General features: G+C 34.1%; 10 protein-coding genes across 12 annotated transcripts; 6 read left to right on the forward strand and 4 right to left on the reverse strand.

The window, feature by feature from the left end:
* Nucleotides 1–34,729: 34,729 nt before the first annotated feature.
* Nucleotides 34,730–35,386, forward strand: LOC133795124 (uncharacterized). The gene has a single exon (XM_062232573.1). The coding sequence runs from the start codon at nucleotides 34,812–34,814 to the stop codon at nucleotides 35,205–35,207; it is 396 nt and encodes a 131-aa protein (XP_062088557.1). The 5' UTR covers nucleotides 34,730–34,811; the 3' UTR covers nucleotides 35,208–35,386.
* Nucleotides 35,387–35,505: 119 nt separating this feature from the next.
* Nucleotides 35,506–40,059, forward strand: LOC133795123 (uncharacterized). The gene is made up of 4 exons (XM_062232572.1): nucleotides 35,506–35,867; nucleotides 36,797–38,390; nucleotides 38,491–39,641; nucleotides 39,716–40,059. Exons 2-3 carry the CDS (start codon nucleotides 38,373–38,375, stop codon nucleotides 39,025–39,027), a joined length of 555 nt encoding a protein of 184 aa, XP_062088556.1. The 5' UTR covers nucleotides 35,506–35,867; nucleotides 36,797–38,372; the 3' UTR covers nucleotides 39,028–39,641; nucleotides 39,716–40,059.
* A 22,708-nt stretch (nucleotides 40,060–62,767) lies between these two features.
* LOC133795152 (uncharacterized GPI-anchored protein At1g61900) lies at nucleotides 62,768–73,031 on the forward strand. 2 transcript variants are annotated; one of them, XM_062232600.1, is made up of 8 exons: nucleotides 62,768–63,283; nucleotides 64,383–64,562; nucleotides 64,653–65,258; nucleotides 65,386–65,631; nucleotides 65,753–65,764; nucleotides 71,706–71,849; nucleotides 71,955–71,999; nucleotides 72,582–73,031. In XM_062232600.1, exons 1-8 carry the CDS (start codon nucleotides 62,902–62,904, stop codon nucleotides 72,653–72,655), a joined length of 1,689 nt encoding a protein of 562 aa, XP_062088584.1. In that variant the 5' UTR covers nucleotides 62,768–62,901; the 3' UTR covers nucleotides 72,656–73,031. The 2 variants fall into 2 exon arrangements, with proteins under 2 accessions (XP_062088584.1, XP_062088585.1); XM_062232601.1 differs by lacking the exon at nucleotides 65,753–65,764 and having other exon boundaries at nucleotides 62,769–63,283.
* A 17,733-nt stretch (nucleotides 73,032–90,764) lies between these two features.
* Nucleotides 90,765–98,306, forward strand: LOC133795164 (protein DETOXIFICATION 40-like). The gene is made up of 7 exons (XM_062232616.1): nucleotides 90,765–91,283; nucleotides 91,379–92,010; nucleotides 92,297–92,353; nucleotides 92,455–92,693; nucleotides 95,372–95,490; nucleotides 95,656–95,742; nucleotides 98,085–98,306. The coding sequence occupies exons 1-7, from the start codon at nucleotides 90,960–90,962 to the stop codon at nucleotides 98,124–98,126; spliced, it is 1,500 nt and encodes a 499-aa protein (XP_062088600.1). The 5' UTR covers nucleotides 90,765–90,959; the 3' UTR covers nucleotides 98,127–98,306.
* Nucleotides 98,307–116,001: 17,695 nt separating this feature from the next.
* LOC133795106 (uncharacterized) lies at nucleotides 116,002–117,245 on the reverse strand. Its single transcript, XM_062232555.1, has 2 exons — nucleotides 116,596–117,245; nucleotides 116,002–116,302 (listed from the first exon to the last, which is right to left on the reverse strand). The coding sequence occupies exons 1-2, from the start codon at nucleotides 117,243–117,245 to the stop codon at nucleotides 116,002–116,004; spliced, it is 951 nt and encodes a 316-aa protein (XP_062088539.1).
* Nucleotides 117,246–117,578: 333 nt separating this feature from the next.
* Nucleotides 117,579–118,110, reverse strand: LOC133795107 (uncharacterized). Its single transcript, XM_062232556.1, has 2 exons — nucleotides 117,907–118,110; nucleotides 117,579–117,863 (listed from the first exon to the last, which is right to left on the reverse strand). Exons 1-2 carry the CDS (start codon nucleotides 118,108–118,110, stop codon nucleotides 117,579–117,581), a joined length of 489 nt encoding a protein of 162 aa, XP_062088540.1.
* Nucleotides 118,111–120,132: 2,022 nt separating this feature from the next.
* Nucleotides 120,133–126,521, forward strand: LOC133795183 (protein DETOXIFICATION 40-like). Its single transcript, XM_062232639.1, has 7 exons — nucleotides 120,133–120,690; nucleotides 120,789–121,420; nucleotides 124,303–124,359; nucleotides 124,917–125,155; nucleotides 125,492–125,610; nucleotides 125,755–125,841; nucleotides 126,182–126,521. Exons 1-7 carry the CDS (start codon nucleotides 120,328–120,330, stop codon nucleotides 126,245–126,247), a joined length of 1,563 nt encoding a protein of 520 aa, XP_062088623.1. The 5' UTR covers nucleotides 120,133–120,327; the 3' UTR covers nucleotides 126,248–126,521.
* Nucleotides 126,522–129,546: 3,025 nt separating this feature from the next.
* Nucleotides 129,547–130,370, reverse strand: LOC133795187 (uncharacterized). Its single transcript, XM_062232644.1, has one exon. The coding sequence runs from the start codon at nucleotides 130,035–130,037 to the stop codon at nucleotides 129,720–129,722; it is 318 nt and encodes a 105-aa protein (XP_062088628.1). The 5' UTR covers nucleotides 130,038–130,370; the 3' UTR covers nucleotides 129,547–129,719.
* Nucleotides 130,371–132,695: 2,325 nt separating this feature from the next.
* Nucleotides 132,696–135,283, reverse strand: LOC133795190 (UPF0051 protein ABCI8, chloroplastic). Its single transcript, XM_062232647.1, has 2 exons — nucleotides 133,710–135,283; nucleotides 132,696–133,219 (listed from the first exon to the last, which is right to left on the reverse strand). The coding sequence occupies exons 1-2, from the start codon at nucleotides 135,171–135,173 to the stop codon at nucleotides 133,001–133,003; spliced, it is 1,683 nt and encodes a 560-aa protein (XP_062088631.1). The 5' UTR covers nucleotides 135,174–135,283; the 3' UTR covers nucleotides 132,696–133,000.
* Nucleotides 135,284–138,845: 3,562 nt separating this feature from the next.
* On the forward strand, nucleotides 138,846–142,025 carry LOC133795195 (uncharacterized). Of its 2 annotated transcripts, XM_062232652.1 has the most exons (3): nucleotides 138,846–139,018; nucleotides 139,477–139,545; nucleotides 140,109–142,025. In XM_062232652.1, the coding sequence occupies exons 2-3, from the start codon at nucleotides 139,493–139,495 to the stop codon at nucleotides 141,580–141,582; spliced, it is 1,527 nt and encodes a 508-aa protein (XP_062088636.1). In that variant the 5' UTR covers nucleotides 138,846–139,018; nucleotides 139,477–139,492; the 3' UTR covers nucleotides 141,583–142,025. The 2 variants fall into 2 exon arrangements, with proteins under 2 accessions (XP_062088636.1, XP_062088637.1); XM_062232653.1 differs by lacking the exon at nucleotides 139,477–139,545 and having other exon boundaries at nucleotides 138,848–139,018.
* The last annotated feature ends 2,154 nt before the right edge of the window (nucleotides 142,026–144,179 follow it).

Consider the following 144,179-nt stretch of genomic DNA (forward strand, 5'->3'; position numbering starts at 1 on the left):
CCTTTGCCTGAGTCAGCCTCATTGTATCCGTGGCCATCTCTGAACCTTGACTGGCTATGGTGAGATCGGCTGTTCCCCCGATGCTCGTTCCTGGCTGAACCATCCCGAACGTTAGAGGGTGGTTTGCGCTGGTCGTGGTGTCCCCGTGCACCATCGTGTCGTGGGGGCCTCCGGACCGCAGAACCTAACTCTGAGTCTCTCCTGTTGCCAGGAGGGTACCGGCCTCTGTTCCGTAGGTTCGGCCCATCATCCCCATGGCATCTAGGGCTGCGAGGCCGATGCTCGGCCCTATTCTGCCTCTGTTGCGGGGGATTACCCCGAGCAGCTTGGGATGGTGGCTGCGCCTCAAGATCCTGTGGGACATCGTCATGGGGCATCTGAGGCTGCTCGGGCATTTGCGGACTTGAAGGCTGAATCGGTGGGCTCGGATTAGGACCTCTCTGGGTTGGCCCATTCACCGGTTGGTCAGGCTGCGAGGCAGGTGCAGCCTGATTTCTTGCCAACAGCAAGGCTGCCTCCAGTGCTGCCATGGCTTCGCTCTGGCGGCGATCCACCTCCGCCTGTTGATAACTCTAAGATTTAGAGTTATTTTTATATCTTTAAACCTAATTTTCAAACTAAAACAAAAGAGTAATGAGTTGTAATTAGTGAAATTGTGTCCATTTAGTGTATCTGTGTAGCAAGGGACTGTGTGTTTGTATTGTCATTTTTTTTAGTGATCTATGTAGTTTAGTGTTTGTGTTAAACAAGAAAGGAGGCTGGAATAGGTGATCGGGAACTTTGGATCAAGAAGGGGAACAAATCTGGAAATAGCATGTTGCTGTTCTATCAATGCTGTAGCAACCACAACGTAGCAATCGGCAGGGACCAGTGAAGAAACGTGACAAATTCCAGCTGGACTTAATGAAGAATAAGTGACGCCTAGGTGGCGAGAATGTTGTACAATGAGTCAGCTGGATGGTGTGGCAAAGGACAAGAGGGCACAATTGACTTTGACTTACTAATCAGGGTAAACCAAGTACCCTAAAAAGGAGGCAGCCGGAAATAGAAGGACACTCTGATTATTGAAGAATTCTGCATTTTTACTAAGAAAAGTACAGAGAGAAAAGAAAAAGAAGAGAGAAGAAGGAAGTACTAAACAGAGGAGAAGAGGAAGGCAGACGCCTAAGGGAAACCTGAGCTCACCACTCATCTATCTAATCTCTCTCTCTCTCATTTTGTATTAAATTCTTATCTAGTTTTCTGATTATACTCAATGGAACTTTTCTGTACTGGATTTGTGTTTATAATTTCAGCTATGAACTAATATCCTAAGGGTTTGGGTGGTTATGAACCCTATATTATGAAGTAATGTTTTGATGCATGGTTGTGGTAATTATGACGTTGTTCAATTAAGTGTTGTTAATGTTAACTGATTGCTGTTTACTGGCCATAAGTAACAATTATTTAGCTAGATCTGATTTTGGAAGAAATTAGGCTAGTCGATCCCACTTAATTGATGCAAGAGAAGTACCTTTTTAGGTAAATCTTAGTGGTAAAATAGGGATGTTTTGCTGCCTTGTATAACATGAGATTTGGTGTTTAAATGACAGTATGCAACCTGATTTAATACAGGAATGTGTTGAGTTGAGTTGTAAACGTTATCAGTAAGTTTTGGAAAGAACTACTGGATCTTTGTGAAATCTGTTAACTCTGATGCAATTGCTAAACCATTGCTGAGCCATTGCTGTAACAACTGGAACGAACAGAGGGGAATTAACCACCCAGACCTATTTTTCTCGTATCTGAAATCTACACAGAACTCCTTCATTTTGATATCTGATTTTTAGTTTAATTAAATTGCTCATTTACATTTATTTTCATAATTAATCACTCAAATTTTCTCTTGATTTGGTCACTGAATTGTAAACTGTTTTTGGTTGATATTTCATTTATTTAGTTTAAAAGTCCCTGTGGAGACGAACTTTGATACTCTATCACTGTATTACTTGTTGTCGATTGTGTATACTTGCGCATATTTTATTTGTTAGAAAATTCACAACACGTGTCTTTCGCTCAATTCCGCGCGCTGCCTTTCTATCTCTTGCTGCTGCCGTGCCATAACTTCAGCGGCAGTCTCCTGACTGGCTCTCAGATTAGCCAGCTCTTCTTGCAACGCGCCCAGAGTACTCTTCAGCGTCGCATCGTCCATCTCCTCATCTTCAAAGTCCAGTTGAGGCTCATCCTCCGCCATGCTCGCAGGGGGAGGAGGAGGTGGCGGGTTAGACGGTGCAGCGGCGGCCGCCTGCCCAGTTTTCCTTCCTGCTTTCGCCATTGGTTTTCTTTACAGCAATAAGTCAATCTCTCAATGAAAGCACCAGAATGTTGACCCAAGATTTGGCCAACTGACACGGAGTCGAAACGTGATTGATATGAACGAATGTATAGAGAAGAACCTAATGACAAAAGTAAAGAAAACACAGCAATTTATAGTGGTTCGGCCCCAAGATCAGGTAATGACCTACGTCCACTTAGACTGATATTGATATAAGAATCAGAAGGGTGATCAAAGAACCAGGGTTCAATGAGTTTCACAACCTCTGAAGAACAATACAAGTTTACTTGGAGAATTACTATAGTTTCGAATGATTCAAAAGTCAAAAGTCAAAAGTCCCTTCCTTTGAGCTATCTCTTGCTATTTATAGGCTCAAGGAGGGTTACAAAAGATTATTACAGATGTTCTTTCCTGAATAATCGGATACCCAGAAGATTGTATGAGATAAATTTGAGATTCACAAAGATCTTCCCATAAATGTTGCCTTGCATACGGAACCATCGACCAGACTGATCGCGGGTAAGACGGGGTCACCCTGCTTCTACGGTGTCTTCTGGTCGATGGTCTAACAGACGCTTCCTGATGTCAGCCACGTGTTCAGAGATTACTGGCCACGTCACCAATGCTAATTTATTGGATAACAGGTTCTATTAATCAAGTATATAAATTGTTTACAAAACATTTTAAATATATTAATGAAAAAATAATGACAAATATAATATATTTTTAATTTATTTTAAATTTTAGGTTTTATTAACCAATTTATTAAATTATATTTATAAAAATTATTATATATATATCAATGCATCTTAAGTTAAAAATCAAAAATGGTTATTTTAACTTTTTTGAAAATCTAGAATTAAATTTAGCAGCAAACTTAAATTGAGATTGTCAAAATAGTAATTTTCTTATTCATAACTTATATTTATAAATGGACATTATATTTGTACCCCAAAATTTGAGGCACCCTATTTTTATTAAAAATTAATATATGATATATTTTTTTTTTCAACTTATACTCATATTATTCTAAAAAAAATTCTTTTTCATATTTAAAAAAGTACATATAGATAATATATATTTTAAATATTTAAATAATAAATGTAAGAATAAAAAATATAAAAAATTGTTAAAGTAATAATTTTTATTAAAAAATTATCGATAATTTTTGAAAAAAAATCTGAAAACAAGATTAATAAAATTATTGATACTAACATAAAAAGAAATGAAAGAATGTCAAAAAAATATTTAAAATGATTAATTTTTTTTAATTATTGGGGTGCCTATATATATGTGTGCAATTATAATGTCTCATTTATAAATATAAACTAGAAATGTTGTTGGTCAGAAAAAGATAGATGTAGAATTCATGATGAAAATTACCAGTTAGATGAAGACCATGCCCTCGATGTTCAATCAACATTTATTTACGTTACTACTTGAAAATTAATTTCTTAATAATTATCTATATATAATGTGCTGTATAATTTGATCATAATTTATTCTTAAAAGATTTTCTGTAGGTAGCTAGCTAGCTATAGTATTTGTGGTGTGTATAGGTGCATGTGGACAAGATAACTTTAAATAAATTATGTACTTAAGAGTAAATAAATAGACTTTTAATCTACACACTATAATTGTATAAATAATCTCAACTATATAATTAAAATATTAATGGTTGAGGTTAATTACACTAGTATGTAATTTAAGTGTGCAAATTAAAAGTGTATGTATTATTATTCATATGCTTAAATATCAAAACTAAATAACTGTGTAATCGGTTTCAACAAGTTAATTATGTTACTAACTAATTTAACACTATCTCTTCTACATAAAAAGTTTGTAGATAACATAAATTATTAATTTTAACAGTTTATTTTTGTTAATTTTAATGTATTATTATAAATATTTAACAAAATATACATTTAAAACAAAATAAATTTAAATATTATAAAATATCATTATTATAATAATATTTAATATAAGACTACTTATATAATAATTATATTAATATAAATTTAATTGTTATAAAATATTATTATGATAATAATATATAATCTTGATTTTTTTACAAATTATATTAATATGATTTCAATATTATTATTATAATAATATTTAATACAAGACTAGATATTTAATATTTATATTAATATAATTTTAAATATCATAAAATATCATTATAACAATAATATATAATACATAATCTTAATTTTTATTAAAAAAATTATCAAGGTTATCATATTATATATATTTAAAAATTATAAACAATATTTTGGTTTAATTTTTCATTTAATATGTTTATGTTCATTTATATATAATATTGTTTATTTATTTGAAATTTATATGGCAATGATGAAATTCAATAAAAATAATTAATAAATTTTATAAATAAAACTAAGCAATCGTGTATTGTAGGTTGCTTGTATCTAGTATACAATAACACATCTATATTTTCATCACAAAAACTAATATTATTATGATCAAGAAATGAAAAACATTATTAATTTATTAAAAATATGATTTATAATTTAAATGCTTGTATTATTTGTTATTTTTCCAAGATTTATAGAGTTACAAATAAATAAAAATATTAGGTGGTCAAAAATTAAAAAAAAAATTACAAAAGTTAATTATTATGTGTCCACAATATTTTAAAATTATCAAGCTATAGTACGTAAAACAAAACAATACTACATATAATTGGCGAATTGAAAAAGATACTAGAGCTATTGATAACATATATTTAGGATTTGATTGGCGAGACTTTTGTTTTTACTTTTAGTTTTTCAAAAAATACTTTCTCAAAAAACTATTTGGAATAGCTTCTTCTAAAAGATATTTTTAGCATTAAAAAGACAAAGTGCAATAGAAACTCAATCAGTATTGAAAGTGTTTTGAGCACTAAAAAAAGACTTTTAGAAGCCCAATCATCCTTTTGACATCGAAACACCATCGATTTTTCATCGAAAATTCATCGTTTTGCCCAAAAAATAAGTTTTTATGATTGCATCACAAGAGCATCAAAACACCATAAAAAAAAGCATCTAAATTACATCAAAACGATGTCTTTTCGATGTAATTTCAATGCTCTTGCAATGCAATCATAAAACATATTTTTGACAAAAATAATGCTTTTTTGATGCAAAATCGATGGTGTTTCGATGTTCTTGTGATGCAAACATGAAAACTTGTTTTTCGCCAAAATGATGCTTTTTCAATGCAAAATCGATAGTGTTTCGATGCAAAATCGATGGTGTATCGATGCTGTTTCAATGCAATCGTGAAAACTTGATTTTTTCGCCAAAACGATATTTTTTCGATGCAAAATCGATGGTATTTCAATGCTGTTGCGATGCAATCATTGTTACACCCAGATTTCGAGCCTTAAGAATTGTGATCTCGAAAGCTGGATTCGTTAGGAATTGGCTCGTAATGTCTGGAACACGTGTCCGCAACCTAGGCACCGGACCTACAAGCAGCGGGCAGCCTCGAAGATGGTAGCCTCGAAACCATTACAAGCTCGAGAGACAGACATCGAAACACGTCTGTTGTCGGATGGCCTCGGATCAGGGGCTCCGAGCCTGACATAAGTATGAGCTCGAAGTCGCATGGTCTCCGAGAAATGTCATAGCTCGTAAGTCAGTAAGAGACCTGGGTGACAACAGCACTGACAATGTAGATTAATAACTTTGAATATCCTAGTGAGTCATTTTAGAGAGACGCGGTCTACATTGATTATTGTAAATCCCCTATAATAAAGGGATATTTATTATGCAGTTATACGCCCCCTGATCTTCAGGGGACGTTTCCTTGTATATAGGATTACAGGCTTTTAATGCCATTAAATTTATTTGCATATACAGAATAACTTCCCGAAATGTGTGGGATAGTATTCTAAAAACCTCCTCTATAAATAGAGAGGTCGTGCACCATTGTAAATGACCGAATTTTTGTGATCTTGAGAGAAACTCTGGAGAATTCATTCTTAAAGAATTTCCAGAAATCATCTTAAGTTTTAATAACAAAGACTCGTGGACTAGGCAGAGTTAACTGCTGAACCACGTAAAAAATCTCATTTGTGTGATCATATTTTTCTTGGCCATAACCAATTATTGTTTTCGTGCTATTATTTCACTGTTGACGAAAAACGGCGTCAGCAATCATGAAAACTTGATTTTTGGCCAAAGCGATGCTTTTTCGATGCAAAATCGATATTCTGTACAGAAATTTGACGAAAACTTTGGAAGTTCATATTTTTTTCACTCAAATGTCTGTTTTAGATTTTTTTTTTAATTTTGGTATTTTTTCGAGATCTACAAGATTATGATAAGAGAGAGTGTGAGAAAGTGAGAGAATGAGATATGTTAGAGAGAGAGTTTGGATTGAGAAAGAAAATGAGTGTTTGAATGTTAGGAGTATTTTTGTCTAAAAAATTGAAATTGTCATATATTTGGGATAATAACTTATATATTGATATATTAAAAAATTTCACTAAGTTACCAGGCCTACAACATAAAATTTCCCTTTTAAATTACATTATTTGCAACCAACTATATTTAAACATCTCATTTATTAAGAAAAAATAAGAATTAAATTGTCTCCCCCCTTCTTTCTTAACACATTTCTCTTTTTAATTTTATAATATTAATTTCTTTTCAATTTATTTGTCACGCGTCTTCGTTATTTCCACAAATTAAATGATTATAAAATATAAATAAGTTATGTTTTTTTTCTATATTTTATATTTTTTTTTTGTCTTACTTTCATTTTGTGTAATAATTATAATAAATATTTAAATCACATAAATATTTATTACTTATATTTTTTCAAAATAGGGAGAAAAAAAAGGATCCACATAGATTTATAAAAATATTATTCCTTTATTTATTAATACAAATTTAGTGTTTTTAAAAAAAAAGACAAATTTAGTATTTTTATAATTTAAAGTAAACGTAATAGTTTTTTAATAGTAACCGTGTCAATAGAATGCCCATTTATATTTGCCACAACTAAAAAAAGTCATATTACTAAAATTGTCAATTTATTATCTAATTAGCTCAAGTGATAATTAGTTGTGTAGGAGGGAGAATGTGATAATTAGTTAAAATCCCCATTATATCATAAAAATAAACATCTAAAAAGCAAATAGTTACAATATATATTAGCAACGCATGTATTATCAGTACTTTTTATGATAAAAAAAACTAATTTTAGTAGTATATTTAAACTAATTTGTATGCATTATCACATTCAAATTTTGTAAAGTATCGATCTGCCACAAAAAATAAAATGTATCATTTTATTTTTGCTAGTAATTTTGTTTTTCTTTCAATTCCTGATTAAAAGACATTAATTATTGCTCTATTTTTCCCCTTATATAATTATACTCCAAGCTTTATTCGACCCCATTTTAAAATTATTAATGGTACCCAACTGATTATTATTAGTTCATAGAATTTGTATGTATGTACAAATATTACCTTAATTGTACTACTGTTGAATGTTGATCGTGCAACGTATGACGATGACAGGCAAATTAATTGCATTAAAAATAAAATATAATTTGGGTTGATTAAGCAAGACCACGTAAAAAATTTACATTTTAACCGATTTTTTTAAAAACTTGATTGATTATATATGTTAAGAAGGCGTTATATTTTCTTATTAATACGTACTCACATCTTAAATATTATATTTTTAATATATAAATCCTCAGGTCAAAAATATATAATCCTCATGCATTTATACAAAAGGATCAAGGAAGTGAGGAGTGGCTTCTATTTTGTTACAGCATACTGAATTGTGGCCTACTGTGGGTCATTATGGGAGATCTAAATGAGACTGTTTATGGCAATGAGAGAATTTTAGTCAGAGCTTCACAAAGGAAGAACGGTATTTTCCTCAAAACCTTTCTCGACATGACCGGTGGTATTGAGGTTAAAAATTCTGGATGAACTTTCACTTGGAGCAACAATAGGGAGTGGGAAGCACATGCTAAGAGTCGTTTGGATAGAGCGGTTTGCTCAACAGATTGGTGCCTATCCTTTCTAAAAGCGGGTGTTCAAACTCTCCCAATCACTTCCACTACTATAAAATTGGGTTTTCTCGATATCCAATCACGACAGTCAACTCTGTTGAGTGTCATAATTGCTTAGCGCGATTCTACGCAGACAGTTAAAAACTGTAAGCATAAAACACTACAAAAAATTGAGGATTTTGCGGCGATCAAATGCGCCGCAAATACCCCTAAAATTCGTCGCAAATGACAGTTGCGGCGAAGATTCGCCGCAAAAAGGTCGTCACAAAAACCATTATTTGTGGCGAATAAAATTCCCACCGCAAATAGCCTCATTATGTGTGGCGGTATATTTGCCGCAAATAATTAAAATCCACTGCAAATAATTCTGGATTTGGTTGTAATTGACATTTATTTTCGATGAAAATGTAAAATAATTCGCTATAAATAGTCCTATAATTCGCCGCAACAAATTGGTGATTTTTGTTTTCTGGCTCTTATTTGCGGCAAATAATTCGTCTCAAATACAATATATTTTCACCGCAAATAGTGTAACAGAAGTAAAAAAAATATTAAAAAAATTAAAATTTTAATATATAATAAAATTTATAATAAGAATTGTAGTCTCCATTAATTGAAAATAATCCATACAATCAAATATTAATAATTGTCTTAATATTATTAAAACAAATAAACACTACTATTTATATAACTATATAATCTATCCTAAGTTGGTCGCATCATCATGGTCTAAGTCATCTGGAAACTGAATGACTGGGGGCAGTGGAGATCGCGGCAGAGGTGCTGACGAAGACGCGCCATTTTTAAATGTAGATTGAGGTGGGATTGGCGGGGTAACATGTCTAGGTGTGTCATATCCGAACATATGTGGAGGCGGTGGTGGAGCTTGTGAAGGTGCAGCCGCATACATCTCCCACCATTGAGTTATTTCATCCGATCTCATTGTTTGAGGTGGTGGACGGGATTCAGGAGGAAGGCGTTGAGACAGGAACTCAATGACTGCTTTGTATTGTCTCAGCAAGTTAGTCATCGTTTGTCCCATCATGCTATTATTATCATTGGATTGAGCGGGCTGGGTGTATGACGACGACTGTGCCCGAGTCTGAGATTGACTACTGGAGGACATGTTGAGAGCATGTGTACTGGATTTGGAGGGGTCTTGGAGTAAGTATTTACCCATGATAGAGTTTTCCTACAACAACAGCTATCAAGCAAGCATAGGAGTGGCTCCTTATGAGATGCTGTATGGTAGGAATTGCAGATCACCTATTCACTGGGATGAGTTGGGTGAGCGCAGATACTTGGGTCCTGAGGCAGTTCGGAGGACCAATGAAGGTATAGAAAAGATCAGAGTTCGGATGCTCGCATCGCAGAGTAAACAGAGAAGTTATGCGAATCCAAAGCGTAGGAACGTGGAGTTCCAGGTGGGAGACTATGTCTTCCTAAGAGTCTCACCATTCAAGGTGGTGAAAAGATTTGGCAATAAGGGCAAGCTGAGCCCTAGATTCGTAGGACCATTTGAGATTCTAGAAAGGATCGGGCAGGTAACCTATAGGTTAGCATTACCTCCGGCGTTGTCGGCCGTGCACATCATGTTTCATATTTCGATGCTGCGGAAGTATGTTTCTGACGAGACTCATGTGCTGAGTTATGAAGATCTGGAGCTGTAGACGGATTTGTCCTTTAAAGAGCAGTCAGTCCAGATATTAGACAAGAAGGACAATGTCTTGAGGAATAAAGTCATACCTTTAGTGAAGAAATTATGGAGGAACAGCAAGGCCAAGGAGGCAACCTGGAAGTTGGAGTCAACTATGCGGGATCAGTATCCTGAGTTGTTCAGGTAAAATTTTGAGGACGAAATTCCTATAAGGAGGGGAGAGTTGTAACATCCCAAATTCCCTAATGTGGCTTAGTGCCTGGATTAGGGGGTCGAGAGGCAATAATTGAGTTATTATGTGAATTATATTATAATATAATTATGTTTGCATATTAGAGATATTAATATGTGTATGTAGGCCCGTTTCTTATAAGAAGGATATTTTAGAAATTTGACCCGTTCGGGGTATAAATGCAATATATGTGATATTTGTGATATATTGGTGATATATTTGTGATGCGTGATCTGAGACGGTCCTAGGGAGCCAATTAGCTAGAAAGTCACAACGGGGTCAAATACCCGGGTTGGGAGGATGTGATGCCCCAAATTTCCTAATAAGGTTTATGACCTTGATTAGGAGGCTGGGAGGGCCATAATTGATTTATTATGCTATTTAATGATAATATGCATGTTTAGGTGTATTAAATATGCATGTGAACCCATTTGTGATTAATTGGGTGATTTTCATATTTTGGCCATTTCGGGCATTTTTGGTATATATGTGAAATGGGCGTGGTGCTTTGTTATTATTTGGTTATGCCAGGGCTACCCAGCACAAGACGATCCTAGGTGGTAAGCTAGTGGGAAAGTCACAACGGGATTTAAGCTTGACTCGGAGTAAGTCAAGGGGTATTTAGAGCATTACTGGGTTATTGGGTAATGGGAATTAATATTTGGTGATAAATTGGGAGTTAGTAAGATCAAGGGGAAATTCTGGAAGTTTTGACTATAATGTCCCCGGGGGTGTTTTCGGAACCCCGAGCATTAGGTTTTTATTAGAAGCTACTTAAGCTTGAAGTAACCTTTTAAGAAAATAAAAAGAACGTTCTGTACGTTCTCTCTCCCTAAAGTTCCCTTTTCGTTCCCGATCGCATTTTCGAAGGTATCTTGAGTTCTAGGACTCGGAATCAAGCGAGGATCGAGGCATAGCAATCCTAAGGAGAATTAGAAGCTTATTAGCCGGAGGATTTAGTTGGAAACAACTCAATCGGAGGTAATTCAAGTTTAAGTTTTAAGTTTTTGAAAGTTTTTAAGCTTGAATTGGACTTTGTGAATCGTTGAGATTTTAGTTTGTTTGAACCTCGGGTTTTGGTGGTTTTGGACCATTGGGGGTTTGGGAACTTTGATTTGATGATTTGGGAATGTTTAGACATGTTTTTGGGAGGTTTTAAAAGGTTAAAACGAAGGGAAAATGGCTGCCCCGAAGTTGGGCCGCGGCCCTGTTCTTGGGCGCCGCGGCCCTTGCTCGATGAAGCAGGTGCCTTTTCTGTCTTGCTGGGCGCCGCGGCCCTTGGGTTGGGCGCCGCGGCGCTTGCTTCTGGTGGTGCTGGGGGCCGCGGCTCAGGCAGGCTTTTGAGGCCGTTTGGGTGTTTTGACCCCGGGAACATGGTTTTAGGCCTCGGGATCATTCCTACTACCCGGATTAGTGGGGATTGACGTCTTGGAGGCTAAGTTTTAGTTCAAGGGTTGGTTTTAGAACTTGAACTCATTGGATCACCATTTGTGGTTGTGACTAGGTTAACACTAGAGGCTTGGATCAGGATCGTGCTTGTGGCTCATTTGTTGGTAACCTGTGCTTGGACCAAAGGTAAGAAAACTGCACCCCATATGTGACATGCATGGCTATGATTGCAGAGGCGTGTTGGATGATTAAGTGTGATGCATGTGATGCATGAGAAACATGTGATTAGGGCATGCCATTAATGATGAATATGAGATTGGTCAGAGCTTGAGTCTCTGTGTTTGTGCATGATTATAATTATGCTAGCAACTGTTTAGTAAGCATGCTGAATGCCCTATTCTTGGATAATTGGTATATGATACACATTGGTAACATTGCTTACTTGTAACGCCCCAACTCCAGGGACCGTTACGGTGTGCCTTGTAAACAGTGCTAAACTCGCTAATCGAGTCATTTGGCCAAAAACGTGTAACTAAGTACGATTAGCGGTTTAGGGTTTAAACATTTTGGTTAAGATATAACATTTCACTAGAACGTTTAATATATACATTGGGATCCCAAAAATAAAGTTTCAGAGTTTATTACAGAAAATATTTACAACAGGCCGATCTAAGCGACAAAACAGGGTTCAACCCTAGTTCCACTTTAAACCTCGGCCGTGGCGGACGAGCAGCTGCATATGTACACGTCATCACCTAAGCTCTCCAACTCAAGGATGGTCCAACCTCCTCTTGCCTTTACCTGCACCACGTAGCACCCGTGAGCCAAAGCCCAGCAAGAAAACCCAATAAAACATGATATAATATCAACAACGATCATAATAACCATTCAGGACTATCAGTCCAGGAAAATAGGTGACAATAGCCAAAAGTCACAATAATGAGCATCGCTCCTTCTAGCCATGTGACGATAGGGTCACCAGGGCCTAACCGATAAGTGATTCTTTCTTAAGTTTGATTAGGACAGATGCAAGGTGATTAGTCACCAACATAACCTTCCTCACGACTCTAGAGTCGAAACTATGGACAACGTCCCTTAGCCATGTGACAAACGGTCACCGGGGTCATATACCTTGGCTATAGTCATCTGGTCGTAGACCAGGCAAGCGCTTATAAGTTCTTCGACCTTAGGGTCGGTCCCACATCAATGCCATGGAGCTATTCAATACGTGATCATCGACTTTAGGGTCGGTCTGGCATTAGTGCCTTAGAGCCACTCAATGCACAACTCTCGACTTTAGAGTCGGTCCAGCATTAATGCCATAGAGTCATTCAATGCATGATTCATCGACCTTAGAGTCGGTCCCTGACTAGTCAGTGTCATACACAAGCAAGTCATGCCGCCAATCATATATCACATGTTCAAGATCCATAGACAAGGTATTCAGCATGCTTACTTAACAGATCTTAGTACAATTAGGACTATGCATAAACACAGAGACTCAAGCTCTAAATGATATCATACCCAGTATACAAAGCATGTCCTAATCACATGTTTCTCATGCATCATACGCAATATATCCAGCAAACCAACATGCACCAATAACAGCCATGCATGTCACGTTTAATAGTCAACCAACATGCATCAAGAATAGCCATGCATGTCATACTCAGTAATCAACCAACATGCATCATAATATCCATGCACGTCACATATACACAGGGTGCAGTTTTCTTACCTCAAAGTCGAGCTAGAACGATTAGAGGAACGACCCTTGAGAACGATCAACTTTTAGTCCTTTAGCGGTCACCTAGTCACAACCAAATAACCTCCAATTAATGAAAATTACCAAAGATAGGGTCTTAACCTAAATCCCACCCTCGGGACCTCGAAACATGCCCACATAGTGAGTAGATTCGATCCCGACCCTTAAGGATTGAAACCCCAAGCTAAAAGCCCTTAAAAACACCCAAAACAGGGTTCTGAAGGAGCAGGGTAGCGCTACAGCGCTGCCCTTCTAGCGCCCCAGCGCTCAAGACAGAATCACAAACCGCCCAACTGAACCCTGAGTAGCGCTATAGCGCCCTCTGATGGGCGCTGTAGCGCTACCCCCAGACAGCACCACCCCTGAAATTTCCTTCTTCGACTTCTTCAATTCTAACTCGATTCCAATGCTTCCAAATCCCATTTTTGGTGCCAAATGAACCCAAAAACCATCCCCACACGTCCTAGGGACCACAACCCCAAGAACCCTAGCCAAAACTCCAACCAATTCCCAAGTTTCCAACTCAAAAACCAGCAGAAACTTAACTAAGAAAACAGAGCAAAACCAAGAGTTCTAGTGGCTAGAAACTCACCTTAATCTTGGCAACACACCCTCTTCAATGGTGGAGCATAACCCTAGCTTGGCTAAGCTTGGTTCCTTGGCTCGATTCCTCAAACTGAGCTCGAAAATCCAAAGAGAAAAGAGGAAGAAAATCTATCGGGAGAGAAGGAGGAGAGACTCTGTTTTTATTACTCTTTTACAGCCTTAATGGCTGATATATATCCCTTAGGGTAAAAAGACCTAAATACCCTTAGGTCTAAAATGAAACCTTAGTAGCCACCAAGGGCAAAACCGTCCTTTCACACCTATTTCATTAATCACAATTAACACCCTCCAATTCCCGCTATTCCCAATATCCTCAAACACCAATAAGCCATATCCCATTACCCTTTAATTCCTGGTAATGCTCTAACCATGAAATTCACCCCGAGACTCACCCCGAGTCCCGGACTTAAACCCGTTATGACTAGACCAAACACTTACATCTCATGATCGTCTCATGTCGATAGCTCGAACCAATCCACCTTATAATATGGCTATATTAATTAATCACAATCATGCACCCAAGATATACAATTACACCCACAGTGGCCAAATTACCAAAATACCCTCACAATAATAAATTCTCCCATATGCATGCACTCACCGTCATATAATAATCTAATTCACGTAAATATGCATATAATCATGAAATACTATAATAAATCATTTATGGCCCTCCCGGCCTCCTAATGAAGGTCCTAAACCTTATTAGGAAATTTGGGGCATTACATTACTCATGCATGGCACTGAATAATTAGTCAGATTTGGCAAAGGTGCTAGTACCAACTGTGAAGCCGTGACTCACTAGTCAGGTTCGGCAGTGGTGCTGGGCACTGGTCACGCACTGACTAATTAGTCAGGTTTGGCAAAGGTGTTAGCATCAACTGTGAAGCCGTGACTCACTAGTCAGGTTCGGCAGTGGTGCTGGGCACTGGTCACATTGCGCTAACTCACTAGTCATGACAACCCTAGTGTGTAGTGCAAGCTTTGTCGATTGGACCTAATCGACCCTCTGCATCGAATGACTCAAAGAGCATTAATGCAGGACCGACCTCAAGTTCGATGAATATAAACAAGCATTTATCTAGCCAAGGGCTAGCCATGTAGAGCCATTGCGGGAAATGGGCACTGGGCCCCTAGTGACTTGGTTGTCAGTCACTCAGTATGGTTTACTAGAACCTCAAGTGATATGCACTCATCTGATCAGAACTATGAGCTCTGCATGATCATTTTGATCATTATATGCATGGCTTGGGCACTGAGGCCCCAGTGACTTGCTTGTTGGTCACTCAGCATGGTTTATCGGAACCTATAGTGTTATGACACTCATCTGATTAGGATTGACTTGATAGTCCTCCAATCAGAAGGCCAGGACTTCTGGTCCTGGATACCCCAGCATCTGTTTGAATACATTTGCATGCTGAGTAGAGATATGAATGCTAGGCATGCCAGATATGACTTGAAATCGTGATATGACTGTTTATGAGCATATGAGTTTTCTTGCTGGGCTTCGGCTCACGGGTGCTGTGTGGTGCAGGTAAAGGCAAAAGAAAGCTGGACCATCCTTGAGTTGGAGAGCTTAGGTGATGACGTGTACATATGCAGCTGCTCGACCAATACCTGGGCGAGGTTTGAAAGTGGAACTAAGGCTGAACCCTGTTTTGCCGCTTAGAACGGCCTGTGGTAAACACTTTCTTGTAATAAACGCTGAAATTATATTTTTGGGATCCCAATGTATACAGTAAACGTTCTAGTGAAACGTTATATCTTAACCAAGGTTTTTAACCCCTAAACCGCTAATCACACTTAGTTACACGTTTATGGCCAAGCAACTCGATTAGCGAGTTTAGCACTGTTTGCAATGTGCACTGTAGCGGTCCCTGGAGTTGGGGCGTTACAGAGGAGCCTAGGGGTATTTTGGGAATGAAAAATGAGTTCGGATTTATGGAGTAACGAGTAGTAGTTTGGTAAGGAATTGGACATGTCGGGATTAATGGGGATTTATAAGACTACTCGGCGACTTAACGGGGTATGGCAAATGACTAAATTGCCCTTGGGTTACCCAAGAGGTTAGGATAAGCTTAAGGGGCAATTGGGTCTTTTGGTGAGGATATACTTGGTTTAGGTAGGCTGAGGGGTCTAAGGAAATCACTGGAAATTAAGGGATTGGAAAGAAAAAGAAGCAAAAACTCTCTCTCCCTCTCACTCTCTTGAGGATTGGAAGGTTTTGGGGATTTTTGAGGAGAAAGCTTTGAAGTTAAGGCTGAGAGTTGGGGAATCAAAGCTAGGAGGAAGATTATAGACAGCTGAGGGTCGAAACCATTCTTGAGGTAAGGTTCTTTGCTCTGGTTTTAATGAGTTCCTGCCATGTTTTAAGAGTTTTCTTCTAGGTTCAAATTTAAGTTTTGATTTTGAGTTTAATGAAGTTGTGGAATAGTTCCTGGGGTTCTAGAGCTGCTTAAAGTATATTAGACTGGTTATGGGACTCAGTTCTGGTGTTGGGGTGTGTTTGAAATGATTTTCAAGGAAGTTAGCTTGTAAAAGTTGCATGGAATTTCTGGGTTTTGGGGTTGAGCCGCGGCCCGATTGAGTTTATAGGCTAGTGGGGTGTCAGGAAATTTCCTAAGCGCCGCGGCGCAAGGTTTGGGCGCTGCGGCCCTAGGCTGTCAGATGCGAGGCAAGTTTGCCTCTGTTTTGGGGCGCGCCGTGGTGCTTAAGGGGGCTGGGTCGCGGCCCAAATGTGGATTTTTGGCAAAATGAGGGATTTTAGCTCAGGAACTTGAACGTTAAGGCTCGGGAAGGTTTCTACTACCCGGTTTGGTAGAAACCAAGGTCCCGGAGGTTAGAATTTTATCTCGAAGTTATTTAATGGATTAGAATGTGGTGGTTGATTATTATTCATGCGTTGTGACTAGGATTTCTTCTAAGCTCGGGTTAGAGGATTGTGCTCGTGATCGTGGTGCGCAGATAACTTGGGTCATAGGTAAGAAAAATGCACCCAGAACGTGAATGTGTGGTTAGAGCTTAGTCAATGCTGAATATAGATATGATTAAGGCTTTGGCCCTGTTAATGAACATGATTATCATTATGTTGAGAATATCTAATTAGGTACACTAGGGTGCGCTCAATTATGATTACACCTATGACTGATGTTTGAATGTGTTATAATGCATTGTAATTGTTGATGTGTGTGCTATATGAGATTGGTGATTGTCTGTTGTGACTGGGAAGCTCGGGTTATAAACCAGAGGGTTAATAGGATGTTAAATGGGGATTGACTTATTAGTCGAGGGCCCTTAGGCTTCGACTTACAAGTCGGAGGTATGTGAGGCTTGACTTATAAGTCAAGGACTTAAAGGACTCAGTTTATAAGCTGAGATTGGAATTATGCACGTGGAGTGCAGGCCACCATGGCCGGGCCACCCTGGGAGTGTAACATGCACTTGACTGGCTCGGATGCCAACACATTGAAAGGAAGTGCGACATGCGCTTGCGTAACCCTATGGTTGCCAACTTGTATAATGAATACACCAGTTTCAGTTATTACTGTTTGATAGTTATATTACATTGTGAATTGTTCATTATGTTTTCTTGCTGAGTCTTTTGGCTCACAGGTGCTTTGTGGTGCAGGTAAAGGTAAAGAGAAGCTCAACCAGCCATGAGTCAGAAGGCAATAGTAGTGATATGTACATATGCAGTCCGCTCGACCACCACGGCCGAGATGCTCAAGGGAACTAGGGTTAAACCCAGCTTTTTCCGCCTAAGTCAGCTTATTGTGTAACCTGAGTGTTGTAATTAACTTTTAAACTGATGTTTTTGGGATCCCATGTAAAGAACGTGCTTTTAGCTTAAGGAAAATACTTATGAGTTGACCAAAAGTTTTAATACCTAAACCTTTAGTGGCTTAATCACATGTTTAGTCCAAATGACTTGTCTAGCAAGTCCAGCACTGGTTTTAAACACACTTAGGAACGAACCCTAATTAGCAGGGCGTTACAGTGGGTGCCGAGCCCCGTAGTGACTTGTTTGTCAATCACTCATCTGATTAGAGCCATTGCCAGAAAGACCAGGTGACTGTTTTGTCACATGGCAATGGGTGCTGAGCCCCGTAGTGACTTGCTTGTCAGTCGCTCATTATGGTTAAACAGAACCTCGAAGTGATATTCACTCGTCTATTCAGGCCTATAAGCTCTGTATGATCATAGTGATCATCATATGCATGGCTGTGGATGCTGAGCCCCGTGGTGACTTGCTTGTCAGTCACTCATTATGGTTAATTGAACCACCAGTGTTAAATCACTCATCTGATTAGGATTGACTTGACAGTCACTCAATCAGGAGGGTAGGATTTCTTATCCTAGATTCCCCAACATTATCTGAGGTTATTTGCATGCATGAATAGATCTATATTTGCTAGGCATGCCAGATATGATTTGATGTCATGATATGACTATTCATGAGCATATTGAGTTTTCTTGCTGGGCTTCGGCTCACGGGTGCTATGTGGTGCAGGTAAAGGCAAAAGAAAACTGGACCATCCTTGAGTTGGAGAGCTTAGGTGACGATGTGTACATATGCAGCTGCTCGACTGCCATGACCGAGGGTTGAAAGAGGAACAAGGGTCTGTTTTTCCGCTTAGATCGGCTGGTTGTAAATATTTTCTTGTAATAAATCGTTAAATTATATTTTTGGGATCCTAATGAATACAGTAAACGTTATAATGAAACGTTATATCTTAACCAAAATTTTTAATCCCTAAACCACTAATCATACTTAGTTACACGATTATGACCAAATGACTCGATTAGCGAGTTTAGCACTGTTTAAAAGGCACACCGTAACAGTCCCTGAAGTTTAGGGCGTTATAAGTTCCCTATTGGCCTTATTCTTTTCTGCTTGTTTAATTGATTTCTCATCCAGCCATAAGTCAATGAATTGTCTCCAATCTTGAGCATTAACACCACTGTGGGGGTTGTTGAGGGCTCGCTCTAAGTTCTTATCAATACCATAAACTTTCTTGAAGTGTGCCTTCCTATGTGTTTTCCTATCACGATATTTGACGCCAGCATCATCATCTATAGCCTCAATAATATGATCATAGTCTGGCCACCCTGCTATATCAAAATAATGCTACATTTTGAAAATAAAAAAATATTAGTAAAACGGCGTACCTCCAAAACATATATTATTTAGAAATATATTTGAATTATTTGTTGGGGTTTTATGCCCTAATTAAAACTCAAATTCTTTGTAATCTCATTTTATTATCAATAAAAGAATAGAAATCATTTTTTGACTTGGTCAATCACTTTGCTCACATGTTTTATTTTCATGATTATTTGTTTACTATAAACTTCTATTAAATCCTGAGCATATAGGTAATCGTATTTATAGTGGCGTAATCACAATGGAATATAAATATGATTATATGTTCAAAATAAGTTAGTCCTAAGATTAGTCAAGGCACACATTTACACTGACTTGCCAATCTACGATATGATCTACTTACACATTGTAGTGTTATGTTCTTTCCAGATCATTAGCAAAATAAATAAGATCAGATGTATTTGTTACATTGGACTGGACTGATATTGACAGTTGATAGGATAAGTAAACATATTGTTATTATCTATTCTAGTCATATCATATAGTTGACCATAGGTCAATTCAATCTCAATTATGTGTGGTTAGTATTCTAACTGATTGTATTATTTGAGTTCTTTGACTTGTTCGTTACCAGCTTACCCTATGGACTAGCCCATACTTACATCTTGGGAACTCGATAGTATAATTGAGTGAGAGTGTTAATCATAGATATGAACATCTATAGCTTCTGATGAAGAAGTGAAACGATGGTTTCCTTTTAGTTTGGTTCAAGGTGTTAAATGATAGAGATCTCATTTCAGTAATTAAATTAGTTTACTAGAATATCATTTACAAGGAACTAAGTGTTTTACGGATAAAATACAATGAGGGGTAAAACGACATTTTAGTCCCATCTCATTGTAGACCGTCTATGGAGGATTGAGTGACAATTATGGTTATAACAATGGATAATTAATAGCGTATCTATATTTGTTATAGAGTGTTCTATGAATTTAAGAGTACAATTCCGAGTCTTTAGTGGAGTCACGAGGAATTAATAAGTTAGTAAATTTATTTGTTAGATTTATGATAATTTATTGAAGCTTGATTTCATAGGCTCATGGTCCCCACTGTACCTTGGATAAAATCATCAAGATAGTCTCAATTAATTGATTTAATTATCAATTAGAATTAACAAAGTTGACTAGGCCAATTTTGGATAGTTTCACATAGTTATGTAATTTTGAGAAGAAAAGAGAAATTATGGCAGATTTATTAATTAAGATAAATTGATATCTAAATTAATAAATAAATTTAAATTAAGGTTCAAATTATAAATAATTAATTTGATAAATGATTTAAATAATTATTTAATTGATTAAATCAATAGAAAATAATACAGACATTGATTTTAAGTCTAATGGGCTTATAATCAAATGAGAAATTTCACGGGCCTAAAACCCATGATAATTTCGACCTAGGGCTGATTATTGGCTATTATTTTATTGATTTTTTTAATTAAATAAATGACATAATTGAGTCTATAAAAGGAATGTTAAGAAAGAAGTCAGACAGATGACAGACACTAGTTTTCTTATAGGTTTTAGATTCTCTCTAAACATAAGTCATTTTCTAAGCCTTATTGTTCTTCTCTATATATCTATCTCATGTGTTGAGAATTTCCCACCCTAGTCTAGGTGATTCTAAGGATACTTTGGAAGACTACGAAGATAATAGAAGATCGGTTCAGTTTCTTGGTAATACTCTGCGACAGATAGGATACAAGAGTTAGAGAAACTTAAGGAAGGACTCTTTCATTCCGCTACGTTTAATGTAAGTATTTTTATCATTATTTCTCTTTGAATTCAATTTTAGAAACATGTTCTAGGTTATCTCATATTAATTTGTTTAATATTAGATCTACATGAAAATAAATAAAGATCCTGTATAAGTTTCACCAACAGGTAAAGGGAAAGAAAAGCTCACCTAGCCTTGAGTGGAGAGCTTAGGTGGCGTTGTGTACATATGCGGCCGCTTGACCACCACGGCCAAGGTGATTCTAAGAGGAACTAGGGTTTAACTCTATATTTTGCCGCTTAGGTCGACAGGTTGTAATTTTTATACTGTAATGACCATTTTGGATTGTAAATAACTTTGTAAATATGGGCGTGTATAGTTTAATGTTTTAAATAAAATATATACATTCCTTTTTATCGAGATTTTTCACCTTGGCCTATTATTGACACTTAGATGCACGTTTATAACCTAATGACTCATTTAACGAGGTAAACACTATTTAAGTCCACAGTAACGGTCTTGAAGTAACTAGGGCGTTACAACACGTATCTCCACTCACAATAATCGTGTACCAAACCACGATCCCCAGTCTTGTTGATCATGTAACAACCCCTGGGTACTATAAATAAAGGACCCAGGGCTTCATTTAAGAGATCTTTGGATGATTTTTAGATGGATATTTTCTGGGGAGAGACTTTAGGCAAATTGGTGACGAGTGAACTCTTTAGTTCATCTGTGTAATTGTCTATCGAGTGATTCAATACTAAAGACTAAGTGGATTAGGTTATTACTGTTCATTAGAACAGGGCTGAACCTGTGACGCCCCACATCACTATGGCTGCTTTCTGGAATGACGACTGGCCCTACAAACCAAGACAAGTCTTTCCAGCGTGCTTTGTCCTCACTCGCACACTTCCTGGGAAAACTTCCCAGGGGGTCACCCATCCCTAGATTACTCCAGGCCAAGGACGCTTAACCATGGAGTTCTCAAGTGATGGGCTATCGAAAAGAAGATGCACCTTCCTAATATAGGTAGTACCCATCAATCCATTTAAGCCCTCTTCAACTGTGTAGTCCCATACCTACACAGTCTTAGAATCATTACACTTGACCTTCCCCAGGCGGTGTGGGATTGTACAGCTTACCCGGTCTTTCCCCTTACGGATCACGGGATTCTGACTATCACAGAACCACTATAAATTTCGGTGTGTTTGTTTAAGATATTTGTACTCTATCATATATTATATTTATTTCATTCAAAAGGTGTTGTATATTGTATATACGATCATTGACCAATTTCACATGTCAAGATTACGAAATTCCCAAAAAGACATGTCGACAAATGGATGTGATGATAAGGAAGTTTTGAGATTCAAGAGGTTGGAGGATTCAAATAAAGATTTTATTTCTAAATTGACTTGGTTTGTTGCATCCAAGATCAATAGACCGTGGATGCAGATGTTGTTGCTTAAATATTGCATAAATAAATCCTTATGGGAAGCTCATGGAACTAGCTCTAGCTCTATTCTATGTATATCGTTAATCCATATTAGAGGCTTAATGCTCAAAGGATGCCTCTTTTAGGTTGGATCAGGAACGTCAATCTCCATATGGAATCATCATTGGATAACAAATTTGGAGGATTACTGTAACGCCCCAACTCCAGGGACCGTTACGGTGTGCCTTGTAAATAGTGCTAAACTCGCTAATCGAGTCATTTGGCCAAAATTGTGAACTAAGTATGATTAGCGGTTTAGGGATTAAAAATTTTGGTTAAGATGTAACGTTTCACTAGAACGTCTAATGTATACATTGGGATCCCGAAAATATAATTTCAGAGTCTATTACAAAAAGATATTGACAACAGGCCGTTCTATGCGGCAAAATAGGGCTTAACCCTAGTTCCACTTTAAACCTCGTCCGTGGCGGGCGAGCAGCTGCATATGTACACGTCATCACCTAAGCTCTCCAACTCAAGGATGGCCCAACTTTCTTTTACCTTTACCTGCACCACATAGCACCCGTGAGCCGAAGCCCAGCAAGAAAACACAACATAACATGATGTAATATCAACAATGATCATAATATTCATCCAGGACTCTCGGTCCCAAAACAGATAGGTGACTGTAGCAAAAGTCACAAAAGTGGTAGAACTCCTTCTTGCTATGTGACGATAGGGTCACCAGGGCTTAATAAATAAGTGAACATCTCACTAGCTTCAACAGGATAGGTGCATGGTGATTAGTCACCAACATAACCTTCCTCCCGATTCTAGAGTTGTAACTATGGAACAGCGTTCCCCAGCCATGTGACAGACAGTCACCGGGGCCATATGCCCTGGCTCTGAATAACTAGTCTCAGACTAGACAAGCGCTTATAAGTTTCGTCGACCTTCTGGTCGGTCCAGCGTTAATACCCCATATGAGTCATTCTTGCTGATATCGATTAGATCTAATCTTCCGACTCTAGAGTCGTAACTATGGACAACGTCCCCTAGCCATGTGACAAACAGTCACCGGGGCCATATGCCTTGGCTATAAACATCTGGTCTTAGACCAGGCAAGCACTTATAGATTCTTTGACTTTAGAGTCACTCCCTGACTAGTCAGTGCAATATACAGGTAAGCCATGCCACCAAACATATATCACATGTTCAATATCCATAAACAAGGTATTCAACATGCTTACTAAATAGGTTCTAGTACAATTAGGATCATGCATAAACACAGAGGCTCAAGCTCCGAACGATATCATACTCAGTATACAAAGCATGTCCTAACCACATGTTTCTCATGCATCACATGCATCATACTTAACAATCCAACATGCATCAATAACAGCCATGCATGTCACGTTTGATAATCAACCAACATGCATCAAGAATAACCATGCATGTCACATATACACAGGGTGCAGTTTTCTTACCTCAGATTCGAGCTAGAATGATTTAAAGAACGACCCTTGAGAACGATCAACTATTGGTCCTTTAGCGGTCACCTAGGCATAAACCAAACATAGGACACCATCAATAAAAATGATCAATATAAATTCCCAAACCAAAACCTAGCCTCCGGGACATCAATCCTCACTTAACAGGGTACTAGATTCAACCCCGAGGCCTAAGGCTTGAATCCCCAAGCTAAAAATACCATTTTGGACAAAAAGGTCACTAAGGGCCGCGGCCCGCCCTAGCTGTGCCGCGGCACGCCCCCCAGACAGAGACAATCCTCTCTGCCAGACGCCATGAGCCGTGGCTCAATACCCAGATTTTCCAAAAAGACAGCACGCACCAGCAAACTCTCCCCTGCATTTTCCCTTGGAACCAAGCCTTCAAACCAGCTCCAAACCTCCTCTAAACACTCAATTCAACCTCTATACATCACCTATAACTCACCCTCATCAAAACCCAAGCTAAACTTCAATCAAAACCTCTATTAATTCCAACTATCCTCAACACAAACATAAGCTGAAAAATAAGAGAAAAACAGAGTATGGCTCAAACTCAGGTTCAATTCCTTACCTTAAGTTGATTTGAATCCTTCCCAATGGCTGAACTCAATCTATAATTGTAATGCCCCAAATTTCCTAATAAGGTTTGGGACCTTGATTAGGAGGCCGGGAGGGCCATAATTGATTTATTATAGTATTTAATGATTATATGCATGTTTACGTGAATTATATTATTATATGATGGTGAATGCATGCATATGGGAGTATTTATTATTATAAGGGTATTTTGGTAATTTGGCCACTGTGGGCGTAATTGTATATTTTGGGTGCATGGTTGTGATTAATTAATATAGCCACATTATAAGGTGGATTGGTTCGAGCTTATCGACATGAGACGATCATGAGATGTAAGTGTTCGGTCTAGTCATAACGAGTTTAAGTTCGGGGCTCGGGGTGAGTCTCGGGATGAATTTAATGATTAGAGCATTACTGGGAATTAAAGGGTAATGGGATATGATTTATTGGTATTTGGGAATATTGAGTATAGCTGGAATTGGGGAGCATTAAATATAATTAACGAGATAGGCGGGAAAGGACGGTTTTACCCTCGGAAGCTTTTAGAGGGGTTTATTTGGCTTAAGGGCATTATGGTCTTTTGACCTTAAGGATTTACATCAGCCTAAGGGAATTTTAGAAGGCTGTGGAATGAAAATAAACAGAGTTTATCTTCATCTTTCTCCCTTCTTCCCGTACAAGTTCTCCTTCACCCTTTTCTTTGAGTTTTGAGAGCCCATGTTGAGGAAGCAAGCTAGGGAGTCTAAGCTTGGGAATTCTAGACCTAGCTCAGCCATTGGAAATGCCTTAAATCGTGTTCGAGGTAAGTTCTAGCCATGGAATTTAGGTTGTGCTCTGTTTTCCTTTTGGTTTTTAGCTTGTGGTTTTTTATGTAGAAAGTGGGAATCAAGGGGAGTTGTTGTGTGTGTTTGGTTGGGTTATGATGGGGGTAAGTTGTCGGTGATGTTTGGTGGTTGAATTGGGTGTTAAGTTGTGTTTGAGACAAGTTTGAGGGGCTGGTTCTAAGGGAAAACGCAGGGAAATTCTGGTGTGCGTGCTCAGATTTCTGGGCAAAGTTGGGTATTGAGCTGCGGCATGGCTGTGGTGCGCCGCGGCTCAAGGCATCTGGCAGAGAGGGTTACCTCTGTCTGGGGGGTGCGCCGCGGCGCAGCAGGGGAGGGCCGCGGCCCTTAAGGCCATTTTGACCAAAAACATGTTTTTAGCTTGGGGATTCAAGCCATAGGCCTCGGGGTTGAACCTAGTACCCGGTTGAGTGGGGATTGATGTCCCGGAGGCTAGATATTGATTTGGGAACTTATGTTGACCATTTTTATTGATGGTATCTTATATTTGGTTATGACTAGGTGACCGCTAAAGGACTAAAAGTTTATCGTTCTCAAGGGTCGTTCTTTTAATCATTCTAGCTCGACTTTGAGGTAAGAAAACTGCACCCTGTGTATATGTGACATGCGTGGCTATTCTTGATGCATGTTGGCTGGTTATTAAGTATGACATGCATGGTTATCCTTGATGCATGTTGGTTGATTATTGAATGTGACATGCATGGCGGTTATTGATGCATGTTGGATTGCTGAGTATTATGCATGTGATGCATGAGAAATATGTGATTAGGACATGCTTTGTATACTGGGTATGATATCATTCGGAGCTTGAGTCTCTGTGTTGTGCATGGCCCTAATTGTACTAGTACCTGTTAAGTAAGCATGTTGAATGCCTTGTTTGTAGATATTGGACATGTGATATATGTTTGGTGGCATGGCTTACCTGTGTATGGCGCTGACTTATTAGTCAGAATCGACAATGGTGTCAGATCCGTTTGTGAAGCTGTGACTTATTAGTTAAGTTCACCACGAGCTGAGCACTGGTCGTGTTTTACTGACCCAAGGGTCAGAAGTGGCAGTGCGTTGTGAACGCCGGGCCAAATAAAGATTAGATCTATTCGAGGTCGGCATTGAATGACTCATATGGGGTATTAATGCTGGACCGACCGGAAGGTCAATGAGAACTATAAGCGCTTGCCTGGTCTAAGACCAGATGAACATTAGCCAAGGTATATGACCCCGGTGACTGCTTGTCACATGGCTGGGGGACGCTGTCCTTAGTTACGACTCTAGAGTCGGGAGGATGGTTATGTTGGTGACTATCACCATGCACCTACCCTGATCAAACTTATGAAGGAACCACTTATCAATTGAGCCCTGGTGACCCTATCGTCACATGATTGGAGGGAACTGTACCCATTTCTGTGACTTTTGGCTTTTGGACCGTTGGTCCTGAATGGCCGTTACAATTACTATTGATATTATATCATGTTATCTGTTGATATTATATCATGCTACCTGATGATATTACATCATGTTATCTGTTGATATTATATCATGTTATATTGTGTTTTCTTGCTGGGCTTCGGCTCACGGGTGCTACGTGGTGCAGGTAAAGGCAAGAGGAAGCTGAACCATCCTTGAGTTGGAGAGCTTAGGTGATGATGTGTACATATGCAGCTGCTCGTCCGCCACGGCCGAGGTTTAAAGTGGAACTAGGGTTGAACCCTGTTTTGCCGCTTAGAACGGCCTGTTGTAAACATTTTCTGTAATAGACTCTGAAATTATATTTTCGGGATCCCAATGTATATAATAAACGTTCTATCTTATCCAAAGTTTTTAATCCCTAAATCGCTAATCATACTTAGTTACACGCTTTTGGCCAAATGACTCGATTAGCGAGTTTAGCACTGTTTACAAGGCACACCGTAACGGTCCCTGGGGTTGGAGCATTACAATAATCCTCAAGCTTTGACTCCCTAGCTTGCTTCTTCAACTTGGGCTCTCAAAATTCAAAGGAAAGAATGAAAGAAAAACTTGTACGAGAGATAAAGGAGAAGATGAGGATGAGGCTCTGCCTTGTTCTGTTTTCCACAGCCTTCTAAACACTCCCAAAGGCTGATATAAATCCCTAAGGTCAAAAGACCATAATGCCCCTAAGCCAAATAAATCCCCCTAAAGACTTCCGAGGGTAAAACCGTCCTTTCCCGCCTATCACGTTAATTATAATTAACGCTCTCCAATTCCCGCTATTCTCAATATTCTCCAATACCAATAAATCATATCCCATTACCCTTTAATTCCCGGTAATGTTCTAATCACAAAGTGACCCCAAGACTCACCCCGAGCCCCGAACTTAAGCCCGTTATGACTAGACCGAACACTTACATCTCATGATCGTCTCATGCCGAATAGCTCGAACCAATCCACCTTATAATGTGGCTATATTAATTAATCACAACTATGCACCCAAAATACACATTTACGCCCACAGCGGCCAAATTACCAAAATACCCTTGTTATCCCCAAAAAATGGAGATCGATGACGTGGCAATAGAGGTGACAAGTGGCAGTACATGCTCCGTAAAAGACACATTAAATAGTCAATAAATACATTGACTCCTCAGGGTTGTGATAAAGTGACCTGGTAGATTGATGAAGAGTTTTGACTGCTTGAGAAGTGTCATGACCGACCAGGCATGACCTTGTCCGACCAGTCACGTGTTTCTCTGCCCAGGAGTGACATTGCTGCCCAAGAGTGACATTGTCCTACCAGCATGCACATGTCCTACCAGCACTGGCATGCTAGAGGAGAGTGCCATGTTAGACGAGAGACATGGCACGCTAGAGGAGAGTGCCATGTTAGACGAGAGACATGGCATGCTAGAGGAGATTGCCATGTTAGACGAGAAACATGGCATACCAGAGAACGTGCCATGTTAGAGGAGAGGAGTGCATGTCCTACCACCATGCACATGTCCTACCAGCAAATGCATGTCCTACGAGCAAGTGCATGTCCTACCAGCACTTGCATATGTCCAGCATGCATGTGTCTGACCAACACTTGCATGAATGGTCAGTAGGAGATATGGGTCGACCAGATAGAGGAGGACTAAGTCAAGATTCCCAGAAACGGCTTCAACAAGAATCGGTCTTGGCACACGCGGGAATATCTCATTTTTCCCCACAAATTGGGTGTTCTGTTAAATTTTGAATATTTTTGTAATTTAAATATAATAAGAATAATAAAATATCCCGATTCTAGGGGATATCAGATGTATGATCCTAAGCCTATAAATACATGGCTTATGAGATCAGAAAGGGGCTTCTTCTTCTTTTGGGGGGACTTTTGGGAAATTTTGGGTCTGAGTTTTCTAGAGAGAGAAAGTGCTTGTATCTAGAAAAATTCTTGTATTTTTGTAATCTGTACTGAAGAAACTCAGTTGGCTCAGTTCATCTGATCTTGAGTACAGATCTATAATCACAACTCTAAGTGGATTAGGCTATTACCAACATATTGGGGCTGAACCACTATAAAAATTGCGCGTGTTATTTACTTTCTGTTCAAAAACTGTCTGTGTCGTTTTATTTCTCTTGAACGTTTTGTCGTTTCTGACGTTCTCACGTCGTTGGCCAAAAACGCGGTCAACAACCCTTATAATCATAAATACACCCGTATGCATGCATTTACCATCATATAATAATATAATTCACATAAACATGCATATAATCATTAAATAGCATCGTAACTCAATTATGGCCCTCCCGGCCTCCTAATCAAGGTCCTAACCCTTACTAGGAAATTCGGGGCATTACAATTACTCTCTGCAACATCACATAAATCCAATTGTGCTCTCTCTCGGGAGGCTTACTTGTATAAATAGGCAAGTAAATAGGGTCTTCCAAGAGCTAGGCAATGGAATCAAGCTTTAATTTGTCAATTGTTTCAGCCTCTAATTATAGCAAACATTAAGATACTACCTTATGTTAGGGTTGGTGCCCTAAAGCATGTGAAAATACATTTTATATTTAAATAAAAGTACATAGTCAACAACGTATTAAAGTACATAATCTTTAATGAATGGTTGTTAGTACTGTTTACTAAGCATATGTGATACGTTCAGATTACTGATGCGGATAGACATCTTGGTAAATGTGTTGTATATAATTGTGATTATATATGACATGACCGATGTGAATTAATTATATTTACAAACTTACCTTTTGCCATAAAGATTTAACTCATACCATAATAGATGATCATTTGTAGATCAGTCTAAATCCTTAGTTATCATGAACACTTGTTCATGTTTATTGAGTCTTTTGATTCATTCGTTAAGGTACATTGATATAATGAGGCTAGAGACTTTTGTTTTTGAGGTTCAATATCATGAATGACTGGGAACATGATTTTACAATAATGGAATTCATGTTGTCCTAATGGATCGAATATTGGTTCCCTTAAGGGTTAATTCTGAGACTGAATAGTTATTAAGCTCAAATCTATAATATGATTATAGATTAATTATTCACTAATGAATTAATTGTACTTAAGGAACACGAGGTAATTAGAAAGGTTAAACGGCAATACTTGACCAGCTCTAATTAACGAACCAATAAATGGAAGACAAAACCACATTTATTGATTACATCAATGGACTACAAGAGAAAACTTTGTAAATATAATACTATAATTAATTAGAGTACAATTCCATTTTTATAGTGAAGTAATAATGGAATCAATAAATAAGATTATTGAAACTCAGATAGGATTGCGAGGTGCAAAGATCACGTCTTTGACTACCGTCAATTAAAGAGTTTAATTAATAATCTAGTTTATTGGAGCTCCGTATTATAGGTCCATGGTTCTCGAGTCGCCTATGTTCTACATTGTCAAGGGTAAGGATGTCACAAGAAAGATTAATAGAGAAAATGACTAAATTGCAAATGAATTAATTTTCCAGTGCAAAGAGATAATTATGTGCAATTGATTAATAGTGAATTAATTAACTAATTAGTTTTTATTTGAAAAACTTTATATTAGTTAAAATAAATATTACTCTACGTTTGAACTAATATTTAAGAGAGATAATTATTATCTTATTATAAGATAATATATTCCAACTAATAGTTTCAAGATAATGTTAATTTTAAATTAACTAATATTTATTTTTGAGAATAAATATATTGTCTTAAAATTAATTAAACAAACAAATGAAAAAATTAGGGAGGCCAAAACAGTGGCGCCACTTTATGTGTCACATCATCCCTAAGATTTGAATTTTGAATATCAAATTTATTTATTTATTTAATTATTGATTTTAATTATTTAAATAAATAATTAAATTAAAAGTAAATGATCACTTTTTGAATTAATAAATTTAAAGAAAAATAAAATAGTTTTATTGATCTTTAAAAACTTGAAAAGAAGCAATTTTTTTTTTTATCAAGTTGTTAATTGTCGTTATCAGACTCTCTCATAAAAATTATGATAGAATTTTCTAGGCCTGACATTTTAGAACTTTCCACAAGTCTTCTCTCTTCTCCAAACTCTCTAGATCTCACGTGCTGAGAACATTTAGAGAGCTTATACATAATCAACATGAGAATCCTACGTGCCTACACACGTCTTTGTGTGTTAGAGGAACGACTTGGAACGCTAAGGTGTAAGTCTTCACTTGGATATGAAGATCGTTGATTATACTAAAAGACTTGAGGAATTTTGATAGGCTGCAAGAGATAATCTCTATTTCTTTGTATGTGTTGATTTACTGTGTATATATGTGTATTGATCTAGCTGGTATTAGTAATTTTTTAAAATCTCCCTCCCCAACCTTCCGTCGCGTACTTGATTTTATTCAATTTAATACCAACACCTCAACCACTTGGAAAGCTAACGTGCGAGTCTTCACTTGGATAGAAAGATCGTTGATTATACTAAAAGATTCAAGAAATCTTTATAGGCTCCAAGAGATAATCTTTATTTCCTTGTATGTGTTGATTTAATGTATATATATATGTATTGATCCTAGCTGGTATTAATAATTTTTTAAAATCTCCCTCCCCAACCTTCTGTTGTGTACCTGATTTTATTCTATTTATTACCAACACCTCAACCACTAGAGGATAAGTTTAAATGGACTGGAACAAAAAATGGGAAATTTTCTATCAAAAGTGCTTACTATTTGGATCAAGAGGTGAAATTCGGTGATAAAGTTGAGATTTGGAACAAGGTATGGTCATGCAAAACAATTGCAGAGTTGAAAACTATTGATGTAGCGCATGGCTAATGACGCATTGTCTGTTTGACATTATTTTCTGTTTTTTTCTTTTCAAAATTGTGTTTTCAGAAATGAGAACAGAAAATAGTTTTTGTAGTTTTAAAAAACAATAGGTGTTTGGTTAATGTTTTCTAAAAATAATCTTTTTAGTTTTAATTTTTTTTTAAATCTTAAATAAAAAATTAATAAATATATTTACAAAGAGAAAAATCTTTTAAAAGTTTGTATAAAATAATGAGATAAAGTAATGTGAAAGAAAAAGTGATGAAAAATAATGAGAGAAAAAGTAAGGAGAAAAACTTTGAGGAATAAAAATTAAGAAGGGAGAAATTGATGCAAGAAAAAAAAAAGTGATGAGAGAGAAAATGATGAAATATAAAAAATGAGTAGAGAGAAAATAAGGATATAGGAAGTGATGAGATAGAAAATAATGAGATAATAAGTTATGAGAAAAAATAAGGAGATCAAAAGTGATGAGAGAGAATGTGATGTTAGAGAAAGTGAAGAGAAATAAATTAATGAGAGAAAGAGTGATGAGAGATAATAATAATTAAAATGTTATATGAGAAAAAAAATTGAAAAAAAAAATTTGAGAACAACTAAAAACAATATTTTGTTGTTATCAAAATATTATGTTTTTATAATTATATTTTTAAAAATTATTTTCTGAAAGCTTGTTTTGAGAAAACAATCTTTAGGTTTTAAAAACAAAAAAATAGCTTTTTAGTCGAGGAGTCAAACACCATCTTGGCATTCTACCTCAACAAAACCAAGCTCCAATAATCTATGTAATAGTGAAGAGGAATCAGTTACATCTTTTCAAGAATTGCCGAGCGACTAGAGCAATCTTGATGGCCTCACCGTGGGGCATAAGAAGTGATGCAATAGATGTGGATTATGGATTTTAATTAATTGAATGGTTTTGTGAGCATGATTCAAAGACTACATCCGCGGCTTGCTGTCTTTTGCCACTTGTGTCTTTGAAAATTTATGGAAAAAGAGAAACGACTACATTTGTTTTAATGTAGGCTCATTTGACATTATCAAAGTGATTGCAAAAATACATTCAGATTACCAGGAGATGAGCTCTTCCTTGGTAAAAGAAGGCAGTGACAGTGGCTTAAGTGAGGGACTTTGCAAAGTGAATAACCTTAGTCTAAGGAGGTTGGATACGACATTTGTGGATGCCTCTTTCACTAACAACAAAGTTGGGAAACGAATCATTCTGTTTGAAACCTCGATCGTCATGGGGATACTTTGATATATGGGTACTCTTTTCAGGCATCAATCAAGTGCACTAGAAGCGGAAACAAAGGCAGTAATTCAAGCTTGCCAATAGGGAAAGCTAGGAAGTGGCCTTGAATGCAGTAACACTAGTTCTCAATGACAGAGCTAAGAATAGAACATAGGATAAAGATTATACTGATATATACAAACTGTATAGATATATTATTTTTTTCTTTAAATTTATGAAGGCCAATATAATTTTTTACATATATTTATAATATAATATATTTTATAAAATATATTGTACAAAACAGAAAAAAAAGTTAGAAGGGACCGTAGCCACCTTCATGGCTAGATCCCTATAGAGAGACAATTACAGCTGAACTACTTGAGAATTAATTTGTGATAATAACTCATTTTAAACATATCACGCAATTGCTATTTCCCTTGTCCACAAATAATATGGGCTTGTGGCACACAAAATTAGATCCATATATACATGTATACACAATATTGTATAAATATCGTTTTCAATGGGCTACTATAAAATCTTATAGTTTGATTTCAGCTCTGTGGGCTTTTTTGAAAACTACAATAATTCTTACGATGAGAATGATTGGTGATTTGAAAATAAATATTATCAGCCACATGTCTTTTGCTAACGTAAACAAGTTTTGAAACTTTTTTTTTTGAACAGTGACTTTCACGATCAACGTTTAAATTAATTTCTAAAAGAAAGAGAGGGTCTAATTTGAATTAAAAGACTTTTATTTAGAAGAGAAAAAAAGAAAAAGAAGGAAAAATATGATGGGCTTCATCTGAGAAGGTTTGATATATATGATTTATGTTTTGGTTGGTTGCTGTTGATGTACATGATGACACGGCACTAGCTTTGATTTTGCCTTTCAGCGTTTTGTGTATGTTTGATCGAATAATTAAGCCACCACGTGTGTTTGACAGTTTGAGTTTGACCCCATACATGCAACAACCTACGTACGCAATGGAATTTTGGTTTGCTAATAGTGACATTCCTTCAAAAATAAAAATAAAATGATGGTGCTATATGGTCCGATATCATTTGTTGTAGTGTAAAATATTAGATTAATAAATTTGAATATGTAAAATTCAATATTAAATTATTTCAAGTACAATATATTGTATTATGATATATTGCCCCGCAACAATATCTTTTAAAATATTCAATATACTAAAAGATAGATTTGGTTTGAAGTATTTCTTACTTTAGCGAGAAACATATCCAAATTTAAGAAAAAACACAAGTAAAATTTAATAGTAAACCAATTAATCTTTAGCAATACGACAACATTAATCTAGGATATTAATTCTAGATAAGTTACAATAGTTGGAATTTTGTCCAAAATAAACAAAACATGCACGTGAAGGTTACTTGCTAAGATTATTGCTACTACTATATATTATTTAGAGAACAAACCAAAGTCAAAGATTCCATTTACAAATCCCTATTCACACCAAATCCAATAATTGCCTGACCTGATAACCTGTATTTAATTATTCCCGACACTAACTTCAAGACTCAGTTTGGATTAGTATTTGTTTAATTAGAGATGACGTTAGCAATTTTCGATTTGGTTTGACTAAGCATCTTTTGACATTACCCGCCGCATAAACATGCCCCATCACATGTGAGCCGCGATCGAACAAGTGAGCTCCCACGAACCACTTTCACCGACCTAAAACCGCGCGCCAAAGCAAAGATAACTTAGCCTCGTATGCGCACCGCCCTAGCCTTCACCTCCTTTACTGGGTCCTACACGGAACGGCGCGCGCGCGGTGTTCTTATCTCAAACCCTCCACGTGTAAGTAATTGGCTAATCCTAATCTGACTCCACGTCGCAGCCCTCACTTTCGTGGAAACTAATTCAGACTTTTTCTCACCACCCAAATATCATCCCCTCGCTTTTACTTTCTCTCTCTGTCCTATATATATCGCTCCACGTTTGGGCTTCAACTTCTCCACCTTTCTCTCTTTTATAATTTTAGACATATATACTTGAGTTGGGACTATTTATATATATATTTATACAGCGCTATAATAATGGGCAACTGTTTGAGACATGAGTCTGCGATGGTATGGGCCGGCGACGACTGGGGTTCGCTGGAGCAAAAGAGCAGCCATAATAACAGCATGCACACCGATCATGGAAGCATGGAGAGGTTTAAGCTTTTGGGTGATCAAACAGAGTCAGGTTCGTCGAGTAGTAGTAGTAGTAGCAGTAGTCATCATGAAGTGAAGATCAAGATTTCGAAGAAGGAGCTGGAGCAACTGATGGGTAGATTGCGTGGCGCGCAGGGTTTGTCCGTCGAGCAAGTCCTCCTGTCACAGTTGATAAACGGTGGTGATCAGTATGATCATGATCTTCAAAGCCAGTGGGAATGGGATCATCAACGGTCCTGGAAGCCCGTTCTTCAGACTATTCCGGAGGTCAACTAGCTGTTTGTGTTTGTAAATATACATGATATCAACTTATCAAGTACCCTTTTCAAATTATTGGGTTTTATTTTTAAAAAAAGAAAAAGAAAAACTTATGTATTGATGAACATATTTTGTATTTCTTGTAATTGTAGGATGATAAGTGACAAGTACATTATAAAATTACCTCTTTTTTTTTTAATATATCTTTGTTATTATTATTTAATTCAGGAATATACTTATTTAGTACCTTGTGTTTCATTAAAAATGTAATTTTGGTACCCTCTAATACAACAAATTCCTAACAAGTACACTGTATTTGTAAAATCAGTAAAAAAAAAAGTATCTTCCACCCAATTTTAGTCAATAATTTTTCATTAATACCCAAATTAACCTTTTTCATCAATATTTTTTTTTATTTTCAAAAGTTTTAATATTCTTTTCTAAAATAAAAAACAGAAACACATATTAAAAATAATAATTGATAAAATATACATTTAAACTAAGCCTTTTCTAGAGTCAAGCATTTTCGTCTCCTACAAGGCAAGTTAGTGAGAGAAACTCAATGGTGACCTCTAACAGAGAAGACAAACGGAGAAACCCACCTGGGCTTGCGAAGAAGGCCACCGGACACCAGACCCATCGCCACCACTCTGTCATAGCAGTGGTCGTCTTCAAGAGGTTAGTTGGTGTTTTCATTTTTTCCTCTTCTCTGTATCATATTGGTTGTTTTCTAATATTTTCTTATGGTTTTTGGGTATTTATTTTGTCAATGGAATCATGACTTTGAATGGTGGATCCTAATAGTAATTATTTCTGATATGGGTAAAAAAACTGTCGTATATGTGTATGTGTATATGGGATATATGTATGCATATATATTGTTTCAGGGGTTTAGGGAATATATATATATATATTGTTTCAGGGGTTTAGGGAATATATATATATGTTGTATATATCATATATGTATATGTATGTATATTACTTGAAGGGTTTAGGGAATAAGCAAAGAGGAATGTACTGATATGATTTCATCATTGTTCAACTGTCAAGGCATGATAATGCTTACATAATTTTCATTTATTAATAGGCCAAGAGTTTTTGTTTAATATAGTTTAATGATTTGGTTAGTTTAATCCAACAAATGATACATTTATAGTTTACTGTATTATATAATAATACTATAGAGATGGAGAAGACTAATAAACTCTTCCATCTTAGTGGTGCTAATCTAAACATATATAGTAGATATATAACATATAAAGTATTACAAAAATTATTGTCATACACGTAATACTGCATGCTAATAAGTTCAATATGTTATGTATTTTAAAATAGAATATATATCATAATTTAACACTTTATATCTTCACTGTATTCCATATCTTTTGTTTAATATAATTTAATGATTCGGTTTGTTTGGGTTTTTGATATATAGCTTTCATTGTCTCAGTATATGAAAAAAGTTCTTTTTTGTTTTTTTAAATTTGATCTTTTCTCTGCATTTGGGTTTCTGAAGTGTAGCTTCAAATGTCTTTATTTATAAATAAAGTTCATGTTTTTTATTTGATTTTTTCTTTGTGATTGTGTTTATTTGTGCTTTGAACTAGGGACATGATAGTGCATTCAGTTGCTTCTGCTTCTACAACAGCAGATCCAACACCACCACCAGAAGCACTTGAAAATGAACCAACACCACTTGAAATTCAACATCAGACCCCTGTTGTACCAGAAGTTAATGAAAATGAACCAATGCCCCTTGTTGCCCTAGAATTTGATACATATGAATATCAATTGGCAGAAATTGACACAATAGATGATGATTTCATTCAATATGACCTTGGGGGCATTGACACATCAGGGGTTCCACCATATGGAAATTTCACCTTAGGTGCATCATCTGCTCTATTTGCTTGCAATGCTATACCTATAAAAGTTGGCGAACGCTTCTGTAACCTTAGACTCGTTACGCTGTTCGACTGAACTCGTTGGCTAAGTGCTGCCCCTAGGAGGCTCAAATATGCAACTCGAAGGGCATCTAGCATGCCAAATGAGATGAGCATAGGTGAAGTGAATGAGGAATCTCTGTCAAGTCCAACAGATGACAGTGACTTGGAGTGGAGAAAAGAAAGGAATAAGACTTCATCTGATGATGAGGATAGTTTTGACTTAGAGAAATATTGTGACAAATCTGACACTGAGACATGGTTTGGAGAGTACTATGACAATGATGAGGATGAGCACATGAATTACAAGGGATTATCAAGGAATGAAAATTTGGTGGATCCTAATAGTAAATTGCCAAGACTAGAGAATGAGGACATATATGAGAATGGAAAAATACTACTTCGACAGTGGCAAAGATTCAAAGATCACAAGGCCTTTGGGGCAGTATTGAAAGATTTTGCCATTCAAGAAGGATTCGAGCTTCGTAAAGTGAAACATGCTTCACATAGAATCACTTCAGTTTGTAGAGCTGAAGGTTGCACATGGCGAATCCATGCTTCCTTATCACCAGATGGGTGACAATTTATAATCAAGACCTACAATCCAGAGCACAAATGTCAATGTGTTGTGAAGAATAGGATAGCCACATCAGGGTGGATTGCCAAAAAGCTTTCTAGTACCTTAACTAAAACTCCTGACATGAGTTTGCAAAGGATGAGGCTAGAGTTGAAAGACCATTTTGGAATTGAAGCTACAAACAGGCAACTTTGGAAAGCTAGACAGAAATCTAGAGAAGATGGGGGCTATGATTATGCTCACTCATATGGCAATTTGAGGCATTATGCTGCTATGATTCACAAAACTAACCCTGGGAGTACTGCTATTATACAGAGTAATCTAGTTCCAGTTGAGCAAAATCTAGATGATGAGAATTTGGAGGGTGATAATTTGGCAGCCCCAATAATGAAGTCTTAGTTCAACAGAATTTTCATTTGCTACTCAGGTGTAAAAACTGGTTTCTTAGCAGCCTGTAGACCATTTTTTGGCTTAGATGGTTGTCATCTAAAAGGGCCATACAAGGGAATCTTATTGTCTGCAGTGGGGCTTGATGCCAATCTTCACTTCTATCCAATTGCTTATGCAATTGTACAAGTCGAGAATAACTATAGTTGGAAATGGTTTTTGGACTTGTTGAGAAACGAAATTGGAGATACTAATAAAGGCCAACCATGGTGTATCATGAGTGACAAACAAAAGGTTAGTGTTCTCTTTCAAATTATTTTGTGTACATATTTTTTTCTATTGTAAATGCTTTTAGTAGATGCTTAATCTTGCAACTGATTGGAAATATTTGTAGGGTTTAATTGAGGCTATCACAGACATCCCAGATGCAGGGCATCGTTTTTGTTGTTTTCATTTGGAAAACAACATGGTAAAAAAGTTTGGCACATCACACCTTCAAGGTCTCTTTTGGGCAGCAGCTGAGACAGCCAATTTTGAGAATTTCAAGCGAATAATGGAGCGGATTAAGGAATTCAACCATGAGGCACATGTCTGGCTGAGCAATATTGACTTCAAGCATTTGACAATGAGCAAGTTTGATCCAAATGTGAAGGTAGAACATCTCACCAATAACTTTGTTGAGTCATTCAATGATTGGATAGAAGACCATCGATACAAGGCCCCAATTGAGTTGCTAAAGGGTATAAGAATGCAACAAACGGCCATGATGGATGCAAGGAAAGCAATAGCAAACAGATGGGAGCACAAGCTCACTCCAAAAGTCCATGTGAAGGTGCAAGAACTCCAGAAAAGAGCACGTTTTGCATTAGTAACAAGGGTTGGAAAAGAAGAATTTCAGGTGGATTATGACAAAAAAAGGTGTACTGTTTGACTGAATGAATTATTTTGCATTTGTGGCCAATGGCAGGTAAGAGGAATACCATGTATTCATACAGCTGCTTGTATAACCACTACCAGGGCTGACATAGTCAATTATTGCTCTCCATACTTCACTACTGAAATGTGGAGGAAGACATTTGAGCATGTTATTTATCCTATCCCTGATGAATCGATGTGGCCTCAATTTGATGATGAGGAGTTATTACCACCTTTTGTAAGAAAACCACCAGGGAGACCTAAAAAGCATCGTAGAAGAAGGGTTGCAGGAGAGGAGAGGCCTTTCCCACCTATGTCAGAGAGGCAGCCAACTAGAATGGGTGTTTCTAGCACTAAAAAGTGTAAGAATTGCCATGAATTTGGCCACAATAGTAGGTCATGCAAGAAACCATCACCATGCCCATCTCAACCACAAGCACAACCAACAAGAGGCAGGGGCAAAGGCAAAGGAAAAAGCAAAGGCAAGAGCACTGGTCAAGGCAGAGGAAATGCAGAACAAACACAATCATCTAATGGCCCATCTCAACCACAAGCATCGCCAACAAGAGGCAGGGGTCGAGGCAGAGGTAGGGGAGAGGCCAAGGCAGAGGAAGGTCAACATCATTTGAGGTAAAATATTCAGATCTTGATGTTAATTTTTTATTTTTCATATGGGGTATTCAACTACATTACATTATTGTCAGGTTCCAATGACCAACTTTGAGCAACATACTGCTGAAGAAATGCACACCATTGCAGCACCAATAGGCCTATTCTCAACACATGATACTCAATAGATCTACAACCAACCACAACACCTTTTGAACACAAGTTGACTACAGTTTACACTATTTTTTGTTGTTCTAGTTGACTAAATTCATTTTGTAAATCAAAAAATATTGGATGCAGTATTTATTTTGTATTTTGACTAGCTACACTACTGGATTTTTGACAGACTAATATGACAATCGGTTGTGGTCCATGGAAATTACAATGAAGCAATGAATGTGGTTTTGCAATTTTACAATTTCACAATTTTTTTTGTTCATTTTCCATATCTCTTCTTTTGTAATTGTTTATTCATTGATCATGGGGGAGTTTTGGAAACAATCAATTACATATGTTGAAACACAAACAGATCCAAACCAAAATTGCAACTTCTTCTCAATTTGAAATTACATATGTTAAAATTACTTCTAAGCTTTTCTGTAAAATACAAAACCATAATGGAGTTTATTTTGTTTACTTTGATTTGCTTTGTTGTCCTGCTTTCAATTCTTTTGTTTGGTTTATGGATGTAGAACTCTTTATTTTCCTTTGCTAATGAATTTGGGTCCTGTGTTTGATGGGATTCTTCCAGTAAAAAAAAAGAAAAAAACAAAACAAACCAAACCAAACCAAATTAATAATTTCAACATTACAAACATAATTCTGAACTGAACTTTACATCTTCAAGGCTATAAACTATAGCAAAAACATCAAAAACAGACAAAATACATATACTCTTAAGCATAAAAATTCCAAAGGAATTTTTCCTCCAAGTTTTCTACTCTGTTCTACCATCTTTGAATCTCCTAGATTCTTGTTGCTCCCAATCTTCTTCTCATTTCCTTCATTCCAATAATCTTTGTTCCACCAAGCAAAATAGTTGCATTCTTTCACCCTATTTGATGCGATCAATGGTCATTTACTGTATTAACACAACCTAGGGCATAGACTTGAAGGGCATAGACATAAATAATGGAGAGAGATTCAGCCCTAGAGCATGGAGAAGATTGCGAAAGAGAGATTCATCCCTAAGGCATGGAGAAGAAGAAGAAAGAAGATGAAGAAATTCACTTGTCTTCAAGCTTAGCACCATGGAGAAGTGTGAGCGTTTCAGAGTTTTTTTTTTTTTTTTTGATAGAAAAAAAGAATGAGACAACTTCTCATGGAGAACACAAATTAAAATATTATTTTTAATTAGTGTTTCTGTTTTTTTTATTTTAGAAAATAATATTAAAACATTTGAAAATATGAAAAATAAATAAAAATTATTTGATTAATTAAAATAGAGGGTAATATGGGTATTATTGAAAAATTATTTGCCAAAATTGTGTGGAAGGTACCTTTTTTTTTTCTTTCTGATTTTACAAATACAAGGTACCTGTTAGGAATTTTTTGTATTAGAGGGTACTAAAGTTACAATTTAATAAAACACATGATACCAAATGAGTATATTCCCATTTAATTCTCCAATTATATATGTACATAAATGACTAATATACGATGATCTACCACAAACATATCCAAATTAAGATGTCAATTATGACATCCAAAGTAATACAATTCAATAAGATAATCGTAATAAAGTTAATTAATTATAATCACCATAAGTCATTAATGACATATTATGCCATACACCCGCTTTTCTTGATTGAAGTAAGATGTAAACTAGGTGAGAAATTGGCAGTTTGTTGTGCTCCCCGTCACCGTCCCCGTCCCCAACCTTGCTTTCTCCCCACTTTTTTTTTTTATTGTGAGGTGGGGTGGGGCGAGGAATTCATCCTCAGATCTATTTTTTTTTTTATATAATTAAAAAAGAGTTAAATTTAAATAAATAAAAAATGAATTACATAAAAATTAAAATATTATATAAACTGTGAACAATATTCTCTACCATCTCATTTAACATTTGTGGACATACTGAAAATTATTAGGTAAGCAGCATTTGAGGTCCTCAATTTATGTCAATAGTATCACTTAGTTATTTAATTTTAAATTGTGTAACACATAGCTCCTTTTTTTTTTTCTGAATGCTATAATTTAGTTCCTAAACCCTAAATACTATTTTTAAATAATTAAATTTAACGAGAAATCTATATTTTAAGGTACTTTTTATTTTCTTAATAAAGTGAATAGAAAAAAATTGTGAATGATAAAGTTATAATTTTTTTATAAAGTAACCTCAATTCTATATACTTACGTGTAACATTTTATTTCACGTACGCACAACCATTGTTTGAATGATGTTTTCATTGCAGTAAAATTTTCATAATTTCCTAAAAATTCCATCATATAAAAAAATTAAAGTTATAACTTCTCTGTATACAGCTGAAAACAAAAAGTATAAGAGCAATAATACTTGAGATTTTCTCTAAGATATTAAGATTTGAGAAAAAAATATTACAGTAATAAAAAGAGTAATAAAAAGATGAAGAACGAAACAAACAACCAATATATTACACAAATAATAAAAAAATACTATAATTATTATTTTTCCTTTAAATTTAATAATTTTTAAATGGTAAATAGGGTGTAGGGATTAAATTGTAATATTTACTAAAAAAATAGAGACCTATGTGTTACAAAATTTAAAATGAGGACCTACTATTGGTAATAAAGAGAAACCTCAAGTGTTTCTTACCTGAAATTATTTGTCCCCGCCGCCAAGTTGAGTTTAGACATGGAGTCCCTATCACACTCAGTAGAGGCATCCTATAATGCCAACTCTAAGAGCATTCTTAATGGATACTCTACTTTATTTATCAAAATACATCATCAAAATCCTACTTTTTTTATTTTACCTCACAATTTTATATTATACCATACATCAGCTACTCTATATTTTCTTTTACATCATTTAAATATTATATTTACAAATAGTATTTAATAGTTAAAGTAAAAAAAACATATTAAAAAAGAAAAAAGAATAATAAAAAATTTGCTAATGAGAAAGAGAAAGGAAAAAAAAGACAAAAAAAAATATTAAAAAATGTTTACATAGCTAATTTAAGCTTAACTACATTTAGAATATAATTTATTGAGTTTAGTGCTAAGCTATTATACATATATATTTAAAAGAGCTCATGGAATAGATATTAAGTCATTTAGCTAAAAAATTTTACATTTGGACTACTTTAAAGCAGCCATTGGGATCTAACCATGAAATGCATTTTGGTGTTGAGCCAACATCAAAATGGTGTAATTTAAGTGCCATATTTTTTTCTCATTTTAACTACCACACTAAAATTTACACTAAAAAATATATTATATATTATTTTATTATTTTATCTTATATATAAAATAATATACATATATATTTATTATTAAATACTTATATAATAATAAAAAAAGTAAATAATTTTTTTTTGCTGTTGCTACAGTACTCCGTCATATTTGATAGGATAATGTAGCTTGAAAGCATAATAGTGGGATCAATGTTTAGATTGTAATATGGTGTGATATTAGCATCATTTTGACATTTTGTAGTCTTATTATTGGACTTGCCCTCAGGGCAACTCCACCCACAAAAATCATTTTGGTGTTGGTTCAATACCAAAATAGTGAAATTTTAGCATCATATATTTTTTTCATTCCAACCATAACACTAAAATGTACACAAAAAGTATATTTATTATTATATTATTTTATCTTATAAATAAAATCATATGACTATATATTTATTTATAAAATATAAATATAAAAAGTAAAAAGCAAAAAAAAAAAAAATTTGTTGTTGCTACAATATCTCACCATCCATCATATATCGTAGGACACTGTAGTATTCCACAAAAATAATAATATGTTTGTTGTTACATTGAAATTGATTTGGTGTGAATTTCACACCAAAATGCATAGATGTCGTCACATTGGAGAAGCTAGTGAGTTTTATAGAGATTGTAACGCCCTACTCCCTTAGAGCCGTTACCAAGTGTGTTTAAATCGTGCCTCAACTCGCTAATCGAGGTATTAAATTAAAAATGTGTAACTAAGCCATAATTAGAAGAAAACATTAGAGAAAATAGATTTTCATAGCTAATCATTAAAGTTTACACTTGGGATCCCAAAACATAGTTTAGAAAAATATTTACAACGCGAAACTGATCAGAGTCGACCAGACGACAAAATCAAGGTTCCCTTACAAACATCTCCCAAAATCAAATCCCCTAGCCGTGGCGGCCAGGCTGGCCGGACATGTACACACCGCCTCACGCCAGCTGTGCTCATGGTTGGTTGATCTTTTCCTTACCCTTACCTGCACCACAGAGCATCTGTGAGCCAAGGCCCAGCAAGAAAACCCATAACAGATAATATATGCAATACATATCACACATACAAGCAGGCCACCAAAGGCTAAGCATATACGGCCTAGCCGTCCCAGGCGTTTACTAAGCCCTGGGTTCACGGACCACGCCGTAAGGATATCCTAGGTATCCTATCAGGGACTCGCCCTGGCAACTCGCACCCCTCGTGCTCAATGTTGCTCCCGGCCCTTTGCCGTTCTCGGCCTTGCACTCAATGTGCCCGATGCCGTTCCCGGTCTCACGCCATTCTCGGTCTACACCGTTCTCGGCCCTTGCCGTTCACCCATATACTAGCAAACATGATATATCAACAAGTAAAGTATTCAAGCATAAACAGACAAAGAGCTACACTCTACAATTCCAGCATATAGGGCTCGGCCCTGCATATCATTCCAATTCAACACATTGGGCTTAGCCCTGCACACAAGCTCCATGGAAACAGGGGTTTTCTTACCTGAGTTCCGAGCTTCCTGAGCACCGATGCCCCGAGCACAGTCCACTATTGTGAGCCTCGCCGAAGACCTAGTCACAACACATAGCAATATTTGACCATCAAACTCCAACCTAACAATCAACCTCAAATCGTAACCCTAGCCTCCGGGATCTTGAGTTCTATCACTCCGGGTGATAAAATCCATCCCGAGCCTTCCCCTTTAAGTTCTTAGATCGAAAATATCATGAAAATCCCCACTGTCACTAAGGGCCGCGGCCCCACCCCCTAGAGTCGCGGCTAGCCTCAAAACAGAGGCTAGCTTCCCACTGACCAGCATGCGGGCCGCGGCACGCCCTTCAAGCGCCGTGGCGCGCCTAAGTTCCTTCAACCTCTCGAGGCTGTGCGCGCATGCGGGCCGCGGCACACCCCTCCTAGGGCCGCGACACTAACAGCAAACCCATAATATCCATCAACTTTTCATCCCTTCTTCAAGCCAATTACCACTAAAACCAACCCAAGACTCCTAGATACTCAACACAATTACTCCAGCACAGAAACAACATCAAACCTCATTAAAATATGCTCTCAAGAACTTGGCTAAAAACACCCAAGGATCAAGCTAGCTTAACTACATGCAAACCTCTAAACCAGCAGAAAAATGAAAGACTTTAAAGCTTACCTTGCTGAGTTTAATCTCAGAATTATGATCCTCAATCCCCAAAGCTTCAAGCCCCTAAAGTTTCCCAGCTGAACCTCTTCAATTCCTTGGTAATTCCTCTAGGTTTCCTCTTGAATTCCTCCCTTGAAAGTGAAAGAGAAAGGGAAGCAAACTAACTTCAGTTCTTAGGAGTGTGTGGGTCGGTTTCTCAAGGCTTCTAAACTATTCCTTTCTTTTATTTTGTTTTATATAACTTAAGTCTATAGGTTACCTCAAAGCTCGGGGTACCAAAACGTCCCCGAGGGCAAAAATGGTAAATTCCCCAAATATTCCCACCTAGACATTCTATCCTCGAATATATCTCCAAATATTTATTTCTATATCCCGATAATCCCATAACTCAACTAAAACCAGAATTACTCCTCGACTCACCCCAAGTCCGAATCTCAACTCCGTTGTGACTCTCTGGCTAACTGCTCCCCAGGACTGTCTCGGGTCGTGCTGCACAGACATATCACACATATACCACATATATTCCATGCATCACATTTAACTCAATTAAACATGCACCGTAATAATATAAACACTTAGATTCACATATAAGCATATTTAAACCACTTATTGCCCTCCAGGCACACTAATCAAGGCCCTAAGCCTGATTAGCGAATTCGGGTCGTTACAACTATCCCCTCCTTACAGAAATTTCATCCTCAAAATTACCTGAACAACTCGGGGTACCGCTCCCTCATCTCTGACTCAAGTTCCCACGTTGCCTCCTCAACCTTGCTGTTCCTCCACAGCACTTTTACTAAGGCGATGGTCTTGTTCCTCAAAACTTTATCTTTTCGGTCAAGAATTTGAACTGGCTTCTCCTCGTAGCTCAAGTCCTGGTCAAGTTCCAAATTCTCAAAACTTAGGACGTGCGTTGAATCCGACATATACTTTCGGAGCATAGATATGTGAAATACATCATGAACCCCCGATAGAGCTGGAGGCATCGCTAATCTGTAAGCCACCTCACCAACTCGTTCCAGTATCTCGAAGGGGCCAACAAACCTGGGGCTCAACTTACCCCGAACGCCAAATCGTTTCACACTCCTCATGGGTGAAACCCTAAGGAACACATGATCACCCACCTGAAACTCCACGCTCCTGCGTTTCAGGTCTGAATAACTTTTCTGTCGACTCTGGGAGGCAAGCATACGTGCTCTAATCTTTTCAACTGCCTCATTGGTCCTTTGAACCATCTCTGGACCCAAATACTTCCTCTCACCTGTCTCCTCCCAATGAATAGGTGACCGACACTTCCTTCCATAAAGCATCTCATACGGAGCCACACCAATGGTCGCCTGATAACTATTGTTGTACGAGAATTCGATCAAAGGGAGATACCTACTCCACGATCCCCCAAACTCAAGCACACCGGCCCGCAGTAGATCCTCCAATATCTGAATCGTCCTCTCAGACTGCCCATCCGTCTGAGGATGGTAAGCGGTACTAAACCGTAACCGCGTGCCCATGCTTTCTGCAAACTCTCCCAAAACTTGGAAGTGAAGGTGGGGTCTCTATCCGACACTATAGACCTCGGAGCCCCATGTAGTCGAACAATCTCCTTAACATACAACTCAGCATACTGCTCCACAGTATAAGTTGTCCTAACAGGCAAGAAGTGGGCGGATTTAGTATACCTATCCACAATCACCCACACAGAGTCATGTTGTCCCACAGTTCTCGGTAAACCAACTACGAAATCCATGGTAATATCTTCCCACTTCCATTATGGGATCCCCAAAGGCTGCAATAACCCTGCTGGCCTCTGGTGCTTAGCCTTAACCTGCTGACTGACAAGTTAAGCACTTAGCCACATAATCCACCACGTCCCTCTTCATACCCGACCACCAATATAAAGCTTTCAAGTCCTGGTACATCTTCGTTGTACCCGGATGCAAAGAATAGGGAGTGGTATGCGATTCATCCAAGATCTCTCGCCGGAGATCAGAATCCATCGGAACACAAATCCGACCCTTATATCTCAGTAACCCCATCTCTGAAATAGAGAAGTCCTTTGTCGCTCCGACTAAAGCACTCTCTTTATGACCTCGCAACAAAGAATCCTTCTCCTGCGCTTCCTTGATTCTCTCAAGGAGTGTAGACTGAAGAGTGATGTTGGCTAACTGACCAACCACCAACTCTATACCCGCTCTGGTCATCTCCTCGGCTAACTTACTGGATATCTGCCTCGAGCTAAACAACTGTCCTGGGCCTCTCCGACTCAATGCATCTGCCACAACGTTAGCCTTCCCAGGATGGTAAAGGATATCACAATCATAATCCTTAACCAACTCTAGCCACCACCTCTGGCGCATGTTCAAGTCCTTCTGAGTAAAGAAATACTTTAAGCTCTTATGATCAGTGTAAATCTCACACTTCTCACCATAAAGATAATGCCTCCAAATCTTAAGTGCAAACACCACTGCTGCTAACTCTAGGTCATGTGTAGGATACCTCTGCTCATACTCCTTTAACTGCCTCGATGCATAGGCTACCACCTTGCCAGCTTGCATCAACACACACCCCAAACCCTGCCTAGACGCATCACAATAAACCACAAACTTTTCATTCTCTGTCGGCAGGCTAAGTACTGGCGCAGTAATCAATCGCCGCTTAAGTTCCTTAAAACTGTTCTCACATATGTCCGTCCAAACATACCTGGTCTTCTTCTTTGTCAACTCTGTCAATGGCGTAGCTATTCCGGAGAACCCCTCAACAAATCGCCGATAATACCCTGCCAAACCCAGAAAGCTTCTCACCTCAGGAACATTACTCGGTCTAGGCCAATCTCTGACCGCCTCAATCTTGCTTGGGTCAACCAGAATCCCCTCCTTACTAACAATATGGCCCAGAAATGTAACTTGTGGCAACCAAAACTCGCACTTACTGAACTTAGCATACAACTTATGCTCCCTCAACCGCTGTAATACCAATCGCAAATGCTGTTCGTGTTCCATCTCTGTCTGTGAGTACACCAAGATATCGTCAATGAATACAATTACAAACCTGTCCAGATAGTCCTTGAAAACCCTATTCATCATGTCCATAAAGGCTGCCAGGGCATTGGTTAATCCAAAGGACATAACCAGGAATTCGTAGTGTCCAAACCTCGTTCGGAAAGCGGTCTTTGGTATGTCCTCCTCTTTAATCCTCAGCTGATGGTAACCTGATCGAAGATCTATCTTGGAGAACATTGTCCTTCCCTGTAGCTAATCGAACAAATCATCGATCCTAGGCAATGGATACTTATTCTTGATGGTTAACTTATTCAGTTCTCTATAATCAATGCACATCCTAAGGGATCCATCCTTCTTCTTAACGAACAATACCGGAGCACCCCATGGCGAGTAACTCGGTCTAATAAACCCCAAATCAAGTAACTCCTGCAACTGAATCTTTAATTCCTTTAACTCCGTTGGAGCCATTCTATAAGGTGTCCTGGATACTGGCTCCGCTCCTGGTATCAATTCTATAACAAAGTCAATCTCCCTCTGAGGTGGCAACCCCGGCAAATCCGCTGGAAACAACTCCGGAAACTCACACACCACCCTCGTCTCACCCGGTCCAACCGGCACCACTCTAGAAATACCCACAACGCTCGCCAGGAATCCCATGCAACCTTCCTGCATCAGATCCCTAGCCCTTAAGGCTGAAATCATCGGCACACGCGGTCAACTAACTGTCCCCACAAACACAAAGGGTACCTCCCCTTCCGGTTCAAAAGTCACCATCCTGCGCCTGCAGTCTATCGTTGCCCCATACTTGGATAGCCAATCCATTCCCAAGATCATATCAAAGTCATCCATTTCTAACTCAATCAAATCAACAAATAACTCCCTACCATCCACCTCCACAGGCAATGCCCCAATCCACTTCCTAGAGACTACCAATTCTCCTGTTGGCAATAAAGTCTGAAATCCCCTAACATACAAACCACTAGGTCTACAAAGCTGATCTATCACCCTAGCAGATACAAATGAATGGGTAGCCCCTGAATCAAACAATGCAGAATACAAAGAACCAGCACTAGAGATTTGACCTGTCACCACTGAGGGGCTGGCCTCTGCCTCAGTCTGTGTCAAAGTGAACACCCTGGCAGGAGCAAGACTATCACCCTGCTTCTGCTCCTCCTTCTTAACCTGAGGGCAATCCCTCTTCAAATGGCTGGCACTTCCACAAACAAAGCAGGCCCTGATCCTGCACTCACCCTGGTGTCGACGCCTGCACCGCGGACACATAGGAAAACTCCTCCAACTATCACTGCCACCCTGACGGCCGGTGATAGCACCCCGCACTCTCCTATCAGAACCACGAGAAGTAAATGAATATGGAACTCTCCTTTTCTGCTCACTGGGGCCACTGCCCCGACTGGACCCAACAAATGGAGGCACCACCCTCCTAGCATCGCGCCTAACAGCGCTATCCTTCCATATCTGATCTTCAGCCCTCTCTGCAGTAAGGGCCTTGTCCACCACTTGGCCATAAGTGGTAGTCGCTGGGTCCAAAGTAATATTCACATCGCGGGCAATCATTACATTCAATCCCCGCACAAACTTATCCCTCCTAGCCGCATCTGTCGGCACTAGATCTGGCGCAAACTTTGCCAATCTATCAAATTTTATAGCATACTCAGACACTGTCAATCGATTCTGGGTCAGATTAGTAAACTCATCAACCTTCGCAGCTCGCACTGCCACACTGTAGTACTTCTCATTAAAGATACTCTTAAACTCCTCCCATGTCATAACTGCAACATCCTTCGCTGACACACCACCTCCCACCAGATGCGAGCATCAGCCCTGAGCATATAGGTAGCACAGGCCACCCTCTCCTGTCCTTCAACCCTCATAAAATCCAAGATCATAGAAGTCAAGTTCATCCACTGCTCTGCCAACAACGGGTCCGAACCACCCTCAAAAGTAGGAGGTTGCTGCTTCCTAAACCTTTCATACAAAGGTTCCATTCTATTCTCCAAAGTGGACTGAACAGGCACTGGCACTGCAGCCTGCTGCATTGGCAGCCCAGTAACCTGAGGCGGAGCCTGCTGCCTCATCTGTCGCAGCTCTTCTTCTGTTCTCTGCAGTTTGGCTTCCATTTCAGCCAATATCTGTTGCCAATTGTGTGGGGCAGGTGGAGGGTCCTGACCCTGGGTGTCATCCTCGGCCCTACTGCCGCGGAGTCTAGCTGATTGACGAGGCATCTCAACAAATATGCCTACAACCAACGACGCCGCTCATTAGGCAAGATAACAACATCCAAACCACCTCCCAGACACATCAATAATCCACACAAAGCAGCTCATATAGCATATAACACACAACAGGCTGTGCCCTAGCATCATGCATATGTTTAACTAATTCATCATGCTCTTATACAAAACATACAGGCATACAGGGCATTTAAACATGTATTCAAGCATACCAACCAATCTTACCAACCCACCCTGAGTTAAGCCTGTCACTGACTGCGTGTGTACATGTTCGGTCAATCTCCAGAACCAATAACCTTGGCTCGCTCTGATACCAAGTTGTAACGCCCTACTCCCTTAGAGTCGTTACCAAGTGTGTTTAAATCGTGCCTCAACTCGCTAATCGAGGTATTAAATTAAAAATGTGTAACTAAGCCATAATTAGAAGAAAACATTAGAGAAAATAGATTTTCATAGCTAATCATTAAAGTTTACACTTGGGATCCCAAAACATAGTTTAGAAAAATATTTACAACGCGAAACTGATCAGAGTCGACCAGACGACAAAATAAAGGTTCCCTTACAAACATCTCCCAAAATCAAATCCCCTGGCCGTGGCGGCCAGGCTGGCCGGACATGTACACACCGCCTCACGCCAGTTGTGCTCATGGTTGGTTGATCTTTTCCTTACCCTTACCTGCACCACAGAGCATCTGTGAGCCGAGGCCCAGCAAGAAAACCCATAACAGATAATATATGCAATACACAAATCACACATACAAGCAGGCCACCAAAGGCTAAGCATATACGGCCTAGCCGTCCCAGGCGTTTACTAAGCCCTGGGTTCACGGACCACGCCGTAAGGATATCCCAGGTATCCTATCAGGGACTCGCCCTGACAACTCGCACCCCTCGTGCTCAATGTTGCTCCCGGCCCTTTGCCGTTCTCGGCCTTGCACTCAATGTGCCCGATGCCGTTCCCGGTCTCACGCCGTTCTCGGTCTACACCGTTCTCGGCCCTTGCCGTTCACCCATATACTAGCAAACATGATATATCAACAAGTAAAGTATTCAAGCATAAACAGACAAAGAGCTACACTCTACAATTCCAGCATATAGGGCTCGGCCCTGCATATCATTCCAATTCAACACATTGGGCTTAGCCCTGCACACAAGCTCCATGGAAACAGGGGTTTTCTTACCTGAGTTCCGAGCTTCCTGAGCACCGATGCCCCGAGCACAGTCCACTATTGTGAGCCTCGCCGAAGACCTAGTCACAACACATAGCAATATTTGACCATCAAACTCCAACCTAACAAACAACCTCAAATCGTAACCTTAGCCTCCGGGATCTTGAGTTCTATCACTCCGGGTGATAAAATCCATCCCGAGCCTTCCCCTTTAAGTTCTTAGATCGAAAATATCATGAAAATCCCCACTGTCACTAAGGGCCGCGGCCCCACCCCCTAGAGCCGCGGCTAACCTCAAAATAGAGGCTAGCTTCCCACTGACCAGCACGCGAGCCGCAGCGCGCCCTTCAAGCGCCGCAGGGCGCCTAAGTTCCTTCAACCTCTCGAGGCTGTGCGCGCATGCGGGCCGCGGTACACCCCTCCTAGGGCCGCGGCACTAACAGCAAACCCAGAATTTCCATCAACTTTTCATCCCTTCTTCAAGCCAATTACCACTAAAACCAACCCAAGACTCCTAGATACTCAACACAATTACTCCAGCACAGAAACAACATCAAACCTCATTAAAATATGCTCTCAAGAACTTGGCTAAAAACACCCAAGGATCAAGCTAGCTTAACTACATGCAAACCTCTAAACCAGCAGAAAAATGAAAGACTTTAAAGCCTACCTTGCTGAGTTTAATCTCAGAATTATGATCCTCAATCCCCAAAGCTTCAAGCCCCTAAAGTTTCCTAGCTGAACCTCTTCAATTCCTTGGTAATTCCTCTAGGTTTCCTCTTGAATTCCTCCCTTGAAAGTGAAAGAGAAAGGGAAGCAAACTAACTTCAGTTCTTAGGAGTGTGTGGGTCGGTTTCTCAAGGCTTCTAAACTATTCCTTTCTTTTATTTTGTTTTATATAACTTAAGTCTATAGGTTACCTCAAAGCTCGGGGTACCAAAACGTCCCCGAGGGCAAAAATGGTAAATTCCCCAAATATTCCCACCTAGACATTCTATCCTCGAATATATCTCCAAATATTTATTTCTATATCCCGATAATCCCATAACTCAACTAAAACCAGAATTACTCCTCGACTCACCCCGAGTCCGAATCTCAACCCCGTTGTGACTCTCTGGCTAACTGCTCCCCAAGACTGTCTCGGGTCGTGCTACACAGACATATCACACATATACCACATATATTCCATGTATCACATTTAACTCAATTAAACATGCACCGTAATCATATAAACACTTAGATTCACATATAAGTTTATTTAAACCACTTATTGCCCTCCAGGCACACTAATCAAGGCCCTAAGCCTGATTAGCGAATTCGGGTCGTTACAGAGATTCTCTGGCTAGTCTCCATAATGGGTGTGAGATGTCATTCCTTGTACACGCTGCAAGCAGTGGAACACTCAGTAGCTTGAGTGGTCATGCCACCTAAAATTTTAGATTTTTTTTATATGCAAAATATAAAATAAAAAAAAAACTAACATTCAAAATTATTAGCATACTACACATTTATACTTTTATTCTAAATTTTAATATTATTTAGCCCCTCTTAATTTTATCATTTATTTGCGTATTCAAAATCCACAAATCCAAGCCTCTAATTGATTAAAGGGTGCACCTTTTTCTATCCATCTAATAAATTAACGTTTGAGGGTTTAGGTTTTAGGTAAATATGCATTACTAAATAGGAGAGGAAGTCCACGAAGTGAGCGCATATATATAGAGCATCCAGGGCCGGCCCTGGGCATAGGCGGGCTAGGCCCGTGCCTAGGGCCCACCCCTACCCAGGGCCCAAAAATATCATGTAAACTCTTAAGTGTGTTCAAAGAAAAATATTAGTTTAATTTTATTTAAAATTACATAAAAAAAAATGAGGGAAATCTACACAAATACACTAAAAGTTAAAAAAAATCTGAAAAATACGGTACATTACAAAAATACAGAATTTTTTGATAAAAACACGGAATGGCAAAATTGTAAATACGGAGTGGCAAAATCATAAATAAAAGCTGTAAAATATAATTTTTTGTAACCAACGTTTACAAACTAGTAAATATCTGTTACAAACTTGTAAATATCTGTTACGTGTTTGTAAATAATATTTACAAAGTCAGTTATAGAATTGTAAATTTTTTTTTAATTTTTTTGTAAATAAAACTTACAAACAAATTCGTAACTATTTATTTTTATTTTTGCAACAATAGTTTACAAATCTAGTTTTACAACTAAGAAAGATATTTTTGTAACTAATATTTATGAAAATATTTTATAATTAAGAAATCATAAACAAAAAATACATAAAAATATTATACTTTTCCATATTGTTACAATATTGTACTAAAAAATTACATGAACTATCATATTTATGCTATAAAACTTAAAAATATAAATTTAAGATATTTATTATTTATAAAACACTTTATTGAATATAGTGGTGAAATACAATATTTTTTTTTCAACAAGTTTTACATTTTTGTACAACAATTTACAAAACTAATTTCACAACTAAAACGTTTATTTTTGTAACTCACATTTACATAAATATTTATAAATTTATTTAACATGATTATTACAAAGATTTACAAAACTAATTTTTTAACTTTAAATATATTTTTGTAACAAAACTTGAACTTTGATTAGATTATGATTTTGGTTTAACATTGAGTGTTGAGACTTGACTAGCTATGATTTAAAAAATATATATATAATATTTTTATAAAGAATAATAATATTGTGATTATCTTTAACTATATATTGTAACATATAGTTATTAATATTAATTTTAATTAACAACATATTGTAATTTGTATAAATATTTTTTTTTTAAGTAATTGTATAAATATTAATTTTAATATTAATAAATACATTTATTTTAAATAAAAATAAATTAATCTACTTTATTTTATTTTATTAAAGGTAGTAACTATAATTATTATTATATATTATTTGATATGCCTAAATTTTTATTAAAAATTAAGACAAAAAAATAAAACAAAAGGTCTATATATATATGCACACGGGTGGGGAAAGCCGTATTTTTGTAATTTATTAAACATACCGTATAAAACGAATTTTTTTTTATATTACAGTGTGAGATGTAATTATCTCAAAAAATTACATATACAAAAGGACCTATTTTTTTCAAATTTATTAAAACCGTCTTAGGCCCACTTTTTTTCAGGGCCGGCCCTGAGAGCATCAAGTGGTTAATGGGTAATTTTGACTTTGTCAATAAGAAATGGTAGATTTGCAGAACTAAGATATTGTTACAATAGATGCATAAAGCAGTGTACAGGGCGAATAAGTATAGGGCCTGAGCAGGCCCAGTTACTTTAGTATCTTCTGCCGAAGCACTAGTATTTTATTTTGGGAAATTTGCAATACCTATGTAGTTAGATTTTTTGTATTTAAACGTTTATGTAAAAAATTTGGCGGCAATAATGCCTATCATTATGAATTTGATGCAGTCGTTGGTCTCTGACCATTAAGTCTAACCAGGGATCTATGTGGCACCCACATGGCTCCACCTAATTTGCCCATTTAAAAAAAATTATTAAATATTATAAAAATCTATTTAAAAAACTTAAATAAATTAAAATTAATTAAAAATTATAATATTAAATTTAATTCAAAATTAAATCTAATTAATTTAAAATAATAATAAATCAATTAAAATTTGAGTGTAAAACAAAACAAGAAAAATCGATTAAACTAAAAAAAAAAGTTCATCTTCAACCTCCCGGCTCCATCTCCCCATACCTCATCTCCATAGAGCTTCGACCTCCCCCTTTCTTCTTCTTCTTCTTCTTCTTCTTCTTCTTCTTGAATACCCAACCCCTTTCTTCTTTTCTTTCCCAAATACCCAAAAAAAAAATCCCTCTTCTTCCCAAATACCCAGCCGTACCCAAATACCCAACCCTTTTTTTCCCTCTTCTTCCCAAATACCCAACCTCCTCCCACGATGTCGACCCAACCCTCCCAACCGTTCGACCTCCCCCGACGCCGACCCAACCCACCCAGCCCAAGCGAGCTTCTAGATGAAGGCAGCAGTCTTCGAGTCAAATTTCTGAGATGTTAGGCTGATCAACCAAGAGTTGCTGGAGTGCACTTAGGTCGCCTTGACTGTAATTTATGATGCATGTACAATTTGTACGAAGAATAACCCATAAACTAAGAGAGCATTTAAAATTAATACTGCAACACAAAGATGTTTAGATATTTGAAACAGAGAAAATCAAGAAAAGAACCTGCAATTTGTGGATGATGGAGGAGGCGTTACTAAATTGAGAAACTAATCAAGATTGAAGCTCCTCTCGACGGTCCATTTCACTTCGAACCTTGTTGAATCGTTGTTGAAATGTCTTTATCATCATCTCCATATTCATGGACCCGAGATAAAACCCATAAATAATTTTTTTTAAATAGTAAAGGGAAAAAGAAAAAATGTAATTTGAAGATTAAGACCATGGAAATTTAATACTTTCAACTAAAATGTAATTTCATGGACCAAGTAGGTTTTTAAAATGGGAACAATTTATTTTTCTTAGATGTTAAATTTTTTATTTTTTATTTTTTAATTGATTTTAATTAATTTATTGAATTATTTACTATTTAAAATTAATTATTTATAATTTTTTAATAAATTTTAAAATATTTACTATTTTTTAAAAAAATAGACAAATCAGGTGCAGTCACGTAGGAGCCACATATGTCCCTGGTTAAACTTAACGGTTAGGGACCAACGACTACACCAAATTCGTAACGATATGCATTATTGCCGCCAAAATTTTTACATAGGCATTTAAGTGTAACAAATTTAACTACACAAGTATTATTGCCGCAAATTTCCCTTTTATTTTTAGCAAAACCATCGAATTTGGATTCTTTGAAATAAGATGTCATCTTGGTTTCTATTAGGGATTGTACCATATATATTTTAAAGATTTTTATATAAAATACTTAATTTTTCTAAAAAATTACATTTTTATTGTCAAATATTTATTTTGTAATTTTACAGTTTTAAGAAATTTTTACATTTTAATGCTTTTGTCTTATTTTTTGTATTGTTTTCAAGTTTTTTTTTTTTTTTTTTATGTTTTGTTGTTATGATATATGTATTTTGTTAAATTTATTTTGGGTTGATGTAGTGAGTTGTTTTTCCTAATACCATATTTTTGTAATTATGAAACTTTAAAAATTATATTTTAAAAAACTTGAATACGTATTTTTGAAGAAAAAAAAATTAGGAGGAGTAAAAAACACCTATATTTAAATTTACTTAATACAAATATTATAATTTTAATATAAAAAGTGATATAATGATTCAATATAGATTAATTTTTCACTATATTAACATAGTCAAACATAATAATTTTTTGGGGAATTTTCCAAAAATATGACTTTTATGCCATCACTGTGAAAAATATATGAGAATTATATTATTTTTAATTTGTATGAAAAATTTATTAAATAAAAAATTAAAGTATGGTAAACACAATTATTAACTAACTAAAACATGGAAGCTAAATTTAAAACCAAATCATATTAGTCAAACATGAGTACTATTGTAAATTAGCATTCCACTATTATCTCTATCAAACCCCAGTCATACAAACTCTTTCTCTCTTTAAACCCAGCCGCACGATTATCTCTTTCCCCTCTCTCTTCTCTTTCCTTTTGCCCTAGCGGCCACCTCCCTTGTCTTCCACTCGCCTGCCTCACCATCTCCACCATCATCTCCGGCCACCCACCCTCACCACCTACGATTCACCTTAGGCGAGCACCTCTGTGAAACCCAACCCAGCTCCAACCGTTCGAGACCTCGACTCCGCCTGAGCCCCATTCATCTGAGACCTCCAGCTTCTTTTGAGAGCCCCATCTAAGTGCGACCCCAGGCGCGACACCACCATCTCCACGACGAACCACCTCCAGCTCTAGCCGTGGTGTCGATGGGCACCCAGTTCCAAAACGACGGGGCTCGCGTGCAAGGGATAAAGGGTTCTAGTGGTGTTCGGAGGAGGGTGATTCGTGGTCGAAGGTGATGCAGGGAGGAGGCCTAGACACGAACCTAGGCGACAGAAAGGCAAGCGATGGCTAGGGTTCTTGGTGAAGGAAGATATGAAGATGGGAGAGAAAGAAAGGGGGTGGATCTTTTTTTTTATCTTCAGGTCTGTGGTAACTGGTTAGCTTACCGTTCTTTGTATGTATATTTTTTGGGGTAACTGATTACCTTCACGTTCTGATATGTGTGTATATTTATGGGTTCTTTATGGTAACTGGTTACCTATGTTACCAAAATCATAGTTACTTCTATTTCTTTTTTCAATGAAGTATTCATCTTATTTTTCGTTCAAATTTGATATTTCTTTTCATATTTAATATGAGTAACTCGTCACCCCTCTTATGGTAGAAAATTACTCCTCTGAGTGTAACCGGTTACCCTTTCTGATACATGTTATTTAACCTAGCTCTAGAATTTTTTTTATATAACTGTCAAAGATCAATCAAGTAACTAATTATCTTACCGAGAATTTGAAAAAAGAAACGTACAATCTAAAAAAAAAGGAAAAAAATGTTTATAATAAATAAAAAATAATAATAAACACAATTCATATTACAAAAAAAAAAATTGAAAAATATATATATATAAAATTAGTTATATAAAAATAATATAAAAAACAAATAAAATAATAATAATAAAATTATAAACATACCATTCCAAATTAATAAAACTTGATTAAAGTAATACTATGAAATAAACCAAGTTTTATAAAAAAACATATGGGATAATAAACTGACAAAATTGAAAATTCTTAAGAAAAAGTCATAGATTAATTTTTTTTTTATAAAAACAGTCATATTTTTGCACGCTCTTGAAAATCCCACATAAAATATTATTTTCTCTAATTTTTAATTATAATAAAAGGAAAAATCAATTGAAAATAACATATTACCAAATGAAGTGTATAAAAATACCCTCCCTAACTAGTTTATTTAACAATGATTATTATAATGTAATATGAGAATGGCGCTATATAGGTAGACTGGTAGGTTACTACGTATGTGATAAATTCAGATTAGTTGATATAGAGTTGTTGTAAATACGTAGGTTGCATAAATTTAAATATTTATATATCGTAGAAACTAGAGCTAAATTTCTTTTACTAGTTTCCTGTCACTTTCTCGATCTCTTCGACAAAGTGCAGCCACATCAGTAAATTTGATTTTAACAACTTTAAATTAAATGGTTGTTTCTTTGGGCGCATACAAAAAAAAAAAGGAATTTACATGAAATATGGGAAAATTTAATAAATTTTGATATATATGGCTTTTTTTTGTGTGTGCATTTTTTATGGCTTTTTTTGTTTTACTTTTTTATGGGTTTTTTTTTCCCATATTTACCAAAATATTTGTTCTGTACCCATATTTTTTTGTATAAGTTTATTTATTCTATATGGGTATTTTTGTGAGGGAATTTTTGTCTTTTATTATTATTATTTTTATTATTTCGGTAACTATTTCTTTAAGAAAATTTTAATTCCGTCGAGGATGATGTCGCCGTTCCACCACTCGGCAAGGACGGGGTTGTCGGTGAGAGACTTGTGGCAATGGTGGGTGAAGATGACGGGGATGGAGGCGCGTCGGCAGAGATGAATGGTGGCGAGGAGGTTGGGGAGGATCAGATTGGCTATGGAGGAGAAGTAGTTTTGAACGTCGATGACGAGTAGGGCGGCGGATCTGGGGTTGGGGTTTCGGGTCCTGATCTCGTATTTCTCGTAGGTTGAACATTTCTTCTTCTTCTTCTTGCATCGTTAATATTGCAGCAAGGCAGATGTCGATCTCGTAGGCAGAAAATAAAAAAATACGTTGCCTTGCTTGGCCTTTAATTAAGAAACCAAACTGAAATTTTGGTAAGTGTAAGGCTTGGGCTAGAAATGAAATGAATGTAATTGTAAGAGAAACCAGCAGAATCTGAAGAAAAAGAAGAAGAAGAAGAAGAAGAGTCAGAGAAGGAAAAGGAGGGTACCTGGTTTGGCTCAGTAACTAGTTATCAATCAGTTATTTTAATAGGGGTAACCAGTTACTTTCTTCTTCTTCTTCTTTACTGGATGTATTCTGATCTGTTTTTTTTTTCTTCCAAATCTGTCAGTAACCAGTTACAATTCACTCAAGTACTTGCCATGACAGTTAAAATTGATAGTAGTAACCGGTTACTGCCACATTACTAAAAAATCTAAATTGATAATCGTAACTGGTTACAGCAAGGTTTGAAAAAAAAAATCAAATCTAAAAAACATAACCAATTGCTATGGTACCTGGTTACTTAGTCAGGTGTGAAAACAAAATCAAATCTAAACAAAAAAATCTAAATTAATCGCTACTGTAACTGGTTACACCTAGGTCTAAAAAAAATATGATATGAATAAAATGATTCAGGCGTCATGGTACCTGGTTACTTAAACAGATTTGGAAAAAAAAAACCAGAAAAATCAAAAGTTTTGTTTGCTTGTTTTTTTATTTCTTATACTTGTATTCTGAATAAATTTTGTAAACCTATCAATACATTTTTTGAGCAAACGTTCTAGTTCTATTTCTTTAAATAATCAATAAACACATAAATATTTATGTTAGAACTTTATTTTGATGAATATTTAGCTGCTAAACCTATTGATCTAAACATCACAGAGAAGAACCTTTTGACAACTTTTGCCCTTTTCAACCAAAAAAACTAATTAGCTAACCTAAGTTTTCATATGTTAAAAGTACCCTAAAATATTCAACTACATAGCTTCTTATACTACCATAGTCTACACTAAATAATAGCAGTCAACTTTTCTTAAGTATATTTCTTAAATCAAATCAAATATGAAGTCAAGTACCTGGTTACTTAAACAGATTTAGAGGAAAAAAAAAACCAGAAAAATCAAATATAAAGTCAAGTACCTGGTTACTTAAACAGATTTAGAAAGAAAAAAAAAACCCAGAAAAATCAAATATGAAATTCAAAATCAGATGTAAAAAAGAAGAAAACTAGATTTGAAGAAAGAAAAAGAAGAATAAGAAAGACCAAATAAGAAGAAGAAGAAGAAAGAAAGAAGACAAAGAAAAAAAAGAAAGAAAGAAAGAAGAAGAAGAAGAAGAAGAAGAAGAAGAAAATCAGTTCGTCGCCGTCGTCGTCGGAGGCAGCAACGGAGGTAGGATCCCTGGAAAAAATCTGAGATGGCCATTGAATTGGGGAAGAAAAAGAAAGAAATGAGAAGAGATAGAGTTCGTGAGGTGAGGAGATCGTGAGGTGAGGAGAGAAGAGAAAATACCATATTTTAAACTTTTTTCCCAAAACTTACCATATTTTGTACAATTATTTTTTTACCCATAAATTTAGAAACTATATATATTTTACCCATATTTATGTAAACTTCTCCAAAAAAAATTGGGGATAAGAAGATAATATTTTACTAAGATAATAGTCATAAATTGAGAGTTTTGAGTTTGGTGTTTTTCTAAAACTAACGGAGAAGTGGTAAAAAGTTGATATTGGTTCAAATATTGAAATAATATATACTTCTATGACTGATTTCAATTTGTTATTCTTCACATTAACGTGTTTGAATATTGAATATACATAAACAAAAAAACCAAACAAAGCCAATACAGTCAGGAATCATTTTTGAAAATTGGGTTACTTACTAATTACTGTTTGGGTCAAAAAACAGATTCAGTTGAGGTGGAAATTATAAGATTTATTGAAAGCATCGAATCGACTCGAAAGCTTTTGTGATTTCAAAGGTTAGTTTGAAACGACACAGTACCTATATTGTACCTTACCTTCTTTGTCTCTTTTAATCTCTATCTGTCCTTTTCTTCATTCTTTTTTTTTGTTTTGCCAATGATCCAAAGGTAAAGAGGTCATGAGAATCTTCACAAAAGACTAAAAAAACGACATAAAATAACAACATTACAGGGTAAATTCTTAAAGGACGTAACGGTTAACAATAAATAAATAAAAATCACAAGGGAAGAATAAGAATTAAAAAGTGTTGAGACTCGATGAGATCGATCAAAATCATTCAAATGGTCCCTCCCTCAACAAAAACAAAGCCTTCAATTATTCATCACCTACTTTCTAAAATTAACAAGGATTTTTTTTTTTTTAGATTTCAATTTTTGAGTTTTTAAAATATTGACAATGATTCTGAATATTTTTTAAGGAAATTTTAGTGCTACATAATATATAGAAACTACTTTCAAAAGTTGCATATTTTTCCAAAAAAAATTAGTGAATAATTATTTTTAATACTCAATAACTTAATTGTATTAAAAAAAAGAACCATTTTATTTAAATAGAAAAATAATTGAGGGCATTAATGTTAAAAACTACCTTTTATGAATATAGTTTTGGTTTTACAAGTAAGAAAAAGTAGGGTTGAGCAGCTCATAAATATGAAGGGTTAGAATTGAATATAAGGATTAAATACATGGCATGAGAGTGGGTAAAGCCGTAAAAGGCAGTTAAGAATGTGACTGCCATTTGTATTATCTATTATGATTTGTGACTTCTTTGTCCCTTTTTATACCCAAAATGTATTACAAACGTATTTTGTCAACCACATCTATTTTTTATTTTAATTACAAAATCTTCTTTACCATATATTTCATATCTTCTTCTTTTTAACTCGTAAGATAATAAATTAATAAATGGGAAAGAGAGAAACAAGAATATGACTTTCTTTAAAATAAAAAAAGCAATTAATCCATTGGCATAAGATTCTGAACTGGTCTTAAAGATTTGATATGACAATACATATGAAGAAGATCAAGATTTTTTATTTTCTTTTTTAATGTAACACGAGGACAGAAGTTATATTAACATTTTTTTTTTTGCTCTAAAGTTATATTAACATTTTGATTAGATAGATTATTTGCAATTAATATATAAATTCTCCCCAACCAAATAGGTCTGGCCTGCCAAAAGGTTAAATAATGACTAAGAAAAACAATAATAATAATTAAAAAAAAAACAAGGAGTCACTGACCTCTTTAATTATCCAAACAACCTCTTGCCACGTGGCTTACACTACCGAGTGTTTATTACTATTTTAATTTAAAATTTAATAGGTGATTTGAGTGTTGAGAGTTGAGAGTTGAGAGTTGAGAGTTCTTGTTTTTAGAACATTTATACAGTGGTGAGCTCCAACTCACACGTGTCACGCGTGCGAAGTGAATTGGTGAGTAAAGCGTGGGAGTGGTGGGAAAGGCAATTGATGGCGTTAATGCGTAGTGGCGTTGTATCTGAGTTTTTCTGGTCATGGTGGGGTCTACAGGCGGACAGCTATTACTGATTCTACTTCCGTCCCCACAGACCCTTTCAAGCTCTCATTCATGGCTTCTTCTTCTTATTCTTCACACTCTCTCAGCTATATTTCATTACCCTGTAACCTTCACCGTTTTTTTCTTCTTGTTTTCTTTCTTACTCCACATTCACTCGTTTCAAAGTCTATTACTTTCTAACCACTCCTTTCTTTTGCTCTCTTGTGTCTTTGCACCATTTGGTCATAGTGGGTTTGAATCTTTTTTCCTTTTTATGGTTTCGTTATTTGGGAGCTACTTAAGTCAAGGCATGAGAAAAAGGGTATCTTTAAGACTCAGTCACAGTATCATTTGCTTACAAGTGTTTCTGCTGTCCTTCTGTGAGTATATACTCTTTTCTCATTGATTATTCAAATGGGTTTTTGTTATTTTGTATGATCTGTTTATTATTTTTTGCTGGATCATTCTTAAATTTTCTTATTATGGATTACATGTTACTGGGTTTTGCTTAAATGTTGCGCTTTAATTGTGGGTCAAGTAAAATGGGTAATGAAAGTTAATGGGCATTGTTGTTTTGTAACCCCACTAAGGTTTCTTGTGGAGGTTCTGTAAATTGGTATTGCTTGTTAAAGAATAGGGTGCATTGGTTATTCTTCTAATGTTGTTTGCATAATTAAATTTATTATGTAACTCACCATGAATATTAAGCTTTATCCCCTAAGTTGTGACCTAAAAGGTCTCATGTTCCTAGCCACCATCCAGTTGTCGTGAGTTTATTTTCTTCCTGAAAAAGTAACTTCTGCTAGAAATTTACACCAAGGCCGAAACTTTATGCGGTGTAGCTTACTAACGATTAAGGTCTTGTTGTCTTTTCACTTGAGATCACTTAAATAAATTTTAAGTTTTGGAGGAATTGGTCAACTGAGCAAACCAAAATATCTATAAGATTGTTATTAAAAAAATTGGTAGAACTTGTGCATAAGAATGAAATTCCTCACTTTTAACTATATAGTTAGTTTAGGGGTCAATTGTCATGACTGTCCATTTGGATTTACACAAGCATGTCTAAGGGATTCTGCTTAATATGTCGATTGCTTATTTCTTCCAGTGTTTAAGATGTCAGTGTGTACTCAATGCCCTCTTCTGGGCTCTTGGATATGGTGTTATTGTTGGTTTATTTCGTAATGGGGTTTAATTTTAAATGATTTTATTCAGCCTTTTTTGAGTTTGTATTCTCATTCTACTTTCAACAGTTATTTCTTTGTTCTGCGTTGAAAGAGGGTCTCCAGGTAGGTGTATGTATTTGCATTGTAAGGGGAACAAAATAGGTTAATGCCTTTTTGAAGCTCCATTTGAGGCATTACATATTGGTTGGAGAGTGGTTTTTTTCCCCTCTATATGACATTTCTAACTTCTTGACATTACAGTTTTAAATGTGGTTATAATCTTTACTTCGTTGCTCATACTTTTTTTTTGTAGTTTACATTGAATTATGTTCCAGCCATATAGAATATAGCAACCATCCATCATTGGCAAATCATCGAAAAGATGATATGTTGCCGGAGATCTCCCCCAGTGGAGCTCCTCAGCCCTTTCTTCCTCTTCTTGCACCATCACCTTTGGCACCGTTCACTAATACCTCTTCCCCAAAATTATCAGGTTTTTCCTTCCTCGAAAGCTCTTTAATTTTATTGGATCCTTTCTGACAATGATTGGTCGAGGTGTTAAATGCTCTCTCTCTCTCTGCAGGGCTCTGTTTGTTGAACTTTACAGCTGCTGAGAATATGATGAGTACAACTTCAATAGATTGCTGGTCTGTTTTCGCACCATTGCTGGCTAATGTGATTTGTTGCCCACAGCTGGAAGCCACTCTTGCAATTCTTATTGGCCAGTCGAGCAAGGATACCAATTTGCTTGCTTTGAATGGGACCATTGCTAAACACTGCTTGTCAGATATCGAGCAGATTTTAGTTGGCCAGGGTGCAAATGACAGTCTTAAGCAGATATGCTCAATCCATTCATCAAATCTTACTGCAGCGTCCTGCCCAGTCAAAGACGTTAATGAGTTTGAGAGTACTGTGGATACTTCTCAGTTGCTTGCTGCTTGTGAGAAAATTGATCCTGTTAGAGAATGCTGTGATCAAGTTTGTCAGAATGCGATATCAGAAGCTGCTACAAAAATTTCGTTGAAAGCTTCTGATCTTTTGAGCATGGGTGGCTCTAATGTGTTACCTGCACACTCAGCAAAGGTCAGTGATTGTAAAAGTATTGTGCTCCGGTGGCTGGCAAGTAAACTCTCTCCTACTCATGCTAAGGAAGTTCTTAGGGGTCTGTCTAATTGCAATGTTAACAAAGGTAAGTTGTGAATTCAATTTGGAGAAAAGTTTAGCTATGCTTCAACTTTAGTTCCTTTTTGGGTTTTTTTTCTTTTTTTTTTTTGAGTGATACAAACCTCAGATTGTACATGTATTATATGATCTAGTTTGTCCTCTGGTGTTCCCTGACATGAAGCATGTTGCAAAGGGATGTGGGAATGAGATAAGTAACCAGACGGCATGCTGCACTGCCATGGAAAGCTATGTGTCCCACTTGCAAAAGCAGAGTTTCATAACCAACTTGCAAGCTTTAGACTGTGCAACATCATTGGGAATGAAGCTGAGAAGGTCAAATATTACAAGTGATGTATATGGGCTTTGTCATATAAGCCTTAAGGATTTTTCCCTTCAAGGTTTGTGTGTGTGTGTGTTGTTATAAGTTCATAATAGCAACTGAGCGCCAATACTAATACATGCTCTTTATGCTATTTTGCTTCTATCATGATCTGGCATCCAACAATTGATGTGCTTCAGTGGGAAATCAAGGTAAATTATATCTTAATTTACATAATGCATTACTTCTAATATAAAAAATTGCTTTGGTTGTATTTTGCATATTTGTTATACATTCTGTCAAATGATTTGTTTTTTATCCAGAGTTAATGCCCTGTATTTTATAGTTGCCACGAATTATGTATTTGCATGTGAGTGTCGCCATGGGTGTAGTTGGTCCGGGAGGGTTTATTGAAGGCGTACTAGAAATGTAAGATCCAACTGGTAGGAGAAATAGGCACACGAAGATTATCATTTGATTGGAAAAATGGAATCAAGACTAATGAAAATGTGGAAGCAGGGAAAATAATATCTATCTCAGGGATTGGTTTGGAAAAATATAATATTGCACCACAAGAATAATGGAAAAGGGAAAGATATATCTATCTGAAGGCTTTGTTATTATGGCTGGTGGTAGCCACAAAACAGTTACTGTTGTAATTCTTTCCTACAACACAGAACTCAGCAATGCACAAACACTCCAATACAATAACTAATAAAACTGTTAAAATAATGCAAGAAACAATCGAACAATAAAATTGCTAAGGTAATGCTAAAGCAATTAAAGTCAGCAAAACATAACAGTAAACAATAATGCAGTAAAGTAATCAAAGACACAAGAATTATACAGGTTCGGCCAAACCAAGGACCTACTTCCTGTTCACTCCCCTGAGTAGTCTCTTTTATTGATTTAAGGGATGAAATTACAAAGCTAACAATGTTAGGTGCATCACTAGTCTCAAAACTTCTCCAAGAACTCAATTCGAGTTCTTTCTTGATCTTCTTGAAGTCAATCGGCTGAACTCTTCTTCACAGCTTCACAACCTCTCTATCTAGGCTCTCAACTCACTAATTCAATATGAATTACAGTCCTTTACAATGTGTATCCCGAGCCCCTTTTATAACTAAGACATAGAGAACGAAATGACTAAAATAACCTTGATGCACACTAACTAATTTTAACAACTAACTGTATAAACTAACAGTATGTTAGTTTATCCTTTTTACTGTGGATTACAATTCCACAAATTCCACCTTAATCCATAGTAAAAAGATCAATAGTTTCAAACTCAGGGAAGTGATCCAGCTTTCTTAAAGAGAGGTTATATTCAGTAGTTCCAAGCAATGTTGGAACTTACTGACTGAGAGAACTTTAGTACCTGCATCTGCAGGATTTTCTTCACTAGGTACCTTTCCAAGTTCTACTTCTCCTTCCTCTATCTTATCTCTGATCCAAAACAATCTGATGTCAATGTGTTTTGACCTCTCATGATAAACTGGATTTCTACAAAGATGAATAGCTGATTGGCTGTCCGAGAACACATTCACCTTGCCTGTTAACAATTGAATCTCATTCAATAATCCTTTGATCCAAACAGCCTCCTTGAAAGCCTCAGTGGTGGCCATGAATTCTGCTTCAGTTGTTGAGAGTGCCACCACTTGTTGCAACTGAACTTTCCAACTGACACAACATCCATTCAGTAAGAAACAGTAGCTAGTTATGGATTTCCTAGTATCTCTATTTGATGCATAATCTGCATCAACATATCCTTCAAGATATACCTTTGTTTCTGACTTGACAAACTGTAAACCAACTTTGGTTGTAGCCTTCAAGTATCTCAGCAGCCATTTCAACCCTTTCCAATGTTCTACTCCTGGATTGGACATGTATCTACTCAACACACTCACTGCATAGGCAATATCTGGCCTGGTGCTAATCATGGAGTACATTACACTCCCAATGGTTTCTGCATAGGGTACTTCCTTCATATCCTTTATTTCTTGATCAGTTTTAGGTGACTGATCTGTTGACAAATTAAAGTGCCCTGCTAGAGGTACATTTACCTCTTTTGAATCTGACATTTTGAACTTCTGAATCACCTTCTTCAGATAACCTTCTTGTGTTAGCATAATCCTCTTTGCATTTCTGTCTCTAATGATATCAATTCCCAGAATTTTCCTTGCAGCCCCAAGATCCTTCATTTCAAATTCACTCTTCAACACATTCTTTAGTCGAGTTATTTGTTGCATATCCTTGCTCATTATGAGCATGTCATCCACATAGATCAACAAGAAAACAACTGAGCTTGAATCCAAATCTGAGAAGTATAGGCAGGTGTCATACTTGGATCTTGTGTACCCCACTTTAGTCACTACTGTATTGAACTTCTTGTACCACTGCCTCGGGGACTGCTTCAATCCATATAAAGACTTCTTGAGCAAACACACTAGTTCACCCCTCTTTGATTCCACCTTGAATCCTTCTGGTTGGGACATAAATATGGTCTCTTCTAATTGACCATTTAGAAATGCTGTTTTTACATCCATTTGCTCAATACTCCATTCAAACTGAATAGCCAAAGCCAGCATTATTCTGATTGTCTTCATCTTGACAACTGGTGAGAATATCTCAGAGTAGTCCACTCCCTCGACCTGTGTGAACCCTTTTGCTACAAGCCTTGCCTTGTAAACCTTTGGCTCCTTCTCAGTTATCCCTTCTTTTACTTTAAATACCCATTTGCAGTCAATAATCTTCTGTCTTTCAGGTTTGAATACCAACTTCCAGGTGTTGTTTTCTTTAAGTGAGTTCAGCTCTTCCATCATGGCCTGTTTCCATTTCTGAGAATCTCTGCTGTTTATTGCCTCTGAGTAGCTTCTTGGTTCTGGTTCTGTTGACTGGTTTGCAATAGAAAGTGCATATGCTATGATGTCTGCCTCTATGTATCTTTCAGGTGCCTTGACATCTCTTCTGATCCTGTCTCGAGCTAGCTGGTAATTACTTAAGTCTTCTTCTTGAGTTTCAGTCTCAATCTCAGGTTCAAAACTCTCCTGTTCATTCAGTTCTATGTTGGGAGGTTCCACCTCAATCTGAACACCAGCTTTGCTTGGTAACTTGTTACCTGAAACATCAGAAACAGAACCTTTCTCATTTCTTTTAAAGGGAAAATCTAACTCATTAAAAATCACATCTCTACTTATTAAAATCTTGTTAGTTTCAGTAGAAAGTAGCCTGTAACCTTTGACCCCAACTTGGTATCCCATTAAAACACATTTAATCGATCTCTTACCAAGTTTGTCTTCAACACTATGTGCATATGCTGCACAACCAAAGGTTCTGAGATGTGCAAGAGATGGTGGTCTTTTACTCCACAGTTCCTCAGGAGTCTTCAGATTAATTGCTCTACTTGGACTCCTGTTTATTAGATAACAAGCAGTATACAAAGCCTCTCCCCAATATTTCTTGGGTAAACCAGATTCAAGTAAAAGACATCTCACTTTATTTAAAAGTGTTCTATTCATTCTCTCAGCAATGCCATTTTGCTGAGGAGTTTTGATTACTGTCCTATGTCTTTGCATACCATTTTTAACACATAAATCAGAGAATTCCTCATTTATAAACTCTAGTCCATTATCAGTCCTAAGTGTTTTTATTTTTAACTCAGTTTGAGTTTCAACATAAACTTTCCAGTTTTTAAACTTGTTTAAACACTCACTCTTATGTTTCAATAGTAGTACCCACACCTTTCTACTATAGTCATCAATAATGGACAAGAAATACTGGTTACCTCCTGGAGTTTTAATCCTGCTTGCACCCCATAAATCTGCATGTATGTATTCCAGCACCTTGTTTGCTCTATAATTGCTGTGAGAGAACTTTAGTCTATGTTGTTTACCCTGTACACAAATCTCACAGAAAGGTAGGTTAGCATGATTATAATTCTGTAATAAACCTTGTTTAGACAACTCAACTAAACCTTGTTCACTTATGTGCCCCAATCGAGCATGCCATAATTTTGAATCTGTTTTGCATTTGCTAACAGCAGCTGCCTGTGCAGGAGGTATGGTCTTTCCATCTAGGAAATATAATCCAAGTCTCTTAATGCCTTTCATGACCAATAATGACCCTTTTGTAATCCTCATAGTCCCTTTACCAGTTCTATACTCATATCCTTCATCATCCAAGGTGCCTAAAGAAATCAAGTTTCTTTTCAAATCTGGAATATGCCTGACTTTGTTTAAAACCTTTATTGTGCCATCTGCATTCCGAATAGCAATATTTCCAATGCCAACAACCTGACATTTATGATCATTGCCCATCATAACACTCCCACCATCTATCTCTGAGTAGTCCATAAACCAGCTTCTATTTGGACTCATGTGGTAAGTACAACCACTATCTAGAATCCACTCTTCATGGTCTCTAAGACCTGAACCTGTGCATGCATCTCCATTGCTCAATTCTGTATTCTTTCTTTGTATGTTGATTACAGCAAATACATCTCCATCTGAGCTGTAAATATCATTAACTACTGCATTCGAATCATTGCTCTTGCTTTCTTCTTCCTTGTCCCTTTTCTTTTTGTTTCTTAATTCCCAGCAGCTTTTGATCAGGTGTCCTACTTTGCCACAATGGTGACATCTTCTGGTCTCTTTTGATCTTGATTTTGATCTTGAATTCCTTCTGTTTCTTGAGTTGTTTCTCCATGGTTGTCTGCCTCGAGTGATCAAAGCCTCATCTATCTTTGACTCCTGTTTTGCAGCCTTCTGCCAGTTTAATTCAGCATCTCTCGATCTGAGAGTGCTCATCACATCTTCAAGAGTCAAGGTATCCCTGCTATACATTATAACAGTCTTCATCTCCTTGAATTGTTCGGGTAAACCATTCAGAACAATCACTGCTTGATCTTCCTCTTTTATGACCTCTCCCATGTTAGTCAATGATAGAACAATCTTGTTCAAATCATCTAAATTCTGTTCAAGTGAAACAGTAGCATTCATCTTGAAACCATAAAATTTACCTTTCAAGAAGATCTTTGTTGCAGTGGACTTTGCCATGTACAATTGATTCAATTTGTTCCAGATTCCTAGAGCCGTTTTCTCTCCAATAACTTGCCTCAGTACATTGTCTGCCAAATTCATGATGATTGCTGATCGAGCTTGTTTCATCACAGTGTCAGTCTCCTTCTTCTTTACTGCATCAGTTTCTTTCTCAGATTTCTCAGTGACCTCTTCCAATGCTGAATCGAGTTTTTGGTAGATCAATATGGCCATCATCTTTTCTTTCCACAGACTAAAGTCCCCTGATCCATCAAATTTCTCTAGGTCGAATCTTGTTGAAGATGAAGCCATCTTTATGCAATTCTTGAATCTTCACAGCTGAGTTCTTTTCTTTTCTTTGAATCTAGAACCTGGCTTTGATACCACTGTTGTAATTCTTTCCTACAACATAGAACTCAGCAATGCACAAACACTCCAATACAATAACTAATAAAACTGTTAAAATAATGCAAGAAACAATCGAACAATAAAATTGCTAAGGTAATGCTAAAGCAATTAAAGTCAGCAAAACATAACAGTAAACAATAATGCAGTAAAGTAATCAAAGACACAAGAATTATACAGGTTCGGCCAAACCAAGGACCTACTTCCTGTTCACTCCCCTGAGTAGTCTCTTTTATTGATTTAAGGGATGAAATTACAAAGCTAACAATGTTAGGTGCATCACTAGTCTCAAAACTTCTCCAAGAACTCAATTCGAGTTCTTTCTTGATCTTCTTGAAGTCAATCGGCTGAACTCTTCTTCACAGCTTCACAACCTCTCTATCTAGGCTCTCAACTCACTAATTCAATATGAATTACAGTCCTTTACAATGTGTATCCCGAACCCCTTTTATAACTAAGACATAGAGAACGAAATGACTAAAATAACCTTGATGCACACTAACTAATTTTAACAACTAACTGTATAAACTAACAGTATGTTAGTTTATCCTTTTTACTGTGGATTACAATTCCACAGTTACTGTAATTTGGGAGCTAATTGTTGAAGATGGACTTTGTAGTGGTCTCTTTATTTTGCAGATTGGTGTCTAAAATTGATTTATTTATGTTGAAATGTCACTATTAATATTCCTCTAATCATTTTTTGGAGCAGAGGTTGGATGTCTTTTGCCAAGTAAGCCGTCCGATGCTACATTTGACATGTCATCTGGAATCAGCTTTCTTTGTGATCTTAACGATAATATTCCCGCACCCTGGCCCAATACATCTCAATTTTCAGCCTCTTCGTGCAAGAGAAGTATGTTCACCCTATCATGTTTTCACAACAATAACTAATAATATGTTCTGGTTTCTTTGTTATGTCCTAATTGAACTAAACCTCATATTTTTTTTCATAATTCAGATGTGAAGATTCCTGCACTTCCTGCAGCCACATCTGCGCAAATTGGTAAGATCATCCAGTAAATATACCCTCATGCTAATTGCTTCCTCGCTATATATTGCTGTATATATTAGTAAGATTATATTTTGTATCGTATTAATTAGTTTAAGACATAAATTATATTAATTTTAATATAACAATGAGGAGAAAAAAGTAGAAAAATGAATCGAGAGAAAGAAAATGAAGAGAGTGGGGAGGAGCAAGGAGAGATTATAATTCCATGTAATATTATAATTTCTCCTGGTTCGTAAGCTTATACACAAGTTCACTACATTTGCCTCAACGGGTCACTTTAAAGTATACAAAAACATGATTTCCGCCATTAAATACTATTGTGTTGAAATAATACAATGTAGTATGAAATATGGCGTACCGAATATGCCTACAATGTACATAGTCATTGAGGTTTAAGTAAGATGAGACTGTAGTGACTAAGACAGATGGGTAGCGGGAGATTTTCTTGTATTTTGTAGTAATGAAATTCTTTAATACTATAAAATTGTGTGTTTTACTTTGCTTTTATGTGTATTCCTTCCGTAACTTGCCAAGAAAGAAGAATGATCATAGATTGTAATGTGGGCATGGCAGGCCTTCACGTTGACAACATGGTTCCTATTTCATTGGTTGCATCCTCGATGCTCCTACTGAAGAAGCTCTTGTAAGAGTGTCTAACAGGCAAACCATGTCAGAAAAACACAAGAAATTAAAATTGGACGAGTTGCCAAACAAGTCTCGTCGATTATGGAAGTCAGCCCAGCCTAGTGAAGGAAGGGAGTGACCTTTTTTGTACCAAGGAGAGAAACACCGGTGCCTGAATGCGTCGTGTTCTAATATTGATTAATGATTAATGATTCTTGCTTATTGCTTTGCTTTCTTGGTTTGTATAATTATAATAATTTTCTTGTAAAGGAATATTAGGAAGGATAAGAAATGCTATAGATTTGTAACTACCACGAAGATTATACATATGTAGCATGTAAAAAGTTTACAATGCAATTGCTCCCCAAATATATATTTATATTAAGAGTTTTATCAGAAGTTTGTGTCTATTTTGCATTGAACATATCTTGAAGGTCCGAGTGAGATGCCATACTGGCACCATTTGTATTTTAATGCTGTGTCTGGTTTTAGATTTCGTTTTGGGCCTCTCTTTGGAACATTAACAGGGAAAGAATGAAACGAAAATGGGTATAAATACAGTGAATGCATGTTTATCCTCGCTATATTCTAAGAGGGCATTGTCTAACCTTTTTATGGATTTCCATCTATATCCCAATATTTTGTCTTTATAATTAATTATAGTATTTACATTTATATATATATATATATATATATATTTATATGTTTTTATACATGCCTTGCCTTGCATGTGCTCAGTGCTCCCATCTATAAATTTTTAAAAAGAATTTAATGCCTCCAAGAAAAGTTGCAATATCATATAAGAGAATGAGCAATTAAGTGACTCAATTGCTGCCATATTTTAAAAAAAAATTCTTTTGGATTAATGGTTTGTTTATATCGAGACAGTTTTCAATGCTTTGAACAGTATCCTAATTAGAATAATAATATGAATAAGCATAAATGAAATAGGATCTATGTTAAAATGTTTATTACCAAATATATGAATCTTATCAATAATAATAAATTTTTATAGCAACCTAGCAAAAAGTTCGCCACGCACGCACTCACAAAACCTGAAATCCTATGAATTCTTTTAGTTAACTTAATTACAATTATTATTATTAATAATAATTCATGCAGAGTAAAACCATAGAAGTAATAGTGTATATCTCTTCTATATAATAATTCAAAAATATCATATTTTTATTTATTTTATTTTATTTAACGGTCTTTATTTTTTTAATGTTAAATTTAACGAAATATTCTTATATTTAACAAAATATTCTTATATTTAACAGTAGTTTGTAAACACTTAAACTTAAATAAAATAAAATAAATAAAAATATGATATTTTTGAGATATTTTACAATGATAATTATTTAAAAATAATAAATAATTAAACAAATTAAAATATGATATTTTAAAGATGTTTTACCATGATAATTATTTAAAAATAATAAATAATTAAACAAATTAAAATAAGATATTTTTTAGATATTTTACAATGATAATTATTTAAAAATAATAAAATCATACGTTTTATAACTTAAATAAAAATTAATTAAACTTAAACTCAATTATTAGAATAATATCATATTAAATATATAATATAATCTACTATCAATTAGCAACAAATTACTTTTTAAAAAAAAACTAGCAAGAAATTTAAATTTAAAATCTAAGTATAATATTTAATATTATATTAAACATATAATATATAATCTCTTGTTGTCCCTCTCAAATTCAAAATTAGAACAAACATAAATTTAAAGAAAAATAAATAAATTATTTAATTAAAATAAGATATTTATTTGAAATTTATATGACATTAATATAAATTTAATAAAAATAATTAAGAAATTGTATAAATAAAACTAAGCAAACGTACATATTGCACGTTTTTTGTATTTAGTATATATATATATATATGAGGTTTTAAATTTAATTACGACTTATTTCCTAATTAATAGCATTAATAATTCTCAAAGAAAAAAAAACAAAATAAGAAGAATTTTTTTTTCATTCTAGTTGACAATAATTAAATAAATATATTAAAAAAATAATAAAGAAAATTTTACCATACTTGCAATATTATATTAATAAAGATAGACCACTAACCCAATTCTTTTTTGTGTTGGCAGTAAATTAAATTGATTTATTAATTAGCCACATGTTAGAAGAATTGGGTTTACTTAATATCACATATATTAAAATAGTTATAAAAAAGGATTAGAGTGGCATATATAAGCCAAGGGCGTACAGCCTCTTAGAATATAGAAAGGCTAAGGATGTACCACTTCAGTTTTTTTATTACTACTTTAATATATGTGATATTAACAGTTGACCAATTCTTCTAAAATGCTACTTTATTTGCCAATCACATCCTTTTTGTTTTTTATTTATTGAATTTTAGTGTCAATTTTTATGTAATAGTATATTATAAATGATGTGGCTTAACTAATATCTCAACTTAATTTAATGTCAATACAAAAAAGAATTTGGTTAGCCGTCTATCATTTTAATGTAATATTGCAAGTATGTTTACATTTTTTTTTATTTTTTCAATTTATTTATTTAATTTTTATCAACTAGAAGTGAACACTTTGTATTCTTTTACATGAAAAAAAATATACAAACTATTCTAATATAAATTAAAATTTTCATATATTTTGTTTATTACATTATTATATATATTTTTAATTTTATTGTCTACCTACAAAATAAATTTATAATTGCAATACATATTTTTTATTTTTAATATGGAAATTCTTATATTCCTTGGTGACCCAAGTTTCAGCAAACATAATATACTCTATAAAAAAAATAAAAAAATAATCTAATTATAATATCTATATACTTCATAATACAATTGTTGGTAGTAAGATTTTTCCAAAAGTAGATACTAGATATTGTATATGTATGCTTATTAATATATTTCTCTCAAAATTTATTATATGCTTTTAATATTTAAATTTCGTTTAATTCGATTACTTTATTACAGGATTTTTTCTCTGCAAATTTTGAAATTAATATATAACTCAAATTTTGTTAAACATAAACATAAATATTGTTACACATGTTTACTTGTGAACCTATTGTGATTAATAAAATAATTTTAAAAAAAATAGATAGTTATTTAATTTAAATATATTTATAATTAATTTTTAAAAAATTTATTAGTTTGACCACTAAAAATATGACACGTGGTAATATTTTTTTTAAATAAATTTTAAGTATTTAATTACATATATCTAACGCCAATTTGGTAACAAAATTTGTTGACTAAATTTGATTCTGAGTTATATTTTATTCATTTTTTCAAATTACATGATATTCAATGAAGAACATAGAGTATCAATCATTTATTTTCTTAAAACACATAGGATCAAATAAATATATATTCTTATATATATATATATAAATATAGGTATGTTTTGTTATGATATGAGTCAACTTTCTAACTAAAAATTTAAAATAATTTTATTATATAAATAAGATGTGATTTTCTTTAATAGAACGGAATTCACAAAACTATTTTATAATATCAAATTGACATTTTCTTAAATTATTTTATTAAATTTATTGTGTTACAAAATGTTCATATTATAAAAAATACTAAAAGAAAATATATAGTTACATTTGGTATATTATTGTTTAATTAATTATATTTTTAATAAAAAATTATAAATATATTTTAAATATAATACAAATGTTTATTAAATTAATTTGAGCTATTTTTTCATAATAAAAATGATTTGTACTGTTGAATTATATTTATTTAAAATCAATTTAAATATGATGTTATTTATTTAAAACCATTGTTTCAAATTTGAATAAAAATGATTTTTTTAAATGAAAAAAAAATGACACCACATCCCTTGGATGTGCTTTGCCACTAGTATTTATTCACATAGTGATTGATAAGTGAGTAGGAGTGGATTAAAATTCCATTTCTGAGCGAATTGCAAGTTTATTTATTCTCTGGTTAGTCAATAATGCCAAAATGAAGAATATATGCTATGGCATTGGCAATGCCTTTTATCATCCCCAAATATTCCAATCCAATTTGTAAAATACCACACTACACTCGCTATCACTTCTTTTTATGTATGTGCTCCATAATATTCTTCACCAATCTACGCAATCTCTCTTGAAAATATCTATTGGACATAATTGAAAAGAATATATATATTTATGGGGCCTTATGGAGTCCCTCAGTTCATTTTCCAGGACGGAGTCTTGTGGTGATTTTGGTCGTTGGATGAGGTGATTTGTTAGATTGAACGGTAGGATTTGAGTTGAAACTTAAGTGGGTGTAAAATACGAAAATACCCCTAACTTCTTTCCTATAACTGACAATCGTTTCTCTTCACTAGTTTGGTTTTTATATTCTAAAATAACAAAAGGTTGTAAGAGCCCCAGTAAGCTTCATTCCCTCGCCCGATTTCGAAGATAAGTTTATGGTTGTCGTCGTCGTTTTGGTTGAAGCTCGGGTGTGATCATGATCACTAGCAGTCTCCAAAACCCCATCATCTCCAAGATTAATGATATGATTATGATGATGATGATGACGATGATGATGATGATGATGACGAATTATGATAGCCAAAGCTGTCTGCATGAGTAGTAGTAGTAGAGGTACTGTAATCTAGAATAATGTGCATGCAGAAAGGGTCAAACTGACTAGCTGCTGTAGTTGTGGATGAAGAGCAAGATGAGTAGCAGTAGTAGTAGTCCAAGTGCATAGGAACCTGCTGCGTGAGCATGTTGTTGTGGCTGATCTCCTACGTTGTTGTTGTTGTTGTTGAGGACAAGGTGGTTTGCTGTGAATAATGGTGGTAGTGGTTGATCTTGTTCTGATGAATTGCTGTCGGTTGGTGATGATGATGATGCTGTTGTTATCGTAGCAGTAGTAGTAGTAGTCGATGTGTTGTTGTTTACTAATTTCAACCTTTTCTTTAGTGTTGAGTTCCAAAAATTCTTTATTTCGTTGTCCATTCTTTCTGGTAGACGAGCCGTTATTTGTGACCACCTGAACACAATATATTTTTAGCAAAGATTAAGGAGATATATATCATGTGTATATATAATATAAGTAACTTTTTTCTTTTAACTTTGGCTTTGTTGTGTACGTACGTACTTGTGTAGCTTAATTGTACGTACTTGTGTAGCTTAATTGAACTGTATGCATGCATGAATCTAAATTATGCTTAATTTGCTTGAGTTGTGTATATATATAGGAAATTTTTCGGGTAGTGAAATCACTATCGATGTTATTTTTAGTATTTTCTCTACATCGATAAATTGTAACTCTAGATCTTTACAAATTTTGAGAAAAATCCGAATACCGCATTATATTCGAATTATTAATATTAAAAAATTTCCACCACATTATATTCATTTCTTATACCGCATTAAAAAAAATAAAACAACTTCAGTTTTTGTTACGTTATTTTACTATACATTTGTGTAAGTCAATTATAATAGTTACTTAGTAGCAATCAAATAGTTATGTGTCCACAATCGTAAATAAGTCTCAACTCCTATCTAAATTTACTATAAAACCCTCAACTGTACAGTTTATTGGACCTAAAATTACGCTTCTACCCCTACTTATTTAAACTGTGTCAACTAAAAAAACACAACCGGTTATACAACTGGTTATACCAAGTAAAAATATTAAAAAGTCAACATTTTAACACCAATCTAAAATTGACACTTGACAAAAATCTGGGCCCCACATGAAGGACTCAGTCATGTGAGGGACGCTAGAATTCTCCTATATTTATATGAAGACTTCAATATTTTTCTACGAATAAATAATTACCGTAGATCACTAAATAAATTTTTGATGATAAATGATTGTAATGATAAAAATAAATAAATAAAATATATAAAATCAATCATTTTTAAAATTTTAAAATAATTAAGCAATAAAATATAGTTGTAAAGATAATTATCACATTAATTATTCCCATTAATACCAAAATGATTTTTTTTCATGGAATAAATAAAATAAATGAATCAAGAGTAAAGAAGGAATGGAGAACGAATATTAAATAAGATTTTTTTATTCTTTATTAATTAATAAATATGTGACCGTCATGTATCATGTAGATCTTCCAAAAGTTTGAAAAAAGCAAAATTTATTTTTAGAAATATTAATTAACAATTATAAATATGGACTATTGATCTTAATCAAATAGTTAATATTAAGTAATCATCCATGGGTAGTAACCATTAAGAGTGCTCTCATATATCACAACAACAAAACACGTTATTATCGGCAAAGCCTTACGTCGGTAATAATAATGGATTCTATCGGTAATAGTTGGTCGGTAATTATGATTATTACCGGCGGACTAACACCACTGGTAATATATTAATACGAGCAGATTATTAGGGGGGGACTTCGCTGGTGTACAAAGTAATCAACATCATATTTGACTCATTTAATACTAGCAGGTCCCGCCCCTATTTGTAGTGTCCCAAATTTGCTAATAAGGCATAGGGCCTTGATTACTGTGCTTAGAGGGCAATAATTGATTTAATTGCGTTAATATGTAAATTTTATGATTTTGTGATTAGAAATGCATGCTTAGGTGAATTAATTATGCATGTGGGCCCCATTTGGCTATTAGGGGAATATTTGTAATTTGAACTCGTTGAGGGTATGATTTTGAGCTATGTGCGGTGTTTTCGGCATGAGGAGATCCTGTCTCGCGGTGCTAGCAGAGAGTCACGAAATTGGTATTTAGTTGTGAAACTGGTAACTACTAATAACCTGAGAATTAGTGTTGTTATTGAAATAATAAGTAAAATGTGGTATTTTTGCAAAGAGTGAAAGGACTAGGTTGCCCTTGAGGTTTAGGAAAGAAGTGTGTTAGAAGGAGAGGTAGAATGGTATTTTGGGCATTAGGTAGATAACTCTTGGTTGAAGGAAAACTATACACGTTCAAACACTCTCATATCATATTCACTTAGCTTCTCAAGAGTTCTAGGGAGAAAAGGGCAAGATCAAGCTTAAGGATTTTGGTGGTTTGAGGAATTGGGAGTAGATTCAAGCGGTGGAGGAGGATTTATAGCTACCAAGCCTTAGGAAATTTGAAATCCAAGAAGAGGTAAGAGCTTCATTTTCTGGTTTTGTGTATTGCTTGATGTTCTTGAGAGTTTTGGACTTTTGATTTCTGAATTTGGGTTTTGGGATAAGTTTTAAGGAACTTAAGCTTGAGGATTGAAGCTTGGAGTGGCATTGGAGACAGCCTAGAGTCGAAATCTGATCTAAAGGTAAGGATTCCTTCAAGTTTTGAAAAGTTTCTGGTTTGGTTTAAGTTTCTGTTGAATTTTAAACCATTGATTTGAAATTGAGTTTAGGTGTGAGTTTGGATTGGGTTTTGATGCATATATGTTGTGCATGTGGTGTTATTTGGAGTTTTGGGACCCTTTGGGACTTGGGTACACTTGGGGAATGGCTTGGGTGATTTTTGGCTCGGGGAAAAATGGTGGAAAAACCCAATTTTCTGGGTTCGCGTAGGAGCGTCGCAGCCCTGTTCTTCTGAGCGGTGGCGCTGGGATGATTCAGGACAGGGAGCCCCTGCTGAGTGCGGCAGCGCCTGTATGGCTGTGCTGCGGCGCTAGGCCATTTTTCAAGGCCTTGAATTTTATGTTTTTAGGGCTTAGGCCCAGGGGGCTCGGGGGACGTTTTCACCACCCCGTGTGGGGGAAATGAGAGATCTCGAGAGCAGGGGATTGGTTCCCGGGATTAATTATAAAATCAGGTAGCAACGAGAACGTTACTTGTGGTGTGTGACTAGGTTACCGCTGGGACTCAGGAGAGGATCGTTCTCGGAGGTCGTGATTGTTTGCCTGATTGCTAGCACCCGAATTAAAGGTAAGAAAACTGTTGTAACCATAGAGAAAGGCGTGGCCCTATTGCTTGTATTGAAGAACGTAGCCCTATTGTTTGTATTGCGGGGCGTGGCCCTATTGACTGAATTGCAGGGCGTAGCCCTAATGTCTAAGTTTAGTATATGTTTAATTATATGTTGTTATTTTGTTATGCGATGTATATTTTTGTTATTTTGTTATTTTGTTATGTGATGTATATTTGTGAGTGAACGGCGAAGGCTGGGAACGGCAGGAAGCCGAGTACGGCGTTGAACATGCAAAGTGCAAGTCGTTAGGGTGAGACCCTCCAAGGATGCAGGAGTCATCCTCTTGGTGAAGACCGCGAACTCAGGGCATGGTAAAGCGCCTAGGACGGCATGGCCGCTATGTGTTTAGCCTGTTAGCTGTTTTGTTAAATGTTGTTGGTGTATATGCATATGTTATTTGTTTTGTGTTGAGTTTTCTTGCTGAGCTTCGGCTCACGGGTGCTCTAAGGGCAAAGGAAAGGTTGACCAGCCATGAGTATGGAGAACGTGGAGCGACGGGTACATGTTCGGCCTATCTAGCTGCCACAGCCAGGGTGATTTTGGGGAAAGTTCTGTAATGGTTGTTTTGTCGAGTAGGTCGACTTTGGTTGTATGTTTTGAAATGTAAAGTATTTTTTTTTAAAAACAATATTTTGGGATCCCACATGTATAATGTTTTATGATTTCAATGAATGACCACATTTTATACCTAATGTCTTTAAACAACTTTTATTTCAATTTATTTACACTTTCAACCTAAAAATCTCGATTAACGAGCTAATGGCACACTATTACTCCGCCGGTAATTAATTAATAACTTTTTTAAGAAAATATTAAAATATAATAATTTGTTTGACTTTATTTAATAATAAATAAATATATAATTGTTGACGCCGTTTTTCGTCAAACAGTGAAAGAAGAGCACATAAACAATAACTGATAATGGCCAATTGAAATAAGACAATACAAACACACGATTTTTACGTGGTTCAGCAGTTAAATCTGCCTAGTCCACGAGTCTCTGTTATTAATACTCAAGATTATCTCTGAGAATTCTTCAGCATGAATTCTTCAGAGTTTTCTCTCAAGGATCAGAATTTCGGTCCTTTACAATGGTGCATGGCCTCTCTATTTATAGAGAAGATCGAAGAATACTATCCCACATATTTTGGGTAGTTACTCTTTTTGTGTAAATCAAATAAATGACTTTAAATGCCTACAATCAGATATAAAAGGAAACGTCCCCTGAAGACCAGGGGACGTATAACTGACCAAATAATATCCCACGATTCTAGGGGATTTACAATAATAAACGAGGATTACATCTCGTATTTACAACACTTATAGATATTCATGGTAGTCATCACGTATCTCTAAGGCTTTAGCCTCCCAGGTTTCCCGTCATCCTTCGAGCTAGAGATATCTCCCGAGGTCACATGGCTTTCGAGATCGTATGTGCGTCGAGCTCGGGTCCCCTGATCCGAGGTCATCCCTGAAGATGAATGCTTCCCCGGAGCTGCCTTTCGAGATCATATACACTCCGAGGTCACCATATTCAAGGTCGTCTATGTCCTGCAGACTTGATATTTAATCCTGGAGCATATTTCCAACTTTATGAGTCCACTTGTTTGCGAATCCAACTTTCGAGATCATATTTAACATAGCTCGAAATCTGGGCGTAACAATAATAATTATTTAAAGATAATAAAATTTAACATAAATTAAAATTAATTATTAATAACACAATTTGTTGACCCACGATTTGGCAAACGACATGGAGTCAAATATATGACAAAGGATAAAACGGTAAGTAAGAAAGATGATCTAATGGAAGAGAAGAAAACACCAAGGATTTATAGTGGTTCGGCCCCAAAAGATGGTAATGACCTACGTCTACTTAGTGCTATTATTAAGATTGAATCTCAAAGCAGTGATCAAAGAACTAGGGTTCTTGAGTTTTACAAACCTTGGAAGAAATACAATAAAACGATGGATAATTGCACTATAGCTCTCTATTTTTCTCTATCTGTGCAAAAAGATTCAGGAATCAAATGTCCATTTCTTGAGCTATTTCATGTATATTAATAGGCCCAAGGAGGGTTACATATGCCAACGTGCCCTATCTTTCCTTAATAATCGCGTATCAAGATAATAATGAAGAAATATTATACACAATTATTATTAAATTACAGTTTAAGAAGGAAATAAATCAGGTTACACGACCAGCTTGGTCGTATCTAAAAATTAACTCCTCGCGAAACGATGTGCTTCTAGTCGATAGTCAAGCAGTACTTCTGCCACGTGTCAACCACGTGTGAGAAATCCTTGCCACGTCATCTGCAGCTGTTTTTAGGGTAAGCACAATTAATATTCATTAAACAAAATTACATATAAACTAATCTTAAAATAAACATAATCAAATATCAACTGTCTTAATTTAATTAAAAAACGTAAACTAATTATTATTGTTTAGATCGGGCCAACGAGAAGAGAAATATTCATTAATATTCAGGTTAATGTCTTCACCAATGTTAGGGCGCGACAATGGTGGTGAAGCAAACAGTGGTGTTAGTGGTGAAGCAAACTGTGGTGTTGGTGGCGAAGCAAACAGTGTTGCTAGTGGGTAATAAGCTTGTGGAGACTGCTGCGAAGATGATCCAAAGAAGTCCACAAATTGTTGAGTCTGTGGCCATGAGCAATAAACTCTCAAATTAATTTAATATTTAATTAATTAAATTATTATTTAATTAATTATTTATTCATATTTTTTTTAATATGTAATAATAATAATAATAATTTTACAAATTAATTATTATTTAACTTTTAGACTAATTTTTTTTAATAATTACATAAAATTTATTAATCTTTTTCATTCATTATTTTATTAATTATATTTTAAAGTTATCATTTTTGTGCCGATATCCCTGTCATTGATAGTTGTGGTAAAAAACCATCAATCATAAGGATATCGAGACAGAGAAAATAAAGTAATTTCTAATTAACTACTAATTTATTTGTTTAATAATTTTCTATTAATTATCAAAATACTAATTAACTAAATTATATAATATTCATTACAATTTTAGTTTCTCATTATGTTTACATAACATATAACCAAAAAAAAAACTAGTTTACTTAATTAAATTTCATAAAAAATTTGGCAGCATAACAGTTTAATACGATTATTTCAAAAAATTTAAAATCCTGCACCCAGAAAATCCTAAAACATTTATAATAACACATAAAATATTTATAACTAATCAATTTCTATCATTTTAATTTTTTTCTATTTTAAAATTTAAAAACTCAAACATATATAAAATTGCTAATACATAATTAAATTTTTCTAACAAATGCACAATATAATGTATACATAAAAACATACTTTGGACACAAAAATGGAAGCGGAGTGGAGTGGCAGCGGCATTGGAGCGGAGATGGGCCTTGGACATAAAAATAGAATATGTTATAAATTTATACAAAAATTTAAAAAATTAAACAATAAAATGAAAATTTTAATACACATATCGAGGGGGGTGTGGCTCGGGTGTGGGGTGTCGTGGGTGTGGAGGGGCTCGGATGGGGGGTGTTGTGGGTGTTCGGGTGTGGGGGTGTTGTGGTTGTGGAAGGGCTCGGGTGGGGGGTGGAGGATGGTGGTTGGAGAAGACAGAGAGAGGAAGAACTGGGAAAGTAAAAGAAAGGGGCGTTGGGGGCTTTTATATAGGAGATTATTAGCGACGGGGGTCCGCCGATAATAAAAAAATGGTCAAAATAACCCATTATTAACCGCGGACCCTCGCCGCTAATAATGGGTACCCACCGATGTTAAAAAAACGGTCATAATTACACATTATTAGCGGCGGATAGTATGCCGCGTACAGGTTTGCCGCTAATACCATTCAAACAGAAGCCTGGGAAAATTCCTACACTTTCCTTTGCTTTATTAGCGGCGGACCCTTTGCCGCTAATTGCTTTTGGTCTGCCGCTAATGTTTTATTTAAATAAAAAAATTTGAAAAACGTTATTAGCGGCAAACTCCCTTTAATTAGAGGTGGATTCAGGCCGGCCTCTAATGCGTCCGCCCCTAATATTGGCATTTCTTGTAGTGTATATATTATGGGCAATTCTTCCACCCCTTTGTTCAATTTGGAGGATTTAGTCCCTCAATAATTTTGAGTTGTTGGATGGGTTATTTTTTAGGCTGGACGTCGTTTGGATTGTAATCATTAAAGTGAAAATTGTAAAAATACCCATTTACTCCCATCAATCTCCCAACAACTCGCAACCCTTTTAGCTTTACCCTTATATTTTGTCATATTTTTTGTTTGTCATTTGGTTCTTTGTACCTTTTGCAGCAAGTAGTGATGACTATCGTAGTAATAATCTCTTTGAATTTGCATATGAAAGGAATAATGAATTTATAATATACGAAACTTTAAGTATCCTCCTATTTGCTTTTGAAATCATCTAAGGTATTGATATATATTTAATACTAACTATTATAATCAAGAATTAATAAATATTAATACTAAAAATTGAAAGTTATCAATTTAATTTTGGGAGTTATGTTATGAAAATAGTTTCATTGGTGTATTAATTTCAAGGAGTAAGGTTCTTAATTATTTACTTAAGTCACATTTATAGCCACTTCATGCTTTAGTTTTGTAGTAATTAATAGATTAAAGTAATTTTAATTTATAAATTAAGTATTATGGGGTCTATTACAATTGTATCGATAAATTGTCTAAATTGCTCCAAAAAATAACAATTAATTCCCAAAATAACGTTAATTTCTATGTCTCTTTTGTTTGGTGGGATCTATTACATCTATTACCCACAAACAAATTTTATGTAACTAATTAGTTTTTTGAGTAACGACGGCTAAAATATTAATATTTTCCAAATGTTGCACTTTTATACTCATTTTTTTACGGTAAACATATTCAATGTCTACAAAATGTTACACTTGTATACCCATATTTTTTCGGCAGTAAATATACTCAATATTTTTAAAATGTTGCACTTTTATATCTATTTTTTATTATTTTGATAAATAATAAGAAAATAAAGAAAAAATATAGGATTTTAATTCTTTTTAAAATTTTAAATTATTTTCTCTTTCGTATTCTTTTTCAAAATAACTATTTAAAATTAAACATTAATAAATATTTTATTAAAATTAATAAAAATGCTTTAAAATAATTAAAAACTTATATATTTTCATCAATTTAAAATTTACATTTTTTAAAAAAAAAAGTAAAGGAAAATATAAGTTTTAATTATTTTGATTAATTTTACTAATCTTAATTTTTTTATTATTTTAAAAGTGAAAATAATTTAAAATTTTAAAAATAACTAAAATCATATATTTTTCCTCCACTTTTTTATTATTTCTTAAAATAATTTTAAAAAATAGGTATAAAAGTGCAACATTTTAAAAATACGTGTATATTTACTGCGAAAAAAATTGGGTATGAAAGTGTAACATTTTGAAGACATTAAGTATATTTACCAAAAAAAAAAAATTGGGTATAAAAGTGCAATATTTTTAAAACATTTGTTATTTTAGCCACCATTTACTCTACTTTTTTTTTTATTAATCTTATTTTTTTACTAATTAATTTTAAAATTATTAAACTATATGCATATATAAACATTAAAAGTAATATTAGTTTAAAGAATTTTAAATTTGTAGTTATTCAATTTTACAAATATAAAAAAATAAGCAAACTTATTATTATTATTATTTTTTACATCAAACTCATCTCAAACATTATAAATTAAAGCAATAAACAAAGATTTTGTTAACAAAAAATTTCTAAATTAAAAGAAAACAAAATCGACTTACTCTTTTAGACAGTTTTTGCCAATAGGTCTTGTGTCGCCACAAAAGATGATTAGAAAAGTTTTACATGTGTTGCCATGATTAGTGGTGAAAATTGCATTATTTATTTATTTTAATAGCCAAAATAAATTAAGTTTAATTAATATTTTCATTAAATTAATATGATTTATTTTATAAATGAAAATATTTAATTATGATTTAATTTATTGATATTTTGTAGGAATTAAATATGTATTTTGTTACAAATAAAAGAAAATAAATAAATAAGTAAAGTTGAAGAAAGGAATGAAGAAAATGACATTTTTGAAGGAGTTTGGCCCAGTCCCGAAGGCCTAAACGGAAGCCCAGGCCCACTGGCCTCCTTCTCCACCTTCAGTGCCAGATGTTTGCATCCCAGAGCGCTACGTGTCCAGTCCCCTTCTCCAAATGCATTGATCCAAATGCACCCAACTCTTCATTCCTTCAGCAAGCTCCCCACGTGACCTCCCTTCTCCTCCAAATGCATTGACCCACATGAAGCTCCTTCAGCAAGCCAACGTGACCCAAGCATCCCCATCATCCCAGGAGGCCCAATACTCCAAAAGCCCAACAAGCAGCCAACTCCCATCAGCTCACCCAAAAGCCCAACACGCCCAAGCAACCTAGCCTTCTCTTCTACAGCCCAGGCTGCCTACGTGGCACTCTTTCATTGGTTGAAAGTGGGTCAAAACCCTCTTGTATCACCAGTCATGTTTTGTGGGTATTGGGCCTTGTAAATTGCTATTTTGAGCTTTATAGATCATGTCTTTGTGGTATTTTAGAAAAAGAGCATTTTGACTATACACAAAAATAACTAGGGTAATATTAATAATAAGATTTGATTTTTCAAAATCATATTTTATTATTAATATTTCAGATTTATTTTGTAAACCCCATTTTGTTGTTTAATTTCTTTTTAGTCATTTTCCCCATCTATAAATAGGGACACTCTCTTCACATTATGGATGTAATTTTTAGAGTAGAGAAACTATAGCAAAATTTCCACTCACTTTCTTCTCATATTTTCTTCTTAGAATTTTGTGAGAATCATGAACATAATGGCCTAATCTTCCTAGGAAGTTTAGGGATGATTCCATATGCAAGTGATGTTATTTTGCTACTTTGATTTACTATGTTCTTAATGTAATATATTTGAGTTATTTATGTTCTTTCATCTCTATTTTTATTTTGCTATCTTTATTTACTTATGCTAATAGTATATAGGATTAGTCATGCTCTTTCTATGTGCTTCTAATTAGGAAAAGTAATATTGATACATAATTTTATGTCTAATCTTCTATTACATTATTGCCCTTGGGTATTTTGTCATTTTTAGATTTTTCATAAGATTAACATTGTGCTTTTAAAGTAAAGAACTTTATAACTCAAATGAACTTTTGTTAGAAAAACTATGGACTTTAATGTTAGATTTTCCAAGTAAATGTTGGGATGTGAACTATTTACTTGTGTATTTTTAAATCAAGTAACCAAGTAACTAAGCAAGCATATGGGTGATTCTTGAAACCTTTCCATTTCTCAAACTCTTGATTACATCTTACATTTATCTCACATATCTCACTTTATCATTTCATCAAAAAAATACAATATCAAAATCTCAAACCTCTTTCCATTTACAATTTTATTTATTTCTTGTTACTAACTTTTTGTGTTATTTTCTACTAATCTTTTGATTTAGGTTACCTCCTTGTGGATCGACCGCCCGATTATACTACAACCACCGCTTAGTGGTTGTCACATTTTGGGCATTAAACACGCCACTTTTTTTTTTTTTTTTTAAATATATAAGTAATCTTATTGTCAACTACATTGGCAAAATTAATTAATGTTAAATATTCTACCGAACATCTAACAAACCTTATTGTCAAATATATTGACAAAATTGATTAATGCTAAACATTGTACAATTTATAAAAGTTTTGTTTCTTTTAAAAAAAATCTAACTAATCTTAGTTTAAAATATATTAGAAAAATAATTAATGCTAAACATTTTACCATCTATAAGTTTTTTTAAAAAAAGAAAAAGAAAACACCACTTAAAAATATTAGAACATATGATTCATATAACTCATTCTATCATACAATAAATGGTCGGCTAAAATACTTAATATTTTCAAAATATTTTCCAGCATAATTGGGGATGTTCTACCACCACCAATACAACACATCCATACAATTGACATCTCATTTGGTTGACCCCATCTTCCATGAAAACAATAACGAAATAATAATTTCCGTGTTCATTAAGCTGCCAATGTGATCTGCACTTAAAACCTATGTATTTTACAATACATTTCAACTAAAGTTACAAAATTATAATAATTCATCAACTAAGCATCTTCTAAATATTGTCATGTTAATTATTTTTCTAATACTAAAAAAAATCAACATAAATAGGGAAAATTGTTATTATCTGTGGCAGAAAAACACAACAAAGATTAAACAACTAATGTCTCCTAAACAAGAAGCCGTCTAATTATTATGTCATCATTTACAAAATACATTATTAAAAAAATATTTATCAAAAGGCAAAATCTTACGCACCTAATACTATATAATGGCCAAAATTTGTTCATATTTTTTACTTTCCATTATAACAATATTACTTACTACCTACTTAAAAATAACTTAGCAAATGCAAAAAAATATCTTAGCCAATGTCGTAAATAAGTTCCAAATTTACTATATCATCCTCAATTATACTTTTTTTTAGACATCAAATTGTACTTCCTTTTCACAACCACATCAATAGTGATATTTCCTACCAGTATATTCAATCCGTTCATGATGTTAAAACTATAAAAAATAAAAACACCAAAGTTTGACTGTTAGGTACACAGAATTTGACTATTAGATACCGTACTCTATCTTTTCAGAATTTGACGCTGAAATATTTGTAGCTTTTTTGTAGAAACCTTTCGTGTGGGGCCAATTCAAAACATGATATTTTTATAAAATATTATCTAGAAAAAGTTTTTTTTTAATAAGAAAATAATTTTTTTTAACTTGGGGGTCACCGGCTTGCCTATATATTATCCACTCCCTAGAGAATTATTTTATACATTTTAACTGTTAGTTAATTGGAATCTATATTTTCACAAATTATATTTTAATTATGTATTTTATAAAATAGTTCAAATAGATCTCTAAACTTAATTTTGATAAATTTTTTTTAAATATAATAACATAATTGTTGGACAAAATAATTTTATTTTTGTTTTAAATTATTAGTTTAGTGAATTTTTTGTAATTTTAGCTCAGAAAATTTTGACTAAAATCAAGTTTAGAGTTTTATTATTTGAACTATTTTACAAAATACAGAGTCTAAAAAATAATTTATCAAAACACAGAGTCCAAACAAGTAATTAGACAAAACATAGAGTCCAAATAGCAAAACACAAAATTTGTGTTGAATCTATTCCAACCCAAAGACAAATTACAGGCAGGTGCGGTCTATAGTTTGCTGGGACACTTTAGACCACGCTAATTTTTTTAATTTACTCTTTGTACTATAATATTATAATAATTATTATGATTGAATAAAATAATGTAACAATAAAAATTTTAATATTTTATTAGAGAATATATATTTTTTTGTGTTGTTTTTAGTATTGTGATCGAAATGGAAAATTAATTTAGTGCTAAAATTATATATATTTTTATGTTGTTTTAACACATATTTTGTGCTATAGGTTGAAGATGATCTATAATTGATAGCAAAAACTGTAAAATATGCAATAAAATGGATTAGATTGCTGTATTCAAATCATATATATAATCAACATATACAGTCTGTTACTATTATTATTAATGTAGATATAAATAAAGTGAATTTATTTTAGTTAGGCTTACACTATTAGTCAAGAAAATTAAATCGTTAGGCACATGTGTGGCGTAGTGTTGGACACCATATTTACATAACATAGAATCCACGAAACAATTTAATGTTGTGTTGAATGAAAAAACAATTTAACGTTGTGAAACCTTTATGTAATAGTGTGCACAGTCGATACTAATGTTCTTTATTTAGTAACCCAATATTAATTCAATTTCTTTCATTATAAGTTAAAACTAGAATGAGATTTTTTAAATTACATAACATATATATAATCGGAGTTTAATTACATAACTAAAACTTACACGATTTGTTTTTACATAATTTAAATTTACAAGATAAAGGTACTATTAAAGAAAACTTGGGTTTTATTATTAAATAGTCCTCACTGATCATCTCCTCTAGCTAGTTATTTGCATTATGTTGCATCCAATTTGTGGAATATTTTTTTTTTTTGCCACAAAAAAAAAATTAAAAGGTGACTCCTCTGTGACCAAACATTTTTGGTTGCTGAAAAATTAAATAATTACGATAATCTTGTAAAAAGAACTAAATTTTTTAGGTGAATGCGGAGCTATATTTACATGTCGCAAAATGAGAAAGAATAATAGAAAAGAAGTGACATCTCTAGCTCCCAAGTCCATGGACATATATATATATATTTATATATGTGTTGTTTATATTTTTGTGTGCTAATTTTATGATAGAGAATAAAGATGGACAATTCCAGAAGAATTAGTAGCGAGCTACTACTACACGAACCCATCTTAGGTGTGAAATCAGGACCAGTGCCAATCAGTTCTGAACTAGAAGACACCCTATCAAACCCTGATCTCTCCTTCTTCCAAAGACTCCGATCAGCAACATGTATCGAACTCCGCACCCTCTTCCGCCTGGCAGCTCCCACTGTCTTCGTCTACTTACTCAACAACGTCACCTCCATGTCCACCCAGATCTTCTGCGGCCACCTCGGCAACCTCCAACTCGCCGCCGCCTCCCTCGGCAATACTGGTATCCAAATCTTTGCCTACGGTCTCATGGTATGTTCATATATATATATAAACAAATTCATTATTCACTTCAATCTTTTTTAAGGTAAATGATGATGTTGAGTCATGTTTGTGTGTGTATGTAGCTTGGAATGGGAAGTGCGGTAGAGACGCTATGCGGACAAGCATACGGGGCCCATAAATACGAAATGCTTGGCATATATCTACAACGGTCGACAATCCTACTCATGGCAACTGGGGTCCCACTCACATTGATATATGTGTTCTCTAAGCCCATCCTGGTGGCGTTGGGAGAATCGGAAGAGATAGCGTCGGCGGCGGCGATGTTTGTGTACGGGTTGATACCACAGATATTCGCGTACGCAGCAAATTTTCCCATACAAAAGTTCCTTCAAGCTCAGAGCATCGTGTTCCCGAGCGCCTACATCAGCGCGGGGACGCTGGTGGTGCACTTGGTGCTGAGTTGGGTGTTGATTTTCAAGCTTGGGTGGGGTCTGCTGGGGGCGTCGCTTATGCTGAGCCTGTCGTGGTGGATGGTAGTGGTGGCCCAGTTCGTCTACATCTTGATGAGTGACAAGTGTAAGCTGACGTGGCGTGGGTTCAGCTGGCAGGCCTTTAGTGGGCTTTGGGAGTTTCTTAAGTTATCCTCTGCGTCCGCGGTGATGCTCTGCCTTGAGACTTGGTATTATCAGATTCTGGTTTTAATTGCTGGTTTGCTTAAAAACGCTGAGATTGCCTTGGACTCTCTCTCTGTTTGGTAAGCCCCACCTCCACGTGTACTTTAATAAATAAATATATTATTTCTAATAATCCAAAAATGCAACAAAAAGAAACTCCATACAAGAGAAATGAACAAAAACACAATTAGTGTGATTTAGAATCAATGTCGCGACAACAAAATAATGATTTCAAATAGAATATTATATAAAAAAAACTAAAGATATATATATTTGCTGGAAAACCCATGAGATATCTATAATTACACAAAGAATTTTCATTTATTAATTAAAGAGCGAATAATGTGTAATATTTTGTTGATGCAGCATGACAATATCTGGGTGGGTGTTTATGATTGCAGTGGGTTTCAATGCAGCCGCTAGGTAATCTTTAAGCAGCAGTGTATGAAAAAAACTATACTTCAACTTTACTTTTTTACATATATTAACAAACAAAGGAATATATGGTCGAATAATTAAAACAGTGTACGAGTGGGGAATGAGATAGGAGCAGGTCATCCAAAATCAGCATCATTCGCAGTAGTGATAGTAACATCAAGTTCCTTCCTCATTTCCTTGGTGTTCGCCATCCTTGTGCTTGTGTTACGCCACGTCATCAGCTATGCATTCACAGATGGTGTCACTGTTGCTAATGCTGTCTCTGACCTTGCTCCTTTTTTGGCTGTCTCTATTATCCTCAATGGCATTCAACCTGTCTTATCCGGTAAAAGACATTTTACTTTATCTTTATATGATTTCGAACTTATGGGTCACCATATATAATCACTAATTTTAAATTATTGGAAAATGAAATGCAAATGAGTCTTTGAAATGTGATCATTCATGATGAAGTGCTAGAGATGTGATATATATCATATTATTGAGTACGTTCTCTGATTTGTAAATCAAAATCGAAGTATAAAAGGTGGTTGGTAATATGGAGTTTTCATTTGTGAGTGATGAAATTAGTAATTAATAGGTATAGGAACATAGAATATTCTCTTGGTTAACCATCAAAAGCTAAACTATATATGTATATATATACATATGTATATATTATACTTTGTAAGCATCAATCGATGACAGTCATATACATAGGGTTTATATTTTTTTTATCGATAAATTGTTTTATTAACTGTTAGAATTATGTATTTTGATAAATTCTTTTCTGAATTCTGTGTTTTGTAAAATAGTTCAAATAGATTATTAAGTTCAATTTTGATGAATATTTTTTTGAATATAATAACATAATTCTTAAATGGAATAATTATATTTTTTTTAAGTTGTTACTTTGATGAATTATTTATAATTTTAGTTCAATTTATTTTATAATCAAAATCAAATTTATGAGTCTATTTGAATTATTTTACAAAGTATTGATTCTAAAAAATTATTTATCAAAACTCAAAACTAAAAAAAATAATGAAAAAAAATATATAAAACTCATATAAATTAGAGAAATTTACAGTTTTTTATAACTTTAAAATTAATTTACATATATATATATATTTATAACGTGTTTTTTTAGTACCCTAGTTAGATTTTTTAGTTTTTTTTTTACAAGTACCGTTTTTTTTTTTTACTTTTCATCAGCTTATTTTAACAACTTTATTTCTTTCTCTCTCTTAACTTCAAAAAATACTTTTTGGTCATACCATAAGTGGGCTCAAGAGTGGTACTATCGCGACCTACTCTTCAATTTGATTATTTTGATATATGAGAATGATATATTTTTCCGCCGTTGCCAGAAAAGATGGCCAGAATAAAAATAAATATTTTGCTTTCTCTTTCATATTATGTTAACCAAAAAGTAACTAAACTCTAAATTCGAGCAAAATTTAATATACCAATTGTATTCTTATTTTATATTTTAAAAATATCACATGATATTCTAAACAACTTTAAAACTATTTTAGAAACATTAAAGTAACTTTTTTTAAAATAGATTCTTTAAGATATCGTTTGCTAGTAATTTTTAAATAGAACATAGAAAGACTATTTTTGGTAACTTACTAAGTTTGTTGGTTGCTTTAAATTTGTGGCATACTGAAAAATTTAGTCATATATCAAAAGGTAATCGATTGATATCTTAAATTATTTTAAAAGCAACGAAAATGTAACTTTTAAAAATAATTATGCAGTATACTAAATTAACTTTTTTGGTAACTTACTAAGTTTATTGATTGCTATAAATTTGTGACATACTATAAAAGATAGTCATATATCAAAATGTAATCGATTGGTATCCTTAATTACTTTAAAAGCAACAAAAATGTAACTTTTAAAAATAATTATGCAGTATACTAAATTAACTATTTTGGTAACTTACTAAGTTTATTGGTTTCTTTAAATTTGTGGCATACTAAAAAAATTAGTCATATATGAAAAGATAATCGATTAGTATCTTAAATGATTTTAAAAGCAATGAAAATGTAACTTTTAAAAATAACTATGTAGTTTACTAAATAATATCATTTTCTAATAAACTATTCATGATAACTTGGAATTATAGGAGTAATTTTTTATACTATATAATAACTAATTAGTTTCCAAAATAGACTTGAAGATAATGTAAAAATATTTCATGAGTGACTAAAAAAGTCTACTGAAAGTTTTCATTTAAAAGTTACCGTGTAGTATACTAAATTAATTTTTATTAATAAACTATATGGTACGTAACTTATTATACTATATAACAACTTATTAGTTTCTTAAATAAGCTTGAAAGTTACCAAAATGTATCTTAAATAATAAAATATCATAATATAACATAAAAATAACTAATTTGTATATTAAGATTTCTACAAATAAGTTTTGGAGGTAACAAAAATGTACTAAAATAATATGAATTAAAACTAAAGCTTTTAATAATAAAAAAAAATGATCAATTAGTATTTTATCGATATCGTAAGCAACTAAAATGTAATTTTTTACAACTTAGAAAAAACAAAAGATTTCGTAAAGCGAGACTTCCCAATATTTTTTAAAATTCAGTATGTTAGACTGATATGATCTCAATATTTATGTAAATAATTTGGTTAAATATGTTTTTGTAAACACTTTTAAAATTCTAGTTATATAATTATAAATTTGACTATATATTATATATATAGGCCACATCATCACTCTACGTCTTACTAGTACTGTATCATTTAATATTATACAATAAGACAAACCAAACCATGACATCAAATAGGGCCAACGTACCCGCAGGCATGCTTGCAGTTATAATATATTGACAAGAAGTTATGACATTTATGTACATTAATTATATACTGTTCCTAATTAATTCAACCTATATCTAATTTGTATATGCATATAAATATGTTAGGTTCCAATAGTAACTACATAACTGACACTGATACTGTGTTCTGAAATTGCAATTAATTTGTTGTAATTAAGGTGTGGCTGTTGGGTGTGGATGGCAAGCTTTTGTGGCATATGTTAACGTGGCTTGTTACTACGTTGTTGGTATTCCTTTGGGTGTACTTCTTGGCTTCACATTCGATCTCGGAGCTAAGGTAATAATTAAATAAATTATACTATGGGCTTCTCACGTTATTATTATAAATCAAATTAATGTAATACTACCTCTTTAATTAATTTATATTCCACTTAAAGTATAAAAAAATAAAAATGGCTTTTATTTTTTAATAAAATTAATTTTATATTATGGTTTTGTTTAGGGAATTTGGTCAGGGATGATATGTGGCACTCTTATGCAGACTCTTATATTATTGTGGGTAACATTTCGGACTGACTGGAATAAAGAGGTAAAACTCAATGAAAATATTGCTCTAATTTCTTCAATTTCAAGTTTTAAATATAGTTACATTAGTAATACAGAATTTAAACTTAAGAGAAGTGGATCAACTTTCGTGACATCAATTAATTATAATTAACTGTATACGAAATATTAACGAGAGCCATATATACATGGTTTAAAATTAAAAAGAAATACTAGAGAGTAATATTGCCGTACGTGACGGGCATGTGGAAATGAATTAACGTAGGGATTAATTAATTATCTGAAATCCATTCATATTTGATCCTAAGAGAATAGAGTGAGATTTGCTCCAAAACGATCGTATTTGATCTTTACTTACTAGAAATTTTGTATTTTTAGTGACGGTAGGACTATGGATAATACATGGGAAATTTCAGTTTATGTACTTCATATAGGTACTAATTAAAAAAAAAATACTAGTCATATTAAAAATTTCAAAATAATGTTATTTTTTTTGTACTTTACCCACTTCTCACCTCTTATTTCTCACTTCACTCTTGGTTCACTCTCTCTCACCTCACGGCACCACCAACACCACCACCACCACAAAATACAGCATTTCGAGAAAATTTGTGCATGGTTTTTTGGTTTTTTTTTTTCGATTTTTTTCAGATCTAAAACTCTGAAATCTACGGAAAAGATATTGATCGGTGGTGGTTCGATGATGCTCGATGCAAGCTTGATGGAGCCTTCAATATCATGATTTTTCATGAATAAACGACTTTGTTCGATGGTGCTCGATACGATTCTTGCAAAATAGATCATTTTTCACTCGGGTGTTTGTTTGGGTGGTTCTTTTTTATTTTGGATATTTTTTAAAAATCTACACGTTTGACATGCTCATATGCACATTTGTGAAGTGTAACATTGAAGAAAAAAAAATACAAAAATGCAAACATACCTCATGTTTAAGACATGTTTTGGTGTGTTTTCAAGTTTTAAACTTCCCAAATGTTCACTTGAGCATTTTAAACATGTAGATCTTAAAAAAATACCCAAAATAAAAAAAAATCACCACAAACGGACACCCAGGTGAAAAATTATGTCTTTTACAAAAATCACGTCGAGCACCATCGAGCAAAGTCGTTTTTTCATGAAAATGATTTTGAAGGCCCCAACGAATGGTTGCTCGATACTAGCTCGATGGGGCATTCAAAATCAAGATTTTCATTAAAAAACGACTTTGCTCGATGGTGGTTGATGCGATTCTTGCAAGAGATATAATTTTTCACTTGGGTGTCTATTTGGAGTGATTTTAAAAAAAAAAAAATTGGTTAATTTTTCAAGATCTACACATTTGACATACATATCCACATTTGGGAAGTTTAAAACTTGAAAACATACCAAAACAGATCTTAAACATGAGGTATGTTTGCATTTTATTTTTATTTTTTTCAAGTGTTACACATCACAAATGTGCATATGAGCATATCAAACGTGTAGATCTTGGAAAATACCCAAAATAAAAAAAAACACTCAAAACGAACACCCGAGTAAAATATTATGTATTCTGCAAGAATTGCATTGAGCACCATCAAGCCACTATCGAATAAAGTCATTTTTTCATGAAAAATCATGATTTTGAAGGTCCCATCGAGTTGGCATCGAGCACCACCAAACCATCATTGAAATAGATTGATTTCCTACAGATTTCAGAGTTTTATATTTGAAAAAAAATTGTAAAAAACTCAAAAAATAATGCTCAGATCTATTCGAAATGCAGTATTTAGTGTCTTAAGTGAATGAAACATCATTATATTTGAGAAATAATTAATTACCCATAAATTTCTACTCAAAGAATTATCAAAATGTATATTTCTTGGTGTATATTGTGTTTATTTCTACAAGGTGGCTGAAGTTATGGATGTTTTTCTAGTGTTGGTCGTGCCGTCGCTACCGTGGGTGGTGGTGTCGTGAGGTGAGAGAGAGGGAAGAGAGAATAGAGAAAAGAGAAGTGAGGGGAAAAAATGGCAAGGGTATAATGGTAAGAGCACAAAAAAGTAACATTATTTTGAAATCTTAAATATTCCTAAATTCATAGAATGTGAAATTTCCCTAATAAAAAGATATGTGGGCGTGTAAGTAGGGTTTGGTTGCTAGCTAGAGCCGACGAAACCAGGCTAAATAAAGATATATTTAAGAGGAGGGTACATACTACGTAGTGAAGTCAAGGAGTTTCATATTCATCGCTTTACCACAAAGTAATAAGTAATTAATTAAATCTTCGTTAAGTTTTAATCAATTCTTGAAACTAGAAAAACATGCGTAATATTTGTCCAAAAAAAATCGATCAATTGATGCTCTGAATTATATATCTAAATTTTGCAGGTTGAAAAGGCGAAGGCTCGTTTGGATAAGTGGGATGACTAGGTCTAGGAGAGCAATATTGGATCGATGTAACCAATTTTCTGTATAATTGTAACAAAATTAATCTATCCTAGACGACGTCTATGTAGGTTTTTTTGTTTTTATGTATCGTAGTAATATATTGGACGTTTCCTAGTAGACTAGATTATTATGCTGGATATATTTATAGGAAATTCCACCGTACATGCTTTTTTTTAGTGTATTGATATATACATTTTCTCATGTTTTTACTTCTTTGAATGATTTTCGGCATAATTTGTTTTATAACGATGTACATTATAATTATATAGAACATCTACAAATTTATAAGAAAATTCTGAATAATTTATAATGTCGAAAATATGGTTCAAATATTTTGTCATCGCATAACTGTTTTTTTTATGCGTGTGAAAATTTGCAAGTTCGAACTTTGTTTTCGACAATGTAAATTATTCAAAACTTTTTAAAACTTTGCATAATTCTCTAAATAACTACAATGTACACAATCACAAAAAACAATTACGCCAAAAATCATTAAAATATCAAAAATTAAAGAATAATGCATCGATACATTCAAAAATAGGAGTGCACTGGAAAAGCACGCTACAAATATACTTTAAAATGAGAAAATTCACAAGTACATATATAAACACACTTAGCCCCCAAAAAATGTAATTAGAATAGATAAATCATTTCTTATATACACACCTAAATATAAAATCAAATTCGATTCAACCTATTGTTTTTTCTTTTCCTTTTTGAGGTTAATTCGACTATCAAAACCATCTAAAATTAATATTCTAAAATTAATATCCATAAACTCTATATTAAAGTTATTTTGGTAAGATGAGCAAATAGTTGAGTAAGAACAATTTTCTTTCTCTTTCAACTAATTAAACATTGTTTATTTTATTTGAAATTTATAATTGAATATGATTAAGTAAAGTCTTACAAATTATATATTGCCATATATAATCTTCCCAAGGAAAATCATCAAAATTAAATTGATTAATGCTTATTACAAATTGAAGAGAGTGCATATACAATATCTATAATAACTACGAATAGAAGTATAAATATACAGTATAAATATGTATATACAGTATAAATATGTAGAAAATATTACTAGTTCTAACACCGGAGACATGAAGTCAGAATTAATATATTTCTTCTATATAATAAGTATGTAGATAATAGAAATTTTTAGTTTTAACAGTTTTTTAATTTTTTTAATGTTAACTTTAACAGAATATTCTTATATTTATTAAAATATTATCATATTTAACGGTAGTTTGTAAACACTTAAACTTAATTAAAATAAAATAAATAATTAAAAAAATTAAAATAGGATATTTTGGAGACATTTTACAATGATAATTGTTTAAAAATAATAAATAATTAAACAAATTAAAATATGATATTTTTTAGATATTTTACAATGATAATTATTTTAAAATAATAAATAATTAAACAAATTAAAATATGATATTTTTTTAGATATTTTACAATGATAATTATTTTAAAATAATAAAATCATACGTTTTATAACTTAAATAAAACTTAATTAAAATTAAACTCACTTATTAAAATAATATCATATTAAACATATAATATAATCTAGTGTTGTTGACCGCGTTTTTGGCCAACGACGTGTAGACGTCAAAAACGATAAAAACCTTCAAGAGAAATAAACAACACAGACGATTTTATAGTTGTTCAGCCCCAATGTGTTGGTAATAGCCTAATCCACTTAGAGTTGTGATTATAGATCTGCATTCAAGATCAGATGAAGCTGAGTCAACTGAGTTTCTTCAGTGCAGATTATAAGAATACAAGAATTTTCTCAAATACAAGTACTCTCTCTCTAGAAAATTAGAATTCGAATCAAAAGTTCAAAAAGTCCAAAAGTCCCCTTTATGATGCCATAAGCCTTGTATTTATAGGCTCAAGATCGTATAGATGATATCCCCATAATCTGGATATTTTATTATTCTCATTATATTTAAATTACAATAATATACAAAATGTAACAGTACACTATATTCGTGGGATAAATGAGAGATTCCCGCGCAAGCCAAGACCGATTCTCGTTGAAGCTGTTTCTGGGAATCTTGACGTAGTCCTGCTCTGTCTAGTCGATCCATATCACATTTAGGCTGGTCAAACACACCTTGACTAGGCAGACATACACTTGACTGGGCAGACATGCACTTGGCTGGGCAAACAGGTCATGACTGGTCGGACAAGGTCATGACTGGGCATACAAGGTCATGCCTGGGCAGACAATCATATGACTGGTCGGACAAGGTCATGCCTGGTCCGTCATGACATTTGACTGGCCAGTCAAAACTCTTCATTGGTCTACCGGGTCACTCCTAAGACAGATCACTTTATCACAACTCTGAGGAGCAAATATATTTATTGACTATTAATGTGTCGTTTACGGACCATGCACTGCCACTTGTCACCTCTATTGCCACGTAATCGATCTCCAATTTTTGGGGATAACAACTGTGAATTAGCAACAAATTACTTTTTTTTTAAAAAGCTAGCAAGAAACTTAAATTTAAAATCAAGTATAATATTTAATATTATATTAAACATATAATATATAATCTCTTATTGTGAGTCTCAAATTCAAAAACTACAACAAACATAAACTTAAATAAAAATAAATAAATTATTTAATTAAAATAGGATATTTATTTCAAAATTTATATAACATTAATATAAATTTAATAAATTCTATAAATAAAATTAAGCAAACGTGTATATTACACACGTTATTTGTATCTAGTATATATATTTGTGAATAATTATAATTTTTTTTTTTTTTCTTTGTCATTTTCTGTTTTGTTTTGTTATACAACATTTTTTTTCATTCATGTTAGTACGTACAAATCAATAACATTATTTATTGAATAAAAAATTATACTAGAATTTTTTTTATTTTAATAAAATGTTTTGCACCAATTGACTATAAGAAACGTGGTCAACTTAATTAATTTAGTGAATTTCGATTAATATATTAAACTTATTATAACTTCAAATCACGCTTTTACAACTAAAATAGAACTTCTCTTATTAATTTGATATTTCTCTCGCACAAAAAAATGTCTGATAAAAGATACTCATAACTAAGGATGACTCATGTCTTTGTATGAGATTTTCACTAGTATAAATTTATATATATATATATATATAGTTAGTTAGTTAGGAATGTGTAGCTACGTGACTAGCTATATGTCTCATTATATAAAAAGTGTGCGGATAACGTAAATTTATGGTATTCATAGTTTTCTGGTTAAATTTAACGGAATATTCTAAATATTTATTATAATATATATATAAATTAATTAAAAATAAATATTTATTAATTATATTAATATAAATTTAAATATTATAAAATATTATTATTATAATAATATTTAATATAAAACTACATGCTTATTAATTATATTAATATAAATTCAAATGTTATAAAATATTATTACTATAATAATATATAATACAAAATTAGATATTTAATAATTATATTAATATAAATTCAAATGTTATAAAATATTATTATGATAATAATATATAATCCTAATTTTTGTACTAATTATATTAATATGAATTCAAATATTATAAAATATTATTATTATAATAATATTTCATACAAGACTAGATAATTAATACTTAAATTAATATAAATTTAAATATTATAAAATATTATATAGGCGTCGTGTGTATACATAATACATAATCTTAATTTTTATTAAAAAATTGTCATTTATATTTAAAAAGAAAGCATGTTATTATTTTTTTATTTGATCTAACTTATATAAATATATATTCATATTGAATAACAATAAATATTATGAATAGGTATTGTGTGTATATATAAATAGTATAACTGTATAACTACATAAGAAATTATAATAACATTTATCTTCTATCGAGAATGAGCAAGCTTATTCTCCAATTGTTGTCCTTGATTTCATTATGGGACACGTGGCGGTCATTAGAGAAGTAATTAGGCTCATCAGGAGGATAGTGAAGCTCTATAAAGTAACCCAGAGCTCCTCGGAGTATAGTGTCCTCCCAGCAAGTTGAGTTCCATGTTTTAGGCGTGGATTCCACGTTCCAAGGACCACCCTAGAGGTCCTCCCATCTTCTTGATCTGATAGTCCTCTAGGTTTAGGAGCTTTGTCCTTGGACCTATAGAGAGTGCTAGGTGTAGCCTTGGGCCACCACAAGATTGTTTGACAACTTTTTGGGTGCTTCGAGTAGTGGTGCCTAGTTCGTACACTCGATGATTGATATTTCACATAATGCCGCCTGACGTGTGAAAACATGCAGCCGCACCCTAACAATGTCAAAAGCGTCTCCTATAAAGTTGATGAGCTGCAACCTGTGAATTAGGTCCCCTGTGATACGCACGGGCCCACATTCTTTATTAGAACGTTCAAAGGGGTTAAATAATAATTAACTCCCAAAATAATTGAGGAATGTTTGTAATTAATGATATTAATAGCCTTTATCCCTTATAAATAGGGCTAGGATACCATTGTAAAATGGTCTCCTCAACTTTTGTACTCAGAACAATATATACGCTGCCTAAGAAAACGTCATTAAAGCTTGTCATCTCAAGCTTTAAGAACTCTAATACTTAAGACTCGTGGACTAGGGTTGTGTTTTATAGCTTGAACCACGTAAATCATTGGTGTTAATCTTCATTATTCTTCTTAAGTTCTATTATTATGTTGATAGTGAAAAAGGCAGTCAGCACCAATCATTAAGGTGTAATTTGAATAATATCATAAATATTTTGCACTTTAAATATGATAGTTTGTGATCTAAAAAATTATCATACTATATATATTTTTTTAAAAATTATAAATAATACTAAATAAAATTAAACAAACAAACATGCATTAGACCGTATTTAGTATATATATATACTCAAATATGTTTTTTTGTATAGGGGAGACCCTAATAATTTGGCTATCTCTATATATTTATTAATTTTATATACATATACAAGTAACTGGTGTTGAAGAAGGAATATGATTAGTTAATTGGAATATGATTAATAAAACAATTGCATTTAATAAATATTGTAATTTTCGATGGTAATTTATTATTTTTTATTACAATTTTAGTCCTGATCAATGTCCTTTTCTATCTGTTCATGTTACATAAGTAGTTAATTTATATAAATATATATTTTTTGTAATCTATGAAAATTCTGGCTTGTCTGGGGTCCGCTATTAAATTAAACAGATAAAAATATATCAACTCAAGTAGTAGTGTTTAAGTTCGATTTGGCAACTGAAGGACCAGTAGATGTAGTCACGCGTGCACACATATGCTCACTTTTTATTTTATGACTAATAATCTATTAATATTTTATGAAATGGGAATTAACTATGATGATCTATCATGAAGAACATTTAGTAAGTAGTGATAATCATTTGATAGACGTCGTATAAATTTATTCTTGATGATATTTTTTATTAAGAGGGGGACGGGGCAAGGTATTAATTTGATTTCATTAGCTCATTACTACAATAAAAAAAAATTAAAATGTCTAACATTATATCAAGTGGTAAACGGGCCAGGCGGGAGCGGGGTCGAGGATGGCTTTCCTGTCCCCGTCTCATCTCGGGATCGGGGGCGTGAGCCTCATCAGATACCCGTTTAATAAAAATATTTATTTTTTTAAATTGATAAAATAAATTAAAATAATAAAAAAAACAATAAATTATACTATTAATAAATATATATTTTTATATAAATTATTATATTATATATTTTTAATAATATTTATATTAAAAATATAAATTATAATGTAAATGGAATAAATTCAGAATTGAATCATGTTCCCTGCTTATGCTCCATTAGGGCGAGTACTCACGGAGGCCCTGTCCGGCGGGTTAAATTGATACCTTTAAGTAGTATCTTGTATTTAAATTAAACTAATTTTATATAACCACATATAAAATATCACTATTCCTCGAAACCCCCCGCAATATTAATTGGTCTTTGCTCGGTCTTCTCTCACTAATAAGTGCTTTGGAATATTTTGCTTGAACTTTTGATTTATTCATTTTCTCTTTGACATCCCAAAAAGCAGCCGCAAAATACTTTTGCAAATTTGATCAAGTGCTTTGTCCTTTCTGTTGTTTTATGTTCTTTTGTCCTTCAGAAAAAGTATACCACTAAAATAAATATATGTGGAGAATTTGTATGAAACAGCTGTAATAAATTATGACCCTCAAGATTTGCAAGACAGATCTAGAAGAATATATTATTTTTAAAGGGTACTTATGAGAAGAGAAGAGTTTTATATAGGGATTAGGTGGAAAGGGAAGGGTGATTCTGTTCTATAATACATCTAAGTTATGGTATTCATTTTTTTGCTCTGTATTTATATATATATAAAAAAAAACATATGGCTATGAACTGTTATCTGATTAACATCTTAGATATGAATCATAATCAATCATATTCTTATATGCCACATGCGGCTGGGTAAGGTATCTACTCACTATCTCTCGTAATAATTACAGCAAATAATTGAAATATATAAAACTGAATTAATTATTCTCAGAAAAAATACGTCATCATTAATTTGTATGTTTTTTTGTGTGTACATAACCTTAAAAAACAAGCCAATTACTTAATTATTATACATATAAATTAGTTAATTAAGCGTGTCACATATCTTCCAAGGAAGATAGAAATGCAGGGGTAGCCTCTACACTCTTATCTTAATCATTGCAAGAGACAAATAAAAATACCGACTTGTACTACACACGTGTATATATATATATATATATATATATGAAAATATGCTTATGTGATTTCATCGTTGGACACGATATGGTTATTAGAGAAGTAATTAAGTTTTTTTGAGAAATAGTAAAATTTTGTAGAGCTCACTCTGAATTCCTTGAAGTGTAGTCTCTTCCCATCAAGTCGTAATCCTGTTTTAAGCATGAATGTCTCCGAGTGAATCTATGTTCCAAAGACCACCTTAGCAGTCCTCTTGTCTTTTTGACCCGATAGTCCTCCAGGTCTAGGACTGTTGTCTTGGGCCACCACAAGATCGTTTGACAGCTTTTTGGGTGACTCAAGTAGTGATGTCGAGTTTGTGCGTACAATTAGTATTTTCCCACAATGTCGTCTGACACAGGAAAACGTACAGCCGCATTCTCACAGTGTCAAAGGCGTGTCTCTAGTAAAGCAGGGTGGGATGCAACCTATGAATTGGGCCCCGTGCGATATGCACGGACCCATTCTTAATTAGAACATTTGGAGGGGTTGAATAACAATTAACTCCCAAAATATTGGAGAATATTTGTAATAAATGATATTAATGACCATCGGTCTCTATAAATAAGGTTAGGGTACCATTGTAAAATGGCTCACAAATTCTTGTACTCAGAATACTCTATAGGCTGCCTGAAAAAACCTCTATTGAAACTTTCTATCACAAACTTCAAGAACACTAATACTCAAAACTCGTAGACTAGGATTATTTTATAACTAAAACCACGTAAAATCTCGATGTTAATCCTTTTTATTTTCTTTAAACTCTGTTATTAAGTTTATAACGAAAAAGACAGTCAACAAATATATATTTTTTCTTTTTATATTTATTTTTGTTTTGGGTTCTTTCACATTGGTGAAGAAGATAATGATCAGCTCAAAACGCGCGCTATAAAATAAGAAGCTGAACTTGATTGTAAGTACAGTGCACCAACCTGTGTGTCAATGTGTCGTAATGTCGTTCTATATATATATGTGTGTGTGTTGGAATTAGTTGTCGTTTTCTTTCACAATCATCACTCGCTTAGTCATGGTCTTCTCTATGCACATTTTCATGTCTCGATATATAACCTCTTTTACACTAAAGACTAAAAAAAAGCTAAAACATGCCTTCTTTTACCAATATACATATATAGAATATACTACTTAAACCACTATTGTACTTGTATTCAATAAATCAGTTTATTTTACCTTTTAAAGCACATATATTTACATGAGCAAATATGTACATACCTTTCATGTTAATTAATTTACTGTCTAATTACTATTGCAGAACCGATTTTTGCGAACAATAATTAGGAGGTCCATATGTCATGCATAACACACACCAAAAATACATGTAAACGGACAACCACAGCGGGGGCAAGTGAGGCAATTATTTGATACATGTCCCAATTATTTTAGGGAAATTTGATTAATCATGCTTATATTAGCTTAATAATTAAAATTTGAACCAAAGTTATCCACCATATGATATCAATGCTCATCTTTCATTTAATACCAAAAATACCCCTCTCATAACACATTTCCTCTCTATTCTCCCTCTTCCTCTCTACCTCTCTTCACCATACATTCTCTCTCACTCTCTCTTCACCATACGTTTTACACACAAGATTTTTATACTAAAATCTTGCAAGAAAGATACACATTCGGACATTGTGGATTGTTTGAGGAGAAACACCAAGCTTTGTGTTATTTTTGCTCATAGTGAAGAGATTAAATGGGTAAGTGATTTTTTTTTATTCTTGTTGTTGTTGGTTGCTTTTATGATTCATAATGCTGTTTAGATGTTGGATCTGTAGTTTGTTGGTATTTTTTGCTGTTTTTTTTTGTGAAAATCGTGTTATGTGAAAATCTGCGTTTTCTTGGGTTCCCTGAGTTTTTTTTCTAAATGTCCGATAGTGTCCGATAGAGACCTGATACAGGCACGATAGTTGTTAAGTTTCAAGGTTAGGGATGAAGGTCCGATGGCAACCCGATGGTTATAAAGGTACGATTGCTACCCGATGGTTGCCCCGATTATTATTTTAAATCTATACACTCTTTTAAGTACGATAATGGATCGATAGTAGTCCGATATATGCCCGATTGTTATTATTAAGTTACTGCGGACCTAATAGTACGATGGTACACGATGTTACCCGATACTTGCTCGATATTAGTGTTTTAAGTGATCAAAAACATAAATAAAACTTTGCCCGATATGGCCCGATACTGGTACGATGCCAAAACATTTGAACTAAATTTCGACATTTTGTTGCCATTTACTGATTTTTTTTTCTTTGTACATGATAGGGTCAACTTTGTTCACGTACTTAATGTATAATGGTGTTTGGGAGCGTGAAGGTAGAGATTGGGTTTTTAATGGAGCCGAAAATTTAACGTTCGAGTTGGAGAAGGACATAACTTACTCACAACTTGTTGAACTTCTGTACTCAGAGCTGGAGGTTGACAAAGTGCAGTATGACCTGAAATTAGAAGTGAATTATAAGTACATGAAAGGGTTAATGTATCGGCCTGAACTTATAAGGAATGACAAGGGTGTAAGCTTATATTTGTCAATGCTTTTGAAGAAGCCAGATGAATTTGTTCCCCTCTTTGTGACTTTGGTGGAGAAGAATATCATTGTTGATCGTAATCCTCCACCAAGTACTGTTAAGGATACTCGTAGTGAGGTTGGGACTTATGTTCCAGAAACAAATTCGGAGGTGCTGGTAGCCACTGCTGTACCTGAATCAAACCCTTTCATACCGACAGTTGATCATGTAGCACAGATGCCATTTCATGATGATTTTCCTGATTGTCCTGACCCTGAAAATGATTTTGAGGGCAATGACGACCAAGAAACAGAGGTCCGTTCTCAAGCTTTGAGCCTGAGTCCACTGTCGTACCAAATACCGAGGCAAACAACATGTAGAAGTAGACCCCGTAGAGAAGATCGCCAAACACCTGGTACTAGTAGTAGTCGTCCAGACGGAACAAATGATGCTAGAGAATTTAGTGATCCACTCTCTTCTTCGACATATTATAGTAAATTCAAAGCTCAGATGTTTACAAGAGAAGACATTGAGGATAATAGTCACTATATATCTATGGGTGGCACATCGGGCGGGGAGATTCATTTAGGAAAGTTTTTCAGAGACAAGGAACATTTAAAGAAGGTTGCTGGCTTGTTTGCAATGAAGAAGGGATTCGACTTTATAGTTAAGAAGTCTGGTACTGATGTTTGGTATATTACATGCAAGGATCCTGATTGTGGGTGGAGGTTAAGAGGGAAGAAGAAGCAACTTTCTAACATGTTCGAGTTGACAGCATTTGAAAATGTACACACATGTTCCCTCGATGTTCGAAAAAAAGATAACCGTCAAGCATCACCTTTGGTAGTTGCCGAACTGATCAAGGATAAATTCTCAGTTAACGGTTCAGATTATTTAGCCTCCAAAATAAGAGAAGATATGAAGAATTCTTTCGGGATCGAAATGAGTTATGAGAAGGCTTGGAGATGCAGAGAGAAAGCACTCCACATAGTTAGGGGTACGCCTGAAGCTTCATATTCGAAGTTACCTAGGTACTTGCACATGCTGCAGTTGAACAATCCCGATTCCATTACTGATTTCAAGGTAGACGAGGGTCGCTTCAAGTATTGCTTTTTTTCTCTGGGTGCTTGTAGGCGGGGATTCAAGTTTTGTCGACCTGTTATATGTATTGATGGGTCCTTCTTGAAAACTAGGTATGGTGGCCAAATGTTGTGTGCCGTGGCATTGGATTCAGACAGCCACATATTTCTGATTGCTTTCGCAATAGTTGACAGTGAGAACCACGACTCTTGGACCTATTTCATGAGGAAGTTGAAACAAGCGATTGGTGATGTTGAGAACTTAGCATTCGTATCAGATAGGCATCAAAGCATTGTTCATGCTTTGGAACTTGTCTTCCCTGATGCACCCCACAGCGCATGCTACCACCACATTATTATGAACGTGGCTAGCAAGTTCAAGACTGATTGCTTCACGGATCATATTTACAGTTGTGCATACTCGTATAAGAAGACATATTTTGAAAGAGAATTTGAGAAGATAAAAGCAATGGATGTTCGAGTTGCACTATATCTTGAGGGCATTGGATTTGAAAGATGGGTTCGTGCGTACTTTCCAGGGGACCGTTACAATGTAATGACAAGTAATTGGGCTGAAAGTTTCAACAGCAAAACTAAGGACGCAAGAGCCTTCCCGATCACTGCTTTTGTTGAATTCATCAAGTTTACTATTCAAACATGGTTTGCTACTCGAAAGGAAAACGTTGAAAAGTGTAGCACGACTCTATCACCAGTTATGGAGGGGGACTTGTCATGTCAATTTGAGAAATCTCGGTTCTTAAGCGTCGACAGAGTTGGACCTTATACATTTAATGTCCACCCCGGAGGAACAGTTCAGAGCGGTGGTATAGTTGATTTGGAGGCACGACAATGCAGTTGCGGCCTATTCCAAATCATGAAGATTCCTTGTCCACATGCATGTGCTGCTGCTCAAGAACGAAATATTAGCATGTACGCATTGTGCTCTCAATATTACACAAGAGAGAGTTGGAAGAGCACATATGAGGGGACAATTATGCCAGTTGGTGATGAGGATGATTGGGAATTGCCTGAAGACATTAAGAACATCCAAGTTGGAGTACCGATTGAGAAGAAACCTGTAGGCCGACCGAAGAAGCAAAAGGTCGGACGAATTAGGAAAAATCGATATCCTTCTAATGGAGACAAGGTTGTGATACAACGATGTTGTAGCAAGTGTGGTGGTAAAGGGCACAACAAAGCGTCTTGCAAGTACCGAGGTTAACTTGTTTTGTTTGTATTCTAGTTGACCTATTATGTTTTATTTCTGCTTGAACTAGTAATATTTGTTATGTGCTGGATTTTGCAGGTTTTTTTCTGTTTTTTTCTCCATTATGAAACTCTTAAATATGTAATAATCCAGTGTTGGTTCGATAGTGCACGATGCCGGTACAACAATGCACGATATTGTTTGTTGTATGATTATTTAAATGTATCTTACAATATGGTACGACGTTGCTCGATGTCAAACGATAGTTAGTGTACGACATTAGGGTACGATAATGTACGATATTGGTCCGATAATGGTACGATGGTATGGTTTCAGTACAGTTTCGTGAAATTTGTGAGGCATGTGAGGGTACGATAGAATACGATAGTGATCGACGATAGTACGATACAAAGATTAAGCACATTAAAATGTAGTAATTACAAAAAGAGCAATAAAAAAAATTATACAATTCAAAAAAATTAAGACCGTTCAACATAAGTTTTGGTAGAATAAGTCTACACACCACCTTTGCCTAAAAAGTTTCATATTATTGTCAGTTACATTATCAAATGGTAGTTGTAGAAGCTTATGTTCAATATGCTCAATTACGTAACATCCGCAATCGCCACTGCATTAGAAAATAAACAATAATTTAATAAAGTTTTGTAATTAAGAAATAATAATTAATATGTGATATTTAATAAAGTTCACCTGGATTTTGTTTGCGGTACGAATTCACGTGGAGTGAGTTTCCAATCGAAGGATCTGACCTGACTCTCTGATGCTGTCAACTGAGGGGCGAGTATAACGTCATGGTTCTCAAATAAACCGGACTGTCGCAAGACCGACGGGAAAATGGTACACCAGTCAACCATCAAGCTGATCAAATCGTTTTCGGAAATTGATCCAATACTGGAGTCAAAGATGTTGAGCATCCACCCATTCAGGTCTGCCTCTACAGCTACCTAATGCATTTGGTCTTTCAAGAAGAGGGCAAAATAAATGAACTCCTTGTTCTGCCAACTCGGTAAGAACTGGACTGCATCACCCCTAACCAGGTCTAATATACTGTCATCCCAACTAAATCTAGAGTAGTCAGAACCTGGAAAAGCGTCCCACCGACCCTTCAATGATTCGGGAAAAATTGTAGGCATAACAACACATTTCTGAGGGTACACGTTAGGATAAAATTCTAGACGCCTCCTCATGAGATGGAATGCTTCATCTAAATGCTACATTAAAGGAAAATTAAGTCAATAACCACATTATCGTACCAAAATAAATAAACAAAAAACTATCAGACATGAATATAGTAACTATCGTACCCCAATCGTACCATAATCGTACCCCAATCGTACATGAATATAGTAACAATAAAACCTTCTATCGTACCCATATCGTGCTAATGTCGTACCATCATCGTACCTTTATGGAAAAAACTAGTATTATACACCATCGTACCCACTAGCGTCCCACTGTCGTACCATCATCGTACATTATCGTACTACCATCGTACCTATATCGTCCCACTACAAATTCTAAAATTACGATGGTAATAGTAACTACTTAACAAATTATATCGTACCACTATCGTGCTAATGTCGTACCACCATCGTACCATTGACATATAAACAGTTTATAATTTGACACTTATAATTATCGTACTACCATCGTACACAAATCGTACCTGTATCGTACCGCTACATATAGAAACATTTAAATAAATTTTCAAGATTATTTAATTATGAAGTTATAGAAAACTTACAGAGTCAGATAGCCATGTCCTCGGAGTATGCAGTTTCAGGAACCAAGCAGCATCATGTGTCCCTGAGAAGCATTCCCTCGGATATTTATTCCCAATGGTGCCAAGCAACCACTTGTGAAAGGTCATAAGTAATTTACCATCAACAACCCTCAATGGATCCACATTCACTGCTGTCTTCGATTTCTTATTCCTTTTCCTCATTGCACTGTACTCATCGAACCACCTAGGCCTCTTTCTTTCTCTCCTCTTCTCCGGTGCTGGTGGAGCTATGTTTAAGAATTGTACTTCAGAATCTTCAGTATCTCCGATTACAGTAATTTGCATATCCTCTGGTGTGCGAAAAATGTGATCATCTACATCATCAGGTCTGTAATCGTTAGGGAGAATGTCTTCATCTACAGGAGACTGAGGGCCTTCTTCAGTGGACTGAGGGTGTGGATCTGGAACTGGCCTACTAAGATCTTCCATCATTGTCATCAGCTTCTGCAATTGACCCAAGATCTCGGACTGACCTTTTATAAGGGCACTTTGTTGCCCTTCAACCTTTTCCAACCTGGCCAAAATCATAGAGTAGCCTGGTTGCTCAGCTTGGGAGGAGGTGCTGGCATGAGGTGTTGATGGGGGAACCTCAGGTGCCTCAGGTTGAGCTGGTGGAACCTCCTTAAAAATATTTGCTGCTTCTGCTTGCTCAGCTAACTTTTCAGCAAGCTTTTCAGCCTGGCTCTGTAAGGCTTCCTGTGTAGGCTGTCCATCGAGACCCACCTCTAGTTCCTCTAACCCCATGTCCACATACAATGGGGCTTCATTTTCTGTAAGGGTCCTCACATACTGTTCTTCAGCAGGTCGGGCACACAGGTAGGGGTATACTGTCAACTGCCACAAAAAACAATGCATATTTAGATTGGAAAGTAAAACAATATAAAAAATAAGTAATTGTCATCGGTGAAAAATGGTACACTATCGTACCCCCATCGTACCCCAATCGTACCATATCGTACCCATATCATGCAATTATCGTACCCATAACATAACAATATCGTACCCGTAAGTGAGAATTACTTGCTAACTATCGTACCATCATCGTACAACATCGTACCAATATCGTACCTCTACAACTACATTAACAAAGAATGCATATCGTACCCCCATCGGACCATCATCGTACCAAATCGTACCCCTTAGCCAGTTTTCAAACAGTTGACAAAAAACCACAAAATAACCCCATAATCGTACTCAAATCGTACCCTATCGTATTCCTATCGTGCAGTACCCATAAATTTGCATATCTAGAAAAAAATATAGAACATTCAAAAGTAAAGTAAAAGCTCACCTTTTTGGCAAACAACTTAATAAGTTGTTCTTTGTGTATCTCTACTTTCTCCTTGCTCTGCCAGTTGATCATTCTTGGAATGCCTTGGCCCAATCTCACAGCATAATCCTGACCCAACTTAATGATGGACTCAAAAGCCCAATACTGCAATGCTGCAGCATACCCATAAATAGAGTACTTGGCCTCTTTCTGAGTCTTTCCTTTCTCAATCTTCTTCTGTAAATGCTTCTTCATTTCAACAAAGTCTTTTTGACAAGTTTGTAACAACTTCTGGTATGATATCTTCCCCCACGGGTACTGGAAAAAGAAGTCAACGTCGTCTACCATCTTCAGCATGTCAGTCCAAACCATCAACTTCTCCTCACGACCTTTCAAAACACCCTCAACTAATAAGCACAAACCCATCTTGTACACATCATCAACTATTTGACAACTCTCAAAAGTTCTGCACGCAGTTGCCCTATGCTCACTGGGGAATGACCATTGAAGTACTAAAGAATCAACCGATCCGAAGTGGTCTTCGCTTTAATCTCAGTTTCAGACGGTCCGGCCTCCAAATTTAAACCAGTAACTAAAGCGAACTCCAATTGGCTAAATCTACATCTTTTTTTACCAATATAAAACTGGACTTCGTCAGTCTTCTCCCCTCTGAATTTGTGCAACAACAGCTGATGGACTAAGGCACCAGAAAAATTTAATGGTTCTGCCATGAAGAACTGTTTGAAAGGGGATTCCTTCACCCTATCCAATAAACCACACTGTATTAATTTTGCTTTAATCTTTGGAAAGTACCAACTGCCGCGCCAAGTGATACGTCCCGTAAAATGTTCCTCTACTGGAACTATCAGTTGTGGAGGTCTTAAGTTCTGCATAAAACAAATAAATACCCAATTAAATAGAATAACAAAAAAAACATCAAATTTTATATTCTGCAATATACTATCGAGCAACTATCGGACACTATCGCACCATATCGGACACCAATGAAAAACTGGAACTATAACATTATCGTGCACAATCGTACCTCACATCGTATACCATCGGAATATAACAACACAACCATTTGTTCCCACTATCGGGCACACATCGTACCCAACATCGTACCTCCATTTTCAACCTCAAGTTATCAGAAAACACAAACCTATCGTACCAACGTCGAACCACTATCGTACCCCTATCGTACACTCATCTTCAACCTGAAGTTATGAGAAACACAAATACTATCGTACCCATATCGACCCACTATCGTACCCTATCGTACCTCTAAAAAACCCAGAAATTTTTTTCAAAATTTTACAGTTTATCAGATTTCACACAGTCAGATTTCACACAGTCAAATTCAACAATACATACTATAACATTTTCCAATGGAAAAGAAATTAAAAAAAACACATACCCTAGACATATTTGCGTAATGGGGTGTCGGTTTTTCTTCGTCTCCGGTGGGGGTTGGGGCTTGGTTTTTCTTCGTCTCCGGTGGGGGTTGGGGCTTGGTTTTTCTTCGTCTCCGGTGGGGGTTTTTCTGACCGTCGGGTGAGGGAGAGAGAAGCGTCTGGTGATGGTGGGTGAGGGAGAGAGAAGCGTCGGGTGTGAGTAGTTATGTTGCTCGATGGTTTTCTGGGAGTGAAGAGTTTTGGGAGGGAACGGGAAATGGGCAGGGGAAAAGTCGAAAGGTACGGTTTTTATTTAAGTTTTTTATCACTATTGTGTACCATCGTGTACCATCGTACTATCGGGCAAGCATCAGGCACTTATCGGGTACCATCGTGTACAATCGTACTAATAGGTCCGCATTAACTTAATAACAACTATCGGGCATGCATCGGACTACTATCGATCCATTATCGTACTTAAAAAGGGTTTGTAGATTGAAAATAATAATCGGGCAACCATCGGGTAGCCATCGAACCTTAATTACCATCGGGTAACCATACATATCGGGCAAGCATCGGGTGGCCATCGGACCTCACCACTAACCTTGAAACTCAACAACTATCGTTCTTGCATCGGGCCTCTATCGGACACTATCGGGCATTTAGAAAAAAACTCAAGGAACCCAAAAAAGCGCAGATTTTCACAGACCACGATTTTCACCAAAAAAACAGCAAAAAATACCAACAAACTACAGATCCAACATCTAAACAGCATTCTAAATCATAAAAACAACCAACAACAACAAGAATCAAAGAAAATCACTTACCCATGTGTATCTTTCTTGCAAGATTTTAGAGAGGAAAGGTATGGGATTTTGTTATGAGAGGGGTATTTTTGGTATTAAATGAAAGATGAGCATTTGTATCATATGGTGGTTAACTTTGGTTCAAATTTTAATTATTAAGCTAATGTAAGCATGATTTATCAAATTTCCCATTATTTTATTCTTCCTTTTACCCACTCGGCCACTTGGGCTTGATCGTAGCTAGAAGAATTTCGATTATTAACAAGTAAATGTGTTTTTTTTTTTATTTTAAAAATGCATCGGTGGTGTCCTCGCCTCCCCACCTAGCACTCTTTTAGGAAGCACCAAAACACATGAATAAACTTTAAGTACATTTATAAATAAATATTATTGTGATTGATTTTACTTCTACTAAATTAATAAATTTTTTTTTTTTGGTATATTAAAAATTCATTGATACCAAACAGAACCTTACAAATAAATGATAACTCTACAAAATAGAGTTATTTTACCATGTTTTACATGCTAATTGTTGCTTAGTTCATGAGTTTTTAATTAACTTATTAAGTTTTTATGTAATTTTTAATTTATTAGTCTTATTGTAGTTTTCTAGATTTTTATATGTTTTTATAGATATGTTATTATAATATGTTGTAGTTTAATTATTTAAAATTAGTATTGTTAGTTTGAATGCTAAAAATATGATTTTATTGAAATTAAATGTTATGTAAATTAAATTTTAATTAATGTTTTCATGGGAGTTATATGATATATTTTATTAATGAAAATATTTAATTTTAATTTAGTTTATAATTTATTGTGTAGGAAAATTATTGCCCTTGAAAAGCAAGAAAATCAAAGGAATGATGGTAATTTTGAAAGAAAGTAACAAGAAAAATGGTGTTTCTCCAAAAGCCCAACCAATAAACAACACCTAAAACAGGCCTGGATATGTCAACTCTTTACAATATATGTCTTTATATTTACAAAGCTTCAAACCATTCCCAATATGTACATGTAACTTTTCCCGGCTTAATACTGTGTATTATACTCTTAACATCATTAAGTATAGCCTGTATTACCAATTCCACTCTCTTGACTTGTTGAAGCCATAACACCTCATTCCTGGCTTTCCACACCTGATACACAACGGCAGCAGTAAAGGCAGCAAGAACTTGCTTCTTGAACCTGCTCAATTTAGCTCTCGAAATCCATCTCAGCAGGCTATAAATCGTCTCTGCTTTAGCTCTCCAACGCAGCCTTGCTTTGAGACTTTTAATACACCTGTTACTAAATGGGCACTTAAAAATAAATGCTCAATATGTTTTTCACTTTGTCCACATAATAAGCAGCTGCTGTCTGGTACAATGCGAATTTTATGGAGCCTCTGCTTCATTTTCAACCTGTCCAGCCTAGCCAACCACAAAATAACACTGTGTTTTGGTAAGTTAAGCCTCCCCCAAACCTCATTGCTCCATGAAACACGAGTTTGAGAAGGACACAACATCAAATACCTTTTTTTAATACTGTAATCAAGTTGAACAAATTGACCAGCAGCTATGTAGCTTTTAAATTACTCTTTGACAGCCACGATCTTCTTCCAATACCAACTGCTTTGTGTCGGGGCAGTATATGCCCACCAATCCGCATCTTTAATGTACACATTGTGCACCCATTTTACCCAAAGGTTGTCTTTCTTACTAGCCACAGCCCAGATGTATTTCCCAATGGCAGCAATATTCCAACTCAAAATGTTCTGAAATCCCATTCCTCCCTCACTTTTTGGTTTACAAAGCATTTCCCAAGCCACATTTCCCGGACCCATATAATCCGAAGTACCCTTCCAGAGAAAAGCTCTACAAATAGAGTTAATCCTTTTCAAAATCTCCTTAGGAATTATCGTGATCTGCGACCAATAGGAATGGATTGAAATGAGCACTGAGTTGATCAACGTTATTCTTCCAGCATAAGACAAATTACGACAACTCCAAATTCGAATTCTAACAACCATTTTCTCCAAAATACTTTCACAATCCTTGGCTGAAATTCTTTTGGCACAAATAGGGATCCCCAAGTATTTGAAAGGTAACTCACTTCTACTGAAACCAGAAGCCTCCAAGACTCTTTGTACCTCTTGCTCTGCCATACCACTGCAGTATACAGCTGATTTAGCCTCATTTGGATGAAGACCAGATGTTCTTGAGAATAGCTTCAGACCTTGCAACATATAGTATATGGATTTAAAATCCCCATGACAAAATAAGAGCACATCGTCTGCAAAACTCAGGTGGTTTAATTCCAAACTTTCACATCATTCATGAAATTTAAAGTTTGCTTTCTGTCCTATTTTCATCATGATACGAGAAAGATACTCCATCCCCAACACAAATTGAAGAGGAGACATTGGATCCCCTTGTCTTAATCCACGTTTTGCTGAGAAGAAACCGTGTAGTGATCCATTGAACATCAGAGAAAACTTTGGTGTAGTCACACATTACATAATCAAATTTGTGAACTTTCTTAGGAACTGGAAAGCAACTAGCATTTCTTCCAGGAAGTCTCATTCTATTGTATCATAGGCCTTCCGTAAATCAAGCTTGATCATACAATTGGCCTTTGTATGCTTCCTCCCGTAATGTCTAACAAGGTCCTGACAAACCATGATATTGTGGGCTATAAATCTCTCATGAGAAAATCCCCCCTGATTTTGAGCTACTAGATCAGGAAGGATAAGCCTTAGTCTGTTACAGATCATCTTCGTGGCTGCTTTGTAAATAACATTACAGCATGCTATCGGCTTGTAATCACTCTTAGGAACAAGAGTCAACACAGTACTGTTTACTTCCTTCAAAAGCTTCCCAGAATGCAAAAAAGAAATAATGGCTTACCTCTTTGCCAACAATTTCCCAATTATCTTGAAAAAAGGAGCTACTATAGCTATCTGGTCCTAGAGCTTTGTTAGCAGGAATGGAGAATATTGCTTGCTTCACATCCTCCTCTATATAGTCTGCTATAAGCATTTGAGCCTGCCTTTCCATTACAACAGCTCCTTGCATCACAATCTTTTTTATAACACTTCTTCTATCACTCATTTTAGTTGCCTGCAACCCTCCATAAACTTTAAGGACATGAATAAACTTTAAGGACATAAATTAATAAACTTTAAGGACATGAATAAATATTTCACACAATAAAATATCTAGAGAACAATTAAAGTGTCAACATACATTATTATATTGTTAAATAATGATTACTTAATAATACTGAATAGGACTTTTTTTGGCGCAACTCTATTTTTGAGTGTATTGGTGCATCTTTAATATTATTTTTTTACATGAATAATTATAATTTATTTTTATGATGATGTATATTATTATTATTTAGAACATAATTCAAAATAATTTGTTGTATTATGTATGAATATTTGTTTATACTTATGAGAAATAAACTATATACATTTTGTTTTTTTTTTTGATATTATAACATATTAAAAAAATAATTAAATTATTTTTAAGATATTCTAAATAATTATAATGTACTCTCAAATTATTTATGGGTAGAATCCACTACGGAGACATGGGTGGACCGTTAATTCTTTGCCACGTTAATTCTTGTCAACTACAGTGTCACGTGCTACCTAATAACACCAATATTACTTGGATATTATCAATATTTTAATAATAGGGACCCATTATCATAGCAGTACTCACTCTATTTTCTAAAAACAAAACTAGACGTGGATTTTAAGTTTTTTAAAGGAGAAATTTAAGTTTAAGCTTGATAGGGTCTGAATTAAAAAAAAAAAGTACTAGGATTTTGAATATTTCAAAATGATGTCAGTTGTTGCTATTATACTCAAAATATTTTCGGCATAATTTCTACCATTTCTCTCTCACCTCATTCCTCTCAATATCTCTCTTTTCCTTTCTAGAAAAAATTCATGGGTAAAGAAAAATATAAGAGAACTCAAAGTAATGACAAATATTCATCACTTAAGACACTGAAATACTGCATTTTAAACCGATCTCAGTATGATTTTTAGATTTTTTTATGATTTTTTCAGATCTGAAATTTTGAAATCTACAGAAAATTGATCTTGCTTGATGGTTGCTCTATGGTGCTCGATGCCAGATTGATGGGGCCTTTAAAATCAAGATTTTCATGAAAACATTGACGTTGTTTGAGGGTGGTTCAATGGTGCTCGATGCGTTGCACTCGAGTATCCGTTTAGGGGTGATTTTTTTATTTTTGGTATTTTTTCGAGATCTACATAGTTTCAGATGTGCATATACACATTTTCAAAGTTTAGAATTTGAAAACATACCAAAACATGTCTCTAACATGAGATATGTTTTGCATTTTGTATTTTTTTTAAGATTTACACTTCACAAATGTGTATATACACATTTCAAACATGTAGATCTTGAAAAAATACCCAAAATAAAAAAATCACTCCAGACAGACACCCGATTGAAAAATTACGTCTCTTGCAAGAATCATATCGAGCACCATTAAGCAACGTCGATTTTTTCATGAAAATCTTGATTTTGAAGGCCCCATCTTGCAACCATCGAATAATGTCGATTTTCTGTAGATTTTAAAGTTTCAGATTTGAAAAAAAAAACGCAAAAAACCCTAAAAATCATGCCAAAATATGTTAGAAATGTAGTATTTTAGTGTCTTAAGTTAAAGAAGCATCACTATATTTGATAAATAATGACTTACTCATAAATTTTTATTCCAAGATTCCTCAAAATGTATGTTACTTTGGGTATTGTGTGTTTATTTCTATAGGGTGCTCGAAGTTATTGAGATTTTTCTAGTATCGGTGATGTCGTTACTTCTGTGGATGGTGGTGTTGGTGGTACCTTGAGGTGAGAGAGAGAGTGAATCCATAGAGAAGAGAGAAGTGAGAGGAAAATGCAATAATATTTTGGATAGAGTACCAAAAAGTTGCATTATTTTAAAATAATTAAAATGACTAATATTTTTTTTTAATTAAGACCCTGCTTAAGCATAGAAACTAAATTTCCCTTTTAAAAAAAGGAATTCGTTCAAACCTTCTGATTTTGGAAGAAGGTGTTGTCTCCCACTCAATTATATGGTTTAGACTTCCGCAATTATTTTTATTTTTATTTGCTCTTGATTTTCTATATAATATATTTAGGGTTCTAAATATTGGACATGTGACGCATTTCTCTCCCTATATATATATTTATATTATCATTTATTCAAAACACCTAGTTCATTTTTCTTTTCTTCCCCTTGGCTACCTGATCTGGTGATCAACTCATTTCGAGGCAACCAACATGGGGTCTCATCATGAAGAGGAAGCGGTAGAACACCATAACACCCCCTTGCTAAACTCCATAGAAGCAGAACCAGTCTTAGCCTCACCGCCAGATCCTGTCACATCGGGACACTCGTCGGACTGTCGTCTCGAGAAAATACTTTCAGACACCGAATTGCCTTTCACCAAACGTCTCTGTCAGGCCTCATGTATCGAACTTAAACTCCTCTTCCGCCTAGCTGCTCCAGCCATCTTCGTCTATTTAATCAATAACTCCATGTCACTTGCCACCCGGATATACGCCGGCCACCTCGGTAATCTTGAGCTCGCCGCCGCCTCCCTCGGCAACAGCGGCATCCAACTCTTCGCCTATGGCCTCATGGTATATATATATTTATACAGTACTACGTACATATATATGCATAATATATTATACATACAAACCATAATTAAACTTTATATAATAATGAATACGCACAGTTAGGCATGGGAAGTGCGGTGGAAACGTTATGTGGTCAAGCTTATGGGGCCAATAGATACGATATGCTTGGGATATATCTACAAAGAGCGACTGTAGTTCTCACCATAACGGGCCTCCCATTAACTGTCGTTTACGTATTATCGAAGCCGCTCTTGCTTTGGCTGGGCGAGCCGGCTGAGCTAGCCTCGGCGGCTGCGCTATTCGTGTACGGATTAATACCACAAATCTTCGCCTACGCCGTGAACTTCCCGATACAGAAGTTCCTCCAATCGCAGAGCATCGTGACGCCCAGCGCGTACATATCGGCGATCACGTTGGTGTTCCACCTGTTGGCTTGTTGGGCCGTGGCCTTCGAATTGGGCTGTGGGCTTATTGGAATTTCGCTGGTTTTGTCCATGTCGTGGTGGATCATCGTTGGGGCTCAGTTTGGTTACATCTTGCTCAGCGAGAAGTGTAAGATGACGTGGAATGGGTTCAGTATAGAGGCGTTTTCTGGGTTGTGGGAGTTTTTCAAGTTGTCAGCTGCGTCGGCCGTGATGCTTTGTTTGGAGACTTGGTATTTTCAGGTTTTGGTTCTGATCACTGGCTTACTTGATAATCCTCAGCTTGCTTTGGATTCTATCGCCGTTTGGTAAGTATATTTTTTTTCATTTTTATTTACTTCTTTTTTTTATATATATAGTTTTATAAAGAAGAAAAAAAATTAACTACAATGGATCAAGTTACTAAGTGTGATATATGATTATATTGTTTTTACTCATATAGTGATTCATTTAGGGAAGAAAAAAAAACTCGTCGGTGAGTTAGGTAGACATGGAATTAATTAGGTAGGGGTTTAATATTGTCCAAAAGACTAGGATTTCCCACATGGTCTGATTATAAAATTCTCAATGCATTTCACACAAATATTTATTGTACTTTAAATAAGTTGGCCATCTTGTAAGGTCAAAAACCCCTAGAGTCCCCTTTCTTTTGGTAAAGGTTGTCATTTATCTTATAACTTTTACATTTTGAAGAATGATATGGAAATTTTTTTTGCAACATCTTTTACATTTTCTTTGAGTGTAATAAAGAGTGTATTTAGCATTTATCTTACATTTTTTCTCACTTGACTCATTATTTACAAATTAAGATATTATTTGACATATTCCTTTCTTCTATTGAGGAGTGCTAAGGCTTTAATTTTTTTAATAATTAAACAATTAACTATATATATACATATACTTGTTATAAAATTATCTATCAAACTTTTCATTTTCTCCATTTTTTTAGCTATATAGAAGTATATATTTTATAAATTAATATATTATAAGTATATACTATAATTTAAAAAAAATTAATATATGTAAGCATATATATATATATACACTATTGATTTTATATATACATATATACATATTAGTAATTTTATTTGTATATATATTATTTAAAAAGGTTGCTCACGTATTAGTTGAAAAAGGATTATTATAGTGTTCATAACTTTTATCAATATCGGTATTGACAAAATTTAGTTTTGACTTATAATTCTAATTTTTTTAATGATTGTGTGCATTGTAGTTATTTAAAATATCACACAAAATTTAAAAGAAATTTTAAATAATTTACAATATTGAAAATAAAGTTCAAACAACTAGTTACACTTATGCACACAAAAATAGACACTAATGTAAAATTCAATTATTTGAACATTCTTTTCAACACTGTAAATTATTCAAAATTTCTTAAAAATTTATAAAATGTTTTAAATGACTGCAATGTACACTGTCATTACAAAAATTGGGATTACAATATGTTAGCATGCCGAAACCAAATTTTGTTTGTACCGTAGTGTAACCTATAAATAGATTAACTCATTAATTTATATATATATGTAATTTTTTAAACTAATACTTATATATATATAATTTTTTAACTAATATATATATGATTACATATATTAATTTAAATTATAATATATTAATTTATAAAATATATACTTATACATGTAGCTAAGCAAAAAAATAGGGAAAATGAAAAGTTGAATTTATAATTTTATAAAGATGATACAAGTATATGTATATGTCTATAGTTAATTGTTTAACTATTAAAAAATTAAATTAGGAAAAATTTGGTTCTTGACTTTAGCACTACTCAGTGGTAGAAAAGAATGGGCAAATGACATCTTAATTTGTAAATAATAAGGCAAGTGTGGGAAAAATGCAAAATTTAAATGACAACTCTTAGCAAAGAGAGGGGCTCTAGGATTTTTGTCCTCTTTATAAACATATTAACGAGTACCACATTTGCACTTCTAAAACGTTGGCTTTCAATCAACGAGTACCACATTTGACTTATCACGATGGTGTGGATATGCTGCAATGTAGATAAGATTATGACATTGCAATTAATACGTAGCTATAGATATGTATTTAAATATAAATTAAGAAGATCATCTAATTAAATTAGAATGTGAATTGAAGTTTTTTTAGTACTCAACTATCTTTTAATAATTGGAAATTCTCCTTATATGCTTTCTAGTTCAAAACAATAAATAATGTTGAAAGGAAGTAGATGCATTGTATAATATACATAAACGACAAGAGAGTACTGTCAGTCCTTAATTCATTTAGGAGGGCTCTTTATGTGACTCCTAAACCATACCATATAAGAAGTTTTAGGCCGCAAATGACGCTGACATTTTTTTCATTGTGTATATGTATGTAAAGTAGCTTTTTATTTTCTTGACGAGATTTTTTTTATATTTTATCAATACCTAGAATTTAGTTGCAATTTCTTGTCATAACCTCTGCTGCTATCAACCTTTTTGTCAACTTTTATATTAAAAAAGATATATTGGACCGATTTAAAAAATTACTAATAATTTAAAGCTTATAAACGGAATATCACAAACTTTGTTTTTATACTGTAAATTATTTAAAATTTTCAAAAACTTTACATGAATTATATCGTAACACTACGATAAAAAAAGTTTGGAAAAAATATGCTCGGACATGAAAATTCACTAAGTGATTACTTTTATATAAATAATGTGCTAGAAGAAGCATTTCTTGAGAATGACTGATCTACTTTATGTGTCATCTAGATATTTCATAAAAAAATATCATATGCTATACATATGATTTTTAATGACAGCGGTATATATAATATATTCGACAATTACAAACTCAAAGAATCTTATTCTGCTTAAATTTCTTATATTAATATTCTATATTCCTATATGCTGACTCCGTTTTCGTTTTCGATAAAGACCTATCCCAGAGAAAACAACAAAACTACAAAAACAGTAAAATTAAAGTAACAGTTCTCAGATGATTACTATCTTTTAGAAAATTCATTCCATGGTTAATTTAGATTCAATAATGTACTAAATATAATTAGGTTAAATTCTTCTTAAACAACTTGATTATTGATTAAGAAATAAGTACACATAATGAACTATATATTATACATTATCTTCACTAAAAATACTACTATATATTACAATATATAATGGGTTTTCTTTGTATTTTGAAGCATGGCGATAAACGGATTAGTGTTCATGGTCTCTGTCGGCTTCAACGCAGCTGCAAGGTTAGTCATTTAATATTTAACACACACACACACATATATAAATGTACATATATGCATATGCAAAATATATATATATTAGATATTGTACGTGTTAAAGCCTATAATAATATTAGTATGCCTTCAGCATTACTTAAAAATTAATTAATTTCTAAATCGTATAGTGAAAATGTAAAGTAATTGACATAAATGTGAAGGAATAAAAAATTAGTGTAGTAATTATTATGTAAAAAATTTGTAAATCTAGCTGAAATACTGTGCAATTATATATACATTTTTTTTATTATCATTCACATTACAACATTACAGTTCATTACGATTTTTTTAGAAGAAAAAAAAAAGAACATCGTCAGTGATTTTTTACTCTAATTTTCTTTTGTTGTTGAGACTAATTTTTATTAATGTCCCCCTAACACGTAAAATGGATATGTACAAATATAAGAGCATAACAGATTATTGTCTCTGTAATTTTAAATATAGTTCTCTAAAACTTGCTCAGACTATTTAATTAGTGTCTCTAACACATAAAATGAATTTGTATAAATTACATATAAGAACAGTGTGAGGGTGAGCAATGAGCTTGGAGCTGGAAATTCAAAATCAGCAGCGTTCTCAGTGGTAGTAGTGAATTCGATATCTTTCCTGATTGCGGTGATGGAAGCTATCCTAGTGCTCTCGTTTCGCCACGTCATCAGCTACGCTTTCACCGGCGGTGAGGCCGTGGCCGAGGCAGTCTCCGATCTCTGTCCTTTCTTGGCTGTCACTCTTGTTCTTAATGGGGTTCAACCAGTCTTATCGGGTAATTAATACCACTAATTAATCATAATTATTTAGTTAGATAGTATTATTAATTAATTAATTAATTAATTATATTTGCATGAGTAAGATAATTGTTCAGACAAGACATTATCAGGGAAGTGTCAAATATACAAAAGGACAATTAAACGTTAAAAGTGATAATGACGATAAGATCTAATCTAATGTACGACAACCAATAATAATAAGACAATAAATATACATATATTCATCTCTGAAACTGTTAAGGATAATGAGATAGGACCACAAAAATATAAATTTATTTATTTAATTAGCATTGCGAATTTCATAATATTATATTGATTATTATGAAATTTAGGGGTGGCTGTTGGGTGTGGATGGCAAGCATTTGTGGCATACGTGAATGTGGGTTGTTATTATGTGGTGGGGGTTCCTTTAGGCTGTCTTCTTGGCTTTAAGTTCAACCTTGGTGTTAAGGTATGTAGAAGAAGCCCAAAAATCTTATTTCTTTTACTGAAAAAAGAAATAATAATTATGAGTAAATGATTATTATTGTTGGAATATAATGAAATTATCAGTAAATAATCACAATACCATGTATATATATATTTATAAATACAGGGAATATGGTCGGGAATGATTGGAGGGACAATGATGCAAACTTTTATTCTACTGTGGGTAACTTTTCGCACAGATTGGAATAAAGAGGTAAAACCTAATCTTTCAGATCTTTCTCACCATTTCATTAAAAAATAAAAGGTGGTACAAAGATTTTAAATTGACATTAAAATGCTAACAGCTCTAATATATGCACATTAAGTAAATAAATAGCCATGCCTAATAATCACTTATTTGGTGGTAGAATTGAACACTCAATGAAAAAATATAATTAATATTCATTTATCCTCATAAAAGCAGGAAAAAAAATTACAATAGACTATCAACTATATCTGTTTTCTTTTTTGGCGAATAACTATCAACTATCTTAATTAATAAAAGAAGGGAAAAATAAAATTGAAATTATATATTTTTGAACTGAAATTCTCAGGTGGAAAAGGCCAGGAGTCGCTTGGACAAATGGGGGGAAAACAAACAGCCTCTTCTAAAGAAATAAAGCCCAATAACGACTAATATTGGGTTAAATCCTTCAATGACAACCATTTAATGGGGCTTTTTCAATAATAAAGCGCGGGACTTAGTTCATAATTGACCTTTTTTAGAACTGAGCCCGAAAATTTGGTTATCGTAAAGGCCCCGTTATTGCTAGGGTGATTAATTTGGTTTTTGGTTTCATTGAGTAAAGTTCCCATTAATAAATTGATTATCTAATCTTCTTAATAACTTTCATTTCACTAGTAATATATTTATGAGTAATTTAATTGTGCAAATGTTTCTATTTTAATATTATTGTAAAATAGTTTTGAGCAAAATAGTATCCCAGATAAGATGTTAAATTCAACAGTGTAATGGGACCCAACAAAAAGAAAAGTGTGTAATTGGTGTTCCACAAAGTGTCAATTATATTAGGCTTAAGTATTTTAATAAAAGAAAATTATTTTGGAAAGTAATCCCTTAATTTATTCATCTTTGTACGAACAACTCCATTATTGTTTGGGTAGTCTTGAAAATTTAAATTTAAATCAATCGCTTTTGCTGGGCATGATTTTATCTTGGTTGCTACACTAGTGGTGTGTTTACTTATTAATGAGAATAGAGAATGGGTTTACTTCCTTAATTTTTGTCAAGAATAAATTGAAATATGTGGGACCCACACCATTAGAAATCTCAAAATATTTGAGATTGTCATTCTCATTCCTCCTCATATTATAAAATATCATTTTCCCTCATTTAATTTAAAAAAAATAAAATTAAAACAATTAAAATATATACATATTATTTTTTAATATTTATAATATATAAAAAAAATTAATAAAAGAACATATATAATCTATTAAATTAATATTTTAAATATTATTTTTTATTTGATTCAATAAAGAAATAACATAAATACATAAATTAAATATTTGTCAATTTTCCATCATGTTTTATTTGAAATTACTAATTTTTTTAAATTAATATCTTAAGTTAAAATATATTTAATTATAATATTTATATAAAAAAATTTGCTTATAAATATTATATATACATATAAAATTTGAGGAGTACTAAGAAAATTCTTTAATGCACCTTCTTTTACACTATTCTTCATCTATGTAAGTATTATTAAATTTGTTATATTTTAATATTATTTTAAATTATTAGTGAAATACAAACATCATTCATTGATTTAAATGATATGAAGTGTATTTAGCATTTCTCCTTAAACTTTAATCAAATATATTTTTGTTACCTACCAATAATTTATTTCGATTCCAAAATAAACTAAACATATCAAAATATTGGTGATTTTGATTTCTATTCACGTAAATCAAGTAAACAATTTATTGTGACTTTGATTCAGTAATGAAATTCTATTGAATAGGTAGTAATTTTGATTGTATATATCATTTCGAATACCTGCAATTAAACGCACCACGCGTGTAGGCTCATTTGTGGACAAACAAATACCCGTTTATACATATGGCGATATGTGTATATTTCTGAATGGCGCACGCAGCTGGATCATTTCCCAAATGCACCAAACTATACATTTTATTTGGCAGTGTGGTGGATCAGCCCACATGTCAAGCACGTGGTCTTCAAAGTCAGTCTCAGTCATCACACAGCTTAAATATTTGACCATCTTTTTAATTTTTTGGATTATATAGTTGACTTAGTTATAGGGTGGAGCCAGGGGCCTAACATGAGCCAAACCTCTTTATAGGTGTGCCTTGCATGAAACACGAAGAGATCAATTCGTGCTTTACATGAATAATTTATTAGCTTTGAAAAGATTTTGGAATCCTAAGCTTCTTTTTCTTCTTCTTCTTTTTTTCATGTAGTTTATTTAGATTAATGTATCGGAACTAAATGGTTGAAGAAACCAAGAAAATGAAGAGATATTTTAGGTGTTGTATTGATTGGGGTAGTAAGATATAAATGGGGTTTGTCTAGTTAGCTGGATAGAATATTGTACCGAAGTTAGGGGAGAAAAAAGACAGTTAAGAGTACCGTACGGCATCATCTTGGGAAGGTGTGTGTAGCCTCTAAGGCACTGTTTGGCTTTTCTTTTATTTTTATTATTAGAAAAGAATAACAATATTTTCTTTCTCAAGAAAAACCGAACATATATATGTACGTATATGGTCACTTTAGATTACAACAAAGTACACAACAATATCACTTGCTCTCAAATTCATTGCTGTATACCTCTTTAATACATTGTTTTGGGTCTATATTGGGTATAATACGAAATCACTACTTTTAGCCAAAAAGATAGTTAGTAATCAAGTCTAGAAAATGGGAACAAGAAATTTTGGATATCAAGAAGATAAAATTCGATCATTAATATGCCTGAATCTGAAAAGAAAATACAAGTCATGAGGGCACTAGCAATTTTTTAGATTATATTCCAAGGGTTACTAGTGATCCGGCTTCTCTCATTGCTGTCTGGGCAATCTTTAATAGTATCTTGCTATAATCATGATTAATTTTATATTTAATCATGTTATTAATTAATCCAATGATGACTCAAATAAAAGCTTCAGAATATATTAATTAATTTATACTCTGCCATTGAGCATGGAATCTCTAGGTCGATTCCTTCGCTGATAGTAACCGATATACATACTTATTATACAAGTATAGTAAATTATTAGGCAAATAAAATAGTTCCTTTTTTATTCATTTTTGACATCTTGATTGATAGTTTATAAGTTCAAGTTCATTGAACAGTCTTTACTTGTTCCTGAATATATGGAGTACTAACCAGATAATTTCTTCTGTTCTTAAAGACATAACAACATTTAATCGTGATAATCAACACAAGTTTTTGAAAAATACTAAAACTTACTCTTAATCCTTATGGTAAAATAATTTACCATGGATTTGATATTACTTATTAAGAGACATCTTAGCGGATAATTATGATTAGTGACTGGTACGGTAGCAAATCTCTTGGTTAGTACTTGGTCATAAGGATAGGAACTAAAAAAAATTAACAATTGGCAGAATGGTATTTGTCAAAGACAAAAATCTTATGAATGGATTCTAGCTGTCTAATCAATTCAAGTCTCAATCGTGGGTGCACACAAGAGAGCAGTAATCAAGCCTTTTCTTAGCTTTTCATGTGCATGTTTAACCTTCTCACTCAGAATTTACTAAACACCATTTATGAAACCAGCTAGTCAATCTTCTTGAACTATCTCATCTCGACATAAGTCACTAATTAAACCCAATTTTTCAATTCAAACTCAATTAATATCGATCTTCTGCCTTAATAAAAATGTAATAATAATAATAAGAAGAAGAAACTCAAGGAAGAAGATAAAACTATGTATGTATTGATTATGATCGGGTAGTAGAGTAGTACCACATGGCATTGGCATTGACTCAATCGTGATGTGTTTTCTTAGAAAAAACATAAGCAAAATTTATGAAAAGAAAGACATAAGAAAATTAAAAATATATATATATGTTGTTGAAGATCATGCGAACAAAGGAACAAGAGTCGTCAGACCACCAGAACCGCCGAACAAACGTTTACAAGTTTTCAATTGAGTAGAAACTTGTCTGTAGACGTTAACTCTAGCTGCGTTTAGACTTTTTCTCAACTTGGTCAGTCTTTTTCCGATCTTCACCTTCAACTTCCTTATTCTTAGTCTCAAATACGAGGCTCTTTTTCTTGACTCGGATTGCTCCATTACTTTGTAGATCAAGAACTGAGCCCTTCGATGGTTTTTCTCTTCTGGGTCTTCCTTTTCCATCTTCGAGTATGCATAACGCTTCTTCAATACGATAGCCATAACTGCTCCCAACTCAACTCTTGTACTGGCTTGGCTTTGCTTAGAGAGATATATAGATTTAGATATGTTAGATAGTATATTTAAGAAGGAAATATTGGTGTTTGATGAGTTGGTTATTTATAGGATGAAGAGTGAAGAGTTGGTAATGGGGATTGGGGGGTGTGGCTGTGGTGTGGGGTCATAAGAGAGGTTGAATGGTGATGAAACAGGGCATGTGGAGTTATGTTTGGTTTGGTGGAAAATAATGGAAGAGAAAACAGGGGCTGAGTTGGCCTTGGATCATGGCGTGAAAACCATTTAAATAATAATCAAACTTCAAGATCAAGACGTGCATGCAGAGAGATTACAGATAAAAAAAACAAATAATTAAGGTTCATTTAATAACGAAAGGTGAAATCTTGTATGTAACATTACTAATAGTATAATGGCAATCTCTCTACCTTGGCATATTCTAATGAATAGATTACTTTACTACATTATTGAATATACATTTGGTGGGAAGTTGAAACTTGGAACCTTATATTATTAATTTTGATGATCTAATTCTATACGTATCAAAGTCATAATTATATATTAACACAAAAAAAAAAAATTACACAAATTGGAGAGTATTACTACTAATACTACCAGGCGAGGCTTGCTGTTTTTGGTATGCAAAAACACACCGCCAAAGTAATATATACCATATATTATAATGAATATTAAAGAGAGGCTTATAGCTTATGGTAAGTATTATAATGATGATGATTACTATTATTTAATATAATTTATGAATGGGGTAAGGTCACTAGTGAGAGAAAGAGAGAGAAGCTTTAAAGTCAAAGGTGGAAGAAGAAAAATGAAGCTTGCTATGTATGGAAGAGACAAAGCTAACACCGGCGTGAAGAGCCCTTTGACAATGTGAATTAAACAACTATATACAAGTAAATGGAAAGTGATTGTTAAAACAAGGGAAAAGCCACACAATTTTATTTAATTTAATTGATTAAAAAGAGACAAAGGCAGCTCCATTATGCTGGCTTTTCAATTGATTCCGCTGTGTGTGACTTCTCATTTGAGTCAACTCCACCGGCTTCTTCCCACACCCTTTTCTCTCTCTGTTATTATTATTATTATCATTATTATTTATTGAAATTTATGTCAGAGACTTGTAGTCTTGTACTGCGTAAGCATAACCATATTCCTTTAAATATATACTCATAATGTTCATTATTAAATACTGAAATGTTATCATGTGTGTATTATATCTTTTTTAATATTTTTGCAGCTCAATAGTAGCAATCATTGTTACTTGCTAGCTAACACTGATCACTTGTTATAATTTTATTCATTGTGATTACCAGACTTAGTCCAATTAATTATTGATTATAATCTAATCATCATTGTTTTTAAGTGAAAATGAAAAAGGGGTCTTTCTCAATCCTTTCATTTTTATAAGCATAAAGAAACACTTGAAAGAAGGAAAAGAGAGAAGAAAAAAAAAAGGTCTAAACCATGTGCAATTTTGCTAAAATAAGCAAAGGGTTCAATCATTCTCGTCTATGTATGCATTTTTTGGTACACAATTTTAAAGCACAAGCTAATCTCATTATCTTAACACTACTATTTGGTTGGATGCGATGGAACAAACACCGTTGAACTTGCTTTGATTCCAAACATATGCTTTCAACAAGCCACCAATGATATCGTGAGAAATGTTATTGCGAAAAGGTTAGAACTTCTCATATAAATATTTAAGTTTTTCTATTAATTTGTTCGTAAGGGGAAGAAGGGTCATCCTATTAATATAATATGGCAAAATTAATGAAAAGACTCAAGTAGAAAGGCAACTGAAAAATATATCAGAAAACGAGAGAGAATGGGACAAAATTGATAAAAACATACACATTTTGACCTTATACTAATACTATATATGAAATTAATATATACATAAAAATATATTTATATATGCGTATGATTGAAAGCTATGACGTTTCAAATGATTCCAAGTAGCTACTTGCCGACCATGCTCAATTTTAGATTGGGAAGGCATTATATATTGGTCATGTTATAAGTCATTCCAATATGTCAATTAACTACTCTAGCGTGCTTGCTTAGCTTCTGTGAATATACAAAACAATATACATACTTCAACCCCATAACTTGGCTCTGTTTTGTTATAAATTATAATAGAGGAATGGAAAGAGTCTTATCTCATTTAAAATAAAATAATAATAATAATAATGAAGAAAAAAAAAAACTGAACGATGTGAGTTGATCACTCCTCAATTGATGACATACGACCCCAAGAAAAGGTTCAATCGGAGTCATCAGCATCTACCCAACTCAACCCCACTTTGAAGTCGATCGTCAGCTAAGAAAAAAAAAATAATGAATGAAATATATTGACGATTATGTAGTGCATAAGTTCAAATATGAGTATACTTTTATTACTTCAATAGTGCTAACTTCCGTAGAAAATAAAATAGTTTCTTCTCAGTTTTCTGATGTTATTGGTCATGTGTGGAATTTGTTTGGAATCAGGCGCTTAAGATTGTCACTCAAATGATATGCATGCGTTTGTGTGTGAAATGTTATATAACTAGTATATAAGTATAACAGACGAAGAAACTTCAAAACAAATAATTAAAAGAAAAGCAATGAACATGTACAACTTGGTAGCAACAAAATTTGAAAGCTTCTATTGAGAATTATAATATTCTTATTGCTAACTAACAACAAGGGCATTTTTTTCTGTATCGTAAAGTTTACAATACAATATATTGTTATTTTGGTAACAAAAGGATAGACACCATCAAATGGTGCATCTACAAAACTATGTACATACTTTACATCCCCATTGTGACGATTTTTTTCAAGTACTAGACGCAAAGTAGAGCTTGTCAAACTAATTGGAAGTTCAAATGGGCGAGATTGATTTCACAACATAAGCTCACTTGGATAGTGGATACACGTTTGTAACTCTAACCCACTGATCCTTCAAGCTTCAGGCTCATCAGTTGGTTCACCTCAGCACCAAACTCGTCAGGAAGTTCATTAAAGACATCACGGCAAAATCCAGAAATCATGGCAGCCATGGCTTTTTCATAGTCAATTCCCCTCTGTTGAAAGTAAAATAGCTGGTCTTCACCAATTTTAGAGGTACTGGCTTCATGTTCAATGCGAGCTGTGGGATTTTTTACCTGTTAAACAAGTAATATCAATCCATCAATCAACTGCAAGCCTAAAATGACTCATGTAGTAAGGCATTAACAAAAGATTAGCAAGGTAAAGAGACAATATACAAAGTCCTGCAGGTCAGTAAGTCACTGACTTCTCTGAACATAATCATAAGATAACTCATCTCATAGTTAATAGTTGTTTTATATGTAGCTCCACACATCATAGCCATGCCCATCTAATTTAAGCCTGAGTTTTATTTCAATTATTATTATAATTATTAATAAGATAAGTCTGAATGAGCTAGTCTCAAGTGACTATTTAGACCTATGTGGTCGAAAAGAGCTGCACTAGTTCTTACGCGCATCATTTAATTGTGGACTGCTAAAAATTATGTTTTCATTTCACAATATAAAATGAACTCAACTATACATTTGTCTTAACATCAACCATAGTCATCCTATCTCAAAGATGATAACTAATAATCATCTAATAGATAAGAGAAGAATGTACCTCAATGTAGGGGTACGTGTTGGCTGCAGCAGTATCACCAATAAGCATTGAATCACATTGCGAAGAGTTTCGAGCATTCTCTGCTCCTGAAAGCACCTTAACAAGGCCCCTGTAACAATTTCTTGACTTGCCAGCTGATATACCCTTAGAAATAATCCTACTTCTCGTGTTCTTCCCCTTGTGAATCATCTTCGTTCCTGTGTCTGCCTGCTGATAATTGTTAGTCAAAGCAACTGAATAGAATTCACCAACGGTATCATCTCCCTCTAATACAACACTCGGGTACTTCCAAGTAATAGCAGACCCTGTCTCCACTTGTGTCCAAGATATCTTGGATCGAGCCCCAGCACAAAGGCCTCGCTTTGTAACAAAGTTATAAATTCCTCCCCTTCCTTCCTCATCCCCAGCATACCAATTCTGCACAGTGGAGTACTTAATCTCTGCCCCTTCAGCACAATATAACTCTACCACAGCAGCATGAAGTTGGTTCCGATCATAAGAGGGAGCCGTACAGCCCTCCAAATACTCCACAAAACTCCTATCCTCAGCAACAATCAATGTTCTCTCAAACTGCCCCGTTTCCAAAGCATTTATCCGAAAATAAGTGGAAATTTGCATCGGACACTTTGTATCCTTCGGTATATAACAAAACGACCCATCACTGAAAACTGCTGCATTCAGAGCTGCATAATAGTTATCCTCAACAGGCACTACTTTTCCTAGATACTTCCTAATTAAATCAGGGTACTCTTTGATTGCCTCCGAAATGGAACAAAAGATAACACCCGCAGCCTCCAAAGTCTTTCTATGAGTTGTGGCAATCGAGACACTGTCAAGAACAGCATCGACCGCAACATTGGCCAATCGATTTTGCTCATTCAGAGGCACTCCTAATCTGTCAAAGTACTTAATAAGTTCAGGGTCAGCCTCATCTAGGCTATTTAAAGTGGGTTTCTTCGTAGGAGCCGAATAATAGCAAAGGTCTTGAAAATCAATGGGTGGATATTTGTTATCCGACCATTTGGGTTCTTTCATCTTCAAAAACCTATCATAAGCATTCAATCTAAACTGAAGCATCCAATCAGGTTCATCTTTCAGAGTAGATATTAATCGAATTGTTTCCTTCGATAACCCTTTGGGAATTGAAAATGAATCTATATCTACACTAAATCCAAATTTCTTATCGTATTCACGGTTACGAAGAATTTCTTGGATTTTATCGTCGGAGCTAGTAGAGGAAGTTGAAAGCTTACCAGCAGAGGAAGTTGAATCAGGATTGATGGTTTTCTGATCGTACCCAACATCGGCGCGAACCCTAAAGGCCCTTCTTGGAGAAGAAGAAGCTTTCTGATTCAGAAGCTTCAAATTATCGAGTTTTGGATGAAACCCTTTTGGAAATTTAGGGGATTCCGAAGTAGGTTGGGGGGAGAAGCTCGATATACCGTTAGCCAAAAGAGAAGCCATGGATGTGGTTGGTTCAGAGAGAGAGACAATAGTGGTAAATGTAGAAGAAACTCTTTTGTTCGTACTATACAAACCCCTTTTTTCTTTTTAATTTTGGTGTACTTAGGAAAGAAAGTGAAGTTTTTTGTGGCCACAGATTTTGATAGGTGTCTTGTGCACAACACGTTCCTCTTTAGTTATGTAATTTGAACCGCCTTATAGTTATATTTGTAGTTTTACCCCTTTATTTATATAAAAATTACAAATAAAATCATTCATAAAAATTATATTGAAATAAATATATGATTGTGCTCCCTTTTCAATTTTTATATACAAAGTTCAAATCCTTTTGTATCATTGGATCGATTAGCTCTTCGAGATTGATCATTCCCAACAAAAATAACATAATTTGTGTGATTTATTTGTTATAAAGTCAAAAAGATTATCAATATTTTTATATTTTTAATGAGTTATAATATAATTATTAATTTTAACAATGCTTGAAATCCATTTTTAAAATATAAAATTTAAATTTTATAATAAAATACCATATATTTTATGACCTATGAATATTGTTTTTTTTCAATAAGATTGAAATTACATTTTATTTTGAAGGAAAAATAATATAATGCTAAAATTTAAACGCTAGGGACCTTATAGCAAAAAATAAGTATAATTTTGTACATTTTCGTTACAAAATCCTAGTTTAACATAAAAATATAGAAACTTGAAAAGTACTAATAATTGCAAATTATTTGGGAGATTGTAAATTAAAATGTCAAAATTTTGAAGGTTAGAAAATATAATTGGAACTAACCTTAAATTAATTATGTGTAATTTGATCCATATAATCTCCTTAAAGATTACTATTTTACCTAGAGACTCATTTATTCATTGTATTACTTATCCGGGTAGGGTATTATTTTATAAATTAGGATTTAGAGTATAGTAAGGATACAAAAATATGTACTTAATGTGACTAATGAGGGTATAAGGAAGGTATAGGTATGTGTACCCAAACCCTAATTGTGCTCGATTATATATATTTTTTATTTAAATTTATATGAATATATTTAAAATTTAAATTTACTTTTCAAGATAAGATAAATTAAAAAATATCTACAAATATTAGTATATCTTTTTAAATATAAAAATGTCATACAATATACAATATAATCAACTACTAAATCTATAATTCATTATATTATATTCCTATGAATTTATAAGTATAAATAATGTATACTATATTATTAATATTTACTATCTTTAATACTTAATACATATTATATTTTATCCGGTTTTATAAGTATAGTATATATTTTTTTTCAAATATATATTTTTATTTTAAATTTTAGTATGATAAAGTTATCCATGAGTACCATATATTCTTTAGAATAATTTTGTACTCTACCCGTAAAAAATTGTAAGATATGTAAATAAGGTATTAATAGAGTTTTTTTTTATAGGATGGGTCATGAAATAGACATACTCTTCCCGATACCACCCAAACTCTTATTTATCCTTGTAGACAATGTATGTAGATTTGTGTGAATAGTGTTACTTTGACCGAATATTAAATAGGTCATGATTCATTTTGTATTTTTTATAGAGGATTTTATAAAAATATGTCAATTTAAAAAACATGACAATTTTATCGTTTATAAAAATATGATTCATTTTGTAATTTTTTTTTTTGAGAAGCGAAAAAGGGATTTGGAAAGAAAAAAAATAGAGTTAGAAGGTAGAAAAAGAAGCCATTGGTGAAAGAAAAAAAAATGAAGTGAAAGATACAACGGAAAAACAAACGAGAAAATAAAAGATAAAAAAAAAGAAAGTGAAGGAAAGTATAGGACCGGCTAAGTCTGAGAAGTCAACAAGAAAGAAACAAAAAAAGAAAAAAATAAATTAAGAAAAAATATGAGAAAAAAAGTGTTTGACAAGATCTATGAACAATTTACAGTAAAGTGTTTGGCTCTTGTAGCCATGGATGAATATCATGTGTTGTCACGAAAACCAAAAATAATGGGGAAGAAAGTGTTTAACATATTATGTCAAATCATTTGGCTCTTGATACCATGTAAATAATTAAGAAAGAGTGAAAATTAATAAGAGAAAGTCTCAACACTATCATGAATGGTTAAGCTGTTGTGATCTTACTTATAGAGTTTGAATGATACAATCTATTGTAAAGCTAATCATTTGGCCCTTGAATGATACACTTAACTAAAAATCAGCAACAACATTCTAATTGAATTAACAAAGTGCTTAAAGTTAAAGTGTATTCTCTAATAACAATTTAGAAAGACAACTTGATTTAAACTAAGGGTGTCCTCTACCCAGGGCCAGCCCTGAAAAAAAGTGGGTCTAAGACGGTTTTAATAAATTTGAAAAAAATAAGCCATTTTGTATATGTAATTTTAAATAAAATTAAACTAATATTTAGTAATATAAATACATTCCAAACCAATAATTCATTACATGATATTTTTGGGCCCTCGGTAGGGGTGGGCCCTAGGCACGGGCCTAGCCCGCCTATGCCCAGGGCCGGCCCTGCCTCTACCCCATTCTTTAATTTTTGAGTTGGTTCTACCACGCCTAATATATCCTAACTTTATATTATATAAGAATATATGTGGCAAAAATTAGTAAGTAATCTAAAAATTTGTATTTAAGTCACTTAGTAGTTTTTTTTTAAAATAATCAGTAAGTAGTTTAAAATATTGCACTTAAGTCACCAATTATTTTTTTTTGCGGCAAAAACAAGTAAGTAGTACATGTTGCATTTAAGTCACTAAATAGGTTTCTGATTGCAAAAGCCACATTTTATACCATTTTTTTCTTAATTTTAAATGATTAATAAAAACCTAAAAATATGAATTTTTAAAATTGAAAAATTATTTGAAATTTATTTTAAAAAAAGAAAAGTTTTCACATGAAAAAATTATTTAATTTTTTTTGATAAAAAAATTATTTAATTTTAATTAAACTAAGTTTTAATTCAATTTAAGTTGTATAATTTTAAATTATTTTTTATATTAAAACAGATTTTAAATCATTTTTTAAAGTTAGAAATATATTTTTTAGATTTTTATTAATTAATTAAAATTCACATAAAATTTGTGTAAAATATGACTTTTGTAACAAAGAAAACTATTTAGTGATTTAAGTGTAACATTTCTGACTATTTATAGGTTTTCACAACAAATTTCTCATTTATATGCACAAAAAGTATATATTATATAATTAAATCTTTTAAAAATAAATAAGTTAAAATATATTATAAATTACAAAAAAAAAATAATGAGGTTAACCATCTATTCCGACTAAATTGTTAAGTGATTTATATATAAATACATATTTTATTAAAAAAAATTAATTAATAAATTTCAACTCGAAATGTTATTGAACGAGTTAGGTGGGCTGTGTCCAACCCGATTGGCAATTTTTTTTTTTCAGGAATGAAATAAATTCATTGAACCCGATTGACAACTTGAATTAATAAAGATAATAACTCTTATCTCTAACCGTTACGGAATTATGAGAAATATTATAATAAAAGTGAATGCTATCCTTAAAAAGCATATACTAAAAAATAAAATAAAACATAAAAGGAAAATATATAAAAACACGATTTAAAAAATAAATAAATTATTATTATTTGCTCAAAAAAAATTATTATTATTGTTATTCTCTCCTTTTTTTTTTGACAAAATTATTATTTTCCCCTTTACATTCAAGAAATAGAAAATTGATGAAACAGTTTCATTGTTTTGAAAACAATGCAAGAACTCCATGGACGGAGCCCATTCTTTAATGACTGATATCTAGCCGCATTGCTATCGACACTCATTTTCGTCGTTCAAAAGGTCTCCATTACCTCATGTTTATATGTTTTTTTCTCTTTTCACCCTCTCTTTTAGAACGATTCAAATCTGATTGTTTTGTTTCAGATCTGAAATTCTTGAGTTTCTTCTATGTTTTGGGTCTTGTTTGGTAGGTTAAAGATTTAATTTTTATTTAGTGTAGGTACATTTTTGTATTTTTTTATTAGAATATTGACTCTGCCCACCATCTGTTTGTAATAATTTTTTAATGACAATGTAAGTGTGACATTGTCGTTTGCTTCTGCGCACATGATTGTTCTGTTCAAACTAGAAATGATTTAATGTGAGGTGAATTAAAAGTTTATATGGTTGGCTGTTATTTGATTGAGACCATTTTAAAGTGATTTTTGTGATATCACCACTGTAGAGTATTGACGACTCTCTCTATTATTATTTTATTCATTGATACTATCTTACAAAATTTTATTGGTTGGTTGCAGGACTTTACATTGTAGGATGAGTTTAAAAACTGGATTTTTTTTTGTTGGTTTTGCATCCTTACTTGACTGGTGAAATATTTGTCTCCTCGTGGATCTATAAACACTTTTCCATTTCCTACAATAGGTTCTAGTTTCCTTATTGCAATGTATGTATCCAACACTAAAATGGTAATCGTTTACAGAATTTATAGATTTTTTTTAGAGGCAAGCGCTTGAAAGAACTTGTCTTTTCTTTCTCCTGTTAAGGCAATCACAAAACTTTGACAAAACAGTCGTTTCTTTCCATGCATAAAACCTTTGCATAAGCTGCGTTTTAATTTTTAGTACTAACAAACACATTGCTCTATTTTTGTCGAAGTTCTAAAGAGCATATTAGTTGTTTCATATGCATGACATTTGCTCAGATGGCAGAGAAAATAATAAATTATATATGTATGCCAATATCTATCTTGCATGGTATTCCTCTTTGGAAAGGGTGAACTGCTTGACATTAGAAAAAAAAAAGATTGCGTAAAAAGTTTACATTTTATATTTATCACTTAGAATTTAGTCTAGATAGATAAAGCAAAAGTTGGTGATTTTATTTTTTCAAGGAAACGTTTTTAAAATTTCATCTATTTCATTCGTTTCAGCAAGATGAACCAACAGATTCGAGGGGCTAATGCTTTATCGCCTGGAGACCTCCCTATGAAGCGGAAACGAGGACGCCCTCGTAAGGACGAAAGTTTGGTCAAGGGGGAGAGCGTGCAGGCAGTGGCTGGATCTGAGAGTGTGAAGAAAAACAGACAAAGTTTGGATTCAGGTGATGGGGTTGATAAAATGGTGGGCCAGGTGGTTTCAGGTGTGATTGAGGGTTCATTTGATGATGGATATCTTCTTAATGTGAAGGTAGGTGACACTGATACTGAGCTGAGGGGCGTTGTCTTTCTACCAGGGCGGTTCACTCCAATTACTCCAACAAACGACGTGGCTCCTCATGTTCCGATGTGCAAAAGAAAAGAGATGCCTATCCCAATTCTCAATCCGCATCCTCAGCCTTCCGGTTCTGTGCACCCAGAAAACAGCAATAAGCAATCTGTTGAGTCGAAAGACCAAGCACCTACATTTACAGACCGAAGCCAACCTTCTCAATCTCAGCCTGGTGTTTTAGTGGCACTTAAGGACCATTCTTCGATTGTTATTATACCTCAGGAGGATAGCATCCCAAAGAATAATACTGATCTTTCATTGAGTGGAACGTTTATCTCATCGCACTCAAGTGAGCCTGGACTGGATAGCCGATCCAGCTTTGTAGTGGCCCAAATGGAGTGTGATAAAACTGTAGAAGGCAGTGAGGTGTTACAAGAGACTTTAGCTTCCACACTGATGAAAGGACCTGGTGAAGTGGAGACAAATGGAAAATCTAAAACAGAAACATCATCTGTACCACTTGTTGACACGTCACTCAAGATTGAAGTCCCCAAGCTGATTAAAGAACCTAATGACGTAGACACAAATAGAAGTTCAGAAGTAGAACCATCACCTGAACCAATTTCTGAGAAATTGCCTGATACTGAAACATCCACACTGGTGAAAGGACCTTATGAAGTAGATTCAGAAGTAGAACCATCACTTGCACCAGTTTCTGAGATATTGCCTGATACAGAAACATCCACACTGGTGAAAGGACCTAACAATGTAAAGGAAAACAAAGAATCAAAAGAGGAACATGCACCTCCACCAGTTATTGACATCTTTCAGGGCATTGAAGCTGTTGGTGAGGAGTATAAGTTTCGAGATCATGTTTTGAGCTCTGACACTAGAAAGGGTTTGGTTCAGAGTGAGATGAAAATTCCGAATCTTGAACTCAACCAACCACCTCCAGCTGTGGTTTCCAGGTCCGAACTCACAACTTCTGAGGCAGAGGGTAAATCAGTCAACAATGGCTATGGAGAAGGTGTACTGCAAGGGACAGAATCAAGGCATGCTATTGATGTCTCCAATAGAGAAGGTGATGCTAATAACACCTCAATCTCAGTCTCTGCAGTAAATCAAATCCAACCAGAAATGATGTTGGAAGGAGAGACAATTCCCAAGATCTCATCAGACAAAAAAATGTTCTTTTAGGACCGAATCAACCCAGATATGTATGTAGTCCTTTTGGTGTCATTGGCAGCATGGAATGTGATCACAATGATGCTCTTCCACTTCCACCTCAACAATCTTAAATCAATTTCTTGCTGCATTTGCATCTTCTTTGATGTTATAGAGAAATTGGGGAGGAAGTTGGACTCCAGTGATGCATAGTCTAGTAAGGCTGACAATCTAGTCATAGATGCATATATTACTTTCTTAGGGACTCTTTGTGTTCACATCTCAGGATGCTTTTTCTTGTCCATTTTTTTTTTAGTTTCCATCGCTCTTTTTCTCTCTGCAGAGGGGTTTTTATTTGTCTAAACAACAATTTATCTTCCTGAATCTCTTGCTTTCTTGTTTGTTTGTTCATTTGTTCAATTCCTGTTTTACTTCTTACCCAATCCACAAATGAATAATAAAATATAATTGGTGTGTGTTGATGTGTCGTATTTTATATGATATTGTATTGTAGTATTATATTGGGTTGTATTATATTACATATTTTTTTATATAAAACATGTTAATTTATGTAAAAATATGCTATATAATATTATACAATATAGGGTACCAAACTTTAAATAAATTAATAATGGGTGTGACACTTTTTTTCTCCCCCTCACCCTTTTATAATTAATGGGTAATAAATTAGCCATTTACAAACATCCTCAAACAATTATAATTATTAACCATAATTCTTAACACAACCTCTCAACATATTATTTATAAACATTAAAAAAATGTTAGATTGTCAGTTTAAAAAATCAAAACTCTAAAAAAAAATTAATGAATGAACAAAAAATAGATATGAATATGAATGTGGAGATGCTAAAGATTTTAATTCTAATGAGGTTTTTTTTTTTTTTTTTTTATCATATGTATGAACTTTTTTTATTGTATTTTATTCTAAAAATTGTGTATGGTAACAACAAGTCACTCAAGATTGACATCATTAACAAAATTAAATAACAATATAAAGGAGAAAAAAATGTCATTAAGGCATGAAAATGAGATGTAAAAAACATAACTTTGATCATGATATGAAATCATTGATCATCATGAATATTTTATGTTAGTGACAATGATTTTAGTTTTAGTTTTGTTTAAGAGATAGTGGTTTTAATAATATTTGTATTATTTAGTAATAATAATATAAAAGGGTGTGGAAAGAAAATTTTATGGACAATATTATACTTAATAAAATTTTAAGAGGAGTGTGAAAAGAAATTCTTTTATTTTTAAATTTTAAGAGGGGTTTAATTAGAAAAGGTGTGAGAGGAGAAAAAAAATGTGTGTCAATAGTCACACCCATTAATAATTCATGAAGTATTCATTGCTGTAAAAGCATAATAATGATACAAAAAATTGGTTTTTAATTTATTTATGGGTTATTTGCGGTGAAAGTAACTAACTTATTACATTTGTAATAGGGCTGATCATTGGGCGGGTTAGTCGGGTTACAATGCATTTTTACCTGTCCAATGTCATAATCGGGTTAGCAAAAGTGACCCGTAACTTGCCTAATTAAGAATTTTTTTTTTAACCCGTCTAATAATTTGAGCGGGTTGGTCGGATTAACCCGCCCTTACCGAAATTGTATTTTTTTTGGGCGGGTTGGTCGGGTCAACCCGCCCAAACAAAAGTGACATATTTTTTTTTTTACATTTTTTTCTTTTAAATACTAGCACTAATAGTGTGAAGTTTATATTTTTAAGCTTAAAACAATATTTTAAATTTATAGTAAAAAAATTAAAACAAAACATAATTAATTTATATATTTATTTGAATATATTAAAAATAATAAATTAATAACAAATTCTTAATTGGGCGGGTTGGGTTATATTGGGCGGGTTGATAATTATTTTCAACCTGCCCAATGTAACAATTGGGCGGTTTAAATTTTGGTCGGTTTATTCGGGTTGCGTTTTTTGGCGGTTTTTTCGGGTTGGTTTGGGCAGTTTATTCGGGTTGTAAAAATTTCTACACAGCCCTAATTTGTAACACTTAAGTACTCAATTTATTTTTTGAGCGACGAAAATACCTTCCGTCCATGTTTTGGCGCAATTTGGTACAAGTGTCAACTTTCACCATTAAGTTCATCTTTAAAACGTAGGCAAAAGTATCCAATTAAATGAATATTTGCGGCAAAAATACCCAATATAAAATATGTTTGCGGCAAAAGTACAAAATTTAAGAGATGTTTGTGGTGAAAGTATCCAAGTTATAAACAAATTTCACACCATATAGGCGGATTTAATGACGAAACAGGCAGCTGCACTAAATTGCACCAAAACATGAACGGAAGGTAATTTCGCCGCCAAAAAAATAACTCGGGAACATAAGTGTTACAAACACAATAATTTAAGTATTTTCGCTACAAATATCTCTTTATTTATTATTATTATGTAGTCATATTAGCATAGATGTATAGAGTTCTATTTAATAAAATGTTTATGTGAGCAGAGGTTTTTAATCTTTTTGTTAAGTATCACTTAGGTTCCCAAATTTTATTTTGTGTTCGTGAATTTTATTTTGCATCACTTAGGTCCTCAAACTTACTAAATGTGTATCATATTAATTTTTTATGTTGG

Source organism: Humulus lupulus, chromosome 8 (genome assembly GCF_963169125.1).
Source record: "Humulus lupulus chromosome 8, drHumLupu1.1, whole genome shotgun sequence".
NCBI classification, from domain to species: Eukaryota; Viridiplantae; Streptophyta; class Magnoliopsida; order Rosales; family Cannabaceae; genus Humulus; species Humulus lupulus.

Excerpts from the sequence above, each read along its gene's own strand:
- LOC133795124 (XM_062232573.1), top strand. The coding sequence starts at position 34,812 with ATGGGCAACTGTTTGAGACATGAGTCTGCGATGGTATGGGCCGGCGAC.
- LOC133795152 (XM_062232600.1), top strand. The coding sequence starts at position 62,902 with ATGGTGGGGTCTACAGGCGGACAGCTATTACTGATTCTACTTCCGTCC. Across the intron at positions 63,284-64,382 it reads AGTGTTTCTGCTGTCCTTCT|TTTACATTGAATTATGTTCC; the intron begins GTGAGTATATAC and ends TTTTTTTTGTAG. Across the intron at positions 72,000-72,581 it reads AGCCACATCTGCGCAAATTG|GCCTTCACGTTGACAACATG; the intron begins GTAAGATCATCC and ends TGGGCATGGCAG.
- LOC133795164 (XM_062232616.1), top strand. The coding sequence starts at position 90,960 with ATGGACAATTCCAGAAGAATTAGTAGCGAGCTACTACTACACGAACCC. Across the intron at positions 91,284-91,378 it reads TCTTTGCCTACGGTCTCATG|CTTGGAATGGGAAGTGCGGT; the intron begins GTATGTTCATAT and ends GTGTGTATGTAG. Across the intron at positions 92,011-92,296 it reads TTGGACTCTCTCTCTGTTTG|CATGACAATATCTGGGTGGG; the intron begins GTAAGCCCCACC and ends TTGTTGATGCAG.
- LOC133795106 (XM_062232555.1), bottom strand. The coding sequence starts at position 117,245 with ATGTTGCAAGGTCTGAAGCTATTCTCAAGAACATCTGGTCTTCATCCA. Across the intron at positions 116,303-116,595 it reads AAGATCGTGGCTGTCAAAGA|GTGTATTAAAAGTCTCAAAG; the intron begins GTAATTTAAAAG and ends ATTTAGTAACAG.
- LOC133795107 (XM_062232556.1), bottom strand. The coding sequence starts at position 118,110 with ATGAGTGATAGAAGAAGTGTTATAAAAAAGATTGTGATGCAAGGAGCT. Across the intron at positions 117,864-117,906 it reads GGGAAATTGTTGGCAAAGAG|GAAGTAAACAGTACTGTGTT; the intron begins GTAAGCCATTAT and ends AAGCTTTTGAAG.
- LOC133795183 (XM_062232639.1), top strand. The coding sequence starts at position 120,328 with ATGGGGTCTCATCATGAAGAGGAAGCGGTAGAACACCATAACACCCCC. Across the intron at positions 121,421-124,302 it reads TTGGATTCTATCGCCGTTTG|CATGGCGATAAACGGATTAG; the intron begins GTAAGTATATTT and ends TGTATTTTGAAG. Across the intron at positions 125,156-125,491 it reads GGTTCAACCAGTCTTATCGG|GGGTGGCTGTTGGGTGTGGA; the intron begins GTAATTAATACC and ends TATGAAATTTAG.
- LOC133795187 (XM_062232644.1), bottom strand. The coding sequence starts at position 130,037 with ATGGCTATCGTATTGAAGAAGCGTTATGCATACTCGAAGATGGAAAAG.
- LOC133795190 (XM_062232647.1), bottom strand. The coding sequence starts at position 135,173 with ATGGCTTCTCTTTTGGCTAACGGTATATCGAGCTTCTCCCCCCAACCT. Across the intron at positions 133,220-133,709 it reads ACACGTACCCCTACATTGAG|GTAAAAAATCCCACAGCTCG; the intron begins GTACATTCTTCT and ends CTTGTTTAACAG.
- LOC133795195 (XM_062232652.1), top strand. The coding sequence starts at position 139,493 with ATGAGTTTAAAAACTGGATTTTTTTTTGTTGGTTTTGCATCCTTACTT. Across the intron at positions 139,546-140,108 it reads TTTGCATCCTTACTTGACTG|CAAGATGAACCAACAGATTC; the intron begins GTGAAATATTTG and ends CATTCGTTTCAG.